The sequence below is a fragment of the Gorilla gorilla genome, chromosome 13 (assembly GCF_029281585.2).
Source record: "Gorilla gorilla gorilla isolate KB3781 chromosome 13, NHGRI_mGorGor1-v2.1_pri, whole genome shotgun sequence".
NCBI classification, from domain to species: domain Eukaryota; kingdom Metazoa; phylum Chordata; class Mammalia; order Primates; family Hominidae; genus Gorilla; species Gorilla gorilla.
This window is the reverse complement of record NC_073237.2, coordinates 90,457,187-90,579,082: the sequence shown is the minus strand read 5'-3', so window position 1 is coordinate 90,579,082 and position 121,896 is coordinate 90,457,187. Positions and strand designations below refer to the sequence as shown.

The window sequence follows — 121,896 nt, the reverse complement described above, 5'->3', positions numbered from 1 at the left end:
TGCCTGGCTTGGCCTCCCAAAATGCTGAGATTATAGCCACCATGCCCAGTCTGTTTTCATTTTTAAGAGGAGAAAAAAAAAATGATAAAGCAACTCATTAAATCAAGACCAGAGGCTACTGTCAGACCACTTTCTAGAGATTGGGTAAGCAGGAGCCCATCCTCAAAATGTAATTTTTCTCTAAAATAGGCAATCTCAAGAGTAAAATATCTTTTCATTTTAATCAAGAAAGCCGAGAGGCAAGGGCTTAGCAGGCTTCTCTTACTGTATAAGTTTCAGTGGATGTATGAAACTTTTATTTTCGTTGCAAAAGGTTTTATGACATTTAAGTGTTACTGGGACATTATTTTTAGTGACTGGAGGGCTTTGAACAAAGGCTTGTCAAGCTCCAATACTGAATGGTTCCATTGTGATTATTTATAAATCAGTTTTATTGTCAGTGTTGAGGTAATCAGGGATTAGCTCATGCCTAAAAGCATAACTAAAAAAATAATGACCCACTGAGAAACAGGATTTTGTTGAAGTTTTCTCCTGCTACTTTATCTATAAACAATTTGCAGCCATCTAGCATTGAGAAAAGCTCTCTTAGGTAACATGCTAATCTTGTGCCATTCATAAAAAGCATCAAAGAGAACGTTGTTCTTGATTTACCTGCACTGAAAATATATTAATGCTTGCTAATTTGGAACAATAATAAAGATCCTATGAGTAAGCTGTCATTTTTAAATTGACCCCCCAAATTACATGGGGGCTGTCAGATGTCAAGAACTTGGGGCTTGCATTCTATCTACATTATACTGTCCCTGGATATTTTTTCAGACATGTGGAGACTAGCCTGAAATAGCACCCAATCATATCAGCAAGCATTCTCCATTTAAGAGAAAATAGAGAAACTTTACCTCTGTTGAATTATGATATATGGTGGTTTTCATGGAATCCAGAATGATGAAGCAAGTACTTTTTCTCAGATAAGACTGGGAAGCTGGATGAAGATATGACTAAGTAACTCAGCACAGATTTTCTGAGTTACATAAATAAATGCAGCGAGCTCTACCACCAGCAGCAATTTGTCTCAAAGGGCATTAGTAAGCTCTCTGAAGTAAGAAAAGGCAACAGTGGCAAGAAATCATGTACTTCCTCTAAGTGTGATATACTAGAGAACATCATATGATAATAATAGAGCTGGTTCAGCCTTTTCCAGGACAGATGTGTGATATTTTCACTAAGTTATGGACAGCACAGTGTTCTCTTAATGCCATCATAAAATTTAGTGCTAAAGGGACCTCAAGGTCCCTGAGAAGGCACTTTGACTGGGCAGCTTTGCCAGGTTAAGAGTCCTATAGGCAGGTAACATGAGCAGAGAGGAGGGCACAGCACGGGGTCCATCGGACTCCACATCTCACGTCACACAGTTATGATTAAGACTTCTGAGGCCAGGTGCGGTGGCTCACACCTGTAATCCCAGCACTCTGGGAGGCCGAGGTGGGAGGATCACTTGAGCTCAGGAGTTCAAGACAAGCCTGGGTAACATGGTGAAACCCTATCTCTACAAAAAAAGCCAAAAAAACAAAAAAACAAAAAATTAGCCAGATGTGATGGCATGTGCCTGTAGTCCCAGCTACTCAGGAAGCTGAGGTGGGAGGATGGCTTCAGGCTGGGAGCGGAGGTTGCAGTGAGCCAAGATTATGCCACTGCATTCCAGCTTGGGCTAGAGGGAGACCCCCATCTCAAAAAAAAAAATAAATATAAATAAATGAAATAAAAAAGACTTCTCTCTGTCAGGATAATTCAGTGAGGTAATGGATACGGCTGGCCCATGGTAAGTTCTTAATATGTGTGTGCCCTTAACCTTCCTATTTCTGTTGAATTGAATTTTTCAACCTTATCACTTCTCCCAATATGTGAGATTTCTGTCCTCTGGGCTACAAAGAACTCCTCATCCAAATATGGGAAGTTAGGAATCTTGTCAGCTTGGAGATTTTCCTCAGCTATTCCTCTTAGAACTCACCTATCCCAACCCCACAGTGTTTGGTCATGCTGAACTGATGGAAGGAATCTGCACTAACTGGAGCTTGGCTCACTGACTCAGCCGACAACTCAATCTGCCTATTAGGATAATCTAAGACAAAACCTCATCTTTATCATCAGATGTCCTACAGCATCAAGGTAAAGAAGTACAAGACTAGGATTATGGGTTGTTCTTTTTACTTTTATTCAAATAAATACAATACTTATATATAGCCTGATTAATTTCCCTTGTCATATCTCTTTTTTCAGGTTTCAGGCTTAGATTTTTAGTTGTGCCATGCTATGGTCACATCATAACTGTTCTCTAAGTTGAAACAAGTATTTCAACAGGCAAATAGCAAACTCGCCAAAAGACCTGTGGGTCACTTGCCCAAATGAGGCCGACTGAGATGAGAACAAACATCTTTTTTTTGGTAAAAACTCTATTTTTATAGTGTACCTTTGGATAAAATGCAATTGTTTCTTCCCCTTCTTTCCCAGGCCAGGCACTTGAAAATAAGACATTTCAGGGATGGGCAACCCACTCCATTAACATCCACTGGACTTGATTTCCCAAGAAAATTAAAACAGTGTGAAAGAACACTGCATTTAGCATTTGGCATTTCAGTTAATGAGACTGATAATGACTGAAATATTTTTGATGTGCTAGAGGTCAATTCAGAAATGTAGGATTGGAGAAATTTCATTTGTTCTAAATGAGTCTTGCTTCCCCTGAAATTCCGTCTTTAAGCAGTAACTTCTTTAGTTTGAAATTAGTCTGATTATTATCACCTTTATTGGGAAGAACTATTATCCTCTCTGTGGCTTGGCCTCTGGTATCTACATATATTAATTTAAATAAAAGTATGGCTTCAATTGATAATTGATGGTTCAGCTTACAAGGAACTAGTTTAGGCAGTCACCCTTCTTACATGAAGCCAGTCAGGGCTAATGCAACCTGTATGGTCAACTTCAGTTTAAAAATCTTAATTCTCATTGTAAGAAAGCAGCCAAATATAAAGCCTTGAGGCAAGTGGGTCTATGGAGTGGCAGATTTGGGAGTGTGGGGCCAGGGCCACGCTGCTCATGCTAATACACCATCAGCACAAACAGTGGCCCAGTTTTGACTTCCTCCAGCTCCAAGAGTCACCTCTGCAGAGTGGCTGTGGCACCTGAGAGAGCAGGGCTGGCACAGAGCCCCTGCCCTGCACGAATATCCCTGTGGAGTCCCCGGGAGGACAGAGGCAAGCCCTGCTTCTTAGCAACTTTCCACACTTCCTGCCTCTGATCCCACTTCCTCTGTAAAGATGCTATTTGGCTCAGCAGCAACCCAAGGGAGTGGGAATAAGGCTTGGTGTGTTGAGAACTGCTCCTGCCTCCTTTTGACAGCCAAGGCTGGCAAGGTTGTTTGGAAATCTGACAAAGAGCAAGTCTACTTTCCACAAGCAAAAAATCCCAACCACTTCATAGTCACTCCATTAAAGTAAAACTAAATCTCTCTGAAAAATAATATGCTTTGAAACCCTCTGTTACATTTATAAAAAGAAAAGGAAAAACAAAAAATTTCAAACTTAAAAAAAAACCTTTAAAAATATTGTAGCAATAGCCTTCTTCGTAACAAATATAAAACAGCTTAAGACACTTGGTGACTTTCTTAGTTCATCTGTGGGGGAATGGATACACAGTGAGGTTTTACTACTAAAGTTAGCTATTTGGTAAAAACTCTAGGAAGAGTTCCATCAAGAAAACGGTTATTTTGGAAAGACAAGTTACGATTATTTCCAAAACGTCAAAAGAAATAAGAATGTAAACACCATATACTTAAAATGTTAATACAATAATATTAACTCAGTCAAATAAATAAAAGAAAGTGGCACCAAATTTATGGCAATTTTTCAAAACAAAAATGTAGCTTAAAGATATTTTAAAATAAATAATTGGTTCAAATACGGACGACCATTCTCAGCATAAACTAACAACATTCAAAATAAAGTGCTATGAGAAAAAGCAGCCCCACAATCTTCAACTTATTCACATATGAACAGAGATACTATCTGGATCTTTAGGTCTGAAATATTCACCACGAGGGAAAGCTAGAGGCCAGGCTTAGGGCCATCTTTTGCCATTTTTCTTTTTTCTTCCAGAGTGTGCTTAAATATTTTCTTCAGGGTGTTGTAAACTGTTGGTCCATTTTCAGAATCAAAATTAACCTGGTGACAAAGAAATTTATATTCAGGACACTGTAACAAGAATTTGAACTAGTTTCTATTTTGAGAGAAGGAGGGGGTGGAGAAAAAAACAGACTTACAAACAAAACTCTATATAAAATACACATAATAAATTTCACACATTTTATTTGAAAGACTATATTAGAACTGCCAACTATGTCAATATCAAACTTATGAATGAAAACCCCAAAATTAAATCTAGTGCCTGGATATTTAGTCTAATTATATACACCCAGCCATGAAGCAAGTCAACAGTGGGTGTGAAGTGAATTTTTTGAGACTAATCATTGATGGTATAAGAGAAAAGTTTCCCATATTAAAACAGCACATCAGCTGTATACGTCCTGCTGAGAGGCCCTATGGCCACTCTGGACAGTGTCAGAGTGACCTGAATAGAAGCCCAGCTCCCCACCTGCCAGCTACCTGTCCTCATCTCATACCCAACCTCTCTGGACCTTGATCTCCTCCTTTGTAAAACAGAGATAATGATACCCACCTTCATAGGATAGCGTATCTACGAGTCTAACATGTTTGGCACATATATACAAACCTCAACTGGCTGGGTGTGGTCGCTCATGCCTGTAATCCCAGCACTTTAGGAGGCCGAGGTGGGAGGGTTGCTTGAGCCCAGCAGGTTGAGACCAGCCTGGGCAACGTGGCAAAACCTCATCTCTACAAAAAATTAAAAAAAATTAGCCAGGCATGGTGGCACGTGCCTGTAGTCCCAGCTACTTGGGAGGCTGAGGTGGGAGAATTGCCTGAGCCCAGGAGGCAGAGGATGCAGTGAGCTGAGATTGTGCCACTGCACTCCAGACTGGGTGACAGAGTGAGACCCTGTCTCAAAAAACAAACAAACAAACAAACAAACCCCACCTTGATAAAGGTAAATTTCCTTTCCCCTTGATGGGAGCGCACTATTTACACATATTTGCATTTTTCACCCAAGTTTACCATACTCTGGGTTAGGAGTGATGGCAGGACAGAGAACCAGAGCAAGTACCCACCCTCAACCCCATTCCCAGAGTAATGTGTAACTCCCTGGGAAAGAATCAGGGTCACACAATCACTGCTTCTCTCCTTCTGGAATTTCTCCCTCTCTGATAAATTTTGACAAATGAAAGGTTGTTCCCTCTGTCAACAACTGTAAAGGATCTGAGACCTTAACCTGTTAGCTTGCCAGTGTTATGGATACTGGTAGAAGATACGAGATTCCTGGGTCAGAGACAGACAACTTTTATTTCTCACAGCTGCATGTGCTTCATGTTCACATGGGTTCTCCTTGTCTCCCAAGTCTCATGGAGGCAATGCAGAGGGGCCTAGGTGGAGGCTGCACAAGCACAGGGTTTGCCTCATAGCTGAGGAGCCCCAAGCTTAGGAAACTCCAATGTTTCACAAGGGGGCTGCAAGCAAATCTGCCAACCTTTGCCCTGAAAGGAAACATTTTTATTATCCTGGAAGTCAGAACATGTGCCTTCTGTTCTCCAGGCAGAGCTCTCCAGACATTAGTGAAGAGTTGATCCCCAAAGAGAGTGGTCAGGGCATCTGCTCATCAGACTATGAAGAGACATGAGAGACCCAAGGAAAACTGTCTCCTAACATTTTCTATAGACAGATTTTGAAAAACTGTTATCTCTAACTTTTCATTTGTATCCCCTTAAAAGGCCAAAAGAAGTTGTAAAGAATTCCTACTGCTTTCAGAGAGACCAATCGTAAGGATTTTTTTCAGTCAAGCTCAGGAATTTAATTTTATCTATAACTATATTATCTATCCCCTTTGCAAAAAACTCCTTATTAATAATGGTGTGAATTGTTTACTTTTTTTTTTTGAGACGGAGTCTTGCTCTGTCGCCCAGGCTGGAGTGCAGTGGTGCAATCTTGGCTCACTGCAAGCTCCACCTCCCGGGTTCACACCATTCTCCTGCCTCAGCCTCCCAAGTAGCTGGGACTACAGGCACCTGCCATCATACCCAGCTAATTTTTTTGTATTTCTTTTTAGTAGAGACGGGGTTTCACCATGTTAGCCAGGATGGTCTTGATCTCCTGACCTTGTGATCTGCCCACCTTGGCCTCCCAAAGTGCTTGGATTACAGGCTTGAGCCACCACGCCTGGCCACTTTTTTTTTTTTTTGAGACAGAGTCTCGTTCTGTTGCCAGGCTGGAGTGCAGTGGCGCGATTTCGGCTCACTGCAACCTCCACCTCCCGGGTTCAAGCCATTCTTCCACCTCAGCCTCCTGAGTAGCTGGGACTGCAGGCGCACACCACCACGCCAGCTAAATTTTTGTACTTTAGTAGAGATGGGGTTTCACCATGTTGGCCAGGATGGTCTCAATCTCCTGATCTCGTGATCCGCCCATCTCAGCCTACCAAAGTGCTGGGATCACAGGTGTAAGCCACCACTCCCAGCTCTGTTTACTTTCTTAAACACCAAACCACAACCTTCTTCACATGGTGGGTAGCCTCTCAGTCTATGAAAGTGTAAATACAGATGTAAAAGACCACGCGGTTTGGATTTGAGACTACTGACTCTGGAAACAGTGGAGAACAGATTGAAAAGATGTCAGTGGTTAGTACCATAGAATCCAGATGAGGAACAAGGAAGGCCTGAAGTAAGAACATCACTCTGGAAAGAGTGGAGGGGAAGGAGACTGGACAAATATTAAAAAGGAAGAATCTTCATAACTTGTTAATGAGTATAAATAATAACTTCTTATCATTAATGTTACCACAGATGTTGTCATTCAGAAGCTGGGTTCTTTGTTTAATGACACTTTCATATCAATGAGAGGTAACAAACAAATTATAGATACTTTCATATCAATGAGAAGTAATAAACAAATTATAGCTGATGGGGTAAGGGGAAACTTTTCTCTCAGTATGAACCTGGCTGCTTCTTCTTTCTTCAGCCAGGAAAAACTGCTGCATCCAAAAGGATGGGCTTTTAGAAAGGAAGCCTTTTTTTTAACTCTTTCCTCAGGATTTGCCAACCAGGACTCAGTACTGAACTAGCAATGTGGGATGTTTAATTCTCAATAGATGGCTTCTTACTTACACCCAAGGTAGAACTGACACGACAAGCAAAGATTCTCTGACTCCGATTAGGCACATGATCTAAAAATATGTATTCAACACTCAGTTGTTTCTCTCTTTCTTTTATATAAAAGCTCTTTGTTCCAACGTTCTCCTTCAAAAAACTCACAGTTCAGCTTTTCCTAAGACCATTGTTTGGAAACTTTTTTTTTGGTCAAGACTCTGCAACTACTTAGAAGAAATGTCAAACAGATTTCCATGAAGGGAAAACACACACATACATGTTTTATTTTAGAGGAGGATGGTGACCTCTGGATTCTGATTTACAAAGATGATGCTGATCTGTGGTTCAGAGAGGGGAAAGGAAGAGTATGACCCACCTTAGTGAACGCCTTAATGGCGTGGGCAAGGAAAGCTTCCTCCACATCCACGGGAATTGTCTGCAGGTTCACTATGCAGTGCAATACGCAGAGAATAGTCTGGTGCTGTCCCTGTTTTTGTAGAAATCAAAATTTTAAAAATTTTTCAAAAAATGCCTCAATAAATCAATTCAAAACTATCGTAGAGTCAAGAATTGGTTTGTGACCAAGTACTCATAATGTCAAATGCCAAAATATCTAACAAAATATCTAAACATCAACAAATGTTATTGTTATGTGTTAATATAATTTGAAAAGCTTTCAGGAGATAATATCAAAGCTGGCTAGCTATTGTACAAAGTAAAACTAAATTTGAAGATCAGTGCACTTTTAAACCAAGTGTTTCTCTTGCAGTGAACTGAATAGATTTTCCCATTCTTGTTGTTTCTGGATATGTCAGTAGTCTAGTAGATGGTGACATGTCATAGAGATACATGGACTAATTAACTGGGCACTGAGTGGTCAGGATCTGGGTACCCAGCCACTGCATATGATATGGAGGGAGGCAGGTAGACAAAGAAAAGGACAAGGACAACCCCAGTCCCCCAGGAGCAATGCAGTGCTTAAGTGCTTAGCCTCCAACCTAAGGGGGTAAGATACTTAAAAATGTGTCCACTGACTTGACTCCTGGGGGCTGTTTACCTTAGCAAAGAAGAAATTCCATCACCTTCAGCAATACATATCCAAGATGTAATGTACAGGGACCCATCAATTTCAATTCTGAAAATCTACTCTAAGAGCATAATCTATAATAAAGAAACACCTGCAAGCACAAATTATCATTACAATGACGCCTATGAAAGTAAAAAACCTGAAGCAATATAAATGCCCTAGGTGAATTGCCCGAGGGTGAATTAGGATAAAACAGGCAGCCTTATGTAATAGAAAGCACATGGGCTTTGTGCCAAAGTGGTCTGAGCTTGAATTCTGCTCTGACATGTGGTGCCAACCTTGGGCATGCAACCTCAGCTTTCCTTGTCTGTGAAATGGGCCTCTACCTCTAAGGGGTATTGAGATAAACTGAAGAGAAAATGTAAATTATGTCCTGAAGGGCTTGGCCCAGTCACCTACCCAACATTAATCTCCCTTTTCACCATCTCCTGTTTTATCTCTGTGATTTAATTGCTGAGAAAATATCCTAAGAAAAGGACTTCGGATACAGGAAAAATCACTTCTTAAAAGCTATGTATTGCATAACTGTGGTATGTGAGTGTATGTGTGTGTGTGCAGGCACGCACATGTCTGTGTATTGTGTATTGTATCTGTGTGCATGTGTGTGAACACATGTATCTGCATGTCTGCATGTGCATCCGTCCACGTGTGTCCGTGTGTGTGTGTGTGTAGTAACAGCAGAAGATTTTTAGTGAAATTTAGAAACTGAGGAGATGTTTACATGGAGCATAGCAGGTAACTCAAGGCTGGTTATTCAATAACATTGTTTGTTAAAACAAAAACAGGCCTGGCATGGTGGCTCATGCCTGTAATCCCAGCACTTTGGGAGGCCGAGGTGGGTGGATCACATGAGGTTGGGAGTTTGAGACCAGCCTGACCAACATGGAGAAATCCTGTCTCCACTAAAATTACAAAATTAGCCGGGCGTGGTGGCGCATGCTGTAATCCCAGCTACTCGGGAGGCTGAGGCAGGAGAATCGCTTGAACCCGGGGGGCAGAGGTTGCAGTGAGCTGAGATCGTGCCATTGCACTCCAGCCTGGGCAACAAGAGCAAAACTATGTCTCAAAAAAACAAACAAACAAAAACAAAAACAAACCCTGTTTTAAAGTGAAAATTTAGTATCTCTGTATGGATAAAAATGATAAATTATATAAAAGGATTCATACAATTTCTCCCGTTTCCTAGATCCATTGTCTTCTAATATCTTTTCCTAAAGGTGACCACTATTACCAGTTTCTTATTTCTCCTTCTATATTTTATACATATATACATATTTCCTCTATTTTAAACATATATCTTTTATATATAAAATATAGAAAACATCTATATTTTACAAATAAAAATTATATATACATGTATATATGTGTGATACCTACCCCTTTTTAAAAATACGAATGAGTGAATATCCCAACCTAATTCATAATTTTTCCCATATGCATGCTCACAGCAAATAAGTAGAAACAAACAACCAACAGTGAAAAAGTGCTTAATTATGGCACAGTCTCGTGTTACAGCATCATATTCGTTAAGAGTCAATATTTATGAAAAGCTTACATTATTCACAGGAAAACAGCTATGTTATAACTTTAAGCAAAAATGAAATATAAACTTGTATGTTAAAACGATTTTTAACAAGTTAATATACATATTGATAAGTTTAAAATATTTGAAAATGTTTGCAGTGCCTCTCCCAGGACTATGGATAGTTCCCCTTTTTATTTTTGTATTTTCCAAGCGTTTACACTGGTTATCAGTTTCTTCTCTTCTCTTGGAAAAACTATTAAATTAGATCTAGATTTGGGATTCTGTGTGAATTCTCTTTTTTTATAATGGATTTTTTTTTTCTGCGTGAAAAATTAAGGGCCTCAGTTACAGTCATTAACTGGTCCTACAGCCACTTTACCTTCTCTAATAAAAACAGTGCTTCTGCAGCATCTGCTCGCCTGTTAACCAACATGTCCACATCCTCTTTGGTGATTACAGGCTCCTTCAGTTGCTCCACCCAAGACCACATCAAGCTGCATAGGATGAAAGGGTCCCTCTCGCCACATATTCTTTCCCAAGCTCCATCTCGGGAATTAAGCTCTTTCTAAAAAGGAAGAGAAAGAGACAGACAGACAGAGACAGAGACAGGGAGAGGAGAGAGGTGCACCATTTGACACTGCATGATTCTTGCACTGCCCACAAGAGTGAAAGACTCAGGCTCCAGAGTGCAGAACTGGGACCCCTCCCAGCCTCTCCACTTCCAAGCTGGACACCGGACTAAGACACTGAATTCTGTGAGCCCCAGTTTCTCTCTATGAAACTCATCCCCTGCTTCACAAGCTGTTGGGCTGATTGACTGAGATAAGCTCGGTTAAAGCTTATAGCACAGGGAAAGGGCTTAGTTAATCCAAGTTCTCTACTTTATTCAGAAACCACAGAAACAGTTCACAAGAGTCTTCCTTTTCAGCCTTCTGGTGAACAAAACAGAACTATTTTTTTGCAATAAAGTAGATGGTAGATGAGAAAGTAGAAATAAGGGAACATTTATACATTAACCTGGGGTCTAAGGAAAAGGAAAAGCTTTGAGCTTCGAAGCCTGCAAAAATAAAATAAAGGTGCTTGAAAGTTGGTAAATGGGGCATATGTACTTCTTTGAAATATCTTTTTAGCATCCTATGTAGGATTTAACAATAAGCCCCGAGTCCTGAAATTTGAGATAGGGAAGATAACTGGAAAGTTTTTCTAATACTCCAAATGCCTAGAGAAAATTTAAGCATGAGATTTTAAAACTTTACCTCACAGAGAGCAAGGGAAAAGTGAGATAAGGATTTTCATGAATTTCTGACAGGGTTCAGATTTATGTTTTAGTGAGTCAAATACATTTTAATAATAGAAGTAAGTGTAATAATTGCTACCATTCACTCATTCATTCACCTATCCAATATTTACTACATGCACACAGTGGGACAGAAACTGTAATACATGTCTTATCTCTAACTCTCAAATGGCACCCAGCAGGGAGCTTCCTCACCAATACATATAATGGGGCTCAAGAAAGATGAAATAACTCACCTAGGAGCCAAAAGCTAGAAAATGGCAAAGGGGGTGTTCATACCCAGTTCTGCCTTACTCCAGAGTCTGTGCTGTTTCTGTTACGCCACAAGGGCCCTCTGGTACTGGGCTTCTCTTTATTATCTTATGAATACACCAATACTTTGTTATTCACAGTCCTTCATATCCCATAGATCATGTATAAAACAAAGTAGCTCTTGATTCAATCTTATGAAGGAGACAAGCTGGGCAGAACTGACACTAATCAAAAATGCTCTTAGCAAAATGACTATCTTATCATGATGTTTCCTGAGGCTCTCCAGGGAGGTTAGCCAAGAATCCTGGGATAATGGAAAGTGTTAAACACATGTGCTGTACCCTGACTCTGCCACATGTATGCCACGTGACCCTGAGCAAGTCACTTACCCTCTAACCTTCATGACCTTTAGCATCCTCATCTGTGATACTGAATTCACAAGATTAACAAAGACTGTAGAAATAGTATCATCTGCCTTACAGATATGTTCTATAATAACTGTGAAAAATCACATGAAATAATATATGTGAAATGGTCTAGTACAGGCATGGGTGGCATTATACTATTCAAATAATGTTCATTTTATTCTTTTCCAGAATTCAACTGATTTTTTTGATAACTAAAAGTCCTAAAATAAAATCTAGAATGGAAAAAAATGCAAAACTATCCTGATTAAAGGTCCGTGTTCACCTCCAGAAAATGCTTTCATATACACTACATACAGTCTGGCCCAAACCAAGTCCTGAACGCTTCATCGCCACAGCAGAGCTTGCATGGGCACTGGGGCTGACCCAGGAGTGGGGGTGTGAGATTTTCATCTAAAATAGAAGACTCTCTTTCTTGCTAACTCTTAACACACAGTAATGCCCAGGAAATATTTGCTGACTGAATGAAAGACTTTTTCAGTTTGGAGCAGAAAATAAAGAAAACAATTCATTTTGGAAGAAAGCAATACATTTAACTATTGGATAGGCGAAACACAATTCTGAAGAACAAAATTTTTATCAAAAGTTCTCTCCTCCCATCATATAATTAAAAGTTAATGTGAAGCTCCAAACTTAATTTTCATGCCTCTGCATCTGAAGAGATACTGGCACTCAGAAATTTTATATGCCTTGTTTAATCAATGGCAGACTATGAAAGCGAGCTATTAAAATAATTCACAGTAGGTTATGGGCTCAAAAGTCAAGATTTCGGTGATTCACGACTGTCCAAGTCAGCCTCCTTTTCGGGTAGTTTAGCTGTTTCTCATAGCTAGGTTTATAAGGCCTATCTTTTCTCGAGAACAGGTGCTTATTCAGGGCAAAGAAAGTGTGGCTGACTTATGACTGTATCCTAGTAAAAGCACAACACAAAAAAGAGTCAAACATTTACATTCTAATTGAAGTAAAAGCTAAGAAATGGACCCCAAAGACCTCAACTCAGCTAAAGTGAATGGCACGTAGTAATCTGTGGTTTCACCCACTTGCTCTCCTGATTTCCCATAGTTGCCCTATTAGGGCAGGATTGGCAAGTCTGAAGGAGAGGATGCCAAAGAGACAGCCTCACTCTTCTGACCTTGCTCAGCACCAGTGTTGATGAGCTTTGAAAAATAAACATTTTATTTATGTCTGCACGTCAGTAGTTCTCAAAGTATGATTCCCTCTGCCAGGCCTCAGGTTAAAGATGCTTCTAGTCAGTTTCAAATGCTGTCTGCTGTGGGCCAGTTGCCCCCATAGGCCCAGGAAGAAGGAAGCTACTAATATCAATGCCTTGTGTGGGTCAAGCATCACACCAAGTGCTTTCTTGAGTATGCAGATTTAAATGAAACAATACAAACACCCTGTGTTTTTTCTATAACATCAGGTTCGCATCAGAGACGAGAAACCTGAAGTTAGAAAGTATTATGCAAACGTATCTTCACATTTCTATAATAAATAAGTTTGGGAAAATGTATCACACTTTTGCCCTGACATAAATATTTCCCACATATCTATAATTAAATTAAGTACTAATAATACCTGCCACATTTCTACCTTCCTTTTTAGTTCCTCCTTTTCTACAGATTCATTTAAATTTGCTAGGGCTTTGGCCGCCAGTATTCTTCTTGCCTCAGCACTCAATTCAGACTGTAATGCAGAGTGTGAAGCTGCTTCAGACAGATCTTTACTGTCCTGGGTTTCATGTTCAACCAAGAACTGCACTTTGGGACTGGAGCCACAGTCCAGAGGGCTTCGGGGTATCCTGCTGTTCTGCCTGACAGAGCCAGGGCTCCCAACACCATGAGTTTTACACTGACAGTGAGACACTTGCTGGTGAGCAGGGTTTGGATCCTTATGGACATTTGCAAAGCTGGGTGAAACTGGCTCCCCAGGGCTGTGTGAGCCTGAAACATCTGCAGAGAAAGCTCCACTCTGCTGTGCTTCCTTTGGAATGATCCTTCCATGGAAAATTGGTGACCCATTATCTTTGAGTCCTTCCAGGCCTCCAAACTTTGACTGACTCCAGAAAGAAAGTGTGCTGCGAACCAAGGCTTCCTTGTGTAAGTCTGGTTCTGGAGACTGTGGGATGTAACAATGGCTTATGAGCTTCTGCTGCCTGGGCTTGTGGCCAACCATGATCTGGGCAGGCACTGTCTGTGGAGTCTCCCCTTGCTCCAGGAGGTTCTCGGCCCTCTTTAAATCTGAGTCACTGTAGCTGAGCCGCCTTTTCAGATGAGTCAGGGGTTGAAGGCACTCAACATTCCGCCTTTTCCAAAGAGGGTCAAACTGTTGCTCATTGGAGAAAATCATGCCTCGATTGTCAAAATCTGCTGCCACTGCAGTGGGGTTAGGCGGGTTGGACACATCACTGTCATGCCTCAGTAACTCTTTATCCAGCTGCATGGTGACCATCTCAGACATGGTCTTTTCTATTTCAGCAGAGAGACCAGGTCCTTCGGACACATCCTTCATCATCACTGGCCTGTTCTCCGCTAAGTCCAGCAGCAATTTGCAAACTAGGTGGATAATTTTTGGCACGTGTTTCAGAAGTCGTGCCTCATAACCATGAAGCAGATGACGCTGGCGAATTAGATATTGAGCTAAGGTGACAGCATGTGCTTTGGGATCACAGCAAGAGAATATATTGCGGAGAGGAGTTAGAAACTGAGTAAATTCCCTTACACAGAGGAGCTGTCCTCTGGTTTGTATGGAATTGGGTCGCTTTGCCCGCACAAATATAATTGCTTGGTCAGCAGTCATTCTCGTTGCAAAAACTAAGTAACAGGCTATTAAAACACCTAAACAGTGAAGAAGAGAAGACTGGTATGAGAAAAGCTTACATTTTTATTTATTTTATTTATCACTCTTTGATGATTTACAATTTGAATATGTGTTAAGAAACCATATAAATAGAGACACATTTTAAGGACAATTATGATGATAACTTTGTGACTTTTTGTAGAGGTGTTATTTTGCACGTTCCTTACTGCACAGAACTTTATTAAATGTCCACGTGGCACCGCCTCCCCATGACTGAGTCATCTCAGTAGCCCAGAGCTGTGCCAGCACAGGCACAAGGTAGGTGAGTAAGTGTGCAGGAGGGAAGGGAAACTGATTATCTGGCCCATCTATCCTCCTTGTTCTACTTAACTCCAACAGAAGAAAGCAAATCCTGTTTCTATTTTCCACTCTGAACAGTTCTTGAGAATTTCCATCCAATGAATCCATACACTTTGTGTTTGGAACCTCCCACCCTGCTATCTTTGCCATCAACTGCTGGCACATCCCAGCTTGGCGCTCTCCCTACCACGGCAGTTTCTTCTTTAGGGATTATTCATATTCACAGCCTACTTTTCTTCTTGGCAATTCTTTTTCCAGATTGTGCCTATACTAATATGTGTTTTCCTTCAGACCATGATATAATTCTATTTTTCCATAAGCAACTATGGAAAATTAAGCAATCTTAAGGAAGCCAGGCTTAGTGGTATAAACATTAGGTATTCTTACTAACATCTAATTAAAAGGAATAACTAGTAAGGTTATTACTAGTTAAAAGGTAATAATTACTAGTGAAAAGGTAATAATTAATAAATTAATTCAAATATAACAGTCAATTAATATTAAAGTAAAAGGCAAATCAAATACACCTGTGTGATCCCCAAGTTTGTGAACATCTTGTTACATATGAAAATCAGAACCTCTGAAAACTGCATGCTCTCCAGTTCACAGTCGGTAACAACATACCTTTCTCACTAGGACACAGAAGATCTTAGTATAAATGTAAAATGTCTGCAGAGCTATCATGTCAATGTCTAGAAACAGTGAGATTTTGGCTTGATCCTAAGAGCTACTAATCTCAAGCAGAGCTGAGTCCCCTCCCCTGAGCATGCTTCCAAGTATGTGGCAGATCCCCTGGCAAGAGCACAGGTACACTGCGGACAGAGCTGAGCTGCATGTGGTTGGATCAGATGACAATGAAAATTTCAGCCCTATGGCCTTCATTTTTGCCCTAATATCAGCACTGTAATGAAATTCAGCTGAATGTTTTAAGTAAAATCACTGACTTTTTAATAGAATTCTGGGCACAGATAGACTATTCTTCACAAACAAAATCCTTATACCTCCAAAAATGGAAAGCACATGAACTCTGGAGTCAGACAACCATGGATTTAAAGTGTGGCCCTGGCACTTACTAAATGTAGCAAATTACTTCTCTCAAATTGCAGTTTCTCCAACTTACATTGTTGCTAAAGACTTTAAAATGATATATATATGGTCATTGTAACTACCTGTTTACGGTATTTCAAATATCTTAAAATTTTTTTGATTTAATTTTTAATGTTAACATAATAATTATACATATCTATGGGGTATATACTGATGTTTTAATACATATAATGTATAGCGATCAGATCAGTGTATTTAGTATATGCATAATCTCCAACATTTATCATGCATTTGTGTTGGGAACATTCAATATCCTCCTTCTAGCTATTTGAAACTATATATCATTTTAACTATAGACACCCTACAGTGGTACAGAACACTAGAACTTATTCCCTTCTTCCACCTGACTCCAAAGCTTTGATAGGATTCTGAGAAACATTTATCCTCAAATTAGGAAATCTTATTCCTTTTATGTTTAAATATGCCTACAGGCAATAAACCACCTCTTAGGACCTACCTGTTCGACCAAGCCCTGCATGACAATGGATAGCTACTTTTCCTTCCTGTAAGGCAAATGTCATCACCTTCACCATATCTAGGATAGTAGTAAGAGATGCTACACCATAATCCTTCCATCCGAAATTGTAGAAGTAAACTAGGAAAAAAGAAAAGGAAAAGAAAATCAACATACAGGAAATTAATGAAAGTACACACACTAATGAAAAGTACACAGATCTACACTGGGACTGAGGCATGTAGATCTCAGTGCATACACTGCATAAAATAAGAGGGATTTTACATTCCCCGTAACTTTACTGTTAACATTTACTCACAAAGCACATTTTATGTTACTTAAGACATTTCCTGCAGAAACTCAGCCAGAAAGAATTATGGCGAAGTATAACTACAAATTAATAAAGTCAATGATTCATGCTATAGTTACTCAGCTTTGGAGAGAAAGCATACATTCTTGTTTAAGCAGGGAAATGTGTCTAAATGACTGATAAATAGCTTAAGACAGTATATATGGATTTTCTATCTAGTGTAAATAAGCTTCTTAAAAACAAGTTCCAAGATTGTTTATCCTTTCCAGCCTGGTTTGAAGGACACATGTTGAGTGTATTTCATCCCAAAGCTCCTGTGATTGAGGCGGCTTTGAAATTGTTAGAAGTAGAATTCCTGGGCATCATTTTGGGAGCAGGGCTGGACAGCAGTAAACCTGGAGCATGTCCAGGTTCCAAACCTGACTACCATTTCTAAGCTGTGTGATCTTAGGCAAACAGGTAATTTTCTAAGCCCCGTGTGGCTTCATATGTAAAACAGAAATAATAATTTTGTTACACAACTGCTTTAAGGGTTAAATGAGATAATAGTGACTGGCACACTGTAAGCATTAACTAAATGTTAATCATTATTACTACAGGGTCTCCTCCCAACATCCCTCTTACAGGAACAAAGAAATCCTGTACTTTCAACAGCAGTACCAAAGAGAATGGTAGCTCATTTTTTCTAACCCTTACTATGATGCAGGAGGTATTTATTTCCATCATCTTTTTAATCTAAGAACCCAGCAGAGAAAAGCCTCTGAGTGCTGCCCTTGATAATTCATGAGAGGAGGGTGGGAGGAACTTACTGCCAGCCTCCATGAAAGCCTCAGGAAGGTATGTGAAGCCACTTTCTTGTTCCAGAGGGTTCCCACAGCTAGCATGCTCACCAGGGCGCTGGAGGTTGATTATTGTTTTTATGCCATGGCTTAAAGGAAAAAGGGCAGTCAGTCATATTGGGAGCTAGCATTTAAAAAAAATTAACCATTTCTGATATTAATCAACATTATTAATTACTCTCAAAATCTTAATTTCTCATTTGAAATACACTCTTCACTGCCTATTGTTAAAATGAAAGCACTCTTTCACTTGAAAACAAGGGCAATGAAAGAAAAAAACACATGAGTTTGCTCACTCGTTTGTGAATAATACAGCATTTACCTGAGGAACTGATCAATGATGTGGTACTTCTCCAGGAGCTCAGAGGATGGGCGGGCCATGGCCAGTATATTATCAGTGACCCTGCAAATAGGTGGAGGGACTGGTGAGATGTGCTGAAACCTAGGAAGTTCCAGCCCAAAGAGATGTTCCAGTCCTGAGAGATGATTTTTTTCTATGATTTCAACAACTCTGTTAGAATATTCTTTTTTGTGTATAAATTTTATTTGAACAGGTAATACAGTTTCATGGTTCAATAAAATCAAAACAATACAAAAAGGTATGCACTAAAATGTTTGCTCTCAACCGTTTTCATCCACTCCATTCAGTTTGTTCCCCATATGTAATCATTTGTATTAATTTCATGTTTATCATCTTAGTGTTTATTTTTGCAAATATAAGCAAATATGAATATTTATTCTTATTTATCTGCTTTTTCTTGTACAAAAGGTAGTGTAGTAAAGGCACTGTTAGATACTTTGCTTTTTTTCTCTTTAGGTTAATTTTTAAAATTTCAATAGTTTTTGGGGTACAGATTATTTCAGGTTACATAGATGAGTTCTTTAGTGGTGAATTTTGAGATTTTGGTGCACCCATGTAAGAATATTCTTATACAAATCTGGCTTCAATTTTGGATGATTAGAGCTCTAAGAAACTCTAGCTTCTTAAATCCCTGGAAAAAATTCCAAGACATAAATTATTTGTGGATTCCAGCAAAGTATTTTCAAGGACTCTCAAGAGATTCTAGTGGACATGATGGAGAAAACTCAGCTGGTGGTGAAGGTAACAGTCTGGATTGTTACTCAATGGGTAGTGACTTACATGAGGAGGGCCAACTAGGAGATACTTTGTTATTCAATTATCTGAATCTTAGTTACTAGGTGTTAAATGGGGATAATAATGCCTGTCTCACAGGGTTGGTGTGAGAATTCAATATGATGTGGATGTAAAGTCTTTGGCACAAATCCTGACATGCAGTTACGAATAAATACTGAGTTACTGTAATTTGGTGACAAATATGGGCTCCAGAGTCAGTTGGGCTTGGTTTCAAATGCTGACTTTTCTACTTTCTAGCTTGGTAGCAAATTACTTGGTCTCTCTGGAACTCAATTCTTTCATCGATAAAATGGCATTAACAGCTCACAAGAGTTTTATGAAGATAAAAGATAATAGTATGAAAGCATCTAGCACACTGACTGGCCTAAAGCCAAATGGATATTTACTGAATGAATGAGTGGGCAGACGCCCAATAAATGATTATTACTCTTGTCAGGCCTCTGGGCTCTGGCTTTACTCTGTTCTGTTCAAATTTCTCATCAGTGGCCTGATGAAATATATAAGGTAAGTCTGTTGGAAGTCATGGGTCACATGAATCTCAGGGGAATAACAGAGACTGTCAGGGCAGGATCCAAAATGACACCTTTCCCTCTGAAAGAAGGCATGTGGTTTAACATGGGACCCAAAAGTTTGGGACCCCCAGTGATAATTAGTGTAAGATGAAGGGGGATGTAACGTGAAAGCAGCAGAGGTGAAAAAGACTCACATGATTCAGTCAGCAATAAAGTAAAAATATGCAAATGACCTAAGCTACATTATTAGAAATTTTCTTGTCTGACTATGAATGTTTCCTTCTTCATACTATTAGTATGATAGTGATGGACCAGAATATGACCTGTGGTGAACAATAATGACAGTGGACCCCAGACTATATCACTACAGATGTACTGAGCAAATCCAATATGAAAAAGTACAGGTTGTAAGCTGGATAAGCCAGTTGACAAATATCTAATTGAAAAATGGGTTCTTGATGTATAAAATAATTCACTACTAGAATTAAACAGTGAATTCCTCTAAGTATGCTTCAAATGTGATTTATCAGAATTTTTCAGATGTTACTACATCAAAAAGGTGTATTTGACTAGTTTACTGTTTAATAAAAAGCAGTATGATTAAAGAACAATATTAATTTCACTTATACACCATAAAAAAAGCAAATATCTTGTTTTCTACTGAGCTGACAACTTGTACCACTTTTATTAGGGTAGACTGAAGGGTATTTGTATGAAAATGTGACCTTTCATATAGAATATAGGAATAACATAAAAGCTAAAGCTTACCTGCACGAAACTGAAAAATTACACATGTACATCATAATTTTCTCAAATTTATAGCTGAACAGTTTTATTATTTCTAAACATTTCTGAAATTTAAGAGCTATCTAATTATCCATTTCTTCAATACACTTTATATGTATCATTTCACTTAATTTAAAAAACCCTATGGTTTTGGTTTTATTATTTCCACCTTACAGATAAAGAAACTGAGGGTCAACAGGCCAAGATCACATAGCTAAGGCAAAGCCAGAACTGACTGGCAAAGTGAGGTCCTGACTTCAAAGTCCCACACTGCTCCTCCCACACCTCAGGGCTCCTGGCTCACACAGAGTGTCTTTCCTGTATCCAACAGAGCTATGAAAGACCAACAGGATCACTCACCAGGATGAGTAAACCCCCTTAATGGCTTGCTCCTGCTCACTCCAGCGGGCTGGGTTCTCATACTTGCAAGCTCTACCGCCACACGCCATGGAACATGCCATGTGTCCAGGAATGACATGCCGTAAACGCTCTCCTACTTTTGTGTACTTTGGTGTTGGACGTTCTAAATTTCCTAGAACATATAAGGAAAGGAAAATTCAAAATTCCACTCTCCAAATGAAATTGTAACATGGGAAACAGCTTCCATTTTATCTCAGGATGGTAGATGACAAGCCAGTGCAAAATCACCTTCATCTTGTCAAGAAAACAAAACTGTTTCCCTGTCAAAGTGACATATATCTCTTAATGTAAAAAAGCTTTCACATATAATAATCTCCACACATACTGGCAATTAGGAGGAAGAAACTGTAGAAGCAGATGTTTTACAAGAGAATGAGTTTTGTTCAAACCTATATTTTTAATAAAAAAACACAAAACATTTGATCATTTTATATCCTCTTATATATTCACTAAAATAGCATAACAGACAGCAAAAAGTATAATATAGAATAAACTGCCAATATTCAAAAAGGTATAAACACAACACAGCTGATTCCCATTCCTCAAACTTGTATACAAAGGTATGGCAATCTATAAGAAGAAAGAGACCTTTACTTTTTCTTTCGGGGAAAGTTGGGTTTCCCTCTGCATGGCTGACTGAGGAAACAGCCACCATCACCTTGAGAGAGGACGAGGACAGCAGCTTCGTGGCAGAGCCGGAGCCCAAGCCAGAGCCCCGCCGGGCCTGCTGCAGCCGCAGTACTGGGTCTGAGGTGGAGTGCCGGCGGCCCTGGAGAAAGGAGCTGAGGAAGTGCACGGCTGAGGGCCACCTGGTTGCATCCTGCACCTGCATGGCACTGGGAGGCAAGAGCCGGAGGCAGGAAGAGTCAGCCCCACTTACTCAGTGAGGAACTTTCACTGAGAGCAGGGAGCATTGCATCGTTCTGTATGATCTAAGAGCCATTCAGATTGGCTGACTGGTTTCCATGGCGACAAACAAAGAAACTACTGATTCCCACTTAGATCTGAACAGGCAAAATCCAATATGAACAGATTGCATTTTGGACAAATTGTTCAAATATAGGGAAGAATAATATAAATTTTAAATATATTGATTACTAAATTTTGTTTCTCAAATGCACTTAAAATATCTAACCACTCAAAGAATTACTCCCCAAAATATTGTAGTGAATTTAGAAAACTGTCTTCCTGATGTAAAAACTGCCTTTTACATACATGTTAAAAGGCTTAAATTCTGTTATTCTGTTCACAACCTGTCTCTGGATATTTTGAAAAAAATTACCTTTCTACTCCTCGTTTGAATAGTGCAGAAAAAAGTTAATTGTAATAAAGTGGGATATGCTGGACACCTTACAAGATTATTAAAATATCATCCAATTTTTCATAACCAAAACCACTTCTATTTTTTCTTGGTAAAACTATTAAAGAAATACTTGGATAGAACAAATAAAGACATTTTTAGAGGTGATATATTATCAGAAGACATTGAACTTCATGTGTTCATTTTCAGAATATAAAAACCCAATTCTTAGTTATGCCTCTGTTGGACAGTTATAGTAGCCATGCCTCTCAAAAACTCAAAACACCATTCTCTGCCTTTTGTTGCAGTGAGGGAAAAAAGAAGCTTCAATAATGTCTTGGCAGAGGCATACAAAGAAAGATCACTAAGTATCACATTTTTAAAGGAACTAGATGAGGGGGAGGTTGCAACTTGAAGATAAAGGATATAAAGAAAACAGAAAGTGCAACAACCACTAATGTACTCATTGTCCGCCTCCTCCCTTGTTAATGTCAGGCTGCGCCCTCGCTTGCTCGCTCGCTCTCTGCACAAGTGGTATTTCAGATGTGTGTGCACATAAACAAACTACTGTACTGCTACAGATAAGGCTATTTTCTGTTTTTTGTTTTTGTTTTTTTTTTAACGATTACTAATGCTATACCGAGCTCCTTTTAAAATGCCACCCCCATCTCCCCAGTAATGTGCACTTTTGTCGAATAAGACAGGGACACAGAATCCCGATTTGGTGTCCAAATTCCTACTCTATGTATAGTATCATGCCTTTGTTATTTAGAATACGGCCATGGAAGAAAGCACAGCTTTCCTGTCGGAGGAATTATATGAGGATTATTCTAGGCAAGGCCCTGAGGACCCTAAGGGCAACACAGAAACAGCAGTTGCACAGAGGTCTGCATGACAGGAACATGAACTTACTGGCAGGAGGCCCTAAATGCTCAAACTAAGGAGCTGTGTATTTGCTATCTGTGTAAGAGGGAGTCTAAGAAGATTTCTGGGCAAGTCTGTGCTTCTGAGTATGTGGCACTCCAGAATGTTAACTTAGCTCTTGAGAAACAAGAGTGGTGAGCTCTGCAGAAACAAGTCCATGCCCTGGAGAACCAGCATCTGAGGACATCTACAGAGAAAAGTCAAAAGTAACTGCTTTCAACTACACTAAAAATGACAACTAATTTCATTAGATAAGGGGTAGGGGTAGGACTTATTTGGACCAAGCTAAGGAAGGGATGGTTTATAGATCACCTCAAGAATAATCTCTGTGGTGAAATCTCGAGCCCTGGGTTGACCTCAAATAAACACAAAATGACTGAGCTTACCCCAGTTACCGTACAGTCAGTGACCCTGTGTCAATGTCTAAGGAAGTCAAGCCTAATGCAAACAGGATTCTGCAAGGTGAAAGCAGCCCTTTCTGCATGCTTGCTCAGTGTTCCCAACAATGAGGTGCTGTGAATATACCTTGCATTGATGAGGCAGATGAAAAGAAATGTACCCACCTCTGGACATGAAAACCAAATTTAGAATAATATTTAAGGAACAAAATGAGATACTGATCATGACAAATATGAAATCAGTTACAACAAACACAACAAAGAAACCCACTAAAATGTACCAGTGAGTACTGAGTCTTTTCTTCCTTAATTTCTACAAGTGGGCAGGTAAAACACTGAAAAGTGAGAACTAGAACACCAAGAACTAGTAATTTCCTTCTATACTCAAGATTTCAGAAAGGGATCATTGCTTCCTGAAGTCATAGAACAATAGGCTGAGAATGCAGTGGGTGCCTGGTGGGCGTGGGAGGCCCACCTATCCGCATTCTTTAATCCACGGAGGAGTTACTTCCAGGAATTTGCTGTACAGCTGAATTTCCAGCCTCGTGTTCTCTACTTTTTGTGACAAGAGGCTCGCTTTTCACAAGGGAACTGACTATTCCACTGTTAGACAGCTCAAATGTTTTCTTTCCTTCCTTCTTTAGAGATGGGAATCTCACTTTGTTGCTTAGGCTGCACTCAAATTTTTGGGCTCGAGGGCTCCTCCTGCCTCAGCCTCTTGAGTAGCTGGGACTACAGATGCCTGCCAACACGCTGGGCTTCAAATGTTCTCTAGTGTTGAGTTAAAATCCATTCTATAAACATCGGTTCTGGTTCTTCCCACTGAAAATAAAGAATAAAGCTTCTCTTTGTCTTGAAAGATTTTCAAATATCCGAAGACAGAACTTTTCCAAGACTTTCCCTATTTCTGTTTTTCAAACATTCCTAGGTATATGTAATTGTTTCCAGATCTTTCACTATAATTTCTCTTCTTCTGAGGGCCCTTCTTCTCTCCCCTTCATAGCTAAACCTCCAAACCAAGGTGACTACACCTGCCATCTCCACGTGTCACAGGTCTCATCCTTAGCCTACTCAGCTCTGGCCTCTGCCTATACTCTCAAATCAAACCACTCTTGCTAAGGCCTCCGATGATCTGTTTTGAGGTGGACTTTTTAGAGTTTCTATTTGACTGTGCAGCAGCATGCAACACAATTGAACACTTTAGTTTTAATTTTTAATTTTTTTTAAAGACAGCACCTTGCTCTGTCACACAGGCTAGAGAGCAGTGACGTGATCATAGCTCACTGCAGCCTTGAATTCCTGGGCTCAAGCAATCCTCCTGCCTCAGCCTCTCTGGTAGCCAATATGACAGGTGCTTGCCACCATGCCTGGCCCATATATTTTTGAAAATATTTTGTATTTTTAGTTTGAATCAATGTCAAACTTACAGAAAAGTTACAAAAGTTACAAATAATATTTTTCCTTGGCTGGGCATGGTGGCTCATGCCTGTAATCCCAGCACTTTGGGAGGCTGAGGAGGGCAGATCACCTGAGGTCAGTAGTTAGAGACCCACCTGGCCAACATGGTGAAACCCAGTCTCTACTAAAAATACAAAAATGAGCTGGGTGTAGTGGCGCATGCCTGTAGTACCATCTACTTGGAAGGCTGAGGCAGGAGAATTGCTTGCACCTGGAAGGCAGAGGTTGCAGTGAGCTGAGATTGCACCACTGCACTCTAGTCTGGGTGACAGAGCGGGACTGTCTCAAAAAAAAAAGAAAAAAAGAAAAAAAGAATATTTTCCCTTGAATTTTTTAGAGTAACTTGCAGAAATGCTGCCCCATTATGCCAAATAATTTAGTGTATATTTCCCACAAAGATATTCTTGAAAATTACCCCAAATCAGGAAATTATGGTTGAGATATTACTACTTGCCCTCTATTCCTCAGACCTCATTCAAGCTTCATTGATTACTCCAAAAATGTTCCTTACAGTAAAAGGACATGTTGTATTTAGTTGTCCTGTTTCTTTCACCTATTTCACACTCGAACAAGTTCCTCAGTCTTTCCTCGACTTTGATGACCTTGACACTTTTGAAGAGTATAGGCCAGTTATTTTGTAGCAATCTCTCTCAATTTGGGCATGCAATTTCCTCATGATTAGACTCGGAAGCCCTTGCATTTATTAGTAAAGAACGGTATCTAGAAACCAATGTCTGCGTGTTAGGTATGCTCATTGCCATTAGAGTGTTACTGCTGCCAGGCCCTCTCAGTGGACAGTGCTAAAGAATATGGATATTATGCACAGGCACATACATTACCACACTTTACATCTATATTTATTTCCGTATGTAGGCATATATACATATGGAAAACCAAGAGTTTACCCTGATGCTACCAATTCCAAGCCAACACCACAGAGTTCCTCTAATTTCCACCCTTTCCACAACTGTACCTATAATTATAACTCTGTGAGAAGCCTGGGAACAGTAATCTTTAATATATTTACCTAATTGACCAAGCCCCCTACATGTAACCAGTCTCCCATCACTGCCTCTGCTCCCTCCTCCATGTGGATGCCTCTCTCATCCCATCTGGGCTTTAACACCTATGCCAAGCTGCTGCTGCCACCCACCTGGGTAGATGCTCTCCTCATCCTGCCTATGTTCCAATATTCCATGTAGGGTCACCCTGCCACATGGAGCCCCCGCAACCTGACCCAAGCTCTGATGCCTGGGAATGTTCTAATACCCTGGGCCAGGTCACTCTCCCACACAGGTGTTATCTGGCTCAGGCTTCGCCACTGCTGGGCTGCTCTCCCATATGGATTTCCTCCTCACCCTGGCTGGCTTCTCCCAAGTGCCCCTGCTCCACCTCATCTGTAGGTCAAAGATTCCACACTTAGGCAAGCCAAGAAGACCAGAAGCTATCATTCCTGCTCACCTTGCAAAGTAGGGGGATCACTCAGAGAAGTGGGCTGTTGTCCCCGCCTCAAGCTCCAGAGGCATGGCTAGTAGACTTCAGCCAGAAGGAGAAGCAGGCCTTACAAACAGAGAATTCTGAAGCTCTCCCCCTACAAAACTATCTTTATCTGAAACACAGCATGGGGAAGTTCAAGCTTTCAAAAACAATGGAGGTTTTGGTTAAGCAGTTATTAATAAGAGTAGCCTCATAGCTTCATGAGACCAATAAGCTGAACTGTAGTCACACTAGTTTGCCAGAGAGAACCAAGGAAAGAGACAACTAAGCCCTCTCATGGAGCATGATCAAACCTCAAGACTGACCTCAAAAACGGCCACCACCCAAACTTAATTAGATCACATTGTAGGGCAACAGATGACCCAGGGCTTTGTCAAAAACAACAGAGTGATCAGCAGGTAATTAGTGGAACCCAACAGCTGGTGTGCTAACAACTGAGGGAGACAGCCTAACAGAGAGATTCGTGGAAGAGGGAAAGAGTGCCCTGCTAAAAAAAATCACTGTCTTCTCAGGGTGACTGTGTTTGCTTGACCAAGGCCATGCCCTCTTAGGAGTCACATCAGAGGCTTCAAACTATGAAGAAAAAAAGACTAGTCCATCACTAAGATGGTCTAGTCAAGTCTCTGATCAAATAGGCAAATAACAACAAAAACAAGTCCGGGGAGCGAAGAGTATCTAGAGGTGCTAAAAAATATGACCTAAAATGTCCGGTTTTCAACAAAAAGTATGAGACATGGAAAGAAAGAAAAAAGTATGACCTATACACAGAAAAAAGTATAGTCAATAGACACTATCTGTTAGAGGGGCCAGGCATCTGATATACCAAAGCCTTCAAAGCAGCCATTACAAATATATTCAAAGTCCTAAAGGAGCCCATGTTTAAAGAAGTAAAAGAAGCTATGATGACAATGTTTCTTTCATCAGATACAGAATACCAATAAAGAGATGGGAATTACAAAAAGGAAGCAAATGGAAATTCAGAAGTTAAAAAGTACAAAAACAATGAAAAATTCACTCGAGCAGCTCAACAGAGGATCTGAAGTAGCAGAAGGAAGAATTAGAGAACCTGAAGATAGACTGATAGAGATTATGCACTCTGAAAAACACAGAGAATAAAAAATGAAAAAATGAACAAAGCCTCACAGAAATGTGGAATACCATTAAGTGAACCAACATATACCCTACTCTAAGTGAACAGAAAGAGAGTTGAGAGAGGAGTAGAAAAAACTTTTAGAAATAATAGCTTAAAGCTTCCCAAATCTGATGAAAAATATTAATCCACACATCCCAGAAGTTCAAAAAACTCTAAGTAGGATACATACAAATAGATCCACATTAAAACACATCACAGTAAAAATGCTCAAATAGAAAAATGACTCCTTGTGTACAAAGAAACCTCAAAAAGATTAAGTTTACTTCTCATCAGAAACCATGGAGACCAGAAAGTAGAGGAACGACATATTCAAAGTGCTAAATATTAAGCTGTCAATCAAGAATCTTACATGCAGCAAGATTTCTCTCAAAAATGAAGGGGAAATAAAGGAATTCCCAGGTAAACAAAAAGCAGAGAATTTGTTGCTAGCAGACTTAGCATATAAGAAATATAAAGGAGGTTCTTCAGATTAAAAGCAAGTTACCCAAGACTAATGTGAATCCATGTGAAAGAAAGGACACTGGCAAATTAGAAGAGACAGTATGTATTTATATGAAATGTCCCAAGGAGGCAAATTGACAGGGACAGAAAGTAGATTAGTGTTTGCCAGGGGGACTAGGGTGAAAGTGGAATGGGAACTGACTGTTGGGATACTGTGAAATATATATTTGGTCTTGGTCCCTGTTTCTTGGCATACAATTCCTGAAATCCTTGGAATCTCCAAGGTAATATCTTTTTGTATGTTAATGAGTTGACTAGTGGCTGTCAGTCCCTCTGTAGCTTCAGGATGGGGGCTAGCCATTGGAAAGACCAAGGTAGGATTACAGCGTTGGGACTTTCAGCACCAAATCCAGCTTCTGGGGAGGGGAGAGGGCTGAAGGTTAAGTTGATCAACAATGGCCAGTGGTTTAGTCAATCATGCCATGTGATGATGTGATGAAGCCTTAATAAAAGCTTAGGATAGGGTTCAAAGAGCTGAGAACATGGAGGTTGCTGGAGGGTGGCACACTTGGGGTCAGCATGGATGCTCTGTGCCTCTTCCACCATTCGTCACCCTTATGCATCTCTTCATCTCCATCCTTTGTAACAGCCTTTATAATAAATTGGTAAATGTGTTTCCTAGAGTACTGTTAGCCACTATAGCAAATTAATGAAATCCAAAGAGAGGGGTGTGGGAACCCCAATTTATAGCCAGTCAGTCAGAAGCACAGGTTAAACAAGCTGGGGCTTGTGACTGGCATCAGAAGTAGGAGGCAATCTTATAAGACTGAGCCCTCAACCTGTTGGATCTGACACTATCTCTAGGTAGATAATGTCAGAATTAAATTGGAGGACACCCATCTGGAGTCCCCTGCAGAATTTATTGCTTGTTTGGTGTGTGGAAAAAACCCCGCACATCTGGTGTCAGAAACATGTTATGAGAGTGTAGCAGGATAAACTGAGTTTGCTTATTATTCTGTATTCTCAAGTGCTAATTGGTAGAACATTTCTTTTTGCTCTGATGAAAATAGTCTGGATTTAAATAGTGTTGATGACTGCACAGCCTTAAGTATATACTAAAAACCAATGACTACTTTAAAGGGTCAATTTTATGGTATGTGACTTATATCTCAATAATTTAAAAAGGGCATATAATTTGAGTGGGCATTTCTCCAAAAAAGATGTAGAAAGTTTCAATAAATACATGAAAAGATGCTCAACATCACTAGTCATTAGGGAAATGCATACTAAAACCACAATGAAATATCACTTCATACCTACTAGGATGGCTACAATCAAATGCCCGACAATAATAAGTATCAATGGGGATGTAAAAAAAATGAGAGCCCTTATCTACTGCTGGTGGGTATATAAAATGAAGCAAACACTTTGGAAAATGGTCTGGCAGTTCCTCAAATGATTAAACAGAGTTACCATATGACCCAGTTCTTTCCTCCTAGGTAAATACCCAAGAAAAATGAAAACATATGTCCACACAAAAACTCAGGTTTTATTATTACTCATAATAGCCAAAAAGTGAAAAGAGTCCAAATGCCCATCAGGGGAATGGATAAATGGAATGTGTAGATAAATATCTACACAATGGAAAATTATTCAACCATAAAAAGGAAGCAGCACTGACGCATGCTACAACATGGATGAACCTTGAAAACATTATGCTAAGTGAAAAAAGCCAATCACAAAAGACCACATATTTATATGGTTCCATTTATATGAAATGTCCAGAAAAAATGAAATCTATAGAGACAGAAAGTAGTCTGGTGGCTCCTTGGGCCAGTGGGGAGGGAAACAACAAATGGCAGCCGGTGCTTGCTAAAGTGTACAAAGTGGCCAGGCGTAGTGGGTCACGCCTGTAATCCCAGCACCTTGGGAGGCTGAGGCAGGTGGATTACCTGAGGCCGGGAGTTCGAGACCAGCCAGCCTGACCAACATGGTGAAACCCTGTCTCCACGAAAAATACAAAATTAGTTGGGTGCGGTAGCATGCGCTTGTAATCCCAGCTACTTGAGAGGCTGAGGCAGAAGAATTGCTTGAAAACTGGGAGACAGAGGTTGCAGTGAGCCAAGATCATGCCACTGCACTGCAGCCTGGGCAACAAGAGCGAAACTCCATCTCAAACAAACAAACAAACAAACAAACAAACAAAAAACACACCAAAACAAAAAAGCACAAGGTTTCTTTTTGGGGTGATAATAATCTTCCAAAACTGACTTTGTGTTGGTTACATAGCTCTTTGAATGTTCTAAAAACACTGGATTGGTACTTTAAATGGGTGAATTATTGATAATTATACCTCAAAAAAGTTAAAGGAAATTCTCCCTTTCTCCCTCCTTCCTGCTCTCTTTTCCTTAATAAAGCAAAAAGCTACTAGGCAGACTTCTGGTTCTGTCCAAGTAGAGTTGCCCCATTCCTCATCCTTACGTCTTAGAAACTCTGGACACAATAGAACAGATAAACATAGGAAGACTCTGAGAGTGAGAGACTGTCTAAGGACCTCAGGACTTGAGGAACAATATGGCTGTGAGCTACCTGGGATTCTTTATTGCCTCCAATATATCCCCAATAGGGTGCTGCAGAAGCCTTCAACCCAGAACAAGCTATAAGAAAAGCCTGTCCCCCTTTGCCAAAGGTCTGTGGAATATGTGACCTAACGACTGAATATATTTTTGGCAATACCCACGCTACTCCAGTTAAAAATGCCACATCATCTTCCAACCCCCAGTTTCAGAGAGGATGGAGAGGGAGCTGATCATCTATCAAATACTCCTGCTCTACAGAAGTGGAATCAATCTACTTCTCCCATCAGGTGGTGTCGGAAGGATAAACATGGATCTCATCTTCTACTGTGTCTAGAAGGACCATGTGGTGCTCTGATTCCCCCACTGGGTGGTTTTGGGGCTGATCAGGGAGCTAATTTTCCATACCCCAACTGGAAGAAGCAGGTGGCACTCTGATTCCCCTGCTGGGTGGTGGTGGTGACCTGAGCAGAAAGATGATTTCCCCCCATCAGATAGAAATGGGCAGTGCTGCAGTTCCCCTGCCAGGGTGGTGTCACTGGAGTCTATCTGTGAGCTGCGTCTCATCCAGCAGTAACCAGTCTTAACAGGGTGGTTTGAAGTGGGATTAGTCAATACCAGGCTCACCACCTGCCTCTACATAAGTGGGACCCAGTGGAGACCTGAACCTTCGTTCTCATCCATCATCAAGGACACTGAACAAAGCTGTGCAAGTGGGGGCCTCTAAACACTCTACTTTCCCCATAACTTTCATCTTAGTGAGGCCCAGTGGGGAGACAAACCTCCACATTCAATTGGCGTCCACAAGACTGAACAGTGCAGTAGGAGGAAAGGCTAGTTGGTATTCACGTCCCTGCTGCCACTGCCCCAAGCAACAGGGGAGCTTCAAGGGGAGCTGAGCCTCCACACTCATTTGCCATCAATGAAGCAGAATGAGGGGGTGTGAAGCAGGATAGTCAACATCCCCGTTTCCCAGTCCCCTGGTGTCAATGGGGTCCAGTGGGGAGCTGAACTCCCAACTCCACCTGTATGAGGAGGAAAGAGGTGGTGGGGAGTGGGAGGCTTGGCATTGCACTTTCCACCTTCTCCTCCCCTGAGGACCACAGGGCCCAGCTGGGAATGAGCTTCAGTCACACCTTGCAGAAACAAAGCAGTATGAGTTGCCCTCTACTTCTTCCTAGGTGGCAGTGGGGCCCAGATTTGTTTTTTCTCATGTTGCTGATCTTATCCCCCCGACTCAAAGGCAACATGACAGTGCAAGGCAATGTTCCACTTTCACCACAAAGATGTCAAACAGAACTGGTGAGAGAGCTGAAATTCCACTTCATCATCTGGACTGAGGCAGTGTTTCGAAGCACCCAACTTTTGTTGGGGTGGTGTCAGTGAGGCTGAACAGGGAGCTGGGCATATACACTCACCTGACTCCTGGCTAATGCTTCAAGAAGAACACTGCCTGACAAGTGAGAAAAAAAAGGACCCAAAATGTCCAGAATACAGTTGAAAATCACTTGTCATACCAAGAATGAGGAAAATCACAACTTGAATCAGAAGAAACAATCAACAGACATCAAAATGGAGATAAATGATATGCTGAAAATTTCCAATAAGGACTTTAATTATAATGTGTCTTGGCACTGATTCCTAGAATAACTGGAATCATATGGAGAATGTTCTCTGCCCACAATGAAATCAAACTAGAAATTGATAACAGAAAGACAGCAGGAAAAACTCCAAAGACTTGGGAAATTAAACGTCAAACTTATAAATAAATCATGAGTCAAATAGGAGGTCTCAAAGGAAATTACAAAACACACAGAACTGAATAAAATGAAAATATATCAAAATATATATAAGATGGTGGTAAAGCAGAGATTTGTAAGAAATTCTATCGCTTAATGCTTATGTTAGAGGAGAGGAAAGATCTCAAATTAGTAATCTCAAATTAGTAATCCAGATTTCAACCTAAGTAAACTAGAAAAATGAGAGCAAAGCATACACAAAACAAGCATTGGACAGATAAAAATAAGAACATAAGTCAGTAAGATTAAAAATGGAAAACAACAGTGCAAATCAGTGATATAAGAAGCTGGCTCTGTGAAAAAAATTAATAAAATTGATAAACCTCTAGCAAGACTGACAAAAATTTTAAAAAGACACAAATCACCCATATCAGGAATGAAACACAGCTACCACTACAGATCTGGCAAGACTGACAAAAATAAAAAAAAGACACAAATCACCCATATCAGGAGTGAAGCAGGAGCTATCACTACAGATCTGGCATCCATTTAAAGGATAACAACGAACTAATACAAACAAATTAGAAATTGTTGACATAAATTTGACAACTTAGAAGAAATGGATCAACTCCTTGAACACTGCCAACTAGCAAGACTCAACCAAGATGAATGAGACAACCTGAACAGTTCTATAAAAATTAAAGAAATTGAATTAATAAACAAAAAGTTCCCCAAAAGAAATCTCCTGGCTTAAATGACGTCACTGGAGAATGCTACCGAACATTTAAAGAAGAATGGGCACCAATTTTCCACAATGCCTTCCAGAAAATAGAAGAAGGAACATTTCCCACTTCCTTTTATGGGGCTAACATTACCCTGATACCAAAAGCAGATAAAGAGAGTACAAAAAGAGAAAACTATAGTCCCACATCAATCCTGAACTTAGGAAAAAAATCCTCAACAAAATATGAGCAAATCAAATCCAGCAATGCATAAAAAGAATTATACACCACTACCAAATGAAATTTATTATAGGTACAGGCTGGTTTAACATTAAAAAATCAATCAATATAATCCACTACACCAACAGGCTAAAGAAGAAAAATCATATGATCATATCAATTAACACAGAAAAAGCATTAGATAAAAAAATTCAACACTGACTCATGATAAAAACTCTCAGCAAGTTAAGAATAGAGGGGAACTAATTCAACTTGTTATGGAAAACTTACTGCTAACATCATACTGAAAGGTGAAAGACTGAATGCCTTCCCCCTACGGTCAGGAAGAAGGCAAAGACTCTGCTCTTGTGACTCTTATTCTGCTTGGTAGAAGTTTTAGGCTACTATGATAAGGCAAGAAAAAAAAAATAACAGCATATGAATTGGAAAAGAGGAAATAGAACTGTCCTTATTTGCGGACATGATTGTTTATGTAAGAAAATCCCAAGGAATCACCAAAAACTTTCCAGAATGGAAAGTGAGTTCAGCAAAATAGTAAGGCATAAAATCAACACACAAAAATCAATTGCATTTCTATACACAAACAAAAAACATGTGGAAACTGCATTTAAAAACACAATACCTAGGCCAGGTGTGGTGGCTCATGCCTATAATCCCAGCACTTTGCGAGGCCAAGGCGGGCAGATCACCTGAAGTCAGGAGTTTGAGACCAGCCTGGGCAATATGGTGAAACCGTGTCTCTGCTAAAAATACAAAAATTAGCTGGGCGTGGTGGCAGGTGCCTGTAATCCCAGCTACTCAGGAGGCTGAGGCAGGAGAATTGCTTGAACCTGGGAGGTGGAGGTTACAGTGAGCTGAGTTCATGCCACTGCACTCCCATCCTGGGCAACATAGTGAAACTCCATCTCAAAACAAACAAACAAAAAAACCACAATACCAGTTAAAATCTCCCCAAAGAAAATGAAATACTTAAATATAAACTTAAAACATGTATGAATCTATATGCTGAAAATTATAAAATTCTGATGAAATAAATCAAAGATATAAAAAAAGAGAAACGTGATTATAAATTAGAAGATGCAACAAAATAAAGATGGCAATCTCCTCAAATTGATTTACAAATTTAATTCTTATAAAAATCCCAGTAACATTTTTTGCTGACATAAATAAGCTTATTTAAAGTCACAGGTCCTATCTAAGATGATCCTGAAAAAGAGGATAAGTGGGAAGAATTACTCTATCCAATACTAAGGCCTATTACATAACTACAGTATTCATGAAGGGTGGTATTGGTGGATGGACAGATATATAGATCAGTGAAACCCAACAGTGAATCTACAAACACATTCACATAGCTTCAGGGCACTGGGATAGATGAAAAGTTCTGAAGACTTGACAGCAAAAGTGTAATCCATAAAAGAATAATTGGACTTCATGAAAATTAAAAACTTTTTCTCAGAGAAAGATCATATGAAGAAATGGAAACGTAAGTTACGGAGTGGGAGAATGTATCTGCAAACCACGTATCAGAGCAAGATCTAGTATCTAGAGTATATAAAGAACTCTTAAAACTCAACAGTAAAAAAAACAATTAGTGGATAAAAGACATGCACAGATATGTAAAAAGAGAATATGCAGATGGCAGATAAGCACATGAAAAGAGGTTATCATCATTAGCCATTAAGGAAATGCAAATTAAGACCACAAAAGACACCACTATAGAACTGCTCTAATGGCTAAAATAAATACTGATAAAACCTAATGCTGGTGAGGATGTAGAGAAACTTGATCACTCGTACATTGCTGGTAGGAATGTAAAATGGTACAACTACTCTGGAAAACAGTTTGGCAGTTTCATATAAAGTCAAACATGCAACTATCATATGACCTAGAAAGTAAATTCTTGGGTATTTATCCCAAAGTAATAAAAACCCATCTACACACAAAAATCTATACATGAATGTTTACAGCAGCTTTATTCATAATAGCCCCAAACTGGAAAGAATCCAGACACCCTTCAGTGAATGAACTGATAAACACACTGTGGTACATCCATACCACGGAATACTACTCAGCAATAAAAAGGACTCAATTATTGGTACACACAACAACCTGGATGAAACTCAAGGGAATTAGGCTGACTGAAAAAAGTCACTCCTAAAAGGTTACATACTGTATGATTTTATATACATAACATTCTTGCGATGACAAAATTGTAGAACTGGGGAACAGATAGTGGTTGCCACAGGCCAGAGTTAGGAGTGTAGGTGGGTTTAACTATAAAGGAAGTAGGAGGGATCCTGTGTTGATGGAACTGTTCTGTATTTTGACCAAAACAATGTCAATATCCTGGCTGTGATATTATTATTACACAATAGTTTTTCAAGCTGCTACTATTGGTGGAAACTGGATAAAGGGTAAATACGATTCCTCTGTATTATTTCTTATATTTGCATGTGAATGTACAATTATCTCAATATTTTAATTAAAAATGTATATATAATGAAAGAGAAAGAGCCATACATAAAGCCTAAGCAAGGGTCATCTAGCAAAGGTCAGGGCAACACAAGGCAGGCAAATAGTAGGGTGCATGGCATATGCTGTGGGGCCTGGCAGGGTATGGGCCCTGTGTGGAAAATACAGCCGAGTTGGGTGATGGCCTGGCAGGGTTGAGAGACTGGTTAGGAAAAGTATGGCTGAGTAAATAAGCAAACATACTGGGGATAATAAGAGCCAGGTTTCTCATTCTTACATAATTATAAATGGGAACAGCTATAAAGATGGTGTAATAATGGATTAGAATTGAAAGTATTGGCCAGGCGTGGTGGCTCATGCCTGTAATCCCAGCACTTTGGGAGGCAGAGGCGGGCGGATCACCAGGTCAGGAGATCCAGACCATCCTGGCTAACCAGTGAAACCCCATCTCTACTAGAAATACAAAAAATTAGCCGGGCGTGGTGGCGGGCGCCTGTAGTCCCAGCTACTCGGGAGGCTGAGGCAGGAGAATGGCGTGAACCCGGGAGGCGGAGGTTGCAATGAGCCAAGACTGCGCCACTGCACTCCAGCCTGGGCGACAGAGCGAGACTCCGTCTCAAAAAAAAAAAAAAAAAAGAAAAAGAAAGTATTGGCTGGGCATGGTGGCTCACACCTATAATCCCAGCACTTTGGGAGGTTGAAGCAGGCAGATTACTTGAGGTCAGGAGTTCAAGACCAGCCTGGCAAACATGGTGAAACCCCGTCTCTACTAAAAAAATTAGCTGGGCGCAGTGGCGGGTGCCTGTAATCCAAGCTACTTGGGAGGCTGAGGCAGGAGAATTGCTTAAACACAGGAGGCGGAGGTTACAGTGAGCAGAGATCACACCACTGCACTCCAGCCTGGGCAACAGAGCGAGACTCTGTCCAAAAAAAAAAAAAAAAAAAAAAATGGAAGTACCAAAGTGAACTTGTGGTTTTCAATATATATAGACAGAAACAGAAATAAATATACAGTTGACTCTTGAATACAAGTTTTAACTGAGCTGGTCCACTTATATGCAGATTTTTATCAACCAAAAGGTACTGAAAATACAGTATATGCAAGATGCAAAACCCTTTAGTATGGGTGGGTACCACAGAGGAGACTGTGAGACTTGAGTATGCATGGATTTGGTATACCGGGGGTGGGAGGGTCCTGGAACCAATCCCCTGTGTACAAGGAGGGATGACTGTACCCGTAAAAATGGACAGGTACATATGTATATGTGTGAACACATATTTCCCAAATTTGTCCCCTAAAAGGGGCTGGGAATCATGATATTCCAGTAGTAGTGAGCATACCAGATCTTGGTTATATTTCCTACTAAAAAGAACCAAGGCTCCTTGAAGAAATGGCTGATTTCTGGGCCAGGGCAAGAAAAGAAAAAAATGAGCTGGAAGATTTTGCTGTGCCAGAGAGTGAGGAATATAGGAATGGTGGGGACATGTAAAATGGACATTGTAAACAGCTTGAAGGGGTTCTTACTGTCCAAATATGGGGAAACTGAAGCATCCAAATAAATCATAGTAAAGGATTACAATCCACTGAACAAAAGTGGAATCCATGCTAAATAAATAAATAATCAAACAAATAATAGGAAATTCTTCTTTACACTAGAATGCTAACTAATAAAAACAGAAGGAATAATGAAATTAGAAAATCTCCAGTTATCGGAGGGTTGGGCAGGGGAAGAAAATCTCCAGTTATCTATCACAGTAATAATTAATTCAGGCAAGAAACAGCAATAGATGTTAAAACTGCTAGGTAAAAGTTGGATGTGGAACAGGATATTTACGTAGTCTGAAAGCATCTCTCCTTAAAATATTAACTATGAGGGGAGAAAGAATAATTTATAATGGATAAACTTTGGCAGACACCACTTTACTGATGTGATCAAACTAAACATAACCAGTGACGGGGCAAAACGACATCTTGTGTTATCTGTGACCCTTCTACCAAAAATGCATAATCTCAGTCTTATCATGAGGAAACAGCAGACAAACCCAAATTGAGGAACATGTTACAAAAAAAAATAGTCTATAATCTTAAAAAATGTTAAGGTCATAAAGGTCAAGAAAAGAGTGACTAGGGCCTTTGAAAGGGATTTAAAAAACATTACCAGAATCATTTTCCTATTAAAGGATATTATTGGGACTGCTGACAAAACTTGAATGGGGGTCTCTGGGTGAATAGAATGTAGGAGTTCTTTTGTGTGCTTTTCTTGTACCTTTACTGTAAGTTTGAAATTATTTCAAAATAAAAAAATTAACATCACAAAAAGCAAGACAATCATACAGCCTGGGCATCCTGAGGGAGGAATATAGCACTGCCCATGAAACAGTCTTGCTAATTAAAAAAAAATCTGACTAGACTCTACATCTATCTACCAATTTATAGAAAATATCATGTCGATATTATCAGCAAAATACAGGTTGTGGCAAACTCCACAAGGCAAAAAAACCTGTTTTCTCTAACAAATAAACTGTAAGGAAAAAGAGACAGAGGGAAGCCCAAGTTTAAAAGAGACTGAAAGCCGGGCACGGTAGCTCACGCCTGTAATCCTAACACTTTCAGAGGCTGTGGTAGGTGGATCACTTGAGGCCAGGAGTTTGAGACCAGCCTGGCCAACATGGCTAAACCCTGTCTCTACTAAGAAAACAAAAATTAGCCAGGCATGGTGGCGCATGCCTGTAATCACAGCTACTCGGGAGGCTGAAACATGAGAATCGCTTGAACTCAGGAGGCAGAGGTTACAGGGAGCTGAGATGGTGCCACTGCACTCCAGCCTGGGAGACAAAAAAGAAAAGAGATTGAAGCTAAATAGCAACCAATTACAATGTATTGACTTCTTTTGGATCCCAATTCAAACAAATTATACACACACGATACATACATGTATAATTATATCTATGGTATATCTATAAGACAATTAGAAAATTGAACACTGTTTAGATATTTGATGATATCAAGTAAATACTGTTGATTATTTGAGGTATGGTAGTAATAATGTGGTTTATTATTATTATTATTTTTTTTTTTGAGATGGAGTCTCACTGTGTCACCCAGGCTGGAATGCAGTGACATGATCTTGGCTCCCTGCAACCTCTACCTCCCGGGTTCAAGCAATTCTCCTGCCTCAGCCTCTCGAGTAGCTGGGATTACAGGCATACGCCACCACGCTCGGCTAATTTTTTTGTATTTTTAGTAGAGATGGGGTTTCACCATATTGGCCAGGCTGGTCTCGGACTCCTGATCTAATGATCCACCCACCTCAGCCTCCCAAAGTGCTGAGATTACAGGCGTGAGCTACCGCGCCCAGCCAATGATGTGGTTATTTAACAAAATGACGCGATGCCTTGAGTTTGCTTCAAAGTAATACGGATGCAGGGAACTGAGTGAGAGAAGTGAGTGGCTGAGATTGTTAAAGCTGGGTTATGGTACATATTTGAGGGATGATGCATATATGGGGGATGATACAAATATGGGGATCTTTATTTTATTCTGTATACTTTTGTGTTTGAAATTTTCTGTAATAAAAGTTTTTTATTTTTTATTTTTTAATTTTTTTATGGCCGGGCATGGTGGCTCACTTCTGTAATCGCAGCAGTTTGGGAGGCTGAGGCAGGCGGGTCATTTGAGGTCATGAGTTCAAAACCAGCCTGGCCAACATGGTGAAACCCCATCTCTACTAAAAACACAAAAATGAGCCGGGCATGGTGGCATGCACCTGTGGTCCCAGCTACTCAGGAGGCTGAGACAGGAGAATCTCTTGAACCTGAGAGGCGGAGGCTGCAGTGAGCCAAGATTGCATCACTGCCCTCCAGCCTAGGCAACACAGTGAGACGCCATCTCAAAAAATAAAAAAAAAAGTAATTCTTTTTTTAAGTAGTAGAATCAAGATTTAACTCTAGTTCTGTCTCACTCCACAGCTACTTCTTGATAAGTTTTCTGTTTTCCTTTAAAAATAAATACTTTATTTATGTATCCCCCCCAATTAAATTTTCCCATGAATCATTATATAACATTTAAAAAAATACTTCCCATCCACAAACATAATAAAGTATAACTATCTTTATAGATGAGATATGCTCTAATAAAATTAGCTATAAAGCAGATGTTATTTGTCTAGATTTTTTCCTAATTAAAAATTAGCTGCATTTATACTAAGAGGAAAATTTTAATTAAAAAATGTTTTTTGGAAACGTAAAAATCAGCATACCTAGTGGATCACAATAGAGGTGGTACAACCTTCCTGGGGGTCTTTGGAAATATGCTGGGTTTTTTCATTGTCACTGGAACCTGGGGATGCTACTGGATTTAGTGGGAGGGGTCAGAGATGCTATATGTCTTAGGTGCTCAGAGCTCTCCAGCACAACAAAGAGTTGTCCCACCCCCAAAGCCAACAGAATTGCCATTGAGAAACACCAACTAAGAGGTAACATTTACAACAGAAGAAAGAAAAGGGAAAAAGGTTCGTCTGACTCAGACTTGTTGGCTGAAGAGTTACTCAGGGGGAAAGAAACATTCTAGAAGGGAAGCAGCCACTAGACATCATTCTTATGTTTGTTTTAGACAGTACTTCTTTCTAAGACCAGGGAAACTAACACATTAAGTCTGGCACCTAGAAGCTGTCCACAAATGGTAGTTACCAGTAGTATTAGTGCCTCTAGGGCCAAACACAGCAAAGACAGATGAAGGAGGATCTACAAGGATATGGAGTTTAGACAAGATGAGAAGTGGGAAACAATGGTTTTCTTGATGAGAGAGAACGCCCCCTGGTGGAGTGGTCAGATTCCAGCAAGAACACAACAGAACTGACTTGTTCCTAGCAAGTGTTGAACTCAATACCTTTAGTTAGACCCTTACTCCTTTACTCTTCTTCCTATCATCTAATCCATACTTAGGGGAGAAATCCTTCAAAGTTCTCTATACAGTAGGACTAAAGTGAATGTGGGCAAAGCCCCAAGGGGGCAGTTAGAAAATATTGCAAGTGGTACTGCCAAGAGAAATTACTTAACATCTCCCTTGGCTAACTGCCGGTGGTGGTAGCAAGACCAGCAATATCAAAGCAGAAGCAGGGAGGCTTCCAGCTCAGAGCTTGTGATGGTCAGGAAGAGTAAAGGGCAAATGTGGTAGTAAGAGTTCAAGTCACGACACTTGTCCTTGCCTGGGGTGTCATATAAAAAGCAAAACGGCATGGGAGAAAAGACACTGGGAGAAGTAGGGCTAGAGTGCTTCTGGATGTGCTAAGTGGCACTTACAACTAATGAAAGGAGAACAAAATTAAAGTTTGATTCATAAGTAGGCCTTTGATGATAGGAACAAATGCATAATCTCAGCTGATGATAATTATGCAGGAGACAAACACTGTTTGCAATACTCCTTCTTAAAAGGCCAAGGCCATTATTCAGGATTTTGAAAAGGAATTCTAACAGGCCAAGATGGTAAGGCAGTAAGTAATACTTGCAACCTGGGATTCCAATATGAAGAAGAGAGCCTTTTCTTTTGTGTCCATTCATATAGCTACTTTTATTAAACGCCAGCTTGCACAGAAAGACAAAAACTGTATTAAAGAGACATTACCTTTCATGTTTGCAACACACTCGCTGTTATTCACCAAGGTAGAATATGGTTGTTCATTCTGAGGCAAGACTCCTGCAGCCATGGTAGTCTGTTGGAAAAAAAATTATTTTTTGAAAGTTTGCCTTGGGATAGTCATTTATTAATCACCCAAAATATGGCTAGACCTTTGTTATCCAATGCTGCAGTCACTGGCCAAGTGGAAGATACTTGAAATATGGCTAGTCAGGTTCAGATGTGCTGTTAAGTGTAAAATACACACAAGATGCTGAAAATTTAACACAAAAAATACAATGTAAAATACCTCAATAATTTTTACATTAATTACACATGCTAAATTTCATGGCTAACAGATTATTGTATTGCTCAAATGATACAGTTTCCATTGAGAAAAGTTAATTAAATCTTCTTAGATGTCAAAAAACCAAAAATTATCATATTTATTAAGTTATTTCTATGTGCCAGACACCAGTATTAAGTCACTTTTTTCTAACAAGAACTCTATGAAGTAGCTATCATCCGGTATTTTAAAGGGGTAGAAGTCATGTCAGTAGGATTAACACACACTAAGTAGTAGGGTGGTAGTTAATCCCATCTTTCAGCTTCCAGTTCAGTTTTTTCAATTAGTACACAGCTGCGGATGAAAGAAATTCTAATAAAGATGATCTCAACATTTTTGAGCTTCCAGATAAACAACTGTGTAATTCAACTTTGTAGTTCCTAAGTGTACCTCAATGTAAATATTGATGAAAACAAAACTCAGTTGTGGAATTTTATAAATGACAAAACTATTTCCATAAAATGCAAGCACATAACCCAGAAAAGTTTATGGAGTTGACTGTGATACAAGAGAAAATAACACGATTCAAACATTTTTTCTAAATAATGATTTTAATAATTTTCTTGGCAAAACCATGTTTACGGTTTGAACATCTATTATTGGGAGGTCAAATATTATACTTTTATTAGCTTATTAAATGGCTATGAATGTTATTTAAAGGCAATAAAAACTTGTTGAAATTCTTGCACCAATAAATCTACAATGGTAATTAAATCCAGCCCTAATTAATATTTTTCTTCAGTGCACTGGATCATTCCTCTGAGAAAAAAGTCACTTCTCAAATCTCAGTGATTCTTTGAGAATTTCAAGTTCACTAAAATTTTACTTCTAAAAGCAATCTTTATACGCTCAAAAAGTACAAAATTTAAAATCTAAAATCCTATTTGATAAAGCTGTTTCCCTTCAAAAGAAATACAGGAATTAAAATCACAGGGGTGATCTAAAGTGAAATTAAAAAGAATGCTTCCTGAAATATTAATAATATCACACACTGGGTATCATACTAATTAATGCAAAATTTTATAATGTGCATAGTATTTCAAATGAATGTTACATAAAGACATTAAGTAAAGGGACTAACGGAACAAGTTGTTCCAGGAAATTCATTAGCAAAAACTTAATTTGAAAGGATATCCATTAAGATTAGACTTAGATAAAACATTTTTTACCATATTTTAAAATTTGGACTATTTTCTTAAAACATTTTGATGAGAAAAACAATTATCACCATATTAGAATCATGGAATTTTGGAGCAGCTGGGATGCTAGCCCTGGCTATTTTGTATATAAGAAGTTATGAACCATGTCCTAGAGAAGGTCCTGCCTTGTCCCACATGATACAGCATGGAGAGTGACAGAGCATGCTGGTGACAAACTTGGACCAGTCATCATTTTTTTTGTGAAGCTTTCCCTGCCCTCACTCTTTGCTCTTCAGCTATAATGTAATGAAACATGTATACCTGACAGTCTCCCCTGTAGACCATGGGGTCATGAGGATGAGTTATGACTAGTTCACCTTTATGTCTCTAGAGAATGGAAAAGCCAGTATAGGTACCCTCATGACACAACTGTCAAACTGAAATGGACCATATTAGACTGAGTTCCTTGAGTCTATTCACGTCTTATTTATCTCTGTATCCTAAAGCCTACCGAAAACATGTGTAATATGGTTTGGATCAGTGGCCTCACCCAAATCTCGTGTCAAATTGTGTTCCCCAATGTTGGAGGTGGGGCCTGTGGGAGGTGACTGGATCATGAGGATGGATCCTTCATGAATGGTTTTGCATCATCTCCTTGATGTTGTGGTAGAGTTCTCATGATATCTGGTTGTTTAAAAGTGTGTAGCACCTCCCCGCCCTTCCTCCTGCTCCTGCTCCCACTTTGCCTTCCACCATGAGGCCTCCCCAAAAGCAGATGCTGCCATGCTTCCTGCACAGCCTGCAGAACCATGAGGCAATCAGACCTCTTTTCTTTAGAAATTACCCAGTTTCATGTATTTCTTTATAGCAATGCGAGAATGGACTAATAAAGATACTTGAAAAAGTGGAGGCAGCTTTGAAACTGGGTAATGGGCAGAGGTTGGAAGAGTGGGAAGGGGTCAGAAGACTGGAAGATGAGGGAAAATTTGGAACTTCCTAGAGACTTGTTGAATGGTTGTAACTAAAATGCTGATAGTGATATGGAAAGTGAAGGCCAGGCTGAGGAGGTCTCAGATGGAAATGGGGAATTTACTGGGAACTGGAGCAAAGTCACTTTTGTTAAACCTTGGCGAAGAGCTTGGCTGGATTGTGCCCCTGCCCTAGGTATCTGTGGAACTTTGAACTTGAGAGAGAATTTAGGGTATCTAGTGGAAGAAATTTCTAAGCAGCAAAGCATTCAAGAAGTCACCCGGCTGCTTCCAAAAGCCTATGCTCATATGCATGAGCAAAGACATGACCTGAAACTAGAACTTATATTTATTTATTTATTATTATTTTTTATTATACTTTAGGTTTTAGGGTACATGTGCACATTGTGCAGGTTAATTACATATGTATACATGTGCCATGCTGGTGCGCTGCACCCACTAAATCGTCATCTAGCATTAGGTATATCTCCCAATGCTATCCATCCCCCCTCCCCCCACCCCACCACAGTCCCCAGAGTGTGATATTCCCCTTCCTGTGTCCATGTGATCTCATTCTTCAATTCCCACCTATGAGTGAGAATATGCGGTGTTTGGTTTTTTGTTCTTGCGATAGTTTACTGAGAATGATGATTTCCAATTTCATCCATGTCCCTACAAAGGACATAAACTCATCATTTTTTATGGCTGCATAGTATTCCATGCTGTATATGTGCCACATTTTCTTAATCCAGTCTATCATTGTTGGACATTTGGGTTGGTTCCAAGTCTTTGCTATTGTGAATAATGCCGCAATAAACATACGTGTGCATGTCTTTATAGCAGCATGATTTATAGTCCTTTGGGTATATACCCAGTAATTGGATGGCTGGGTCAAATGGTATTTCTAGTTCTAGATCCCTGAGGAATTGCCACACTGACTTCCACAATGGTTGAACTAGTTTACAGACCCACCAACAGTGTAAAAGTGTTCCTATTTCTCCACATCCTCTCCAGCACCTGTTGTTTCCTGACTTTTTAATGATTGCCATTCTAACCGTTGTGAGATGGTATCTCATTGTGGTTTTAATTTGCATTTCTCTGATGGCCAGTGATGACGAGCATTTTTTCATGTGTTTTTTGGCTGCATAAATGTCTTCTTTTGAGAAGTGTCTGTTCATGTCCTTCGCCCACTTTTTGATGGGGTTGTTTGTTTTTTTCTTGTAAATTTGTTTGAGTTCATTGTAGATTCTGGATATTAGCCCTTTGTCAGATGAGTAGGTTGCGAAAATTTTCTCCCATTTTGTAGGTTGCCTGTTCACTCTGATGGTAGTTTCTTTTGCTGTGCAGAAGCTCTTTAGTTTAATTAGATCCCATTTGTCAATTTTGTCTTTTGTTGCCATTGCTTTTGGTGTTTTGGACATGAAGTCCTTGCCCATGCCTATGTCCTGAATGGTAATGCCTAGGTTTTCTTCTAGGGTTTTTATGGTTTTAGGTCTAACGTTTAAGTCTTTAATCCATCTTGAATTGATTTTTGTATAAGGTGTAAGGAAGGGATCCAGTTTCAGCTTTCTACATATGGCTAGCCAGTTTTCCCAGCACCATTTATTAAATACGGAATCCTTTCCCCATTGCTTGTTTTTGTCAGGTTTGTCAAAGATCAGATAGTTGTAGATATGCGGCGTTATTTCTGAGGGCTCTGTTCTGTTCCATTGATCTATATCTCTGTTTTGGTACCAGTACCATGCTGTTTTGGTTACTGTAGCCTTGTAGTATAGTTTGAAGTCAGGTAGCATGATGCCTCCAGCTTTGTTCTTTTGGCTTAGGATTGCCTTGGCGATGCGGGCTCTTTTTTGGTTCCATATAAACTTTAAAGTAGTTTTTTCCAATTCTGTGAAGAAAGTCATTGGTAGCTTGATGGGGATGGCATTGAATCTGTAAATTACCTTGGGCAGTATGGCCATTTTCACGACATTGATTCTTCCTACCCATGAGCATGGAATGTTCTTCCATTTGTTTGTATCCTCTTTTATTTCCTTGAGCAGTGGTTTGTAGTTCTCCTTGAAGAGGTCCTTCACATCCCTTGTAAGTTGGATTTCTAGGTATTTTATTCTCTTTGAAGCAATTGTGAATGGGAGTTCACTCATGATTTGGCTCTCTGTTTGTCTGTTGTTGGTGTATAAGAATGCTTGTGATTTTTGTACATTGATTTCGTATCCTGAGACTTTGCTGAAGTTGCTTAACAGCTTAAGGAGATTTTGGGCTGAGACAATGGGGTTTTCTAGATATACAATCATGTCGTCTGCAAACAGGGACAATTTGACTTCCTCTTTTCCTAATGGAATACCCTTTATTTCCTTCTCCTGCCTAATTGCCCTGGCCAGAACTTCCAACACTATGTTGAATAGGAGTGGTGAGAGAGGGCATCCCTGTCTTGTGCCAGTTTTCAAAGGGAATGCTTCCAGTTTTTGCCCATTCAGTATGATATTGGCTGTGGGTTTGTCATAGATAGCTCTTATTATTTTGAAATACGTCCCATCAATACCTAATTTATTGAGAGTTTTTAGCATGAAGAGTTGTTGAATTTTGTCAAAGGCCTTTTCTGCATCTATTGAGATAATCATGTGGTTTTTGTCTTTGGTTCTGTTTATATGCTGGATTACATTTATTGATTTGTGTATACTGAACCAGCCTTGCATCCCAGGGATGAAGCCCACCTGATCATGGTGGATAAGCTTTTTGATGTTCTGCTGGATTCATTTTGCCAGTATTTTATTGAGGATTTTTGCATCAATGTTCATCAAGGATATTGGTCTAAAATTCTCTTTTTTGGTTGTGTCTCTGCCTGGCTTTGGTATCAGAATGATGCTGGCCTCATAAAACGAGTTAGGGAGGATTCCCTCTTTTTCTGTTGATTGGAATAGTTTCAGAAGGAATGGTACCAGTTCCTCCTTGTACCTCTGGTAGAATTCGGCTGTGAATCCATCTGGTCCTGGACTCTTTTTGGTTGGTAAACTATTGATTATTGCCACAATTTCAGCTCCTGTTATTGGTCTATTCAGAGATTCAACTTCTTCCTGGTTTAGTCTTGGGAGAGTGTATGTGTCGAGGAATTTATCCATTTCTTCTAGATTTTCTAGTTTATTTGCGTAGAGGTGTTTGTAGTATTCTCTGATGGTAGTTTGTATATCTGTGGGATCGGTGGTGATATCCCCTTTATCATTTTTTATTGTGTCTATTTGATTCTTCTCTCTTTTTTTCTTTATTAGTCTTGCTAGCGGTCTATCAATTTTGTTGATCCTTTCAAAAAACCAGCTCCTGGATTCATTAATTTTTTGAAGGGTTTTTTGTGTCTCTATTTCCTTCAGTTCTGCTCTGATTTTAGTTATTTCTTGCCTTCTGCTAGCTTTTGAATGTGTTTGCTCTTGCTTTTCTAGTTCTTTTAATTGTGATGTTAGGGTGTCAATTTTGGATCTTTCCTGCTTTCTCTTGTGGGCATTTAGTGCTATAAATTTCCCTCTACACACTGCTTTGAATGTGTCCCAGAGATTCTGGTATGTTGTGTCTTTGTTCTCGTTGGTTTCAAAGAACATCTTTATTTCTGCCTTCATTTCGTTATGTACCCAGTAGTCATTCAGGAGCAGGTTGTTCAGTTTCCACGTAGTTGAGTGGTTTTGAGTGAGTTTATTAATCCTGAGTTCTAGTTTGATTGCACTGTGGTCTGAGAGACAGTTTGTTATAATTTCTGTTCTTTTACATTTGCTGAGGAGTGCTTTACTTCCAACTATATGGTCAATTTTGGAATAGGTGTGGTGTGGTGCAGAAAAAAATGTATATTCTGTTGATTTAGGGTGGAGAGTTCTGTGGATGTCTATTAGGTCCGCTTGGTGCAGAGCTGAGTTCAATTCCTGGATATCCTTGTTGACTTTCTGTCTCGTTGATCTGTCTAATGTTGACAGTGGGGTGTTAAAGTCACCCATTATTAATGTGTGGGAGGCTAAGTCTCTTTGTAGGTCACTCAGGACTTGCTTTATGAATCTGGGTGCTCCTGTATTGGGTAAATATATATTTAGGATAGTTAGCTCTTCTTGTTTAATTGATCCCTTTACCATTATGTAATGGCCTTCTTTGTCTCTTTTGATCTTTGTTGGTTTAAAGTCTGTTTTATCAGAGACTGGGATTGCAACCCCTGCCTTTTTTTGTTTTCCATTTGCTTGGTAGATCTTCCTCCATCCTTTTATTTTGAGCCTATGTGTGTCTCTGCACATGAGATGGGTTTCCTGAATACAGCACACTGATGGGTCTTGACTCTTTATCCAATTTGCCAGTCTGTGTCTTTTAATTGGAGCATTTAGTCCATTTACATTTAAAGTTAATATTGTTATGTGTGAATTTGATCCTGTCATTATGATGTTAGCTGGTGATTTTGCTCGTTAGTTGATGCAGTTTCTTCCTAGTCTTGATGGTCTTTACATTTTGGCTTGATTTTGCAGCGGCTGGTACCGGTTGTTCCTTTCCATGTTTAGCGCTTCCTTCAGGAGCTCTTTTAGGGCAGGCCTGGTGGTGACAAAAATCTCTCAGCATTTGCTTGTCTGTAAAGTATTTTATTTCTCCTTCACTTATGAAGCTTAGTTTGGCTGGATATGAAATTCTGGGTTGAAAATTCTTTTCTTTAAGAATGTTGAATATTGGCCCCCACTCTCTTCTGGCTTGTAGGGTTTCTGCCGAGAGATCCGCTGTTAGTCTGATGGGCTTCCCCTTGTGGGTAACCCGACCTTTCTCTCTGGCTGCCCTTAACATTTTTTCCTTCATTTCAACTTTGGTGAATCTAACAATTATGTGTCTTGGAGTTGCTCTTCTTGAGGAGTATCTTTGTGGTGTTCTCTGTATTTCCTGAATCTTAATGTTGGCCTGCCTTGCTAGATTGGGGAAGTTCTCCTGGATAATATCCTGCAGAGTGTTTTCCAACTTGGTTCCATTCTCCCCATCACTTTCAGGTACACCAATCAGACGTAGATTTGGTCTTTTCACATAGTCCCATATTTCTTGGAGGCTTTGCTCATTTCTTTTTATTCTTTTTTCTCTAAACTTCCCTTCTCGCTTCATTTCATTCATTTCATCTTCCATTGCCGATACCCTTTCTTCCAGTTGATCGCATTGGCTCCTGAGGCTTCTGCATTCTTCATGTAGTTCTCGAGCCTTGGTTTTCAGCTCCATCAGCTCCTTTAAGCACTTCTCTGTATTGGTTATTCTAGTTATACATTCTTCTAAATTTTTTTCAAAGTTTTCAACTTCTTTGCCTTTGGTTTGAATGTCCTCCCGTAGCTGAGAGTAATTTGATCGTCTGAAGCCTTCTTCTCTCAGCTTGTCAAAGTCATTCTCCATCCAGCTTTGTTCCGTTGCTGGTGAGGAACTGCGTTCCTTTGGAGGAGGAGAGGCGCTCTGCATTTTAGAGTTTCCAGTTTTTCTGTTCTGTTTTTTCCCCATCTTTGTGGTTTTATCTACTTTTGGTCTTTGATGATGGTGATGTACAGATGGGTTTTTGGTGTGGATGTTCTTTCTGTTTGTTAGTTTTCCTTCTCACAGACTGGATCCTCAGCTGCAGGTCTGTTGGAATACCCTCCCGTGTGAGGTGTCAGTGTGCCCCTGCTGGGGGGTGCCTCCCAGTTAGGCTACTCGGGGTTCAGGGGTCAGGGACCCACTTGAGGAGGCAGTCTGCCCGTTCTCAGATCTCCAGCTGCGTGCTGGGAGAACCACTGCTCTCTTCAAAGCTGTCAGACAGGGACATTTAAGTCTGCAGAGGTTACTGCTGTCTTTTTGTTTGTCTGTGCCCTGCCCCCAGAGGTGGAGCCTACAGAGGCAGGCAGGCCTCCTTGAGCTGTGGTGGGCTCCACCCAGTTCGAGCTTCCCGGCTGCTTTGTTTACCTAAGCAAGCCTGGGCAATGGTGGGCGCCCCTCCCCCAGCCTCGCTGCCGCCTTGCAGTTTGATCTCAGACTGCTGTGCTAGCAATCAGTGAGACTCCGTGGGCGTAGGACCCTCCGAGCCAGGTGTGGGATATAATCTCATGGTGCGCCGTTTTTTAAGCACGTCCGAAAAGCGCAATATTTGGGTAGGAGTGACCTGATTTTCCAGGTGCGTCTGTCACCCCTTTCTTTGACTCAGAAAGGGAACTCCCTGACCCCTTGCGCTTCCCAAGTGAGGCAATGCCTCGCCCTGCTTCGGCTTGCGCACAGTGCATGCACCCACTGACCTGCACCCACTGTCTGGCACTCCCTAGTGAGATGAATCCAGTACCTCAGATGGAAATGCAGAAATCACCCGTCTTCTGCGTCACTCATGCTGGGAGCTGTAGACCAGAGCTGTTCATATTCTGCCATATTGGCTCCTCCCCTAGAACTTATATTTAAAAGGGAAGCAGAGCATAGAAGTTTGGAAAATTTGCAGCCTGGCCATGTGGTAGAAAAGAAAAGTCCATTTACAGGAGAACAGTTCAAGCAGGCTGCAGAAATTTGCACAACGAAAAGGAAGGCAAGTGCTGATAGCCAAGACAATGGGAAAAACGCCTTGAAGGCATTTCAGAGACCTTCCAGGTAGCCCCTCCCAACACAGGCTCAGAGGCCTAGGAGGAAAGGATGGTTCTGTGGGCTATGCCCAGGGCCCCGCTGCCCTGTGCAGCCCCAGGACACTGCTCCCTGCACCCCAGCAGCTCCAGCTGTAGCTAAAATGGGCCCAAGTACAGTTGAGGACACTGCTTAAGAGGGTGCAGGCCATAAGCCTTGGTGTCTCCCATGTGGTGTTAAGCCTGCAGGTGCACAGAATGCAAGAGCTGAAGCTTGGGAACCTCCACCTAGATTTCAGAGGATATATGGAAAAACCTGAATGTCCAGGCTGAAGCCTGCTGCAGGGGCAGAGCCCTCATGGAGAACTGCTACCAGGGCAGCACAGAGGGGAAATGTGGGGTTGGACCCCCCACACAGAGTCCCCACTGGGGCACTGCCTAGTGCAGCTGTGAGAAGAAGGCCACTGTCCTCCAGACCCTGGAATGACAAAGTCTCCAGCAGCTTGCACCGTGTCTGGAAAAGCCATAGGCACTCAATGCCAGCCCATGAGAGCAGCCTTAAGAGATGAACCCTGCAAAGCTACAGGAGCCGAGCTGCCCAAGGCCTTGGGAGTCCACCCTTTGCATCAGTGTTCCCATGGAGTATTTTGGAGCTTTAAGGTTGAATGAGTGCCCTGCTGGGTCTCAGACTTGCACGGAGCTTGTAGGCCCTTTCTTTTGGCTGATTTCTCCTTTTCGGAATGGGAATATTTACCCCATGCCTGTATCCCCATTATATCTTAGAAGTAACTAATCTGGTTTTGATTTTACAGGCTCATAGGTGGAGGGTACTAGCCTTGTCTCTGATAAGACTTTGGACTTTTGAGTTAGTGCTGGAATGAGTAAAGACTTTGGGGGTACTGTTGGAAAGGCATAAGTGTATTTTGCAACGTGAGAAGGACATGAGACTTGGAGGGGCCAGAAGTGGAATTGTATGGTTTGGATCTGTGTCCCCACCGAACTCTCATGTGGAATTGTAATCCCCAATGTTGAAGGTGGGGCTTGGTGGGAGGTAACTGGATCATGGGTGGGGGCAGAGTTCTCATGAATGGTTTAGCATGATCCCCCTTTGGTACTGTATAGTGAGTGAGTTCTCATGGGATTCAGCTGTTTAAAAGTGTGTAGCACCTCCCCCTGCCTTCCTCCTGCTTCTGTCATGTAAGATGCCTGCTCTTGCTTTGCCTTCTGCCATGAGTAAAAGCTCCCTGAGGCTTCCCCAGAAGCCGATGCTGCCATGCTTCCTGTACACCTGCAGAACCGTGAGCCAATTAAACCTCTTTTCTTTATAAATTACTCAGTCTCTGGTATTCCTTTATAGCAACGGGAGAACAGACTAACACAATGACTATCTAAAAAGTATATATTGAGTTAATTGTACTCTTCTGGGTTACAATTATGGACTACTTTAAATACTTATTTCTAACTAATCCTTCAGAAACTTTAAGTTGTAAGGAACCTCAGAAGTTCCTCTCGGAGAATCCTAACCAAATGTGAGCACACTCTCCACAATATCTTTGTCTAAACAGTAACAGTGACATCATTACACAGCTCTGGTAGCCAGAAAGCTTTTTATAATATTACCACTCTGTAATTTCTACCCACTGGTCCTATTTCTGCTCACACAGAACAATACACCCTTTCTTCCATATATCTAAAGCTAGTGACCATGCTCCCCTCACTTCTGATATATAGCTTCCCAGATGATACATCAGCAGTTCCCTTTACCTTTTGTCATAAGTAATGTTTCTAGATCTCCTCATCAGCTTGGATGCTCTTTTCTATATATACACTCTACAGTTATTAATATTCTAGTGCCCAGAACTGAAGTCTAGTCCCCAGATGTAGAACAATCATCAAAAATCAAAACAAAACCAGTCACCTTCCTTATCTGAAAAGTTTATGTGGCTTATTATCACATTAGCATTTTCAGCAATCTCAAGACACATCAGGATACAACAACAGTCAAAGAATAAAGCTGGTCCATATATTTTGATGCTAAAAAAGATATTCATTAGGGATAATTAAACACATATGAAAGTTTAAAGTGAATAAATGGTATAGAATGAAAAATAAAGGCTCCAGTTTCTATCCCCCCAAGCCAAGTTTTATCCCACAGAAGTAAATCATTTAAACTCTCACTTTAGTTATTCTGGGGCTGGGGGTAATAATCACTATACTTAGACCTCCGGTTCTTATGCTACCGTCTTTAAACCATACTACTGAATTCCTGATTTAAAGATGAGGAAACTGCCTCATTTACCATACTTTCCATCATGCCAACCTTCCCCATTTAATACATCAAAATATTTGTCTTCTGATTATCTCTGTAATTTTAAATTCTGATTATCTTTGTAAATTTTAAAGGTGAATATCCTCTAACCAATCTCTTGTTCTATCAATTTTAAACAGTATCTTGATTCCCTCTATGTAAATTAGTTAACTTACACTAGTGTTCACTTTATTTTCCCCTCCACTTTCAAGTTCTGCCAACCATACCATTTTTATATGAAGATTTTTAACTTTTAAATTTCAGTTAATCTATAATTTCCTCAAGCTTTGTCTGTAGGCTTATTCTAAATGTGAGACAAAATACAATTGTTATCACTATCATATATAATACATATATACATGTAATCTGTGAACACATACTTTTTTTTTACCATCTTGTATCACCAAACTATGTGACGCTTTAAGTAAGACATTGCAAGCATAAGTGTCAAATGGATTATCTTTTCTTTCACTCCAACAGTTGCTTAAAATAAAGGCATATTTTGTTTTGTTGTAAATTTGGACAGTATGTTTCTTATATAGACTTTCCTGGGTTTTTTGTTTGTTTATGAGACAGAGTCTCATTCTATTGCCCAGGCTGAAGTGCAGTAGCACAATCTTGGCTCACTGCAACTTCTACCTCCTGGGTTCAAGTGATTCTCCTACCTCAGCCTCCCGAGTAGCTGGGACTACAGGCATGTGCTACCATGCCCAGCTAATTTTTTTTTTGTATTTTATAGAGATGGGGTTTTGCCATGTTGGCCAGGCTGGTCTCGAACTCCTGACCTCAGGTGATTTACCCGCCTGGGCCTCCCAAAATGTCCCGGGTTTTTAATAGCTTTTTTGTTTTTTGAGACAGAGTCTTGCTCTGTCCCCCAGGCAGGAGTACAGTGGCACAATCTCGGCTCACTGCAACTTCCCCCTCCAGGTTCAAGCAATTCTCCTGCCTCAGCCCTCTGAGTAGCTGGGATTACAGGTGCATGCCACTACACCCGGTTAATTTTTGTATTTTTTTTTTTTCAGTAGAGATGGGATTTCACCATGTTGGCCAGGCCGGTCTCGAACTCCTGACTTCAAGTGATCCGCCCGCCTCAGCCTCCCAAAGTGTTGGGGTTACAGGTGTGAGCCACCTCGCTTGGCCCAATAGCTTTTTTCTTACTGACTAAAGTAATATATATCTTCACCACAGCTTCTTAATCATACTATCATAATCATACTACCTACTTGCTTTTTGAAGATATTTTTCTTCTGAGATCTTTGGATTCCTACTCCAAAGAGGAGTTTGTGCAGATCGGTACTCAACCAAACACCTTGGGCCAGCAAAGCCTTGAGGGCCCTCTGCACCTTCCTGTGCTGCTCTCACGTCTCCAGGACCTGACTCTGCAAATTCTAGCCACCTTGGCCACACTGAACTCTGCTCTCTGCACACCTCTGGGAAAGCTCTGTCTTAGTCCCCCTCCCTGCACTGAAGCCTGGAAACTGCCCCCAGGGAGACAGCTGGTGCAAAGATAAACTCACTGTGTTTGTTTCTCTTCTCTCAGAGATCTAGGTCCTCAGCTGCTTTCTTTCCAAAATCCAGAAGACATTTTATTATATATGTTGCCCAGTTTTCTAGTTGTTTTAGGCAGAAGGGTATTAATAAATATCTAATTTCTCTTATTTCATCTTGGTTGGAAGTGAAAATCCCCTCTGGCCATCTTCAAATAACTCAAATCCAGGGGAACTGTGAAATAGTGCCTAATATGCATTACCTTTGCATAAAAACATTCATTTATAGTCCAACTGTATATAACTTCTGATCAAAAATTATATTTCAAATATGTTAAACTACATTTTAGAATCAGAAATTCTGTGTTTAAGTCTTGACTCTGTTCACTGTCAGCTATATGAACCATTCTGAGCTTCAATTTCTTCTATAAAATGAGGACTATAATATTTACTTTTTTTGGTTGTTGTTAGGATGAAGAAAGGGGTGTGTGTGTGTGTTCCTACCACAACACCTGGCTTTTAAGTATTCAATAAATATTTGTTATCTTACTTTGCAAACCAGTATCTGCAATATCTTTTTGCTTTTTCCCTTCTTAGTCTGTACTTACTTCATTTCCCATCTTTATAGGAATTTGTAAAGGATTTTATTCATACCTGTCCAACACTCCTGTTAATAGTTACTAATGGGCTGCATGCAGTGGTTCATACCTGTAATCCCAGCACTTTGGGAAGCTGAGGTGGGCAGATCGTTTGAGCCCAGGAGTTCAAAACCAGTTTGGGCAAGATGGCAAAACCCTGTCTCTACAAAAAAATTTTAAAAAAAATTAGCCAGGCATGGTAGCACATGTCTGTAGTCCCAACTACTTGGGAGGCTGAGGTGGGAGGATTACCTGATCCTAGGAGGTTGAGGCTGCAACCTCGGTGAGCTGTAATCGCGTCACTGCACTCTAGCCTCAAAAACAAAAAAGAAACAAAATGTTAGTAATGGCTAAGCTCCTTTGACTTAAAAAACATTATTTTCATTCACAACTGAACTTACATCATATGCCTGGCTATAGAATCAGGAGAGAAGGGTTTGAATAATAACCCTGTCATTTCACTGCAAAATCGCATATTATTTATTTCTATTTCCTGTTGTCAATGACAGATATTTTTCTCACTCAGTCCTACAGTTTCCTTTTATCCCTAAAAGCACTCAAATGACTCAACTGTTCAGAATTAGCCACACACTCACTAATTAGTACTGAATACTTAAAACGTAAGTGTAGGAACGGACTATTACTCATACTGTTAAGAACAGTAGAACACAAAGAATGTCCTACTTCATAAAAGTCATTTCACACAAGAGACTAGGTTCTGAGATGGACTGAAGAATTCTTAGGTCACTACTTTCCTTTCTATTTCTCAGACACATGGTGTTCTGCCAAAATCTACATGTGTATTTTCTGGACAAATTTGTGGGGAACTACATTAAGCAGTGCCTGGGAGGTCAGAAGTGGTATAATCCTTCCCAGACTCTCACAGCACTAGCTCTCTAACTCTGGAATGCACCAGGATTACGCAGGGTGCTTGTGGAAATGCAAATCTGGAGTGCAATAATCTGTATTATCAATTCACACTCTAGGTCATTCTGACGTAAGAGGCCCTCTGCTCACACTTAAATAAATATTGTCAATGTGATTAGATTCTAGACAGCAATCGTAGCAGAAGAATTTGAGGTTGAAAAACTTAAGGTTACGTAGCAAAAAATAGGAGTGGAAGCCCAACTACATGAGTGAACTTATAAAAGCCACATAAATATTTTTATGCTCATTAATAATATAATAATAATAACTAAGTCACATAACCTTACACCATGCCAGGTACTGTTCCAAGTGCTTTATATAATCTTGGCTTATATCTAATCCTCAACACACATTACTGAGTACCACTAGTATTCCCATTTGTTTTTAAAATAGACTTTGTTTTTTAGAGCAGTTTTGGGTTTGTAACAAAATTGAGCAGAAGGTACAGAGGCTTCCCATATACCCATCCCCTAACAGACTCCCCCACAGAGTGGTAAGTTTGCTACAATCAACTTACACTGACACATAATTATCACCCAAAGTCCATAGTTAACATTACGTTAACTCTGTGTTGTGCATTCTGTGGGTTTAGAATGCACTCTGTGTTGTGCATTCTGTGGGTTTAGAAAAGGTATAATGATACTATAGTATCATGCAGAGTGGTTTCACTGCTCTAAAAATCTGTGCTCCAACTATTAATCTCTCCCTCTCCTTGAAACCCTGGGAACCACTGATTTTTTGTTTTTTTATATACTTTAAGTTCTAGGGTTCATGTGCACAATGTGCAGGTTTGATAGATAGGTATACATGTGCCATGTTGGAACCACTGATCTTTTTACTGTCTCCATGGTTTTGTCTTTTCCAGAATGTCACAGGGTTGGAATCATACAGTAGTTAGCCTTCTCAGATTGATTTCTTTCACTGGATAATGTTCATTTAAGTTTCCTCCATATCTTTTCATGGCTTAATAGCTTGTTTCTTTTTAGCACTGAATAATATTCCATAGTCTGGATACATCACAGTTTATTTATCCACTCACCTATTGAAGCACATCTTGGTTGCTTCCAAGTTTAAGCGATGATGAATAAACCGCTATACACATTCATGTGCAGATTTCTGTGTAGACCTAAGTTTTCTGCTCATCTGAGTAAATACCAAGTAGCACAACTGCTGATTATATAGTAAGCATGTATTCAGTTCTGTATATTATTCCTGTTTATAGATGAGGAAACTAAGACAAAGAAAAGTCAAATAATTTGCCTAAAGTTACACAGTTATTAAGCACAAGAACTGGAATTTGAATTCCCACAGTTCAGCTCCAGAGTTTGTGCTGTTAAGGACTACACATATAGTTTCTGAACAATAAAGACCTATTAAATAATAAAATTTACAAAAATACTTTTAAATATTTAATTGGCTTTTATTCACGATTCATGAACTAGGCAACATAATATTCGCTCTACAAAATAGAATGGAGCTCCACTGCGTGTGGCAGGACAATTGGCTTTTTATAAGGCAGCTGCAGCAGGAACAGGGAAACAGCCCAGTACAAAGAGCAGACTGGTTATCCTCTGGTTACTTTCCTTGTATGAGTTTAAGCAGAAGTGAGTTCCTTATGCTGGCCAGGTTGACTGGGCCCCTTCCGACTGGTTGCTGCAAATCTCCTGTTTTGTTTTGCTTTTTCCTAGAAAACTGGCCCATTTGGGGATTTCCTGTTGGTTTGTGTTTTAAGTTTTAGCTTAATTATGTGGCATGTAGCATGAGTGACTCCATTTTGGTTTGGTCTATTAGGGTCTAGTGTAGAAACTCGGTCCAAATCAATGGGCTCACATAAATTTTATTTACCAAATCTGTTTTCCTTTGTGCAGATATTGATAATTTACTGATTTTTTAATCCAAATTTGCATTCACTGTTATCTCAGACAAATATCAGGAACATGGCCCCTTTACACATTTTAGCCTCCTATCTCCTAACAGAAACAGGAATGCTAGTCTAAATATAAGATTATAAAATCCAAACACATTTCAATAGAGGAGTTGGCACGTATTAGCTTTGTGATCTTAGGCACATTTATTAATATCTCTGAGACTTACTACCTACCCTACTGGATCATTGTAAAGATGACTTCAGAATGTATATGCAGACCTAATTCTGTCCCCAATATGTAAGTCAGTCTATTCTCAATACAGCAGCTACAGTAATCCTGTGAACTTCAGCCAGTCATGTCACCCCTCTCTTCAAAACCCTCCACATCACCCCAATTAAAATTTAAATCACTCTCCCATTTTTCTCCATAGGACTTATGAAGAAAACACATCTAATACATTATATACTTTATTTATTTGTCCTGTCTATTGTCTGCCTTCTCCTACTGGAATGTAAGCTCCATGAGGGAATAGATTTTTTTTGTCTGCTTTGTCAACTGCTTTATCTCCAAAGCCTAGAACAGGACCTGGCACATAGTGCTACTCAGTATTTGTTGGATGTATACCTGAATAAACATTCAATAAAAGGCAGCTGCCACCACCACCACCAAAACTATTATCACTTAATCTCTCTGAATGCCAGCTTTTTCATCTGTAAGGCAGGAACAGTAATCATGCCTTACCCATCTCAGGGTTATTGCTAAGAACATATATAATTATGTGGCGGCACTACACAAACACAAGAAATAGCACTATCCTTATTTAGTCTTCCTGATCACATTTATATCTCTAACTTCCTGCCCATTTTCTATGTGACAGATTTGTGTTCCCATTCCCTGAGGGTTGGATTTGTTTTCTTCTCAGCAGAAGGTACAGAGGCTTGATACGGATGCATAATAGCAATAACTTCAATCCTCAGCCCAATTTTCTCTCCTTTAGGATGCCTTCCCTAGTATCAACTACATATTTTACCCACATCCCTCATCATGTAGGGTTGAGTGAAGATTTATTGTATCTAGGTTTATGTGGCTCGGATGCTATAAAAACAGCCTCCTAATACCACTGTAGTATTTTCTTCTTAAAGAATTAAAGCACTGCTTATGATTCCTTATGTAGTAAAACTAAACAAAAATAGTCTTCTTTTAAACTGAAATGTCCTCACCTCTGAATTTATAACCTAAAAAAATGACATGACTATATAAAATTCCTTTTCTTTCCCAAATCACCCCAGAGGAAGCCAGGCAACATTAAAAAAAAAACCCTTTTCTTTTTTCAGACCCCTCAACATTTCTGATAAGGTTAGTCCTGGGGAAAGGAGTGACAGCCACCTAGAAATGTGTTATATCTGGTAGTTTACTACAGTATTACCTTCACTGGCTTCTGTGATTTCACACCTCAAATATACCCTAGAGAAGTCTCCAAGGCTCTCAGGAGACTAATCACAGATTGGGGAAAAACAACACTTCAGCAGGAACTCTGCTATTTCATCATTTAAAGAAATAGGCTATTTGATTTGGATTCTTAAGAAAACACATTATAATAAAGAATGGGTAAGATGTTAACTATAGATGAAGCTGGTTTTTACAACCAAGGTTTCTATATTTCCCATCCTTTTTCCCACAAGCAGCCACAGGTGGCTTATTTGATTGAAACTTATTCCCATAGGTTCAATCAACCTCAAATCAAAGATACTATCAAAGACACTTCTAAGCTCATCAAAAGGCCAACAATTCCTAATTGATACCCATCAGATCACCTGGATGGCTTTCTTAAAATCCCAAACAAAAATGCAAAGACAATGAGGTAGACAAAGTACGGTCTTTCCAACAAACTGTGCTGGAACGACTGAAAATCCATATGGCAAAAACATGAGTCTCAATCTCTCATATCACATATAAAAATTAACTCAAAATTGATCATACATCCAATTTCAAGAACTAAAAATATTAACTTCATTAATACAAGGCAAAAACTAAAGGAGAAATAGACAAACCCACTATATATTTATATTTATAGTTGAGGCTTCAACATCCTTCTCTCAGTAACTGATTAAGCAGGCAGAAAAATCAGTAAGGATACAGATGACTTGAATGGCACTATCAACTAAGTTTTGATCTAATTTATATTTATAGAACATTCCATCCAACAGCAGAAGAGCACATGGAACAGTCACCAAGATAGAACACAATCTGGGACATAAAACACACCTGAACAAATGTAAAAGAAGAGAAATAATAGAAAGTATATTTTTAGACCACACCAGAATTAAACTGAATCAATAGCTGAAAGATAGTTGGGTAACTGGAAATATTTGAAAAATACCCAACACACTTCTAAATAACACATAGATTAAGAAGTCTCAAGAGAAATTTAAAAATACTTTGAACTAAGTAAAAGTTAAAGTATATATATATCTTGCACAACAATGTGAATGTACTTAATAGCACTGAAATGTACACTTAAAATGGTTAAGATGATAAATTTTGTTATGTGTATTTTACAATTAAAAATAATTTTTAAAAACACAACATCAAAATTTATGGGATGCCGCTAAAGTAATGTTTAGAGAGAAACCTATAGCAGTAAAAGCATATTTTAGAAAAGAAGAAAGACCTAAAATCAATAACCTATGCTTCCTCCTTGGGAAACTAAGGAAAACAAATTTAAACCTAAAGCAAGAAGGAAGGAAATGACAGACCACTAACCAAGAAAAAATAAAAAGTGAAGACACAAATTGCCAGTATCAAGAATAAAAGAGGTTATCACTATTAATCCCATGGACAGCAAAAAGATAATAAAGGAATACTATGAGTAAATCTGCGCCTATAAATGTGATTAATTATATAAAATGGACCAGTTCCTTCAAGTGCACAAACTATTAAAACTCCCTCAAGGGGATATAGATAATGAATAATCCTATACCTGATAAAGCAATAAAATTAGTAGTGAAATTAGAAAAGAAACTTTCCCAAAAAGGAAAACAACAGACTCAGATGGTTTCACTGGTGAATTCCACCAAACATTTAAGGAAGAAATAATACCAATTCTATAATCTCTCCCATAAAGTAGAAGAGTAGGGATCATCTCCCAATTCATTCTGTAAGGCTAATATTAACCTAACACCAAAACTAGATAAAGAATTTCCTCAACCTAATAAAGACTATTTTTAAAAAGTCACAGTTAATATCATACTTAATAGTGAGAGACTTAAAGAGGGTTGAGCCAAGATGGCTAAATAGGAACCGCTCCAGTCTATAGCTCCCAGCGTGAGCAACACAGAAGACGGGTGATTTCTGCATTTCCAACTGAGGTACCGGGTTCATCTCACTGGGAAGTGTTGGAAAGTGGGTGCAGGACAGTGGGTGCAGTGCACCCAGCGTGAGCCGAAGCAGGGCGAGGCATCACCTCACCCGGGAAGTGCAAGGGGTCAGGGAATTCCCTTTCCTAGTCAAAGAAAGGGGTGACAGACGGCACTTGGAAAAACAGGTCACTCCCACCCTAATTCGGCGCTTTTCCAATGGTCTTAGCAAACGGCACACCAGGAGATTATATCCTGCGTATGGCTTGGAGGTTCCTATGCCCACAGAGCCTCACTCACTGCTAACACAGCAGTCTGAGATCAAACAGCAAGGTGGCAGCCAGGCGAGGGGAGGGGCACCTGCCATTGCCAAGGCTTGAGTAGGTAAACAAAGCGGCCGAGAAGCTCGAACTCGGTGGAGCCCAGCGCAGCTCAAGGAGGCCTGCCTGCCTCTGTAGACTCCACCTCTGGGGGCAGGGCATAGCCAAACAAAAGGCAGAAGAAACCTCTGCAGACTTAAATGTCCCTGTCTGACAGCTTTGAAGAGAGTAGTGGTTCTCCCAGCACGCAGTTTGAGATCTGAGAACGGACAGACTGCCTCCTCAAGTGGATCCCTGACCCCCGACTAGCCTAACTGGGAGGCACCCCCCAGTAGGGGCAGTCTGACACCTCACATGGCCGGGTACTCCTCTGAGACAAAACTTCCAGAGGAACGATCAGGCAGCAACATTTGCTGTTCAGCAATATCCGCTGTTCTGCAGCCTCCACTGCTGATACCCAGGCAAACAGGGTCTGGAGTGGACCTCCAGCAAACTCCAACAGACCTGCAGCTGAGGGTCCTGACTGTTAGAAGGAAAACTAACAAACAGAAAGGACATCCACAACAAAACCCCATCTGTACGTCACCAACATCAAAGACCAAAGGTAGATAAAACCACAAAGATGGGGAAAAAACAGAGCAGAAAAACTGGAAACTCTAAAAATCAGAGCGCCTCTCCTCCTCCAAAGGAATGCAGCTCCTCACCAGCAACGGAACAAAGCTGGACGGAGAATGACTTTGACAAGTTGAGAGGAGAAGGCTTCAGACGATCAAACTACTCCGAGCTAAAGGAGGAAGTTCAAACCCATGACAAAGAAGTTAAAAACCTTGAAAAAAAATTAGACGAATGGCTAACTAGAATAACCAATGCAGATAAGTTCTTAAAGGACCTGATGGAGCTGAAAACCACACCACGAGAACTACATGACAAATGCACAAGCCTCAGTAGCCGATTCGATCAACTGGAAGAAAGGGTATCAGTGATGGAAGATCAAATGAATGAAATGAAGTGAGAACAGAAGCTTGGAGAAAAAAGAATAAAAAGAAATGAACAAAGCCTCCAAGAAATATGGGACTATGTGAAAAGACCAAATCTACATCGGATTAGTGCACCTGAAAGTGATGGGGAGAATGGAACCAAGTTGGAAAACACTCTGCAGGATATTATCCAGGAGAACTTCCCCAATCTAGCAAGGCAGGCCAACATTCACATTCAGGAAATACAGAGAACGCCACAAAGATACTCCTCGAGAAGAGCAACTCCAAGACACATAATTGTTAGATTCACCAAAGTTGAAATGAAGGAAAAAATGTTAAGGGCAGCCAGAGAGAAAGGTCGGGTTACCCACAAGGGGAAGCCCATCAGACTAACAGTGGATCTCTCGGCAGAAACTCTACAAGCCAGAAGAGAGTGGGGGCCGATATTCAACATTTTTAAAGAAAAGAATTTTCAACCCAGAATTTCATATCCAGCCAAACTAAGCTTCATAAGTGAAGAAGAAATAAAATCCTTTACAGACAAGCAAATGCTGAGAGATTTTGTCACCACCAGGCCTGCCCTAAAAGAGCTCCTGAAGGAAGCACTAAGCATGGAAAGGAACAACCAGTACCAGCCACTGCAAAAACATGCCAAATTGTAAAGACCATCAAGGCTAGGAAGAAAATGCATCAACTAACGAGCAAAATAACCAGCTAACATCAGGTTAGTGAATTTGACAGGATCAAATTCACACATAACAATATTAACCTTAAATGTAAATGGGCTAAATGCTCCAATTAAAAGACACAGACTGGCAAATTGGATAAAGAGTCAAGACCCATCAGTGTGCTGTATTCAGGAAACCCATCTCATGTGCAGAGACACACATAGGCTCAAAATAAAGGGATGGAGGAAGATCTACCAAATGGAAAACAACAACAAAAAAAAGCAGAGGTTGCAATCCCAGTCTCTGATAAACAGACTTTAAACCAACAAAGATCAAAAGAAACAAAGAAGGCCATTACATAATGGTAAAGGGATCAATTCAACGAGAAGAGCTAACTATCCTAAACATATATGCACCCAATACAGGAGCACCCAGATTCATAAAGCAAGTCCTTAGAGAACTACAAAGAGACTTAGACTCCCACACAATAATAATGGGAGACTTTAACACCCCACTATCCACATTAGACAGATCAACGATACAGAAAGTTAACAAGGATATCCAGGAATTGAACTGAGCTCTGCACCAAGCAGACCTAATGGACATCTACAGAACTCTCCACCCCAAGGCAACAGAATATACATTATTTTCAGCACCACACCACACCTATTCCAAAATTGACCATATAGTTGGAAGTAAAGCACTCCTCAGCAAATGTAAAAGAACAGAAATTGTTAACAAACTGTCTCTCAGACCACAGTGCAATCAAACTAGAACTCAGGATTAAGAAACTCACTCAAAACCACTCAACTACACGGAAACTGAACAACCTACTCCTGAATGACTACTGGGTACATAACAAAATGAAGGCAGAAATAAAGATGTTCTTTGAAACCAACGAGAACAAAGACACAACATTCAAGAATCTCTGGGACACATTCAAAGCAGTGTATAGAGGGAAATTTACAGCACTAAATGCCCACAAGAGAAAGCAGGAAAGATCTAAAATTGACACCCTAACATCACAATTAAAAGAACTGGAGAAGCAAGAGCAAACACATTCAAAAGCTTGCAGAAGGCAAGAAATAACTAAGATCAGAGCAGAACTGAAGGAAATAGAGACACAAAAAACCCTTCAAAAAATCAATGAATCCAGGAGCTGGTATTTTGAAACGATCAACAAAATTGATAGACCGCTAGCAAGACTAATAAGAAAAGAGAGAAGAATCAAACAGATACAATAAAAAATGATAAAGGGAGGATTCCCTCTTTTTCTATTGATTGGAATAGTTTCAGAAGGAATGGTACCAGCTCCTCTTTGTACCTCTGGTAGAATTCAGCTGTGAATCCATCTGGTCCTGGACTTTTTTTGGTTGGTAAGCTATTGATTATTGCCTCAATTTCAGAGCCTGTAATTGGTCTATTCAGAGATTCAACTTCTTCCTGGTTTAGTCTTGGGAGGATGTATGTGTTGAGGAATTTATCCATTTCTTCTAGATTTTCTAGTTTATTTGCATAGAGGTGTTTATAGTATTCTCTGATGGTAGTTTGTATTTCTGTGGGATCGGTGGTGATATCCCCTTTATCATTTTTTATTGTGTCTATTTGATTCTTCTCTCTTTTCTTCTTTATTAGTCTTGCTAGCAGTCTATCAATTTTGTTGATCTTTTCTAAAAACCAGCTCCTGGATACATTAATTTTTTGAAGGGTTTTTTGTGTCTCTATTTCCTTCAGTTCTGCTCTGATCTTAGTTATTTCTTGCCTTCTACCAGCTTTTGAATGTGTTTGCTCTTGCTTTTCTAGTTCTTTTAATTGTGATGTTAGGGTGTCAATTTTAGATCTTTCCTGCTTTCTCTTGTGGGCATTTAGTGCTATAAATTTCCCTCTACACACTGCTTTGAATGTGTCCCAGAGATTCTGGTATGTTGTGTCTTTGTTCCTAACTCATTTTATGAGGCCAGCATCATCTTGATACCAAAGGCTGGCAGAGACACAACGAAAAAAGAGAATTTTAGACCAATATCCTTGATGAACATTGATGCAAAAATCCTCAATAAAATACTGGCAAACCGAATCCAGCAGCACATCAAAAAGCTTATCCACCATGATCAAGTGGGCTTCATCCCTGGGATGCAAGGCTGGTTCAACATACGCAAATCAATAAATGTAATCCAGCATATAAACAGAACCAAAGACAAAAACCACATGATTATCTCAATAGATGCAGAAAAGGCCTTTGACAAAATTCAACAACCTTCATGCTAAAAACTCTCAATAAATTAGGTATTGATGGGACATATCTCAAAATAATAAGAGCTATCTATGACAAACCCATAGCCAATATCATACTGAATGCGCAAAAACTGGAAGCATTCCCTTTGAAAACTGGCACAAGACAGGGATGCCGTCTCTCACCACTCCTATTCAACATAGTGTTGGAAGTTCTGGCCAGGGCAATCAGGCAGGAGAAGGAAATAAAGGGTATTCAATTAGGAAAAGAGGAAGTCAAATTGTCCCTGTTTGCAGATGACATGACTGTATATCTAGAAAACCCCATCGTCTCAGCCCAAAATGTCCTTAAGCTGAAAGGCAACTTAAGCAAAGTCTTAGGATACAAAATCGATGTGTAAAAATGACAAGCATTCTTAAACACCAATAACAGACAAACAGAGAGCCAAATCATGAGTGAACTCCCATTCACAATTGCTTCAAAGAGAATAAAATACCTAGGAATCCAACTTACAAGGGATGTGAAGGACCTCTTCAAGGAGAACTACAAACCACTGCTCAAGGAAATAAAAGAGGATACAAACAAATGGAAGAACATTCCATGCTCATGGGTAGGAAGAATCAATATCGTGAAAATGGCCATACTGCCCAAGGTAATTTATAGATTCAATGCCATCCCCATCAAGCTACCGATGACTTTCTTCACAGACTTGGAAAAAACTACTTTAAAGTTCATATGGAACCAAAAAAGAGCCTGCATTGCCAAGTCAATCCCAAGCCAAAAGAACAAAGCTGGAGGCATCATGCTACCTGACTTCAAACTGTACAATAAGGCTACAGTAACCAAAACAGCATGGTACTGGTACCAAAACAGAGATATAGACCAATGGAACAGAACAGAGCCCTCAGAAATAATGCCACACATCTACAACTATCTGATCTTTGACAAACCTGACAAAAACAAGCAATGGGGAAAGGATTCCCTATTTAATAAATGGTGCTGGGAAAACTGGCTAGCCATATGTAGAAAGCTGAAACTGGATCCCTTCCTTACACCTTATACAAAAATTAATTCAAGATGGATTAAAGACTTAAATGTTAGACCTAAAACCATAAAAACCCTAGAAGAAAACCTAGGCAATACCATTCAGGACATAAGCATAGGCAAGGACTTCATGTCTAAAACACCAAAAGCAATGACAACAAAAGCCAAAATTGACAAATGGGATCTAATTAAACTAAAGAGCTTCTGCACAGCAAAAGAAACTACCATCAGAGTGAACAGGCAACCTACAGAATGGGAGAAAATTTTTGCAAGCTACTCATCTGACAAAGGGCTAATATCCAGAATCTACAATGAACTCAAACAAATTTACGAGAAAAAAACAAACAACCCTGTCAAAAAGTGGGCAAAGGATAGGAACAGACACTTCTCAAAAGAAGACATTTATGCAGCCAAAAAACACATGAAAAAATGCTCACCATCACTGGCCATCAGAGAAATGCAAATCAAAACCACAATGAGATACCATCTCACACCAGTTAGAATGGCGATCATTAAAAAGTCAGGAAACAACAGGTGCTGGAGAGGATGTGGAGAAATAGGAACACTTTTACACTGTTGGTGGGACTGTAAGCTAGTTCAACCATTGTGGAAGTCAGTGTGGCGATTCCTCAGGGTTCTAGATCTAGAATTACCATTTGACCCAGCCATCCCATTACTGGGTATATATCCAAAGGATTATAAATCATGCTGCTATAAAGACACATGCACACGTATGTTTACTGCAGCACTATTGACAATAGCAAAGACTTGGAACCAACCCAAATGTCCAACAATGATAGACTGGATTAAGAAAATGTGACACATATACAGCATGGAATACTATGCAGCCATAAAAAATGATGAGTTCATGTCCTTTGTAGGGACATGGATGAAGCTGGAAACCATCATTCTCAGCAAACCATCGCAGGGACAAAAAACCAAACACCGCATGTTCTCACTCATAGGTGGGAATTGAACAATGAGAACACATGGACACAGGAAGGGGAACATCACACATCGAGAACTGTTGTGGGGTGGGGGTAGGGGGGAGGGATAGCATTAGTAGATATACCTAATGCTAAATGATGAGTTAATGGGTGCAGCACACCAACATGGCACATGTATACATATGTAACAAACCTGCACATTGTGCACATGTACCCTAAAACTTAAAGTATAATGAAAAAAAATAGTGACAGACTTGATGTTTTCCCCTTAAATCAGGAACGAGGCAAGATGTGCTCTCTCACCACTTCTATTCAACTTCATATTAAAAGTCCTAGCTAAGTGTAATAAGACAAAAAAAAAAAAAAAAAGAGAAAGGTATGCAGATTGGAAAGAAAGAAAGCTCTCTTTATTCACAGACAACATAATTGTCTTTCATGGTTATCCATGGATGCAGAAAACCCCAAAGAATCTACTGAATAACTCCCGCACAGGTGAGTTTCACAAGGTTGCAAGATACAAAGTCATCCTCAGCAAACTGACGCAGGCCACATGTTCTCACTTATAAATGGGAACTGAACGATGAGAAAACATGGACACACAGAGGGGAACAACATACACTGGGGCCTGTTGGGGGGTCGGGGGAGGAAGAGCATCAGGAAGAACAGCTAATGCTGGGCTTAATACCTGGGTGATGGGTTGATCTGTGCAGCAAACTACCATGGTACACATTTACCTATGTAAAAAACCTGCACATCCTGCACATGTACCCCGGAACTTAAAGTAAACCTAAATAAATGAAGAAATATTTTGTGTTCTTGATTGAAAGATAACACAGTAAAGATGCTAATTCTCTCCAAGTTGATCTATAGGTATAATAAAATTCATATTGAAATCCCAGCCAGGTATTTTGTAGACATATACAAGCTTATTCTAAAATTTATATGAAAAGGGAAAGGTGCTAGAAGAGCCAGTTCCACTCGGAAAAGAAGAACAAAGTTGCAGGATTTACATTACCTGATTTCAAGACTTAATATAAAGCTACAACAATAAATATAGAGAGGCAAAACATTAGACACCTCAATCAATGGAACAGAATAGAGAGATTGGAAATAGACCCAGAAAAATATAGTTGACTAATTTTTGAAAAAGGTGCAAAGACAATCCAATAGAGAAAGAAAAGTTTTTTCAACAAATGATGCAAGACATCTGGATGTTTATATGAAGTGAATTCAACCTCACTCACATCTTACATAAAAATTAATTCAAAATGTATCTTAGACCTAAATGTAAATGCAGAAACTATCAAACTTCTAGAAAAAAATATAGGAGAAAAGCTACATGACCTCTGGTTTGCTGATGAGTTTTTATTTTTTTGAGACAGAGTCTCACTCTGTCACCCAGGCTGGTGTGCAGTGGTGCGATCACGGCTCACTGCAGCCTTGACCTCGTGGGCTCAGGTGTTTTTCCCACCTCAGCCTCCTAAGTAGCTGGGACTACAGGCACACGCCACCACGTCCGGCTCATTTATTGTATTTTTTGTAGGGGGGGGAGTCATTTTCAGAAATTTAGGTGTGGAGCAAAGAGGAAGGGTATATCCTATTTTATTCCCTTTATACATTTCTGTATTGTTTGAACTTTATAATTATTTTTAAATTATAAATAAAACTTTGACACTATATTTTAAAATTTCTACTAAAAAACATGGGCACAAGATCTGAACAGACACCTTGCTGAAAACATATAGATAGCAACTAAGTATATGAAAAGATGCTCAGTATAGGGGATGTGCAAACTAAAACCATAATACGTACCATTACACATCTATTAGAATGGATTTTTTAAAAAAACTAGCAATATCAAAGTGGCAAGGATGGAGAGTAACAGGAACTCTCCTTTATGAATCACAAATGAAGGACATTTGCAATTCATGGGAGGAGGTCAAAATACCAACATTAACAGGAGTTAGGAAGAAGCTGATTCCAGCCCTCATGGATGACTTGGAGAGGTTCAAGACTTCAGTGGAGGAAGTATCTGTACATGTAGTGTAAACAGCAAAAGAAGTAGAATTAGAAGTGGAGCTGAAAATGTGACTAAATTGCTGCAATTTCATGATAAAACTTGAATGAATGAGGGACTGCTTTTTCCGGATGAGTAAAGAAAGTGGTTTCTTGATAGGGAATCTACATCTAGTGAAGATGCTGCCCTCTGATGAACTGAAAACAAAGGATTTAGAATATTCCTTAAACTTGGTTGATAAAGCAGTGGCAGGGTTTAAGAGGACTGACTCCAGTTTTGAAAGAAGTTCCACTGTGGGCAAAGTGCTATCAAACAGCATCACATGCTACAGAAAAATCTTTCATGAAAGAAGAGTCAACAATGAAGCAGTAAACGTCATTGTTATTTTAAGAAACAGTCACAGCCACCCCAGCTTTCAGCAGAAGTCTATCCCGATCAGTCAGCAGCCATCACCACTGAGGCAAGACCCTAAACCAAAACAGATTACAACTCACTGGAGGCTCAGTTGATCCTTAGTATTTTTTAGCAATATTTTAAAATTAACGTATATACATTTTTTTTTAGACCTAATGCTACTGCACACTTAATAAACTACAGTCTAGTGAAAACATAACTATTATAGGCACTGGGAAACCACAACATTTGTATGACTTGCTTCATTGTGATATTCACTTTATTGTGGTGGTCTGGAACCAACCTGCAATATCTCTGAGGCATGCTTGTATAATAAATGCATGACATGACACAGTCTCACTGAAGGGGATGGGGAGACTGCAGTTTAAGAAACTTTGGAAATGAATGGAAACTGTAAAAGAAAGCAACAACAACAAAAAATCCTGTACATAAGCACCGTTCTGTAGTTGGTTTTTATGGAAGTATGGGTTAATAGCTCTGATACTGCTGTACATGTATACTGGAATTGAAAAAATAAGTAAAAGGATGGTGAATGGTAGGAGCCAGATTTCTCACTATGGACTGGGAGGTTACGGATAAGTAAGGAGGAAAGGTTAGAATAAACTGTGTAGTTCTCAGTTAGATTCTAAGACATCAGGGTGAAATCCTCTTTAGCTTAATATAGACACTGATGAGTAAACATAGAAATAAAAACATGTATGCATACACAGGTTAATATACATACATATAGTTCCTACCTATGGTCACTGACACGGCCTAAAAGCAATGACACTCCAAGAGTGATGAGCATATCAGAGCAAATCTGGTTTCTAATACTATTTTCCAATAAAAGGAACCAGGGATCCTTGGTTGAAATGATTAATTTTAGGGCTAGAGCAGGGAATATACAAGATGAGCCTGGAGCATCATGTATTGCCAGAAAAGTAGGGAAGTGCTCAAAACACAGAGACTGATGAGAATGTCAAAAAGATGCAGAAGCAACAGAAAGAGCTCCCAATGGCAAAAGTGGAAACAATTTGAGTAACAAAATAAATAATGCAGTATTAAGTTAAAACTGGCCAGCAACAGAAGACTTAGAATTTAATAAAAACAGTTCAGTTTTATCTACATCTTTACAAATTTGAGGGATTTTTAAGTTGATTGTCTACATGGGAGATCTACCACGGATCCAAGTAATAATCACTTAGAAAAGAGAATTTAGAAGGTGTAGGCTAAAAGTATAATTATTCTACAATCTCTTTATAAGAATTTAAGCTATTAAGGGCATTCACACTTTAAAAATCTGCAAGTAATTAGCAGGAGTCTGTTTTCCCTGTTTTGAACTATCTAAACTGCAGCATCAGATGGAACAGAAGAAAATGATCTAAATGACAATACTTTCCCCATGTGCACCAAGCAACAAATGCAACTAATCAGAGAGAAGAAAACCTTCCCTGTGGTCCTTGCTTAGTATCTCTGTTTTCAAAGAGCTTTGGCTCAAAGGAAAGAAAACACTGAACTAGAGTCAGTTGATTTGTACATCCTGGCATGATAAGGCTGATTATGTTGGAGGCATGATAGAACTTTTGCAAAAAAGGCACATAGAATGAAGGAAGATGTAGAGATCAGTCAGCATGGGGGCTGAAAACACTAACTCAACTATGAGGTAGAAAGAAAGAGATAGCCATCCAATAATAATGTTCAATGGACATGGTGAAGGAGAACTTGTTCAGGTAGGCCACTGATATAAAGTATCAGAAACATAAGAAGTGTTCAAGAAATAATAGCAATGATGACAGTGAATACTATAAATTGCCCAAGTCAGGATGGTCAGCACCTAGGAGTCTTCAGGTAAAAGGAGCTAGAAAAGATATGTGTTGGCATTAGCTGCAGAACATTGTCTTGGCAATGCATTAAAAATCAACTTTTTAATGGTAAAAATTTCTATAGTTTAAAGGAAGTAAAATACAAAATTGTGTACAAATATGTAAAAATAAATATATACAAACTGAAACAGATTGACCAAAATACTAATGATGGGAGTATGGCTGACTTTTTTCCTTTATATGTTATTTATTCTATTATTATTATTTTGTTATTGTTATTACTCAAATGACTAAAACAAACTTTAAAAATTAGTTTTTACTAATACCTTTCATTAAAGACACATGATGGCCCAGATATCTACAGGTATCCAGGGGAAATTAATCTGGAATTAAATTAAATCTGCTGTGGTTTATACACAGGGTGGATAAAAGCTTCTGATCTTAAAACAGGAATAAGACCATTTGTTCACGGGATAGGTTAAAAATAGATACTTAATGTATACATATTCAATTCAAATAAAGAGGATGTCACATAAAAATTACGGGAGGCCATTGTTTTGGACTGAGTACTTGGACTAGGCTCAACTGGCCAGACCAAACCAGAATGGAGTCACTCATTAATGTAATTAATCAAACTCTGAAATGAGCCAATTTTCCAAAAATCTAGAGATTCACAGCAATCAGTAGAGGCCCAGTTTACCTGAGCTGGCATGGTAAAGAGTCTCCTTTGTTTGAATCCTGTAAGGAAAGTAACTTTGTAACTACCAATCTGTTTTTTGCTCCTTCTTTCTGCTTTCTTTGGCCTTTTTCTACTTATAAGTACCTCCTTTGTTCAGCTCATTGGAGTGGCTTTTGAAGTCTTTAGATGGGATACTGCCCAATTCATGAATCCCTAATAAAAGATCTTTAAGTAAAATTTGTCAAAATTTGATTTTTAACAAGGGTCAAAAAACACTCACAGGAGAGCTGTCCTTTGATAATAACCATTTTTAATAGAATCTACTATAGATTAAGAAAGAGACAGATTAGTAAAGTAATGGAATATTCACAGTGGTGGGATTGTAAACGATTTGTGTTTCTTTTCTGCTTACTGGTATTTTCTTTCATTTTACTTTTGTTTTTGGCAAGGTCTTGCTCTGTCACCCACGCAGGAACATACTGGCATGATCATGGCTCACTGCAGCCTCAACCTCCTAGGCTCAAGTAATCCTCCTGCCTCATTTAAAAATTTTTTTGTAGAGACAAGGTCTCACTATGTTGCCCAGGCTGGTCTTGAATTCCTGAGCTTAAGCAATCCTCCCTCCTTGGCCTTGTAAAGTGCTGGCATTACAGGTGTGAGCCACAGCACCCGACCCTTATTGGTATTTTCTACATTTTCATAGTCAATGTTTTACTTTTACGGGACTAAAAATGCAATTTTCAAATGACTATAGCTGCACTGGCTACTATTACATACATTTTTAGGAATATACTTTCATGCTACATTTTAAAACACATTCCTACCATTGTTTTTAATATCTAGTATATATTTATTTAATCTGTGGCCTGAGTTATTTGTATATAATTTCTCATAGACTATAAAGACATTTAGAATGAATAAAAAAATTGAGTATTTCCAAACAGAGATAATTTATTTATCTATTTTTCATGATCTGTGGTTTTCTTTTTAGTTATTTTAAGTCTTATGATCACACATAATTTTAAAATTTGTGTATATCTTCTCTACTTTTAAGTTGGCCAAAGCACCATTCCCAATCACGAATACACAGCAGTTCTACAGTTTTATGTTTCTGAATGGCTCTTTAAAGACCATCCTAAATTATAACCTAGTTTGACTTAGATTATAAAGAATTCAAGAGTGAAGTTTAACTTGCTACTATTTTAAAAGCATGTGACCTTATAGATCATCTATAAAATTTTAAAAGTGTTAAATGATCTTTGATATTACACACAAACCACACTAAAATGCCTTTCAATAAGTAAAAGGAACCATTTTAAATACAGTGATTCTGGTTAGATTGGCATAATTAAGGCCAAAAATATAAAGTAGACATTGCTACCTTATTTATCTTCAACCCTTGCCTTTAAGAGGCAAATGAACACAAAACACAGGTGAATCTTGCTTGGTTCTGACACAGTGAAGGAATTTCCCCAGTATTTAAATATATTCACATAACTAGTTATATAAATCTAAATATAAAACCAAACTCCAGTAAGTTTTAAGATGGCACTCACCATCTTTGTGAAAAGTTGAACATTACTAATGAAGTCTAATTATATTTTTAGAAGGGGTAAACAGTGATAGCATTTACTGAATTGGAATTACTATTAAAATTCAAACACTGAACATATTCATTTAACCACAAGCCAGTCTTAAATCAGTTTTAAATCAGGACGGCCCAATAAAATATTCTGTCAGTAATTCACGATCTGAATTCTGGTGTATGAGATCTATTAAAGTATGGTACACATAAAAAAGTCATGAGACATTTGTAATAAATAAGGCAGTGGTCAATAATTACTCACTAGTAGCTTTTTTTGAGATAAGCTATCATTTTTCTTTCTGCCTTCTTCTTAATGCCAGCAAAGATCATTTTTGTTCCAGGGATGTACTTCTTGGGATTCTCCAAATACTCCATCAGTGTATCCTCTCCCCAGGTGATGCCTTTTTTTTATTGGCGTCTGTGTAAGAGAATCCAACGGCCTGACCTGTCTTCTGCCCGAAGAGACCATGGAGATTATGCCCAGTCTTATGCTTGCCTCCCTTTTCCACGGTGTGGCACTGGGCACACTTCTGAACAAAAATCTTCTTGCCCTTCTCAACATCACCCATACTTAATTCTTTTTTGTTGCTGGCACAACGAAGGTTCCTACCCCGAAGCCGGACGTCCCACTCTCTCAAAACAGAGATAATTTAATAGTCAAATATATTTGCACATTAACAGTAGATCATTCTGAAGAATGATTAGCTGTAGAACTTTCTGAAGAGTTAGCTGAAAAGCTCTGCAAAGAAGAGAACTTAAAGTGCTAACTATATATCTGACTGGATAACTTTCCTTCAGCGACTTCCTCAATAGAACCCTTGTACCCTGGGATTACGGGACGGGAATGGGGCAGGAATTAAGGACCGAAAGGGGCAGGAATTAAGGACGGAAAGGAGCAGAGAAGTGGATTTTGTTCCTGGGTTCCAGTTTGGGTTTCTGAATTTATCCTGTACAGTAATTTATTAACAGTATTCTTCTGGTCCCTGTTCTAGAAAAAAAAAAATTCTGTTTAAAAACAATCATGAGAGTAAAAAGCTACTTACTTACCATATATTATTAGATTAAAAAATACAAGCTACAAAAGAGAACATATCTCATTTTTATAAAAGAAACACACACATACACATATATAAAATAAGTACACATATAAAAGACTGGAAAAATATAAACTAAAATATTAACAGGGTGGATTATGGGTGGTTTTTATTCTCTACTGATATTTTCTAAATTTGACAATACATATTACTTTGAGAAGAAAACAATGTTATTTTTAAAAGACAATTATACTGCAAACTTCTTGGGAAACAGTATTGGGAACAGAATAAAATAAAAACAGTCACAACACTAATTAAATAGGCAATTTAATTCCTAAAACAGAAGATTCAAGGAAATGGAGAAAATGTAAATTCCTAGAATCTTTTCCACCTAAGAGTTGAATTAGTCTCTATAAGGTATAAAAGTAACACATTAAGATTGACTGCAAAGGCAAGATTCTAAATGAGAAAATATTTCCATGAAAGCTAACATTACCTAGATCTTCTTAAGCATATAAAATTTGGCCATGGAATCTTGTAGTAGATCCATTTAAACCATTACAATGCCTGGCACATAGTAAGTGCTCAAAATTTAATAAAAGAATGTTCTGAGTTCAAACCATATAGGACAAGGTAACTTTCCTTTTGAAAGGTAGATTGCCACAAATTACTGGATAAAACAGGCGTCAAGTGAACAAATGGTGCTGCTTGAATTGTAATGTATAGAAATGACTCTTGGAGATGAAAAAATGCAACTCTGTTCCCTGGATTAATTATTTGTGAGTCTTCTAACCATTCTCCACCTATAGTAGCCAACTCCCTCTGCTGTGCACTGCAGCATCCAGCCAGGGAAGTCTAATCCAGAGATTGATACTTACTCATCCCACATAGAACAGAGAGGAAGTATTCTTTTGTAGCCACCAGAATCAGAGCAGGTTATGGCCTTGTGGAGGAACTTATCACTCAAAAAGTTACGGGTTAATATCACAAGGTTTACCATCCAAGAACACAATGGTTAGGTTTTAAAACATGACAAAAAATTAATCTAAATAAACCCACGCATATATGTTCAATATTTGACAAAGATGCCAAGAGTACATGATGGGGAAAGGATAATCTTTTAAATAAATCGTGTTGGAAAAACTAGATATTTACATGAAAAAAATAAAAGAAACAAACAGGACTCCTATCTTACACCACTTACAAAAATTATATAACTCAAAATGGATTAAAGACTTAAATCTAACACCTAAAGCTGGAAAACTGTTAGACAAAAACAGAGGGATAAAGCTCTTTGACATTAGTCTTGGCAATAATTTTTTGGATGTGACACTAAAAGCAGTCAACAAAAGCAAAAGTAAAAAAGGTCTACAACAAACCAAAAAGATTCTGCACAGCAAAGGGAAGAATCAACAAAATGACAAGACAACCTACAGAATGGGAGAAAATGTTTGCAAACCATATATCTGATAAGGGATTAATATCCAAAATACATCAGGAACTCATACAACTCGGTAGCAAAAAAAAAACCAAATAATCCGATTAAAAATGGGCAAAGGACCTGAACAGACATTTTTCCAAATAAGACATACAAATGGCCAACAGGTACATGAAAAAGTGCTCAACATCACTAATCATGAGGGAGTGCAAATCAAAATCATGAGGAGCTATCACCTCACACCTGTTAGGATGGCATTACCAGTAAGTCAAAAGATAGGTGTTGGCAAAGATGTGGAAAAAAGGGAACCCTTGTGTCCTGTTGGTGGGTATGTAAATTGGTATAGCCATTACAGAAAACAGTATGAACGTTCCTCAAAAAATTAAAAATAGAACTACCACTCTATTCAGCAGTCCCACTTCTGGGTATTTACCCAAAAGATTTGAAATCAGTTGAAGAGATGTCTGCATGCCCATGTTTATTGTAGCAGTATTCACAATGGCCAAGTTACGGAATCAAACTAAGTGTCTATCAACAGATCAATGGATAAAGAAAATGTGGCATATATACACAATGGACTACTATTCAGCCTTAAAAAAGAAATACATTCTGACATTTGCCATAACGTGGATGGAATAAGAGAACTAACAGACAATTATGCAAAGTGAAATAAGCCAGGCACAGAAGTACAAATAGCACATGTTTCACTTATATGAGGAATCTAAAACACCTGAACTCATAGAAGCAGAGAATAGAATGGTGGTTACCAGAAGCTGACAGCTAGGAGGAATAGGAAGATGAAGGCAAAAGGGTACAAAGCCTCAGTTAGACAAGAAGGATAGGGTTTTTAAAAATTGAGATCTATTGCACAGTATAGTGAATATAGTTAATAACAGTATATTACATTATATTGCAAACTTCTTGGGAAACAGTATTGGGAACAGAATAAAATAAAAACACAGTCACAACACCAATTAAACAGGCAATTTAATTCCTAAAACAGAAGACTCAAGGAAGTGGAGAAAATGTAAATTCCTAGAATCTTTTCCACCTAAGAGTTGAATTATAAGGTATAAAGTAAACATATTACGACTGACTGCAAAGGCATGATTCTAAATGAATCATATACATTTCAAAATTGATAAATTTCAAATGTTCTCATCACAAAAATAAGTATGTGAGGTGATGAATATATTAATTAGCTTGACTTAGTTATTCCACATTGAATTAAACCACAGCATCATTTTGCAGTCCATAAATATATACAATTATAAACTGTCAATTTAAAATAAAATTTAAAAAATTCAGAGAAACCACTGAGAAAGATTATTGGGGGCACAATTTTCTAATAAAGTGTCCATATTAATTGTTCTTATACAGAATGATTTCTAAGAAAAATGACATCATAATTTCTTAGAAGTTAAGCAGAAAAATTACCAAAACATTGATACTTTAATGGAAGAAATGTAAATTACATCCCTTGGATAAACTGTAAAACATTTCAGACCTAGGAAATCTTTAACTGTGTTCTCATTTATTTTTCTTAAATCTCCTGTTTTCTTTTCTGTTTGTTTGGTTTTTTCTGAGACAGAGTCTCACTCTATTGTCCAGGCTGGAGTGCAGTGGCATGATCTCGGCTCACTGCAACCTCCATCTCCCAGGTTCAAGCAATTCTCCTGCCTCAGCTTCCTGAGTAGCTGGGAGTACAGGTGTGCATCACCATACTCCACTAATTTTTGTATTTTTAGTAGAGATGGGGTTTCACCATGTTGGCCAGGCTGGTCTTGAACTCCTGTCCTCAGGTGATCCACCCGTCTCAGTCTCCCAAAGTGCTGGAATTACAGGCGTGAGCCACTGTGCTTGGCCACAAATCTCCCATTTTCTGACACAGTCTAATTTCAAAACCTTAATTGAGACTTAAGAGTTTAAGATAATTTCTTGATATTTTTTCACAAATTTAAACTCAGTGAGGAACATATTTTCTTACCATGTTAAATTCACTGACATCATTCAGTTTTACTGTTTAAGCATTTATCAAAATCTGTAATTAGTTTATTTGCTTACTATCTTTTTCTTATATAATTTCTTTTAGGTTAGGGATCTTGTCTGTCTTCTTTACAGTTATATTGTCTACATCTACTATACTGCCTGGCACATGATAAGTGTTCATAAATATCTGCTGAATTAACAAATGGATGACTTTGGTCATAGAGAGCAAAACCTGATAAGAAACTAGATAGTCAATTTGCCCTTAGTTTTCTCAGCAAAGTTTTTTAAAAAGATGGCCCACTATTTTTTTATGAATTTTTTTATGTCTCACATACAGTTAAGTGCTCCAGAAAATGCATCTTTTTGGAAATCAAAATGATCTTAAATATTACAGCAGGATAGGAACTCATAAATTTGCTCTAAAGAGAGTGAGAGAGGAAAAAAACTAATATTAATAGAAAATAGTTGTGCTTAGCACTCTACTAGGGCTTTACACATGCTGTCTCATATAAATGTCACAACCCTGGAGGCACTGTCCCCATTTTAAAGATTAGGAAAGTGAGAATCAGAGAGGAAGAACTGAGAATCAGAGAGGACGTCACCAGCCCAAGGTCACATAACTAGAAAGTACTGGAATTGGGATTAGAACACCGGTTCTTCCTTAAACACACTTTATTTCCTGTACCCCATGTTGCCTCCACAGAAACCAGAAAAATGAAATACAACTTTTTCAGTAACAACACGAGATACGTGAAACGATCCAGATAATAATTGCAAAGAAATGTTTTGATTATTCAACTTACATCATTTTTAGAAAAAGAAATATATAAGTAACTTACATAAAACATGATTCTGAAGAAACATTTCGATGTATACATTTTCCCATCCTCTATACTGCTTAATTTAGAACAAAGACAATGTCTGGACTTTGAGGCAGTTGTTGGTTTTGAAAAAGGACGTGCAGGCTGGGGACGGTGGCTCATAGCTGTAATCCCAGCACTTTGGGAGGCCGAGGCGGGAGATTACTTGAGCCCAGGAGTTCAAGACCAGCCTGGGGAACATGGCAAAACTCCATCTCCATAAAAAATACAAAAAGTAGCTGGGCGTGGCACACAGCAGTAATCCCACCTACTTGGGAAGCCGAGGTGGGAGGATTGCTTGAGCCTGGCAGGTTGAGGATGCAGTGAGCTGAGATTGCATCACTGCACTCCAGCCTGGGCACCAGAGCGAGACACTGTTTCAAACTTAAAAAATAAATAAATAAATAGAGAGAGAAAAAGAAAAAGGATGTGCTTTTAAGAGAACTGTGGGGCCAGGTGTGGTGGTTCATACCTGTAATCCCAGCACTACAGGAGGTCAAGGATTAATTTAAGCCCAGGAGTATGAGACCACATAAGGCGACAGAGTGAGACCCTGTCTCAAAATAAATAAATAATAAAACTTTAATAGTAACTTTCAAATAAATGCCTTGAACCTAGTTTTCAAGGAGGATCAGAATAGCACAGAAGGAAGCTCATTTCAAAAAAGCAAAGCAAAATTGTCAGGACTGTCTCAAAATGAGAGCTGTTCCACAGGATAGGGTGCTGTCTCCTAAACCTTGGTTTCCTCCAACAAAAGATTTCCTTCCAAAGCTTGAATGGTCACTTGTCTGGAAAAGGAGATGGAATCTCTGTTTGGGAGGAGAAATTTGAGCCCCTTGGGCACAACCCCACGAAGACTTTGGGATTGGGTGGGAAATTAGAACAATTGTTCTTAAAATGGTCCCTGGGTCACCAATATGGGAATCATCCTAGAAGGGTGTGAAAATGCAGATCCTCCAGCCCTGTCCCTGATACTGAATCCTCATTTCTGGAGTGGGAGCTGAGATTTTGCATTTTAAAAAAGCCACAAGGTGGAATTCTTGTGCACTAAGAGGTCTGGACACAACTGGACAAGCTGGGAGCCAACAGGATGAGTGGGTGGTTTTGGAGCCACATAGACTTGGATTTAAATCCCAATTCTTCTATTTAATATTAATAGCTCTGACTGTGACACGTCACCCAAACCCTCTGAGCTTGTTTCCTCACACAGTAAATGAAATGACACTTTGTTGTGGAGATCAAATAAAATTGTGTGGACATATGTATGTGTGTATATATGTATGTACCTGTACGTGTGTGTGTTAACAGTGCCTGGCATGGAACATTTATAAGATGACCTCTCGGAGTTTTCCGGTTCTCAGTCTATGAATGCTACTATGTTTTAATCCTTCCACATACACAACTATCGCAGGATCATCTGCTTATCCACCTCCCTAAAGCAGTGTTTCTCAACCTTTTCTTGATTTTCCCCCTCTCCTCCCAGGAGACGTTTTAGACATTTTATTTCCGAATCTGCCAACCCCATAAAATTTCAATGACATAGGTATAACGTATATCTGCTTGCTTTGAGGCTCTTTGGAAGGCCACAAAGGACGGTAATATCTACGATCTTTTTGCCCCCTAAGAACATGAGCAATATCACCCATGTTGAGAATGCATGTCCGAGAGATAAATGACTTGGTCAAGGTCACGTGACTAATTTAGTGGCAGAATTAGACCTAAATTAGAGGTCACAAACTGGCAGACTAGAACCAGCTTATAAATGTCTTTTGCTTGGCTTCCAGTGTTTCTTCTTTTTTTTTTTTTAAATTGATTGCCAACATTTACAAATCAAGAGATTTCACATAAAAATCCCGATATTCAACTTCTCTTGAAAAATCTGAGATCGCTTCGAGCGGCAGTTGAGAGGCGCTCGCCACCCCAGAACGTGGGGGTTCTCCCAGCATCTCCCAGCCTGGTCCCTGCAGACATCTGAACGTGAGACCCTCAAATCCAAGACCTTTAAACTTTAGTTTCAAGCTCACGACCCTCAGTGATTTGCTTCCAACCACGCATCACTTAATAACTAGACGTTTAAAAAAACAAATCTGAAAGAACCATACTGAGTGTGAGGCTAAACTAGCTGCGAATTCCGAACCTTTTCCCTCTCGAGATTCCAAGCCCTCGGCGCCGGCTGGGGTCAGCAGGACGCGCCGTCCGTGTCACAAGTCGTCTGCGGTCGGCGGACCAGGGCGCGGCCGGCCCGGAGACGCTTCCCCGCGGAGGGTCTGTGGGTAGCGGGCCCGAGGGCAGCCTCTGCGCACCCTCACGGCGCGGCACCGATCCCTGCTGCTCCCGACGCGCCCTGGAGGCAGAGGGGTCCCAGCCCAGCCCGCCGGACAACGTCCTGGGGCGAGCGCCTGGGCTGCTCCCCGTGGCGGGGCGCCCCTGTTGAGGCCGCGTCCCCAGCGCTGCCCTCAGCGCGCCCGCCCGCCCGCCAGTGTCAGCCGCCACACGCCGCACGTGACGTGTGCTGGCCAATGGAGGCCTGAAGCGGACCGTGACGAGAGCGGTGGCTCTGGGCATTTTCGAACGGGCGCGGGCGGTGAGGGAACCGTGAGGGACGCTGAGGGGATGGCGTGGGTGCGGAAAGGGGACCCTAAGTAAGGGGACGGCGTGAGGACGGCTAGGGGACGGCGCGAGCCAAGAAGGACGGCGGCGGAGCTGGCTGCAAGCGCTCCCCGGCCACAGGGTCGAGAAGAGTGAATGGAGGAAGAGCCAGGAGAGCCCTGGAGCACCGCGGACGGAACCCAGCGACTGGCCGCCTCTCTCCGGGCGCGCTTCCTGTGTTGTTCCTCCTGCTTCTACTGGTCCTATCGTCCCAACTCTTACGGCGTCGCGGCCCCAGGTGGTTCAGAGAAATCCGAGGAGCTGAATCTGGGTGAGAGCAAGGCCCAGCAGTTTACAGAGTGGCTGACGGGGTTTGCCTGCGTGTAACAGGAACTCCCAGATTCCAGTATCCTAAACCCACGAGGGGCTTTTCCCCTCTCCCATAAAAGAAAGTGGGAGGAAGGTACCAAGGTCGTTCGGCTCTGTCATCCGTACAGACTGGCTTGTGTCCACAAATTTGCCTTATAGGCCAAAATGGTAGTTGGAGCTCCAGCCATCACATCCTTATTTTAGAAAGGGCCTTTCTGGAAGTCCCACACAAAACCTTCTAACTACATCTTACAGACTCGAATTTAGTATCATGACCTCTCAGAGCTGGAAACTGTAATCTTAACTTGGCACATTGATGCCCTTAAAAATCTTTCCAAAATGAAGGGAAGAATGAATTTAATTAAGCAACTAGCAATCTGCTGCATCTTGTTTTTTCACCCTCGCAAGTGGTCTTGTGTCTCATGGCTCAGTAGAAATAAGTCCTTCCCCTGCATGTGCAGAACAACTCACTAGGCAAATACATACTCTGTGGCAGACCCTATACTGGATACTTTACATATATTTTCACATTTAATTCCTCTAGGTAGGCATTACTAGCCCCATGTTGCAGATGACACTGGAAGATAGAAATGGTGACAAACTGTGAATGCAGAGAGGCTGTTAGATTGACCAGATGGTCTGATACCAGTTGGCTGCAGAGTTGCAAGCACATGGACCTAAGAATGTAATTTTGTGTACCGAGTCCACAAAGGCTACTCTGCCTAAAGCTGACAGGAATCAACAAACAAGATGAAGCTACCATACTGCCCTGTGGCTCAGGAAGCAGACCCCATGTAATACACCAATGCAAAAATAGTGTGACATCTAAACACCAGTATGGTAATGATGTAAAAAATTTGTTGTAGTAAGCAACAGATGAAAAGACATTTGAAAACGTTGACTTGGTATTTCTCAGCACTGTCCTACAGAGAACAGTGCCCATACTTGGGCTTGTTAATAAGTAATGGAGACTGGGCATTGTGGCTCAAGCCTGTAATTCCAGCACTTTGGGAGGCCGAGGTGGGTGGATCACATGAGGTCAGGAATTTGAGACCAGCCTGGCCAACATGGAGAAACCTCTTCTGTACTAAAAATACAAAAATTAGCCAGGCGTGGTAGTGCACGCCTGTAATCCCAGCTACTAGGGAGGCTGAGGCAGGAGAATTGCTTGAACCCAGGGGGCGGAGGTTGCAGTGAGTGGAGATCGCACCACTGCACTCCAGCCTGGGCCACAGAGCAAGACTCCATCTCAAAAAAAAAAAAAAAAGTAATGGATTGGTTTCATACATTTAATAAACAATGTCTTGTGTATACTTGTGCTGCACTAAGCATTAACAATTCCAAGGTGAATTAGACGTTACCCTGCCCACAGTCTATGGGGAGACAGACAAGTATACAAACAATTAGAACACATCATGATAACGGTATTTGGGCGGTATGGGAGACATGAGAAGAGTATCCAACCTGGCTGGAGAGAGGGAAAAAGAGGGATTTTCGTTAGAGAAGACTTTCTAAAGAAATGGTGATTGACCTGAGTCTTGAAAATCAAGCTTGAGCGGATCAAGCTAAGTAAGTGGAACGGCAGTCCAAGCAGAGGGATCAGATAGTCTAAAACTATGTTGATGCAAGAGAAGCCAGCATATGTGACACTGGCTATGAAGAAAGGGGGGGTAGAAGAACATATTGAGGAGTTAGTGTCTTGTCATGATGGATCATGTGTGCCATGCCAGGGAGTTTGCATCCTTTGGCCATAGCATCCACTCCTTCCCTTGCTTTGGGGAAACTATTTCTCCACCTTGTGTGTAGTCTTGGTGGCATTATTAAGATGCCTTGTGTTCCCCCAACTAGTGGATAGATGGATAACCCTAGTTAGGCCAACCAGATTATCTGCCAAGGGTGAGAGGGAAAGTAGTGGGATAGGAAGTTGAGAGTGTTTAAACATGCCCCCCTAGGGAGGGGATGAGATTTCATTTGGATCCATGAAAAGATTATTAAATTGGATAGAGAGCACAATCAAGGTTAGAGGTTGTGTGTGTGATGTTTTCTTCAGCAAACTCAATAGCACAGAGTCTCTAGTTGATTTTCACATCTTACAACTGGATATAAATACTGTATTCCAGCCATTCGAAAGGTGTATTCTATAGCTATTAGGATTATATTTTGTAACCAAAAATTAAATGACTTTAGTATTTTAAATAAGCATTGTATGGGAAATCTGGACTATGTAGACCTCATTTCTCTACTGTAACTTGGATGGTTATTCCACAAATTTGAGTAATATGTGGGTATTACTTTCATTCCATGTTTACCTAACAACCTTCTTGGAGTTCCAACTCAATAACAACAGGATCCCACAGTGGAAAAAAAATCACTGTATTATTTATACATACATTATTTAGTTATACATAAATTCTTTAGTTTTCTAAATTTCTAAGGGCTTAAAACTGTAGCATCATTATGACACAAAAATTACACATCACAGATAAACTCTCTTCCCAAGGTTTTGGATATCGTTTTTTCTTTAAAAATGAAAATACATCTATCTTTATAATATACATGTTCATTGAAGATAAGTTTCAAGAAAGGCAGAAAAGTATGAGGAATACACCTAGTGGTTTACATTGTCCAAGACATTTTTCTATGAACATTTATTTAAATATAAGTGTACTTTAAAATAAGATCATATCATACGTACTGTTTCATAACTTATTTTTTACGTAACATATCTTAGACAGCTTTGCTAAGTACCACAGACTTAATGGCTTAAAACACCACACGTTTATTATCTGTTTCTGTGCATCATCAGTCCTGTCACAGTTTCTGTCAACAGATTGCAATTCAAGTACTGGCCAGGGCTACAATCTTATCAGAAGCTCAACTGGGAAAAGATCCACTTCCATGTGCCCTCAAGTTATTGGCAGAATTCATCTCCTTGCAGCTATAGACAGGTCACCATTTTCTTGCTGACTATCAGCAATGGGCTGCTGTCAGCTTCTAAAGGCCACCCTCAATTCTTTGCCTTGTGGTCCTCTCCATAGACCTCAGAAATGGCAGCTTCTTCAAAGCCAACAAAGGAGAGAGAATCATTATAATTTTTAATAGTAACATAATATTCCACTATAGGACTGCAACATAATTTATTTAACTATCCTCTATGGATACTAGGATGTTTTAAATTTTTCATTATAAACAGCATTACAGTAAATGTCCTCATGCATATACCTTTGTGACTTCTCTAATTATTTTCTTAGGATAATACCCAGAGTGAATTGCTGAGTCAGATGGTATACTTTTTAAATCTTTTTTTCTTTGCATATTGTAAAATAGCTATCCAGAAAACTAAGCCCATTTATATTTCTAAGAATGTTTGACAATGCTGGTTGGTATGCATAACTTGCCAACATTGGCATTACCCATAAGTTTAATATTTGCCAATCTAATGAGTGAAAAAAATATTTCTTATTGTTTTAATTTGAATTTGTTAAATTAGTGAACTCAAACATATTTTTATGTGTTTACTGGACATTGTGTTTTTTGAATTGTCTTTTCATGACTAGCCCATTTTGCAATTGTGAAAGCACTTTGTATGTTAAGTGCCCTTTGTTTGTGGATTGCAAATATGTTTCCTAGTTTATTTATGTTTGTTAATATTTTTCTTATTTTGTTTCTAGGGGATAATTTTGTTTATGGGGGATTTTTGGCCATAAAAAGTTTTTAGTGTTTTTTGAAATCAATTCTATTGATTTTCCTAATGCATTCTGCCTTTGATGGCATGCTTAGAAATGTCAGAGGGGGGCAGCCAAGATGGCCGAATAGGAACAGAACAGCTCTGGTGTACAGCTCCCAGTGTGAGCGACGTAGAAGACAGGTGATTTCTGCATTTCCATCTGAGGTACCGGGTTCATCTCACTAGGGAGTGCCAGTCAGTGGGCGCAGAACAGTGGGTGCAGTGCACTGTGCGTGAGCCGAAGCAAGGCGAGGCATTGCCTCACTCAGGAAGCGCAAGGGGCCAGGGAGTTCCCTTTCCTAGTCAAAGAAAGAGGTGACAGACGGCACCTGTAAAATCAGGTCACTCCCAGCCTAATACTGCGCTTTTCCAACGGGCTTAAAAAACGGCACACCAGGAGATTATATCCTGCACCTGGCTGAGAGGGTCCTACACCCACAGAGTCTCGCTGATTGCTAGCACAGCAGTCTGAGATCAAACTGCAAGGCGGCAGCGAGGCTGGGGGAGGGGCGCGCGCCATTGCCCAGGCTTGCTTAGGTAAACAAAGCAGCCGGGAAGCTTGAACTGGGTGGAGCCCACCACAGCTCAAGGAGGCCTGCCTGCCCCTGTAGGCTCCACCTCTGGGGGCAGGGCACAGACAAACAAAAAGACAGCAGTAACCTCTGCAGACTTAAATGTCCCTGTCTGACAGCTTTGAAGAGAGCAGTGGTTCTCCCAGCATGCAGCTGGAGATCTGAGAACAGGCAGACTGCCTCCTCAAGTGGGTCCCTGAGCCCTGACTCCTGAGCAGCCTAACTGGGAGGCACCCCCCAGTAGGGGCAGACTGACACCTCACATGGCCGGGTACTCCTCTGAGACAAAACTTCCAGAGGAACGATCAGACAGCAGCATTCGTGGTTCACGAAAATCTGCTGTTCTGCAGCCACCGCTGCTGATACCTAGGCAAACAGGGTCTGGAGTGGACCTCTAGCAAACTCCAACAGACCTGCAGCTGAGGGTCCTGTCTGTTAGAAGGAAAACTAACAAACAGAAAGGACATCCACACCAAAAACCCACTGTACATCACCATCATCAAAGACCAAAAGTAGATAAACGCACAAAGATGGGGAAAAAACAGAGCAGAAAAACTGGAAACTCTAAAAAGCAGAGCGCCTCTCCTCCTCCAAAGGAACGCAGTTCCTCACCAGCAACGGGACAAAGCTGGATGGAGAATGACTTTGACGAGTTGAGAGAAGAAGGTTTCAGACGATCAAACTACTCCGAGCTACAGGAGGAAATTCAAACCAAAGGCAAAGAAGTTAAAAACTTTGAAAAAAATTTAGAGTAATGTATAACTAGAATAACCAATACAGAGAAGTGCTTAAAGGAGCTGATGGAGCTGAAAGCCAAGGCTTGAGAACTACGTGAAGAATGCAGAAGCCTCAGGAACCGATGCGATCAACTAGAAGAACGGGTATCAGTGATGGAAGATGAAATGAATGAAATGAAGCGAGAAGGGAAGTTTAGAGAAAAAAGAATAAAAAGAAACGAACAAAGCCTCCAAGAAATATGGGACTATGTGAAAAGACCAAATCTACATCGGATTGGTGTACCTGAAAGTGACGGGGAGAATGGAACCAAGTTGGAAAACACTCTGCAGGATATTATCCAGGAGAACTTCCCCAATCTAGCAAGGCAGGCCAACATTCACATTCAGGAAATACAGAGAATGCCACAAAGATACTCCTCGAGAAGAGTAACTCCAAGAAACATAATTGTCAGATTCACCAAAGTTGAAATGAAGGAAAAAATGTTAAGGGCAGCCAGAGAGAAAGGTCGGGTTACCCACAAAGGGAAGCCCATCAGACTAACAGCGGATCTCTCGGCAGAAACTCTACAAGCCAGAAGAGAGTGGGGGCCGATATTCAACATTCTTAAAGAAAAGAATTTTCAACCCAGAATTTCATATCCAGCCAAACTAAGCTTCATAAGTGAAGAAGAAATAAAATCCTTTACAGACAAGCAAATGCTGAGAGATTTTGTCACCACCAGGCCTGCCCTAAAAGAGCTCCTGAAGGAAGCACTAAGCATGGAAAGGAACAACCGATACCAGCCGCTGCAAAATCATGCCAAATTGTAAAAACCATCGAGGCTAGGAAGAAAATGCATCAACTAACGAGCAAAATCACCAGCTAACATCATAATGACAGGATCAAATTCACACATAACAATACGAACTTTAAATGTAAATGGACTAAATGCTCCAATTAAAAGACACAGACTGGCAAATTGGATAAAGAGTCAAGACCCATCAGTGTGCTGTATTCAGGAAACCCATCTCATGTGCAGAGACACACATAGGGTCAAAATAACAGGATGGAGGAAGATCTACCAAGCAAATGGAAAACAAAAAAAGGCAGGGGTTACAATCCTAGTCTCTGATAAAACAGACTTTAAACCAACAAAGATCAAAAGAGACAAAGAAGGCCATTACATAATGGTAAAGGGATCAATTAAACAAGAAGAGCTAACTACCCTAAATATATATGCACCCAACACAGGAGCATCCAGATTCATAAAGCAAGTCCTGAATGACCTACAAAGAGACTTAGACTCCCACACAATAATAATGGGAGACTTTTAACACCCCACTGTCAACATTAGACAGATCAACGAGACAGAAAGTCAACAAGGATACCCAGGAATTGAACTCAGCTCTGCACCAAGCAGACCTAATAGACATCTACAGAACTCTCCACCCCAAATCAACAGAATATACATGTTTTTTCAGCACCACACCACACCTATTCCAAAATTGACCACATAGTCGGAAGTAAAGCTGTCCTCAGCAAATGTAAAAGAACAGAAATTATAACAAACTGTCTCTCAGACCACAGTGCAATCAAACTAGAACTCAGGATTAAGAAACTCACTCAAAACCGCTGAACCACATGAAAACTGAACAACCTGCTCCTGAATGACTACTGGGTACATAACGAAATGAAGGCAGAAATAAAGATGTTCTTTGAAACCAACGAGAACAAAGACACAACATACCAGAATCTCTGGGACACATTCAAAGCAGTGTGTAGAGGGAAATTTATAGCACTAAATGCCCACAAGAGAAAGCAGGAAAGATCCAAAATTGACACCCTAACATCACAATTAAAAGAACTAGAAAAGCAAGAGCAAACACATTCAAAAGCTAGCAGAAGGCAAGAAATAACTAAAATCAGAGCAGAACTGAAGGAAATAGAGACACAAAAAACCCTTCAATAAATTAATGAATCCAGGAGCTGGTTTTTTGAAAGGATCAACAAAATTGATAGACCACTAGCAAGACTAATAAAGAAAAAAAGAGAGAAGAATCAAATAGACACAATAAAAAACGATAAAGGGGATATCACCACCGATCCCACAGAAATACAAACTACCATCAGAGAATACTACAAACACCTCTACACAAATAAACTAGAAAATCTAGAAGAAATGGATAAATTCCTCAACACATACACCCTCCAAAGACTAAACCAGGAAGAAGTTGAATCTCTGAATAGACCAATTACAGGCTCTGAAATTGAGGCAATAATCAATAGCTTACCAACCAAAAAGAGTCCAGGACCAGATGGATTCACAGCCGAATTCTACCAGAGGTACAAGGAGGAACTGGTACCATTCCTTCTGAAACTATTCCAATCAACAGAAAAAGAGGGAATCCTCCCTAACTCATTTTATGAGGCCAGCATCATCCTGATACCAAAGCCAGGCAGAGACACAACGAAAAAAGAGAATTTTAGACCAATATCCTTGATGAACATTGATGCAAAAATCCTCAGTAAAATACTGGCAAACTGAATCCAGCAGCACATCAAAAAGCTTATCCACCATGATCAAGTGGGCTCATCCCTGGGATGCAAGGCTGGTTCAATATATGCAAATCAATAAATGTAATCCAGCATATAAACAGAACCAAAGACAAAAACCACATGATTATCTCAATAGATGCAGAAAAAGCCTTTGACAAAATTCAACAACCCTTCATGCTAAAAACTCTCAATAAATGAGGTAATGATGGGCTGTATCTCAAAATAATAAGAGCTATCTATGACAAACCCACAGCCAATATCATACTGAGTGGGCAAAAACTGGAAGCATTCCCTTTGAAAACTGGCACAAGACAGGGATGCCCTCTCTCACCACTCCTATTCAACATAGTGTTGGAAGTTCTGGCCAGAGCAATTAGGCAGGAGAAGGAAATAAAGGGTATTCAATTAGGAAAAGAGGAAGTCAAATTGTCCGTGTTTGCAGATGACATGATTGTATTTCTAGAAAATCCCATTGTCTCAGCCGAAAATCTCCTTAAGCTGATAAGCAACTTCAGCAAAGTCTCAGGATACAAAATCAATGTACAAAAATCACAAGCATTCTTATACACCAATAACAGACAAACAGAGAGCCAAATCATGAGTGAACTCCCATTCACAATTGCTTCAAAGAGAATAAAATACCTAGGAATCCAACTTACAAGGGACGTGAAGGACCTCTTCAAGGAGAACTACAAACCACTGCTCAATGAAATAAAAGAGGATACAAAGAAATGGAAGAACATTCCATGCTCATGGGTAGGAAGAATCAATATCATGAAAATGGCCATACTGCCCAAGAGAATTTATAGATTCAATGCCATCCCCATCAAGCTACCAATGACTTTCTTCACAGAATTGGAAAAAACTACTTTAAAGTTCATATGGAACCAAAAAAGAGCCTGCATCACCAAGTCAATCCTAAGCCAAAAGAACAAATCTGGAGGCATCACGCTACCTGACTTCAAACTATACTACAAGGCTTCAGTAACCAAAACAGCATGGTACTGGTACCAAAACAGAGATATAGATCAATGGAACAGAACAGAGCCCTCAGAAATAACGCCGCATATCTACAACTATCTGATCTTTGACAAACCTGACAAAAACAAGCAATGGGGAAAGGATTCCCTATTTAATAAATGGTGCTGGGAAAACTGGCTAGCCATATGTAGAAAGCTGAAACTGGATCCCTTCCTTACACCTTATACAAAAATTAATTCAAGATGGATTAAAGACTTAAACGTTAGACCTAAAACCATAAAAACCCTAGAAGAAAACCTAGGCATTACCATTCAGGACATAGGCATGGGCAAGGACTTCATGTCTAAAACACCAAAAACAATGGCAACAAAAGCCAAAATTGACAAATGGGATCTAATTAAACTAAAGAGCTTCTGCACAGCAAAAGAAGCTACCATCAGCGTGAACAGGCAACCTACAAAATTGGAGAAGATTTTCGCAGCCTGCTCATCTGACAAAGGGCTAATATCCAGAATCTACAATGAACTCAAACAAATTTACAAGAAAAAACCAAACAACCCCATCAAAAAGTGGGGTGAAGGACATGAACAGACACTTCTCAAAAGAAGACATTTATGCAGCCAAAAAACACATGAAAAAATGCTCACCATCACTGGCTGTCAGAGAAACGCAAACCAAAACCACAATGAGATACCATCTCACACCAGTTAGAATGGCAATCATTAAAAAGTCAGGAAACAACAGGTGCTGGAGAGGATGTGGAGAAATAGGAACACTTTTACACTGTTGGTGGGACTGTAAACTAGTTCAACCATTGTGGAAATCAGTGTGGCAATTCCTCAGGGATCTAGAACTAGAAATACCATTTGACCCAGCCATCCCATTACTGGGTATATACCCAAAGGACTATAAATCATGCTGCTATAAAGACACATGCATACGTATGTTTACTGCGGCACTATTGACAATAGCAAAGACTTGGAACCAACCCAAATGTCCAACAATGATAGATTGGATTAAGAAAATGTGGCACATATACACCATGGAATACTATGCAGCCATAAAAAATGATGAGTTCACGTCCTTTGTAGGGACATGGATGAAATTGGAAATCATCATTCTCAGTAAACTACCGCAAGAACAAAAAACCAAACACCGCATGTTCTCACTCATAGGTGGGAATTGAACAATGGGAACACATGGACACAGGAAGGGGAACGTCACACTCTGGGGACTGTTGTGGGGTGGGGGGAGGGGGGATGGATAGCATTAGGAGATATACGTAATGCTAAATGACGAGTTAATGGGTGCAGCACACCAGCATGGCACATGTATACATATGTAACTAACCTGCACATTGTGCACATGTACCCTAAAACTGAAAGTATAATAATAATGAAGTAAAAAAAAAAAAAAGAAATGGTTTTCCCACCTAAGGGCATAAAACCTTTCACTTATTTTTGTTCTAGAATGTTTATGGTTTCTTTTAACATTTACATTTTAATTGTTTTAGAATTATTGTGTTGCAAAATAGATTGATTGCTATTGTCCTGTGATGAGTTTTTTAAAAAATTGAGTTATTCAATTGAGAGGGGTAACTCTAGAATTATTTTTTAAATCTGTAACTTGTTACTGTAGATTTGTGGGAAATAGAGAACAAACCAACACTGTGAAATGTTTTCTTCATCATGTGGTTCTCTAAGCACTTTTTGTTCCAGTAATGTCTACTTTTTCCTGAAATTATATAGAAGTGTATCACTTGTGCTGTAATAACATTATATGAGAGGACTTATTAGTGACAAATTGACAACAGGGAATAAATAAGCATAATTGACCAGGAGGACATGGGACAAAGACCAAACCACAAATGCCCTTAATTAAGAGGGCAGGATGATCCTGCCACAACACAATTACTTTCAAAAACAATAATATTGAGGCCAAGGGCACCAAGGAACTGGTTGAGAAACGAGTCATTCATCACTGCAAATGGGCAACTGAAGATAGAGAGGAGTGGCAAGCTGAGAAAGAAGGAGCTGAGGCCTGGCTGAAGTGTGAAGCAAGTCTCTGAGGTATATTCTTCTGCTCCAGTGAAATTCAGAGAAGAGATTCTGGTAACCAGAAAGCCATAGGAACTTTCATGAGCTTGATTTCTCTTAAGGAATGAATGTGTGAAATGAAAAATCAAGCATTAAATTCATTAAATTCTAGTGCTGTGACTTATTTGCCTGGGATTCCGAGCACTTAGTGCAGTGCCTAGCTCAATATGGGTTCTCGATAAATGTTATTTTCTTTCCCCTTTCTCTTATTCCATTCTCTTATTTGTCTCCATTTTTTATCACCCAGTGCAGGTACTGGTGTGTATTAGTCACTTAGTGAATCTTTATGGAATAGTTTCAAACCTTTGGTTTCAATACCATGGGTGGTTTGAAGAAGTAAATGTATAGAAATGTATCTGAGAAGGAGTTTAGTTACATACCAAAAACCACAGTAGCCCATGTGTTGAATGTTCTGAACTGAGCACTTTGCACACTTAATTAATTTAATTTTCATGATAGCCCTGCAAGGCATAACTCTTTGTATTATTCCCATTTTATATATGAAGAAACGGAGGCTCAGAGAGGTAAAAGGAACCAAAGTTACCCAGTTAATAAGTGGAGAAATCAAGGGCTGTAACCCTGAACTACAAAGGCCTGTCTGACTACAAAGGCCGAGTAGTTTTCCAGTATTCCTTTACGGCCTCTAAAAAGTTCACATATCACTTTGGCAAGAGAGCTCTAATCATTGTATAGGCATGTGCACACCCGAGGCATTTCAAGTGTGTGTTTATCTTCCAAAATGGAAGAGACCCAGACCCACAGATAGTGCAAGACTACACGAGCCAGAGAGGGCTCATTAACCTCTGTGAATTCCTTCAGCTCAGCTCCCCAGAGAAGAAAGGGAGCAGATGGTCAGCGTGCTGCTGCTCACTTCCTCAGCTGCACAGCTATTGTCTAGAGACAGTTTCAACTTGACAGCCTGGCTTAGAATTTCTAGGGACTGTTGGAGCTAGCACATTTAAGTTTAGCTAGAGTCTCACTACTTGCTTATTAATTCTGTTCAGAAGGCAGACACCAGGCTAGTGTAGTGGGAAACAGAATTGCGTACTAGAAAGTGTTGGATAGGAAGTGAAGAGAACTGGGTTCCAGCTCACTGGTTGGTTGGTTTGTTTCATTTATTCATTCTGCAGATGCTTTTTGAAATATCTGTTATGTGCCAGGCCCTGTGTTTTTAGCAACGAAGCGTTGAAGGAGACTATCACATAGTGATTTCTTCTGCTTAAGAAGGAAACAGTTCATGTACTATAATCATCATTCTTAAGCAAGTTGCACCAAGGTCTGTGTGCTCCTTTCTCAGAAACTAAGCCACACTGAAGGAAGAGAAAAATGGAGCTCCTACAGATGCTTATGTTGGCTTGCTTTCAGTGGTTTTTTTCAGACAATAGAGAATCTTGCCCTTCAGTGTTCTAAATTTAGAGAGTTGTTACCATAACTCACAATTTCTGCCCTAATGTTCAGAAGCAGGGAGGGGTGGACAGGCTGTGCTCCTTGCTGAAACACTTGCCTGGTCACCTCTGTAGTGCCTTGCTTTAATCTGTAGGACAGTCATCTGAGTTAGGTCCCAACTGTACTAGATGAACCATGTCAGCATGGAGATCCAGGACTGTCCCACAGATTGAAGAAGAATCCCACCTTCAGTGGAGGGTCAGAAGCAGTCCAGATATATCTGAATGTGGCTTTGCATTGCCTTAGATAGGAAATAAATGGCCATTTGAAATACTTTATCTACCATCTGTTTCTTGGTGCTCTAAACTTCTATCTTATTGTCACTAAAAGATAGTAAGGCTCACTCAGACCCTGATTTTGTCACGTCCTTAAGCCTCTAACCTTAAGGATCTTTTTTTCTAGGGGATGCTGTATACTTGTGCACAATACTTCAATTAGACCCTGCCAGGTAGTGCCTTATACCTTAAAAACACTTTCAGACTGGGCGCGGTGGCTCATGCCTGTAATCCCAGCACTTTGGGAGGCCGAGGCGGGTGGATCACCTGAGGTCAGGAGTTCAAGACTAGCCTGGCCAACATGGTAAAACCCCGTCTCTACTAAAAATACAAAAATTAGCTGGGCATGGTGGTGCGCGCCTGTAATCCTAGCTACTCAGGAGGCTGAGGCAGGAGAATCACTCGAACCCAGGAGGCAGAGGTTGCAGTGAGCCAAGATCGTGCCACTGCACTCCAGCCTGGGTGATGGAGAGAGGCTCCATCTCAAAGAAACAAAAAACAAAAAACAGAAAACAGAAAGTCACTTTTGTATCCATTTTCTCTTTAACCCTTACAAAAGGCATGTATAGGCATGTGGGGTATTCTCGTTTTGCAGAGGAAGAAACATATGCTCAGTGAAATCAGAGATGTTAAGTGGTAACGTTGCTATCGAATCCACGTCTATATGATTCCCAAATCCTTGCATGGTAGGCAGGAGTCTGTGTCTTCTAAGATTTCCCTCCTCGCCATCCCCATGTACACATTGTATGTCTTCTAAGATTTCCCTCCTTGCCATCCCCATGTATACATTCTATATAATCCTTAGGAGTGTGAATTTGATTGCTTTTACTGCAATGATTACATGGCAGTAAATATTATATGGCACAGCAGATGTTAAGAGAGTATACAGGTAGGCCTGGTATAATCACATGAGACTTTTAAAACCAAAGAGTTCATTATGGCCAGTAGCAGTGGCAGAAGTCAGAGAGATTAAAAGAATGGGCAGGGCTTGCTGCAATGTTTTTACTTTGATGGAGGAGACGTGAGGAGCTGAGAGCAGTTCACAGCCAATGGCCAGGAAGGAAATGGGACCTTTGTCCTGCAACTGGAAGGAACTGAACCTGCCCACAAGAATGGGCTTAGGCAGGTCTTTCCCAGAGCCTCCAGACTAGAACTCATCCTGGCTGACACCTTGCTTCACCTTTGTGAGAGCCTGAACAGAGAACCCAGCCAGGCCATGCTGGACTCAAGCTACAGAACTGTGAGCTAATGAATGAATATAGTTGTTCACCTCTAAGTTTGTGGTGATGTGTTATGAAGCAATAGAAAACTAACACACCCCGCTTTTTTGGTGAGATCTTGGGACTTGAGACAAGTCTTTGAACTTTTCTGGTCTTAATTTTCACTTGAAAGAGGATTAGATGTGATCTTTAAGGTTCTTTCCAGCTCAGATGACTCTTAAGATTCTTAAAACAGTTTCTCATGAAAAGTAATCTGTATTTTAGGGCCATACTATGGATATGTTGGGAAGATAGAGTTTGTGACTCCTGATTCGAAGGCCATCAGCTCATCTGTGGAAAACTCAGGGAGCACATGGAGGGAATGAGGCTCTTCAACGTCCTGAGGCCCTGTGCTAGAGCTCGGAAGTACCACAGGAATAATGCAAGGTGCCTGCCCTTACACTCTGGGTAGGGAGGCTGAGCGTTGGTGTCCATATGAATAAGCAGTGACTACAAAGTAAAGTCCCAGAGGAGGGAGGGAGCCTTGGTTGAAGGATGTAAAGCTTGGGCTGGATTTTAAAGCTAAGTGGTTTGCCAGGCTATTGGTGCTGGAAGAGCCCAAATAGAGGTAGCAGCATAAAGGAAGGCATGGGGCATGAGTGAGACTGACCATGTCGGTTATACCTGCTGATTCTAAAGCCCAGGGCAGGCATTGAGTAAATGGGAACTGTTAGCAAATAGATTATTGCTGGAGTATTTGGAGTGGTGAAGCTGGAGAGAGGATTTTGTAAACAGGATACCTCTATGCTGAACACGTTGAGCATCACTCTGATATAACCTCGCTTATTTTATTTTATTTTATTTTATTTTATTTTATATATTTATGTATTTATTTTTTTGAGACTGAGTCTCACTGTGTCACCCAGGCTGGAGTGCAGTGGCGCCCTCTCAGCTGACTGCAACTTCCGCCTCCTGGGTTCAAGCAATTCTCCTGCCTTAGCCTCCCAAGTAGCTGGGACTACAGGCGCCTGCCACCAAGCCCAGCTAATTTTTGTATTTTTAGTAGAGACGGGATTTTACCACGTTGGCCAGGCTGGTCTCTAACTCCTGACCTCAAGCGATCTGCCCACCTTTGCCTCCCAAAGTGCTGGGATTACAGGCGTGAGCCACTGCGCCTGGCTCCTGCTAATTTTAAATCCATGTAATCAATATTTACTAATCCTTTAATCTAGTGCTTATCCCCCCTGAAGGATTGTTTTGTTGAGCTTTACTTTCTGTAGTTAAAATGATAAAAATCAATAAGAATATACTGAATATATTCTTCCCAATGACTTCAGAACTTAACCCTGCTCCCACCTGCCACCTAACACAGGATCCTGTTAGGCTCTCCTGAAGACTCACTTGTCCAAAATATAACCTTAATGTGAATGACAGAATCACAAGGCTGAAATAACAATTACTGGATTGCAAACTTCCTTTCATTTCTCAATATCACCTAAAACACTCAGCACGGTTTCCTGCACACAGCAGGTGCTCAATGTCTAATTAAATTTAATTGGAGATAAATTGAAATGAGCACACAAAAAAGGAGCAGGGATCCTATTCAGAGCTTCCTGATGGATTGTGTTCAGGCTTTTTGCACACACCAAACCCGAATGGCTGGAAAGCATGGAGCAGTTACAGCACACTTTGGGAGAATGCCACAGTTGACACCCCTGATACTGGAGAGAAGGCAGCTGCCGGGAGGAAATCCCCTCTTCACACTAGGTCCGAGCTGTTCTATGAGCCACCAGAGATTATTACCACTCAGTTATTATTACTGTAGTTGACTGCTCCATGAGCTGATGGTTAAATTACATTAACAATTATGGAAAATAGTGTGACACTAAAGAATTGTTAAGTAGTTCATATGCATTGCTAATCTCCCACCGTTATACAGAATAAAAGACCAGATAAGATAGACAGTTGGTAGCTGCAGGTTTATCTGCTTATTTTTGGTGGGAAGATGTTTTCCCCCTAAAATCTACCATTAATTTATTCATTGACCAAAGGTTTATTGAATACCCACTGTGACTTAAACACTGGGCTGGCCTCTAGGTTTGAACTGCCAAAAAGATCAACATGGTCCCTTGCCCTTATATGAAGCTTAAAATCTAGAAGTTAGAAACTTCAAGAGTGTAAAGTATTTTGATGGCTAAGAGCAAGATGCTCTGGGAGTGAGTGCACAGGGAACAAACCTAGTCCAGGGAGGTTAGGTTCTCTAAGGAAATAATATCTTAGGTGACAACTGAATATCAATGTGAGTTAACAGGGGGAGGGAGGGAGGAAAGGGTGGGAGAGATTTCAGGCCAAAGAAATAACCACATTCTTGTAAGTTAGCTCTTATTAAATTGAAAAATCAAGACAATATCTAAAAGAAAAAGGATATTCTAAGTGGAGAAGGCAAAAGTGAGATTTCAGACTTGGATCAACATCATTACTTTTCCTGAGAATTTTGCCCTCTTGTGGCAGTTAGATGTCAATGACCATACTGTGTCAACAGGTTTCCTTAGATTCCTGGTACTTTTTGAGCTGGAGGTCTTTGCTTTAGAAAAGGACTATTCCATTGGTTTCCAAGTTTTGTTCAGAGGGACACCACTGATTATCTGCTTCCCACATGCGCCCATATTTTGAAAGATTTCTGTCAAACAAAGATACACTGGTTTTTGTTTGTTTTTTGAGAGATGGTCTCACTCTGTCACCAGGCTGGAGTGCAGTGGCATGATCATGGCTCACTGCAGCCTCAACTTTCCAGGCTCAGGTGATCTTCTCACTTCAGCCTCCTGAGTAGCTGGGACTGCAGCACACGTCACCACGCCTGGCTAATTTTAAAAAAATCTTTTGTAGAGATGGGGTCTTGCTATATTGCTCAGCTGGTCTTGAACTCCTGAGCTCCAGCAATCCTCCCACCTCTGTCTGCCAAAGTGCTGGGATTACAGGCATGAACCACCAGGCCATGCCCGATACACTTCCTTTTCCTTTTTTTCTTTTTTTTTTCTCTAACTTGATTATCTTGGTTACATTATTAAGTTGATATAATTCTATATAAAAGCAAAGAAATTTGTTTTTGTGTTTTATTTGGCCTTGTAAACTCTAACTCTGCCTTAATAAAGCTATCTTGCCTCTCTATGGGATCATTTCCTCATCTGAAAATGGAAATGATAAAATAAATATAACAACATCTACTTTTAAGTAACTGTGAGGAAAAATGAGCTGTTAAGAGGGTACTTAGTAAATGTTTATTCCTTTTCTAGCGTTCTCATGGGCAAAAGTTTGGTTTTAGTAAGCTTACTAACCCCCATTCATATCGCTGAGCTCCCTACATCCAAAATTCAGGGATCCCAACCTTGGAGTTTAACCCCAATCTAGTTCAACCTTCTTATTTTATAGATGAAGAAACTAACAGCTAAGAGGAAGGAAGTGACCTCATTTCTGCCCTTGATCTTAATTTGTATATCAGCTTATTTACAGTCATTATTAAAAAACCGGTGAAAATAAGGGCTTAATTTGTATATCAGCTTATTTGCAGTCATTATTTTAAAAAAAAACAACAGTGAAAATAAGGGCCAGGGCCTCCCAGAAATAAAAAGAAGCCCACTGTAGCAGAAGAGTGAGCAAGAGGGAGAAGGCCGTGCAATTAGGTTGAACAGGTAGGCCAGGCTCAGACCACACAGGGCCTTCTGGGCAATTTTAACTATTTTTTTAGTCCCTGTTCTAGGGGCATGGGCATAAATAATGTCAATGTTATCAGTTGAAATTTGGAAACATCTGAACAACTGCATTTAAAATTTTTCATCCATATGTTTGTAATAGTCAAAAATCACAGGTTTAAAGTTGTAAACTATTGTGTAAGCTGACAACAAGAAATTAATCTGTTTCCAATGAAGATCAGAGCCTAAAACAATGGGCTTAAGTAGACAAAATAAATTTACATTGGATATGGAGGGCAATTCTTGACTAAATGTTATGTGATACTGGCCATGTTACTGAGGCTTCCCTATCCTGGAAAAGTATATCTAGGCAGCAATATTCTCAGATCGTTACGAATCTGAGGGCTTTAAAACCATGGTCCATGCAAGATGAAGATTTAAACCATCTAAAGAACTTTTAAAATATATTTCAGATACTGGAGTTCCAGTTTGATTTCCTTTTAAAAAAGTTCTGTGGAAAATGGGTGCAGAGTTTGAAAATAGCTGGATCTAGAGTATCTTTCATACTAGCTATTAGTCAGTAATGTGATTCTAAAACCTAATTTTGTCTTATATTTATCTTATATTTATCCATTTCAGATCTCTCTCCTGTGCTCCAGAACCCTATATTTAACAGTCATTAGACACCTCTACTTCTTATCCCACAGACTTAACCTTCTAAAACTTGATTTAGTCTTTTTCCTCCTAACTGCTCCTTCTAGCCAAGTGAATGTAACCACCACCATTTATCTGTTAGCCCAAACTGGAAACTGGGGAGCCACTTTTGATCTTTTCCTTTGTCTCCATGCTTACCAGCTATCTGTCTTATGGATTCCAACTCCTCAGAACCACTTGGATTAATTAACTAATTAACTCTTCTTCTCCACTTCTGTTACAGTTGCCCTCCCTAGATCCTCAACAGGGTTACTGCACCTGCTCCCTGAGTGATCTCTCTGTCTAGTCTAGACTGCTTCCAATCCATCTTCTATACTGCTCTCCACCAAGTGAGCTTTCTAAATACAAATCTGATCATGGCACTGCCTCTTTAAATGCTTTCATTGTTTCCCACGTCTGTGAAAAGTCCACACTCCTTAGGATGGTGTGCAAAGTGCTTCACCCTCTCTCTCTAGCATCCTTCCTCCCACTCCATTTCCCTTAATTTTTAAACCTAGCTATGCAAACTTCAGGCACTTTGTCAGATGTGCCAGGCCCTCTCTCACTGTTGCCATGCTGCTCTCTTGGCCCAGAATGTCCCTGCTTTCCCTTCCTCATCCTTCATGATTGAACTTAGTTATTAGTTCTTCCATGAAGCCTTCCCCCAACTTCTCTACCCCAGCCTGAGAAAGGTGCTCATACTGTGAAAAGGACTGTGTAATTGTATTTTGCAGTTTACAAAGTTCTTTTACATATATAATCATTTAATTCTTGTAAAAGGCTAGATTGGGTAGACTTGTATCCATTTTATAGATGACATACAGAATCATTTAATTCTTTTCCAAAGGCTAGATGGAGTAGATTAACATCCACTTTATAGGCAAGGCTGGGGGAATTGACATCCAAGGCCGGGTGACTGGTTAGTGACAGAGCTGGGTTATGGTCAGAGACTGTGGCCTCAGTCTTCTGACTTTGAATGCAGTGCCCTTTTTCGTCTAGCCTGCTGAAACAGAATCAGAGGAGAAAGCAGAGGGTGCGCCCTCCAGACTGTGGCAGGCTGCCACAGAAACAGAGAAATCATCCTGCCCCCTTCCACCTCCCCCGGTTCACTCTGATCTAGCCTAGCAGGAAATCTTTTCATGTAGCACAGCATTTCAGGCTGAGCAATGCATTTTTAAACTTTGAAAAATGTCATTTCCCCTGACATTTCTGGAAGTACTTCCAAAAATGAAAGCCAATTAACCAGCAACTTTGTTGATTAATTCATTACCTAATTAGGGCTGTGAGGACATTTTGAAACAGTCAGATGAAAGAGGTTGGATAAGAGCACTAAGAACAGAACCTTTTCCTGATGTTTCAGGCTCTGTGGCTTGGGGCCTGGGGAAAATTGTATATTCAGGACAGAAAATGAAGGGGAGGACTTTTCTCTGAGAACAGATTTTAGTGGTCTGATTGAGTTGGCAACATGAAAGCCTGTTGGGGCATAGAGACCGAGAAGAACTCACATCTCCCCCCAGATTTGCCCTGTGGGCTAAATTGTGCCCTCTCCCTACCCAATCCATATGGTGAAGACCTAACCCCTTATGGGACTGTATCGGAGTTGGGGCTTTTAGGAGGTAATTAAATGAGGTCATAAGGGTGGAGTCTTAATATGACAGGATTGATGGCTTTATAAGAAGAGGAAGAGAGAGACTGCTCACTCCCTCTCCTGGCCGGGCCTGGTGGCTCACACCTGTAATCCCAGAACTTTGAGAGGCCAAGGTGGTCGGGTCACCTGAGGTCAGGAGTTCGAGACCAGCCTGGCCAAAATGGCAAAATCCCGTCTCTACTAAAAATACAAAAATCAGCTGGGCATGGTGGCGGGCACCTGTAATCCCAGCTACTCAGGAGGCTGAGGCAGGAGAATCGCTTGAACCTAGGAGGCGGAGGTTGCAGTGAGCTGAGATCGCGCCACTGCACTCCAGCCTGAGCAACAGAGCGAGACTCTGTCAAAAAAAAAAAAAAAAAAAGGAAAGTCTATTCCATTTACCCGTACTTTTACCCTTTCAATTTTTTACTTTTCCTCCCTGATGTTCCAAAATTCTTCTTTTATTGTTTCCTTTCTGTCTCAAGAGCATCTTTTAGGGTAGATTTGCTATTGACAAATTCTCTTAGTTTTCCTTCAGATGATAATGTCTTGATTTCCCCTTCATTTCTAAAGGGTATTTTCACTGGATGTAGAATTCTGGTCTTACAGTTCCTTGAAACAATGCTGTGCTACTCCCTTCTGACCATGGTTTCTGAGGGGCAATTTGCTGCCATTTTTATTTTTTCTCCTATGGATAAGGTGGTACTTCTCTCTCACTATTTTTGAGATTTTTTTTTCTTTGTCTTTAGTTTTCAGGAGATTAACTGATATGTCTTGGCATAGATTCCATTAGGTTTATACTGTTAAGAGTTAGTCAGCTTCTTGAATCTGTTTTTATGTCTTTTGCTGAACTTCGGAAGTTTTCGACCATTATTTTGTTGAATACTTTTTTAAGCCCCACCTTGTCTCTCTTCTCTTTCTGCAACTCCAATGGCATAGTATTAGATTTTTTGGGGGTTATAGTTACATAGGACTCTGAGGCTGCAGTCATTTTTTTCCAGTCTGTTTTTTCTCTGTTTCTCAGAGATTGGGTAATTTCTCAGATTGGGTTATTTTTATTATCCTAACTTCAACTTCACTGATTGTTTACTCTGTTCTTCCCATTTTCCACTGAGCTCATCCATTGAGTTTTTCATTTGTACCTTTTAGTTCTAAAATGTTCACTTGATTCTTCTTTACGTCTTATATTACTTTGCTGAGATTTTATGTATTTTTGTTTTAAGTGCATCCATGTTTGCTCACTGAAGCATTTTTATGATAGTTGTTTTAAAATCCTCACCAGATAATTCCAACATTGTGTCCTCTCAGTGTTGGCTTCTGTTGATGGTCTTTTCTTATTCAAGTTGAGATTTTCCTGGTTCGTGGTTTGACTAGTGATTTTCTAGTGTGTTCTGAACATATTGAGTATTATGTTATGAGACCCAGATTCTTACTGAAATCCTTTGTTTCAGCAGGCCCCCTCTGGCACTGCACTAGTGGGAGAAGGAGTCCACTCTGTTGGTACCACCAAGTGGGGATGGAAGTACAGCTTCCCCCTCGGCTTCTGTTGACACCCCAGGGAGGCAGTTCCTTATTACTTCAGAACAGGGAGTTCATGCTCCCTGCTTCGCCTTCTCTGACATCATCCCAGTGGGAGAGAGGGGTCACCTTGTTACAGCCACGTTGGTAAAACTGGAAGTCTAGGCTCCGCACTAGCTCTTGGCCAGTGGGGGTGGGGCTGCAATGTTTTCTGTGGGGTTCGATTGGTGTTTTAATTTGTATTTTAGTTCTAAAATTTCTACTTGATTCTTCTTTAAAAGTTAGAGTCTAAATATTTTCTGTCTTTCTAGGCTTCCCCTTTCCTGTTCCTTTGGCTAGAGAGAAGAGGCTTTTTGGGGACCTCTTTTTGTCTATACCCATTAGTGTTTGTGGGCTGCCAGCCTGTTCAGCTCCAAGTCTGGGATATAGGAGGCAAAAAGAAAACCCAAGGAACCCATCTGTATGTTGTTCCTCAGGTCTCAAGGTCCCTAGCCAGTCTCCCTTTTTCTCCACCTTTCAGATTATTCTTTTGTTATGTATCTCCAGGGATTTTAGTTTTACTTGGTGGAGAAATAGGAAGAAGTGAGTCTATTGTATCTTGTCCAGAACCAGAAGTCCTTTTTGTCAACTTTTGAAGAAGATCTTAGAAAATACATTCCCATTATCCTAAAAAAGTCTTAATGGAGTAGACAGTTGCAGTAGCACTTCTGAGGTGGTTAGAAGCTGGTTCATTATAGGTATGATATTGTTAAATCCTTATAGCAACCCTTTGCGGCAGGGATTATGATACTCATTTAACATAAGTGAAAACTGAGTTTAAGGTTAAGGAAGGAGGGTGAAACCTGGTGTCCTTTGCAGTACATCATAAAGCCAAAAGATAAAGTTCCTTACCACCATCTTTTCCACTCTCTGAAAGCCACCATGCTTTGCACTTCACCAAGCAAAGTAAGCTGTCATGCTTGGGTTTTCCTCAGCTTCCTTTCCAGTTTACTTGCACCTCTCGTTTCTTCACTCCTAGAGAAAGAGGTGCCAGTCTTTCTCTCCCAAAATGTCTCTACTTGCTCCAAATCTCATTCCCCCTCTAGGACCTCACTTTCAAACCTTTTACCTCTGTCATATCTTTAATCTCTTCCTGTTGATTTTTTCCTCTTATGTTACAAAAATGATGAGGACCCTACCATCCCAAAAACATTGTTCTCTGACCCTTCCTTCCTGTAAGCCTGAGCGCCACCCCCTTCTGCCTGTCTGCTGAATCATTTGGCAAACACGGTCAGTGCTTTTGCACCCTTGCTTTGTGCCCACATTTAGGGGAGAAGACAGAAGGATTCGGTGCCTTCTTTGCTAGTGGGTGTCCTTCTCTTGACTTTTGTTTGTCTTTTTACATTTATTGCATTCAGATAACTAATTATTTATTCCTTAATGTGTCAGGTGCTGTTCTAATTTTTTTTTTTTTTGAGACTGAGTCTTGCTCTGTTGCCCAGGCTAGAGTGCAGTGGTGTGATCTCGGCTCACTGCAACCTGGGTCTCCCGGGTTCAAGCGATTCTCCTGCCTCAGCCTTCCGAGTAGCTGGGATTACAGGCACCTGCCATCACGACCTGATAATTTTTGTATTTTTAGTAGAGACGGGGTTTCACCATGTTGGCCAGGCTGGTCTCAAACTCCTGACCTCAAGTGATCTGCCTGCCTTGGCCTCCCAAAGTGCTGGGATTACAGGTATGAGCACTTTTGCACAAAAAGGACTTCTGGTTCTGGACAAGATACAATAGACTCACTTCTTCCTATTCCTCCACCAAGTAAAACTAAAATCCCTGGAGATATATAACAAAAGAATAATCTGAAAGGTGGAGAAAAAGGGAGACTGGCTAGGGACCTTGAGACCTGAGGAACAACATACAGATGGGTTCCTTGGGTTTTCTTTTTGCCTCCTATATCCCAGACTTGGAGCTGAACAGGCTGGCAGCCCACAAACACTAATGGGTATAGACAAAAAGAGGTCCCCAAAAAGCCTCTTCTCTCTAGCCAAAGGAACAGGAAAGGGGAAGCCTAGAAAGACAGAAAATATTTAGACTCTAACTTTTAAAGAAGAACCAAGTAGAAATTTTAGAACTAAAATACAAATTAAAACCTTCTACCTCTTGCATTTCAGAGGTAGATTCTAAATATGGTAGTTCAATGAGGATGGAATATAATGTTGAATTGGGAAAATTTTACCAGTATTATGCCAGTACTTGAGATTCTGAATTAAATGCTTAGCTGCAGCAATGGGGGGTGGCTCTAACATTTACTTGCCTGGCCAGCTAAAACCTGGGTCCAACAGTGAACTACAGTCAATAAAATCGAGATGCCAAGACCTCCCTGGCATAATCTACATTAGAAGGAATATAAGAGCTTCAAGAAGCAGGAATTACGGGTTACATCGTATGTGATCCACTGCTATGGGCTGAATAGTTGAATAGTGTCTCCCCCAACTCCACATTCATATGCTGAAGCCCTAACTCCAAATGTGACTGTATTTGGAGTAAGGAAGTAAGTGATATCATAAGGGTGGGACCCTGATCCAACATGATTAGTGTCCTGATAAGAGGAAGCACTAGAAAAATTACTGCCTCTCCACCTTGTGACGACACAGCAAGAAGGCAGCTGTCTATAAACCAGGAAGAGAGCCCTCTCCAGAAAGTGAATGGGCTGGCACCTCGATCTTAGACTTCCAGCCTCCTGAACTGTGAGGAATTAACTTCTGTTGTTGGAGCTACTCAGTCTATGGTATTGTATTATGTCAGCCCGAGCCGACTAAGACAACCACCTACTTATAACCGCTGTGTCTGGACTGTAGCTCTCTCTCATTTCAAACATTGACAGATTTCTATCCACATTTAATTTGCAGTAAATGGATTGAACTCTCACCTGTTGATATTTTCCCCTCTTGTTCTTTTGCTATCTGGGTTGATTAGTTTTGTAAATATCTACACCTTTATTTTAGTTGGGTTCTGGGAGGTAAGGAAGTTGAACATATATTTTCCATCTGCCATCTTTACCAAACCACAATTTTTGATACCGTAGGTTATTATTATTACAGAAACCACACTAGGTATTTAAACAGAGAGGAATTTATATGGGGTATTGGTTACAAATGAGTTGAATGTGCTGGAAGAGCCAAAAGGAAGGTGTGATATCCAGGAATCCAGAAGCTGCTCCCCACTCCTATGCTGCAGGTGCTGGGATGGGCCATGGGAGTTCACCAGGCCCCCTCCCACAGCTACCCAGCAACTACTTGGTATTTGAGCCACAAGCAGGAAGTGTATGTCTTCTTCAGTTCTGATCTCCTGCTGATGCCTTTTATTGTTAGAACCTGATGACTCCATCTGTCAATCTAGGCAATATAGATTTTGGATTCCCAGTTCCAGTAGTAGAGGACAAGGAAAAAAATGGATATGGGGCTAGGTTACAACAAAAATAGCTCATGTGGTCTACTCCTTTAGCAACTCAGCATTGCTACACACCTCACTACCTATATACAAAATTGTATACAACAAAAATAACAGAACATCATGCTTCTTCCAGTATGACGCAACCATTCTTGGTGGGGGAGTTGCTCTCATTCTCATCCCCCAAAGGGGAAACACAGAGTCATATAAGTCACCATAACGATGTTTGGGTATTAATTCCTTTTCTGATTCACTTAAAATCCCACCTGAACATTCTATGGCCCCAAAAGTAATGAAGATTACTACCAAAACCACTTAATAAATAATAAGAAAGAAGGAAGGAAAGTGCTTGCTTTACACACACCATAAAATGATGCTATATTTTACAGTTTTCATTTATGCAACTAGTCTTGAAGCTATGGTCAATATTTGTGATTTTCTTCCTTCACTACCCCCTCCTACATTCTCTTTGCTATTGGCTAGTACTTCAGCTGGTTGAGATCCTACTTAACCCAGTGGTGACCGAAACCTGCAACGTTGAAGGGTTTGAATTCTCAATGACCCTGCTTTTATTGAAAGGCCATAGTTTTCCATTAACATTCAAACATTAACTTTATTAAAGCATAACTTATATAAATAATATGCACTCATTTAGTATAGAGCTCTATAAGATTTGAAAAATGAACATAACTCAAGTAACCACCACTGTAAAATCAAATATAGAACACTTCCATCACTCCAGAGTCTCTCATGCCCTTTTGCAGTGATGCCTCACCTGAGTAACAGACAACTGCTGGTTTGCTTGTTAAAGTTTTTCATGTAAATAGAATGACACAGGATGTACTATCTTGGGCCTGGCTTCTCATACTCAGCAAAATGTTTTTGAGATGCATCTGTGTTGTTATGCATATAGTAGTTCATTCCTTTTTATTTCTGAGTAGTATACCATTGTAAAGATGTACCACCTGCTGGTGGACATTTGTGTGGTTTCTACTTTGGGGCATGTGCCAGTTATCAATTTATTGCTTCATAGCTGTGGATTTGCTCTAAGAGTACCTTTTCCATATTAGTGGCCTGGATTTCCCTTTTACAGTGAGCAAAATGTTAAGCATTGTCAGCAGAGGGCGCTAGAGAAACATTGCAGTAAGAAGGGGGCTCTTCTTGGTACTCCTGTGCTGCGTTCTGCCTTTTCTTGCTTTTGCACTTCCTCTGGTTACACCCAGTGGCACTGCACCCCAGCCATGCACCCAGAGTCTGTCGTCCCTTGCCAACCGTGCTGCCTTGGGTCAAGCCTAGAGGCCACTTTGCTTCAGTCCTCCCAACATGGACACCGTGCACCAGAGGCTGTGTGCTGTCCTGTCAGTGAGCAGGCAAGCTCAGAGGGCTATTTTGTGCTGCCCTGGGACAGTCAACCAGTGCTGGCCACGCAACCCAGCAAAATCCTGTGCCATCAAGTAAATAAGCTGCAACCACACCTCCAACAACAATGTCCAAATCCCATTCTTGGGGAAAAGGGGCCCTGTTCTTTCCTGTACATACCATATGCAAGATCATATATATCATTTTTTTTTCCTGTACCACAGTTCGTCTATCCAGCCCTAAGCTACTGGTTAGAGCTTTCTTTACATCTTTACAGTACTCACCGAATCACAGTTTAATAATTCTTTATACTCTACTTCCCTTGCTTACTGTACAGTGACTCCTCTCCTGAGTCATGGCCAACTGCTGGTTTTCCTGTTAAAGTTTGCTTGGTCCAAACTGATATAGAATTGGTTCTGAGACTGGTCTCAGGAAATAGACCTGTGAACATGGAGTCTGAGGATGGGTTGGGTCCTGCCCTCACGCTCATATGCAGTGCTGAGCTCCTTGCTACTGGGAAATGGGAGGCTAGTAACCCAGCAGCATCCCCGTGGTTGACTGTGAGCCAAGTGGCTGCTGTGTCTGACCATTATGACAGTAATGATAACTGTAAGGGCTGTGGTGTAGGATGAATTCTTTTGGGTACACTGAGCTCTTGCAGAGAGAAAATGAGAAGCTCAGGCCTGTTAACTTTCAATTCAAGCCATCTCTGACAACCAGAGAGCTTCCATGACAGCCCCTAAAAGTCTCTTATTTCTTATAGCTACAACACTGCTGAAAACCAAACACACAATTTAGTTATGCAAGTTTCTGAATTACAATGACAGTAAATTTACAGTCTTGCCATGTTTCTCACTTGAAAGTTAAGGTATTGATCAGGAAAGAATGGGATCTTGAAAGGTAGATTAGAGAAATCTGATTGGACCCAGATGAAACCAATAATATTGAACCCACAACTCATTTTGAGCCTCCCTCAACCTGGGACAGTTGCCTCAAAAAGGGATACTTATCCTTCTCAAGACTCACCACAGCCATTCCCTGTTGCCACTAGATCTATAAATCAGGTCAGATCTCAGCATGGTCTATGGGAATAGGTACACACTATGACCCAGGAGGACAGAGCCCAAACACTAAAATACTTTCTAGACTTCACTGATATATATCAGTAGAAACTTGGGGAACATCTGTGGAAATTGTTTCTAAGGGTGTTAGACTATGGAAGACAGCATATAACACCAGATAACCTGAGTTCATTGACAACGGTATACTTACTAGAGAGTTTGAATTTATTGTCTTACTGGAGGTGGCTCTAACAGCTTGCCTGGTTGAGTGACTGAAATGTGGGCTTAACACTGGCTTACATTAGGTGAGACTGAGATGCTAGTGCTTCCCTGGCATGATGTGAAGGAGGGAATCCAAAGGCTTAGGGAGATGAAAATGTTGGACTGGTCTTATGGTGTGTGACCTGCATACCTTCTCCTGAACTGTGTTCCACAGGAGGGCCCAGAAGACATCCCCCTCACTAAGACATTGGGAAATACATGAGAGTGAGGAGTACCTGGGTTGGGAAAAGTGCACTGTGGTAGGCCAGGTATGACTGTGGCAAATTCTTATTGAGATGGGCTCCCTGATTTCAATTGGAATGATGAGATTCTGGAGTAGAGGAGGACATGTGACAGCACTTAGCCATCAAAAACAAGATGGGGATATTTATCAAAAAAGGCAGCAGAAATGTACTAATAATCAGAATGCTTTGGCCTGCAGAACCCGTTGGTGGTGGCTCATTGATCTTGGTATGCCTAGGAATAAAATAGATGGGTCACCAACTAGAGTGTGGCCTGATACATAGGAAAGGAAAAACTCTAGATCTTTAGCCAAAAACCTGACTTGAGGGGCCATAGTGGAGAGTCATGGCCTCTTACCTAGTTTTCAAACTTGTTTCCAAACTTAGTTTCCTAAGTCAGTTCACAGACCTTGAAGCCCTTTATTGAAGGGGAGACTTGATTCCTTTGAGAAAAGACAGCCCTGCACTGTTGCTCCAGGTTCATACCATGCCTTTTCCTCCAAGCCTTCCCTAAAGAGGCCTATGGGCCATTTACTAAAGTGACTGTGCATTGGAGAACAAGAAATGCCCAGACCTTTTAGGGAAAGCTGGAAACTGACTCTGAATTGGTGCTAATTCCTAGGGCTTCAAAATGTTATTATGGTCAGCAAGTCAAAGTAGAGCCTTATGATGGTTAGATGGTAGATGGAGTCCTACGTCTCACTAACAGTGGACCAAATTAGTCCACAGACCCACCCTGCAGTTGTTTCCCAGCTCCTAAATGTAGAGAGATCTATACGTCAGGACAGATCTCAGCAAGATCAAAGGGAATAGGTACACACTACAGAGCAGACATACATGGAACAGACACACACGGCAACTGGCACATTCCCACATTGGTTCTCTGACCCATGCAGTGAAGATCACTATGGTAGGAAAGGCTAAGTGGTAGCACCTGGAACTTCCCTACCAGGATAGTAAACCAGAAGCAGTGCTGCATTCCTAGGAGAGCTGCAGAAGTAAATGCCACTATCAAAACCTTGAAACAAGCAGAGGTGGTGATAGCTATAATATCTCCCATTTAACTTACCAGTTTAGCCTGTGCAGAAGCCAGATGAACCTTGAAGAGTGGTCACGGATTGTCGTAAATGTAACCGATGGGAATTCCAATTTCAGCTGCTGTCTCAGATGTAACGCCTTTATTGGGGCAGGTCAACACAGCCTCTGACAGTTGGTATGCAGCTATTGACCTGGCTAATGTCTTTTCCTCCATACCAGTTTGTGAGGACAACCAGAAGTGGTTTGCTGTTACCCAACAGGGCCAATAGTATGCCTTTACGGTGTTGCCACAGGCTACATTAGTTCTGCTGCTGTCTGCCATAATATAGTCTAAGTGATCTTGATTGTCTTGACATTCCATGAAATATCACACTGGCTCACTCTACTGATGACATTATGCTGATGGATCTAATCAATAAGAAGTAGCAAGTACTTTAGATGCCTTAGTAAGATGTATGTAAACCAGAGGGTGGTAGATATACCCCACAAAAATTCAGGTGGTGAGAGGGGCCTGTCACCTCAGATAAATTTCTGGGGATTCAATAGTCAGAAGCACGTTGGGATATCCTCTCTCTGGTATGTGACAAATTGCTGCACCTTGAACCAGCTAGCAGACACACACAAAGATAAGGCACCACGATAGTTTTACGTAAACTTGACTGGGGTACCCAGATATTTAGTTAAACATTATTCCGAGTGTGTCTATGACAGTGTTTCTGGATGAGATTCACTTTTGAATTGTTAGACTCAGTAAAGCAGATAGCCCTCCCAATGTGGGTGGGCCACATCCAATCCATTTGAGGCCTGAATAGAACAAAAACCTGGGTAAGAAAATAATTCGTTCTCTCTGGCTGTCTTTGAGTTGGAACATTGGTCTCCTGCCTTCAGACAGACTTGAACTAGAACATACACCATCAACTCTCCTGGTTCTCAGGCCTTCAGACTTCAACTGGAACTCCACCACCAGCTCTCCTGGGTCTCCATCTTGCAGAGGGAAAATCATGTGACTGCTCAGCTTCTATAATAGTGTGAGCCAATTCCTTATAATAAATCTGTCTGTCTATCTATATATCTATCATATCTATCTTATTGGTTCTATTTCTCTGGAGAACTTTGACTAATATAGGCACTGCATTTGTTAGGTCTTTGGGGATTTGGGGAGGTGATAAATATCACATTTAAGTGTGCTATTTTGACCTGTCTACACAATCACATGAAAATCTTTCAGTTTCAAGTGGGGCCCAGAACAAGAGAAGGCTCTGCAGCAAGTTCAGGCTGCAGGGCAAGCTGCTGTACCACTTGGTCCTGTGATCCAGCAGATCCTGTGATAGTTGAAGTATCAGTGCCAAATAGAATTGCTTTGTGGAGCCTCTGGCAAGCACCAGTAGAACAGTACAGTAGACAGTGAAGACCTCTAGGATTCTGGAGTCAGTGAAGACCTGAAGGATCCTGGAGTAAATCTATTATTCCGTTTTTGAGAAAGTGCTTCTGATTTGCTACTGGGCCTCCGTAGAGACTGAATACTTAACCATGGAACATAAGGTAACCATGTAACCTGAACTTTCCATCATGAATTTGATGTTGTCTGATCTACCTAGTCATAAGACTTAGTGTACAGAGCAGCATTCTATTATTGAATGGAAATGGCATATAAGAAACCCAACTCAGGTAGTTCTGGAAAGTACAAGTAAGTGGCATGAACAGATGACTCAGACTCCTTCAATCTCAACTTCTAGGGACTCAAAATGCATTTTCTTCTATTGCATTGTCTTCTGTCCCTTAACACATGTCTTCGGCCTCCCATAATGTTTCTCACAACCAGTTAACCAAGAAAGAAGAATTCGAGCCTGGTTTACTACCTACAGAGTAATTTTTGCACCCCACTAAAGAGTGATCATGAAGGACAACTGATAGGCTTTGAATGTTTGTCCCCTCCAAATCTCATGTCAAAATGTGAATCCCAGTGTCGGAGATGGGTGATAATTAGATTATTGGGGTGGATTCCTCATGAATGGTTTAGCCCCATTCCCTTGGTGATAAGTGAGTTCTTGCTCAGTTAGTTCACACTAGGTCTGGTTGTTTAAAACAGTCTAGGACCTCCCCCTTCTCTCTCTTGCTTCCACTCTCACCATATGACATGCTGGCTTCCCATCACCTTCCGCCATGATTATAAGCTCCCTGAGGCCCTCACCAGAGCAGATGCCAGCACCATGCTTCCTGTACAGCCCGCAGAACTGTGAAATGGTTAAACTTCTTTAATTTGTAAATTACCCAGCCTCAAGTAGTCCTTCATAGCGATTCAAGAACATACTAACACAACATTGTGATGGGAAATTGTCCCAGTAGGCAGAACTTTGAGCAGTGATTTTGGTTATGAGAGGGGGAAAGAGATGGCTAGAAGTACAAATCTAAACTGATTCATGGTAAGTAATGGTTTGCTTGAGTGGTCAGGCACTTGCAAAGAACAGGACTGGAGGATTGGCAATAAAGAAATCGAGGGAAAAGGTATGTGGACAGACCTCTTTGATCAGGCACAGAATGTGAAGATATATTTGTGTGCCATGTGAATGACCACCAAAAGGGACATTCACTGCAGAGGAGGCTCCTAACCAAGTGAAAAAATAACTTGTTCTGTAGATGTCAGTCAGCCTCTTTCCCAAACCACCTCAGTGCTTGCTCAATGGCCCATAAACAAGTTGTCATGGTGGCCAGGTGGAGATAATGTATGGACTCAACAACACAAACTTTCCCTACGAAGACTGACCTGGCTGATACTACTACTGTTGAGTGCTTAATCTGCCAACAGAAGGAACAACATTGAGCCCTGATAAGGCTCCATAGCCGCCTGGTGGTAGGTTAATTACATTAAGCCTCTCTTATATGAAGGGGCAGAATTTGGTCTCACTGGAATAGACACATATTCTGGAATAGATTTTCTTTCCTCATCCATAATGTCAATGCCACCATCCATAAACTCACAGAATACTTTATTCCCTATCAAGACCTCCCTCACAACATTGTGTCTGATCAGTGAACTAATTTCATAGCAAAGAAAATGTGGCAGTGAGCGCATACCCATGAAATTAACTGGTCCTGCCAATACTCCATCACCCAGAAGCAGTTCTTCTAATTGAAATGTGGGATGGCTTGTTGAAGACTCACTTATAATGCCAGTTTGGAAACAGCACCCCAAAAGGAAGGGGTACTGTTTTGCAGGATGCAGTAAATCAGACACTGTTATATGGTCCTGTCACCTCCATGGCCAGAACACATGGATCTGGGTATCAAGAGGTGGAAACGGGAGTGGCTCCTTCCACTATCAGGGCAAATAAAACAATCATTCACAGATTGTTTGCTTACTGTCTAATTTTAAACTTTGCTGTGCTGGAGCTCTTAGTCCACAAGAAGGGAATGCTTCCATTAGGGGCCACAATAATGATTCCATTAAACTGGAAGATGAGACCGCCGCTGCGCCATTTTGATCTGTTTATGCCACTGAATCAATAGGCAGAAAGGGGTGAATCTACTCACAAGAGTGATTGATTCCGATCATTTTACAAAGTGGTGGTTATGAAGGGGAAATGGGGTTACTCCTGCACAATAAAGACAAGGAGAACCAGGTCTGGAACCCAGGAGATTTTCCGGGGGCTCCTCTCCATACATCCATGCCCAGTCATGAAGTTCATGGAAAACCACAGCAACTAAAAGAAGGGGCAGGACAATTGAAGACACAGGCCCTTTGGGAATAAAGGCCTGGGTCACTGCACAAGGTAAATATTGCAGAGATGTTGCACTTCTTATTGAGGAAAAGGAAAATATGCAATGGGTAATTGAAGAAGGAAGCCATAGATATCAGCTACAACCTCATGACCAATTATAGAAATGGAAATGTGGTAGCTTTGGATATTTTCTCTCTGCTTATTAAATGCATGTGTTTATTTATACATACTAACCATTTTTTCACTCTCCTCCTATTTTTTAAATATTTAAGTTGCTAGAAGTTAACTTTGCATTTTAGTCTTTAGGTAGTAGAATATTCAGTGGAACTTAAATGAAATTGAGGAGTAATTAATATAACTGGCAGTGGATACAATGACTTTTGAGAATGAGTCTTCTCATTTGGGGTAAGGATGAGAACTTCACTTGTAAGAAGGATGGTTGTATTTTGTTAAGAAGTGTGAAGTTCTTTTGTTGTTGTACAGGAGTTCAAATGTATATAAAGAGTACATATGAAAAATAAGTAGCCATAGAAGTGGATGGTGGCAATGACTAATTTATTACCTCTCAGTTCAGATTCACCCTCTGATATCTGCTGTGCAATAATGGCCTAGATTCTATAAGCATTTATCTTTCATGGTGAACATGGTGTTAATTAAATTTCGTGAGCAGAGGATGCTGGAAGGACACTGCAGGAGGAAGGGGGCTTCTCTTTCTGATGGTGGTGTGCTATGTTTTGCTCTTTCTTGTTCTTGAAATATGGTCTCAGCAGTGTGTGTGGGGGTGGGCAGGGAGATCCACTGGTGTTTGTCCCAGCCATCGACTCAGAGTATTCATTCCCTTAGCAACCTCACAGCCCTGGCTAGGCCCAGTGAAAACCTCTGCTTGCACTTCCTGACATGGACACTGGCATGTTCTAGGCGTTGTGCCCACAGTGATGCCCTGATCCCTCTGCACATCTGCCCACCAGCATCAGCTTGCCTGTGCCCCAGAGGGTTGTTGTCAGCTGCCCAGGAACTATGGACCAGCTCCGGCCAAGGCAACCAATCAAAATTCCTCCTCATCCAGCAGGCTGTGATCACCCCTTCTCCAACAAAGATCCAAATCCTAGGCTTAGGAAGAATCCCCCCTTCCAAGTTTAATCCTTTTTCGAGCATTCTCCTTCAGCTCTAGGATCATATAACTATATCATAAGTTACTCTGTTATCATGGTTTAGTAATTCTTTATGTTAAACTTCTGTATAAAAATTACTGTGTGGTTTCTGTCTCTTGATTGCACATAACTGATACAGGGCTACTATGAAGAACACTGCTATGAACATTCATGTAAAAGTCTTTGTGTGGACATATGTTTTCATTTCTCTTGGGTAATTATCTAGAAGTGGAATTGATGGGTCATATGTTAATGTATGTTTATCTTTCTAAGAAGCAGCCAAATTGTTTTCCGAAGTGGCTGTCCTGTTTTGCATTCCTACCAGCAGTGTATGAGCACCCTTGTTACTCTGCATCCTCTCCAACACTTCACATTGCCAGTATTTTAAGTTTTGGACACTCTGGTGTGTAATGGCATTTCATTGTAGTTTCAAGTTGAATTTCGCTGGTATTGAGTGTCTTTTTATATACATATTGTACATGTATATATTCTCTTCTGTCAAGTATCTGTTTCAATCTTTTTAAATTGCATTGTTAAACTTATTAATGACTTGTAAGAGTTCTTTATATATTGGGTCAAGCCCTTGAAATGGACTCCCTGTGGCAAAAAGAGACCCAGAAAATGTTAAAACCAGATTCTACAGCTTTGGCCAGGCAGGAGGTCAGTGACCCCTCAACACTCCCCTACCTTGCCAACTGCCGCAAGATTTTCTTTCCCGTAATTAAACAGAAACCAGTTCCTGAGAAACAATGTTTGGAAGATTTCCCCACCAACCTTGACAGACCGCTTGACATCGTAGCTGACCTCCCCTCTCTTATTATGGTCTTGCCTTTACAACTGACCAGCCTTACAAAGCATTCCTTCCTGGTAGATGACCACCAACCAGAGCCTGGTTCTGACCAGTCCACAGAGGCTGTGCATGGGATGCCTTTGTGTCCTGTCTTTCACCTCTTGACATAAACAGCCAAATTTTACTTCATTTTAATGTTAAATCTCTACCCCAAAGTGAACATGGAATGTATTTAACATATATGTTTACTCACTGAACATGCATTTAGCTCCTCTCATAAATATTCATAGATTCTCCTATAACCTGCGAAATACGTATATATCGCCAACCCTATCAGGCATAAATCCCAGTCTCTCCTCTTCATCTTTGAAACGTATGCTTTTGGTTTGGGCTAGGATCTTTGTTTCTCAATCTGCAGGTTATAATCTTTTATAGGATATAAAGCTCTCCTTTTTCTTCCTCCACAAATTTCGGTCTCAGAAATGTTATATATATATATAATATATAATTTATATATTATATATAATTTATATATTATATATATTTATATATAATATATATACACCAAATAGTTTCTCCCTGCCTATGACTTATCTTTTCATTTTCTTTTGAAAAGCTGAAGTTTTCATTTTGACGAGGGTTAATTTGATGAAGTTTAATTTATTTTCTTTCATGGTTTATGCTGTTTGTCTTAAATCTAAGAAATCTTTGCCTGACCTAAGGTCAAAAATATTTTATTTTTTTGCTTTCTCCTAGAACGAAGATCTTCAAACTACAGCCCCCAGTTTGGTATACAAAGTTTTACTGGAACACCACCTATTTTTGTAAACAAGGCTTTAATGGAACATAGCCGCACCCAGTTGTTTGTGTATTATCTGTGACTGTTTGGTGCTACAATGGCAGAGTTGAGCAGCTGCAATAGAGATCTTTTGGCCTGCAAAGCATACAATATTTACTATTTGTTTCTTTAAAGAAAAAAAATTGTAACCCCTGTTCTAGAAGTACTATAGCTTTAGCTCTTACCTTTAGAACTACCCTCCATTCAGAGTCATTTTTTGTGTATGATGTGAAGTAAAATTTGAGATTTGCTTTTTCCTATATGAATACCTCTTTATTCTATACCTTTCCCCCATTGACTTGATATATACATCTGGATTCTCAATTCAGTTCTATTGGTCTATATGTCTATCCCTGTGCCAGTAACACACTGTCTTTATCATTGTAACTTTATGCTGGCTCTTCATTTCAGGTAATATTCATTTTTTCAAAAGGGTTTTTGTTATTCTACGTCCGTTGCCTTTCATTATGTTTTAGAATCAGCTTGTCAATTTCCACATTAACCTTGTTGGGACTTTTATTGAGAACATATTAAGTCTATAGATCAATTTAGCACAAATTGACAACTTGACAGTGTTGAGTCTTGTCTTAGTCCATTAATGTGTGTATTAAAAAATACCTGAGACTGGGTAATTTTTAAAAAACCAGAATTTACTTCTCACAGATCTGGAGGCTGGATGTCCAAGATCAAGGTGCCAGCAGGCTTGGTGTCTGGTGAGGGTTGCTGTCCCTGCTTCCAAGATAGTATTGAATGCTGTGTCCTCTGGAGGAGAAGGGACAGGAGGGCAAACCCCTGTGTCTTCACATGATGGAAAGACAGAAGAGAACAAACTACTCTCTGAAGTCCTTTTATGAGATTTCTAATTCCACCCATGAGGCTCTGCCTTCATGACTTAATCACCTCCCCCTTTTACTTATTAATATGGTGAATTACATTGATTTTCAAATATTAAAACAATCTTGCATTCCTGGGATAAACCTCACATGGTCATGATATGTTTTAGTTTTTCTCTATGGATGGATTCAAATTGCTAAAATTTTATTAGAGATTTTTTGGCCTAATAAACATGTATCTGTAATTTTCTTATAATGCCTCTGTTTAATTTTGGTATCAAAGTAATGCTGGTGTTGGGACTCAGAAAACAATACTCCAAATGAAGCCCTCAAAACAGCCTCAAAAGCAAAAGTTTTTCTCTAACTCTGTCCTGCCCTCCTATTTCTCAGTCCCATTCTCCCCCAAGGCTAACTATAGAAACTAGAATCTCTCTTCCCCAAGGCAGGTCCTGAAAACCAGAATGCCTTTTCCCCAAAGCCAGCCATGAAACATAAAAATATTGCTCTAACATTCCCTCTGCCTTTCTGTGTAAAAATTGGCCATAAAGAAATAATCTGACCTTGTTTGACTGTAGGTCCTAAGACCCCCATTCCAGAGAGGTTCGTGCCTCACACCCCAAAGAAAAAAATGCATACTCAGAGAGGCCAAGAAAAATCTAGACAGATAGGCCTTGCTGGGTTTTCCCACTCAGTCTATTAGCAGTAGATTATACCATTTTAGTCCAATTCTATTTTACATGGCTGTCCCTACTTTGTTAAACCTAAACACAAAAATGGACAATTTCCCCTGCATCTTTGGGCCTTCATTCTAAAGGTTTATGTGTATACACATTAAATAAATGTGTATGCCTTTTCTCTAATTAACCTGCCTTTTGTGGGTTAATTTTTCAGCGAAACTTCAGAAGGAAAAAGGGAATTTTTCCATTGGCTCTGAAACTCTAATGCTGTGAACAGAATGATCAAAGCTCTGCTCTTCTGGAAGCCACAGTTAAGGGAATCCAGGACCTGAGCAGCTGGCAGAGGAGTAAGAATTTCTTACCAGCCAGGCTCTGACCTCTCTCTCTATGCAATCTGGTCAAGTGGATAGTAAAAATCAGCTTCCTTTGCAAAACTTTTCATTAATGGGATAAAAGGATTTGTGTGTGACTAATCTCGGTGTATTGACTCTGGTGTACTTTTTGGTATTTTGTGGTCATATTGTTTGATCCCTTTATGCCTCCAAATCATCTTTTTCCCTTTGTCTTTGTCTTCCTGTGTTGTTGTGTCTTAAAGAGAGGTACCAGAGGGGTTTCCCTCTCATCTTGTCTTATTTCCTCAAGAGTTTCAATTGTGATCAAGTGGGAGCACTCTCTCGGTCTCTGCCACCCAGTGGGGGAAGGGGCATGATTTTTGGGTCATGTCAGGCAGCCAGTCTAAAAATCCCTAGAAACCTTAGACTTTTTGTTCCAAATGTGCCAAGCTCTTGGGAGAATTTGTCTATCTTAGCCTCTTTCTGGGAGTGGTGGGGTGCCACGGAGGCGGATCTTTGAGATTGCTTCTTCTCTGAAGAGGCTATTGGATTTAGCTGCTATTGGAATAAGCATGCCATCGGAAATTCTAATTGTCAGTGATCAGAAGATGGATCTTTTAAATGAGACTCCTAAATTTAAAAAATATATATTTTAGAGATTTATTATTGTAAACAATTGATGGGAAGATCAATTTTTAAAAAGACAGGTAATAGTGTCATGGCTAACCTTAAAAATTCTCTTTACTAAATTAAAGAACAAAAATCTGACTTAAAACAAAGTTAAAAATCCTACACTCAAACTGCCTGCTTTAGAATCCCTGCAAGGTTAGCAATAAAAGCCACTTCTCCTTGTGACCTAAGTTAACATTCTATGCTTTCATTGCCACTTCTTGGGTTCTAGATATAAGATCATATCATCAGCAAACAAGAATAATTTGACTTCCTCTTTTCCAACTTGGATGCTTTTTATTTCTTTTTCTTGCCTAATTGCTCTAGCTAGGACCTCTAGTACTGTGTTGAATAGGAGTGGTGAAAGTGGACATCTTTGTCTTGTTCCAGTTCTTAGAAGAAATGCTTTCAACTTTTCCCCATTCAGTATGTTGTTAGCTTGGGGTTTGTCATATATGGCCTTTGTTATTTTGAGGTATGTTCTTTCCAAGTCTACTTGTTAAAGATTTTTATCATGAAGGGATGTTGAATTTTATCAAATTTTTTCCTGTATCTATTGAAATCATCATATGGTTTTTGTCCTTATTCTGTTTATGCAATGTATCACAATTATTGATTTTGCATATGTTGAACCATCCTTGCATCACTGGTATAAAACCCACTTGATCTTGGTGTATTATCTTTTTTATGTGGTGTTGAATTCAGTTTGCTAATATTTTGTTGAGGACTTTTGCATCTGTGTTCATCAAGGATATTGGTCTGTAGTTCTGTAGTGTTCTTTTTTGTTGTGTCCTTGTTTGGTTTTAGTATCAAGGTGATACTGCCCTCATCAAATGAGTTATGGAGAATTCCCTCCTCCTGGATTCTTTTGAAATAATTTCAGGAGATTGATATTAGTTCTTCTTTATACGTTTGGTAGAACTTGGCTGTGAATCCATCTGGTCCTGTACTTTTCTTTATTGAAAGATTTTTTATTACTGATTTAATCTCACTACTTGTTATTGGTCTTTTCAGGTTTTCTAGGTTTTCTATCTCTTCCTGGTTCAATCTTGAGAGGTTATATGTTTCCAGGAATTTATTCATTTCCTCTAGTTTGTGAGCATATAGTTGTTTGTAATAGTCTCTGATGATTTTTTTTTTTTCGGGAGACCAGAGTCTTATTATTACTCAAATCTCAAATTAGTCTCCCTGAGCATTCAGGGATCAGTTTTTAAGGACAACTTAGTGGGTGGGGAAAGCCAGTGAGCCAGAAGTGCTGATTGGTCAGGTCAGAGATGAAATCATAGGGAGTTGACTCTTCTTGTGCAGAGTCAGTTCCTGGGTGGGGGCCACAAGATCAGATGAGCCAGTTTATTGATCTGGGTGGTGCCAGTTGATCCATCATCTGCAGAGTCTGCGAAATATTTTAAACACTGATCTTAGGAGCAGTCTAGGGAAGGTCAGAATCTTGTAACCTCCAGCTGCATGACTCCTAAACCATAACTTCTAATTTTGTGGCTAATTTGTTAGTCCTACAAAGGCAGTCTAATCCCTAGGCAAAAGGGGGATTTGCCTTGGGAAAGGCCTGTTATCGTCTTTGTTTTAAACTATAAACTCAATTCCTCCTAAAGTTAGTTCAGCCTATGCCCAGGAATAAACAAGGATGGCTTGGAGGTTAGAAGCAAGATGGAGTTGGTTAGATCAGATCTCTTTCACTGCCTTGGTTACAATTTTGCAATGGAGGTTTCAATCCCTCCATTTGGGTTTTATAACACCTTAATCTTAACGTGTTGGCTAAAGAAGATGGAAAAAGGACGAAATCTGCTGTAACTTCTTCCTGCTGACCGGGGTGTAGTAAGGGTAGGTGTTGATACAAAGCTGAGAGGAGTGGAACTGCTTTGCAACTGTCTGAGCATACTCATGCAGGCCAGGCTGGGGTTCCAAGGCTTGCATGATAAAGGTGTTAGTGTTGTCATCTGATGATCTTTTATATTTCTGTGTTACCAGTTATAATATATCTTTTTGTCATTTCTGATTTTGTTTGTTTGGGTCTTCTCTCTTGGTTAGTTTAGCTAGTGGTTTATCAATTACGTTTATCTTTTCAAAGAACCAAATTTGCTTCATTGATCCTTTGTATTTTCTTTAGTCTCTATCTCATTTAGTTACGCTTTGTTCTTTCTTTCCTTCTGCTAATTTAGGGTTTGGTTTGTTCTTCCTTTTTTAGTTCTTTGAGGTGCATCATTAGATTGTTAATTTATAATCTTTCTACTTTTTTGATGTAGGCATTTAATGCTATAAATTTCCCTCCTAGCACTGTTTTGCTGTTATCTCAAAGGTTTTGGTATATTGTGTTTCCATTTTCATTTATTTCAAGAAACGTTTTGATTTTCATCTTAATTTCTTCATTAACCTCATGGTCATTCAGAAGCATGTTTTTTATGTATAATTTTTATGTGTTTGTAGTTTCCAAAGTTCCTCTTGGTATTGATTTCTAGTTTTATTCTACTGTGGTCTGAGAAGATAATTGATATGATTTTGATTTTTAAAAATTTATTGAGACTTTTTTGTGGCCTAATCTATGGTCTATCTTGGAGAATGTTCCATGTGCTGATGAAAAGAATGTATACTCTGCAGTTGTTGGCTTAGAATATTCTGTAAATATGTTAGGTTCATTTAGTCTAAAGTTCAGGTTTAGTCCAAAGGCTTTTTGTTGATTCCCTGCATAGATAATCTGTC

The 121,896-nt window shown here is 40.0% G+C and overlaps 1 protein-coding gene and 1 pseudogene across 9 annotated transcripts; both read right to left on the bottom strand.

The window, feature by feature from the left end:
• Positions 1–2,188: 2,188 nt before the first annotated feature.
• Positions 2,189–81,249, bottom strand: PTPDC1 (protein tyrosine phosphatase domain containing 1). 9 transcript variants are annotated; one of them, XM_031014859.3, is made up of 11 exons: positions 54,826–56,517; positions 54,644–54,736; positions 41,140–41,227; positions 20,534–20,705; positions 18,042–18,122; positions 17,690–17,808; positions 16,574–16,711; positions 13,429–14,687; positions 10,259–10,444; positions 7,644–7,754; positions 2,189–4,217 (listed from the first exon to the last, which is right to left on the bottom strand). In XM_031014859.3, the coding sequence occupies exons 3-11, from the start codon at positions 41,219–41,221 to the stop codon at positions 4,101–4,103; spliced, it is 2,265 nt and encodes a 754-aa protein (XP_030870719.2). In that variant the 5' UTR covers positions 41,222–41,227; positions 54,644–54,736; positions 54,826–56,517; the 3' UTR covers positions 2,189–4,100. The 9 variants fall into 9 exon arrangements, with proteins under 9 accessions (XP_030870719.2, XP_030870718.2, XP_030870720.2 ...); XM_031014858.3 differs by lacking the exons at positions 54,644–54,736; positions 54,826–56,517 and adding an exon at positions 80,869–81,249; XM_031014860.3 differs by lacking the exons at positions 54,644–54,736; positions 54,826–56,517 and adding an exon at positions 80,869–81,212 and having other exon boundaries at positions 13,444–14,687.
• LOC129524443 (cytochrome c-like) lies at positions 73,449–74,868 on the bottom strand (annotated as a pseudogene).
• Positions 81,250–121,896: the final 40,647 nt, after the last annotated feature.

Bases quoted from the DNA above. Each gene is read 5' to 3' on its own strand.
- PTPDC1 (XM_055349946.2), bottom strand. From the start codon at position 21,425: ATGCAGGTGCAGGATGCAACCAGGTGGCCCTCAGCCGTGCACTTCCTC. The intron at 18,123-20,533 runs GTGAGTGATCCT...ACCTATTTGCAG, and splicing joins AAGGGGGTTTACTCATCCTG to GGTCACTGATAATATACTGG. The intron at 10,445-13,428 runs GTATTATTAGTA...CTTCCTTTTTAG, and splicing joins GGAAGGTAGAAATGTGGCAG to AAAGAGCTTAATTCCCGAGA.